Source organism: Saimiri boliviensis, chromosome 1 (genome assembly GCF_048565385.1).
Source record: "Saimiri boliviensis isolate mSaiBol1 chromosome 1, mSaiBol1.pri, whole genome shotgun sequence".
Taxonomy (NCBI): domain Eukaryota; kingdom Metazoa; phylum Chordata; class Mammalia; order Primates; family Cebidae; genus Saimiri; species Saimiri boliviensis.
The window spans coordinates 194973384-195114870 of NC_133449.1; the positions used below are offsets into that span (position 1 = coordinate 194973384).

The following is a 141487-nucleotide window of genomic DNA, read 5'->3' on the forward strand; positions in this document are numbered from 1 at the left end:
AGCTCCAGGAACACACCTTCTTATCTTTTACCTCTGGATCAGAAAACCAATTTCGCCAGCTCCAGAGTCTCACTGTGTCTGCTACAAGCTACCCCAGCAAAATGGCTGCCTCAGGTGCCACCAATTGTATTCTGAAATTAAGCTTCACACAAGTACATCTATCTGATTGTCAAATATAATTCACATTGAAGACACTGGCTGCAAGGGAGCCAGGGAAATGAAGATTCTGGACTTTCCAGCCTTTATGGTATAGGATGGCATACTAAAGAGAGATTGGGGTAGATGCTGAATGAACCAGCTGACTGTACCCAACCACTTATAATAGTGAATAATATTAAATCATTCTTGATACCATAGGGAAAATATTCTTTTTCCCTTAATTATTTTAAGATACTGCTGGAGTCTGTTTGCTAAAACTTTGGTGAACATTTTAAAATCAGTATTCATAAGTGATTTTTGTGCTGTCAGTTTTTGGTAACAAGCGTATGCTACTTTCATTATTAGAATTTGGAAGCTTTCCTCTTTTGCCTCTGCTCTGGAACAATTTAAAAGCATTAGATGCCAGTCACAGTGGCTCATGCCTATAATCCTGGCACTTTAGGAGGCTGAGGTAGGCGAATTGCTTGAGGCCAGAAGTTTGAGACCAGCCTGGGCAACATAACCAGACACCAACTTGGAAAAAAAAAATTTTAATAACTGGGCACAGCTGTAGTCCTAGCTAATCAGGAAGCTGAGGTGGGAGGATCGCTTGAGCCTGGGAGTTCAAGGCTGCAGTGAGCTGTGATTGTGCCATTGCACTCTAGCCTGGGTGACAGAGCAAGACCCTGTCTCAAAAACAAACAAACAAAAAAATCAACAGAGCCTATTTATTTCTTCTGTAAAAATTTTGTAAGATTAGGCTGTGAAGCCCTCTGGACCTGGCGCTCTTTGGGAGCCTAATTCCTTGACATCTGTTCCCTTTTCATTTTTCTTGGACTTTTAATATTTAATGTTTAGATTTTTAATTCACCAATTTCAGTTAATGGTATTTTCTTAGAAAAAGGATTCATCTAAGTGTTCAAATTTATTTGCAGGCAGCTGAGGGAAACAGGTTTCTATGATTATTTTGTTTTCCTTTATATCCTTTTATTACGTATTTTTGTGCCTTCTTAAGTATATTCTTGATCAGGTTAGCTAGTAGTTTATCCATCTTAATTTATTAAATTTATTCTTGGGGATTACCATTTTTCTTAGTTTGATTTTATTATTTTCTTTCATAATTCATTTTTCCCAATCTCTTTTTTGGTATCTGCTTTTTTTTCCTCTAAATTTGTTAGCTGGGTGGTTAATTTATTTACTTCATTCTTTTGTATTTATCAATATAATTATTGTAAACCACTCTTTCTTCTCAGGGTTGCTTTAATTGTATTCCATGGATGTATGTAGTGTTATCAATGTTTTCTAATTTAGTTTTGATATCATCTTTCATTCTAGAGTTTCAAGAGAGTTTTAGAATTCCAGGTAATAGGGTCTTTTTGTCTTCTCAGTTGATTTCCTTTGTGATCAGTGAAATATATCTGCATTATTTCTGTTTTTTGGTATTTACCAAGGATTTGGGGCCTAAATTTTTGTGAATGTTTCATAACTGTTAAAAAAAAAAAAGAAAAGAAAGTATTATCCTTGTTTTTGATGCATAGAATCAATATGTGTCAATTAGACCTACCTTATAAAATATATCATTTAGTCTACTCTATATGGAAATCCCATTCTTTATACCCTTCTTCAGGTAGTCTCTGCACGATAGCCTTAAAGGTCAGCAATTCTGTGGCAGGTATCTAACAGTTACAGCTTCAACCTCTGCCAAGGGTGTGAACACTCCTGCCTCCAATATTAAGAACCAAACCTTACCGAAATATTGATAGGAAGAGGAAAAAAAAAAAATCAACAAGTCATTATCTCTCATTCATTTGCACTCACTAGCAGCCAGGTCAAACACATGCTTGGATTACATATTATACAAAACAAAACCTCTCCCACTACACACACTTTTTTGGCTTTCTCTTTTGATTCCACCAAGGTTCCTACCAGGCACTTTTCTCAGACTGGCCTGTAATACCCTAAGCAGTGTCTCAGCATGGCCTGCTTCCACACCCAAATCAGGGTGGGATGTCCACTTCCTTGTATTTCTCTGTCGTAGGCAAACTGGTTTGATATCTTCAGTCTTAATCCTTGATAACAGCCTAATGTTAGTTGATTTTCCTTCCCATATGAACAATCTGTAAGATGTTTCTGTGCTCCAAATTGCACCCATCTCTAGACATTTCCTTCTTGTTACATTTTATGGGTCCCAGTTAATGTTAAACTATCAGTTGGGATTATTGTATCTCAGACTATGTGTAACGAAATCCGAAAGCAGTAGTTTAAAAAATTGTTGATTGCCTTTCTCACATAAAAAGTAGATTAGAGGTAGCCAGTACAGCTGTTAAAATTTATACATGATAATTGTAAAAAATTCCCAACATTACTGAAATCCTAATCATCCACTGACATTTTATCATTTCTTGAGGTATAATTTCTTACCTTCTATATTTATATATATGGGCCTGGTTTTTATTTAAAATTCTCAAGCAAGAGTAAATAATTTAAAATTTATTCTGTACCTATGAGATAGAAGTTTCTGAGAATTTTCCTGTCATACAAAGAAATATGTAGAGAGATGATCTACTATATGCATTTGATTTTGTAACTGTAAAATAAGTGACTCTATAGTAACTTTTTTGGATTTTTTAGGCCCATCGTTGGGGAACTATAGTCTGTTAGAGAAAGTCTGGTTAGGGAACTCTAACATTACCAAGGAACTGTGAAATAGAAGCTAAATGGCTGGGAATTCTTTAAATAACTTTCTCTTTTTCATATCCAGAAATATAGTTTAGTTTAAATAACAGAATATTTTATATGGAAATAGTGAAAACTTGATAGAAGTTCAATTGTTTTTAACTGCGAGCGCAAATTGTGGAGGGAGCTATCACCCTATATGTAATATTGCTTAGCTTGCATTGTGATTTCACTAGTAAGTGTATTTCCTGCCCTGTCAATTTATACTGGTAAATTCTAGAGGGCACTGTAAAATCATCCATTTGTTGATGTGTTTGAAAGATTAATACAAATATTTTGTTATAAATAAGCCTTATTTTAAAATCCAGTGCCCAGGCATTCGAAGACATTTGATTTTGGCATAACTCTCTGGAGCAATGCCACCCATTTTCAGCATATTATGCTGTGACCTTAGGATGAGTCATAACTGTCTTACCATCTGTTCCATTTGCAGTAGTGATTCTTATGTAAAACATTTGAAAATCACTAGTTGCAACACCCGGCAACAAGTTCATTAATTGGGTTGAACTCCTTTGGTTATAATTGGAAAATAGCTTCTTTTTTTCTCTTACTGATTGCTTTTTAAACTTAATCTGCTGGATATCTTTTCCTTCTCTCAGATATCTTAGGAGCCCATATATTTTCTGATCACTTTGAGTATTACCCATTTTCAGCTATTGAAAAGTCAGTGTTACTTAAATTGCAACCATCATATACATCATGTGGATCATAAAGCTTTTCCTTATTCCTGACCCAGAATCAGAAACCAGCAGTGGAGAAGAGAGATATAGTCTCTTCTTTCACTCTCCTTGACCTACCCGCTTTCTGCATTCAACACATTGCTACTGGATACTTCACCATCAAGGAAGGTTTGAGGAGCTAATGAAAAGTCAGGAATTGATGACAGTTAATATAAAGTATTTATTTTTAAAAACTGACAATGAAATAGAAGGAATAGAATAAAATAGAAGGCTGTGACTTTACTTACATAGTGGTCATGAAACAATGTTCAGTTATATGGTGCAGATAAGAGCCAGGCCTAAACAAAGTGTTTGTAAAATGCTGAAACTACAAGGCTGGGCAAAGGCATACTAGAAAAACTGCAAACAAAAAGAAATCACCAGATAGTCATTTAAATATAAGATAGAATTCAGGGCAAAAATCATTAAACAGGAAGTATACTTTACCGTAATAACAGTTGTAATACACAATGAAAATCCAGGTTATATATTCTATACCCTAAATAACACAGCATCAACATTCATTAGAAGGACTACAGGAGATACAAGAAGAAGAGAAATGTATCAGGAGACTAAGAATTCAAAAAATTAAGTGAATATTTGTAGGAAATACAATGGTGTGCAGTAAAACTGACTATAAAACATTTTCAAATAGTACTTTAATATTAAGTAGACTTAGAGGAAAAATAGGCTGGGACTCAAGCCTATTTTTATGAACCTTATGAACAAAGAAACAAGAACAATTGAAGACCGGTTGGAGTGGCAGGCAATGCTAGCAACTAACCCACTCATCCTCATAACAACCCCAATAAAGTACATTTTTAGGATGCCTTGTAGCTAGGGGTGGCTGTGTGATTCAGTTATAGTTAATGATACATAAATGGAAGGACTCATAGGAAAGCTTTTTTCAAATGTGACAGGTCCGCTGTCATCCTCCTTTTGCTCTTTGCCTTTGTAGCAACACACTGTAGATGTCCTGCCTCTGAGTTCACCCATCCACACTGACCGCATCCACCTGTGTGCATGCTGCTCCGCTTCTTGACCTAACAGTTTTCTCTAGAAGCTTGTTTAGTCATTGTATGGGCAGCCTAGAAATGCTGGTGTTTTATGGGCAGCCTTTAAATGCTGGTGTTTAATGTCCCCACAGTAACCCTCAACCAATGAGGTTTGGGATTTGGTAGATAGATAACTCAGCTTTCCCACCGCTTAGTGGGGAAACTCTAAGGATTGTCCTGTAAGATTCCTCGGAAGGTCCCGAGCTGGAATGAGGCCCGTTGCCCACAGCAGTAACCGCTAAAACCCTCTCTATTGGTTTTTCTCCCTTTCCTGTCTCACTTTCTCCACACCTTCACTTGGCTTCCTGAGATCACCTACCAGACAACCTACCTCCTGTACCCAAGTCCTTGTCTCATGATCTAATTTCAGGGGAACCCACACTACGACAGACCTTTTCCTTCTTCCTGCCTAGAATCTAAGTCTGAGGACTGGATAGAAAGAAATAGCATGATAACTATTTTCAGATAGTATATACTATAAATAGAAACCCTAAGATAATCATTCTAAAAATAATACCAAAATTTTAAAAAGTGATCAAAATAGCAATAAAGAAAAGCAATTATCTTTATATATTCAAACAATAATAAGCTAGAACATATAAAGGAAGGGGAAATCCAACTTACAGTTGCCATAATATTTTGTTAAACTCAAGAATGAACTTAAAAGAATATGTTTATACTTCAAAAATGCAAAAGTGGACTTGAACAAATGTAAACAAATGTAAATATGCTTTGTTCATGGGTAGGACAACTGTACCTCATACACATGTTAATTCTTTCCAAGTTAATACATTTAATGTGATTCCAGTAAAAATGCCAAGCTTTTTTTCCCCAAAGTAGACTATTGATTGAAAGTTTCTACGGAAAATGAGCAAGCAGGGAAAGCTAAGAAAACTCCGGAAAAGAACAATGAAATGAGCTAGTTCAATAAGCTATTAAAACATTTCATAAATTCCCTATAATTTAAAAAGTATTCATTAATACATAAGTAGACAAATACAATGATAGAATAGAAAATTCAGAAGAAATGGGACAATTATATATGAAAAGTTAAGTGATACCAAAAATTACAACTGAACATATACTTTTTAAAAATAATGTTGGAATAACTAGACAGTCATTTGGGTAAAAGCAAAAATTGGATCCATATCTTACACAGAATATCAGAATGAAATCCAAATAACCCAGATATCTACATGTGAAATGTGAAACCACAGAAGAAAACAGGAATTCACTTCATTATAAACTTGAAGTGAGAAACGCCTTTCTAGAGATGATTACAAATCCAAAAAAAGAAAAGACTGACAAATTTTACTACATAAAAATAACTTGTTCAAAGAAAAAAGGGAAAAGTCATAAAACAAATTTAAAACCTGAAAGAAACATTTGCAATTTATATCACAAAGTATAACACAATCTTCTAATTAATAAACAGCTCTTAAAAACTAGGAAGAAAGATATCAGATATCAGCTGGGGAAAGATGTAAAGAGAGAATTCATTAAAAAAAGACAACAACAACAAGCAATTGTCCTTAAACTTATGAAAAAGGCTGACCTTCCTCATAATAACATAAAAGCATACAGACATCCCTCAGAAATGTTGCAGGAAATATTACACACAAATTTGAGGTTTCCAAGTGCATATAAAAGTTATGTTTCCACTATACTGTAGTCTATTAAGTGCGTAATAACATTACATCTAATAAAGCAACATACATACCTTAATTTTAAAATACTTTATTGCTAAAGATGCTAACAATCATCTGAGCCTTCAACGAATTGTAATTTTTTTGCTGATGTTCTTGCCTCTATTTTGATTGTGGCTGCTGAAGATTGGGGAGGCTATGGCAATTTCTTGAAATAAGAAAATGGAAGTTTACCACCTCAATTGATTCTTCCTTTCACAAAAGCTTTCTCAGTAGCATTCTATGCTGTTTGATAGTTTTACTCATCGTAAAACTTCTTTCAAAATTAAAATATACACATTTATTAAGTTCAAGGTCTTATATGGGCATGCTTCATTATGCCCCCCAAAAATTAAAATAGTAATGTCAAAGATCATTGACCACAGATCACCATAACAGATATAATAATAGGAAACAAGTTTAAAATATTGTAAGAATATTTTGAGAAATACTAACACGTTAGCAAAATGTGACACAGAGGTGTAGTGAGCACATGCTGTTGGAAAAATGTTGCCAATAGATTTGCTTGACAGAGGATTGCCACAAACCTTCAATCTGTAAAAACTGTAGTGCCTGCAAAGCACTATGAACTAGAGCACAATAAAAAAAGTTATGCCCATATTAAAATTACTGAGAGATATCATTTTTCATTTCTTTAGATTTTCAAAAATCCAAAAACTTAAATACTAAGATGGCAAGTAATAAAAGAAGCAAGCACCCTCACACATTGTTAGTGGGAGTGCAATATGGTACAACTCCCATGGAGAGGAATTTAGCAATATCTAACTAGGTTGCATTTGCATTTAATCTTTGACCTAGCTATTCTATTGAAGATAATCACTTTCCCCAATATGAAATACTTATAAATCATTACTTGCAACAGCAAAAGGTTAGAAATTACCTAAATAAAATAATGGAGAATTATGCATTTATTTTTTAAAATTTAGGAAAATTTCTGTGAACTGACATGAAGCAAGTTCCAATATATGTTGTTAAGCAAAAATTTCAAGGTTCAGGGTGTTATATATGTGTTATCAGTTGAATCGTGTCCTCGAAAGAGATATGCTGAAGTCCTAATCCCTAGTACCTATGAATGTGACCTGATTTTGAAATAGGGTCTTTGCGGATGTAATCAAGTTAAAATAGGGTCATACTGCATTAGAATAGGCCCTAAGCCAATGAATGGTATTCTTATAAGGGAAACGTTTGGACACAAAGACAGATACATGTCGTGCAAAGATGGAGGTAGAAATTGGAGTAATGCTTCTATGAGCCAAGGAGTGTCAAGATTCCTGGCAATCATCAGAAGCTAGGAGAGAGGCATGGAACAGATTTTTCCACTAAGACCCCGAGAAGAAACCAGACCTTCCAACATCTTGGTTTTGAACTCTGGCCTCCTACACCATGAGAGAAAAAATTTCTGTTGTTATAAACTACCTAGTTTATGGCATTTTGTTATGCAGCCCTAGAACATCAATATATTTTTTTGTAAGAAAAAATAAAAATAAAAATTTGTGAATTTACCCCCTTTTTTTCTTTTTTTTGCAAATGAAACATAAAAGAACCAGAAATGAATACAATTGTTTACCACAGAGGATTAGTTCAAAGGGCATGGATAGGATATGTTGAGGAGTAAAACTTCTTTAAACATACCTTGTCATAGAGTTTTGACTTTACACATGTTATATATAATTTACATATTCTTTAAAAGGTAAAATGAAAGAAAACACAACAAAAAATGAAACACTTAAATTGCACACAAATGTAATCAAAAGAACTGAAATATATGTCAAATTGATTCCATAGCATATAAAGAAAAGGGTGATTTCAGAAAACTTTTGAACACAGTACTCTGGATATCCTATGTAGGATATACTCTAAGGACAATAGGAATTACAAAATGATCTTAGACTACACTTTATTTTTAGTGGTAGTATTAAAATTGTAAAAGACCACTCAACTCGGATTGTTGGTTAACTTATTTTTTTCCAAGGCTGCAAGATAATCTGGACTAACAATTACATGAATTCAGACAGTGCTATAGTAACAGTGCTCATTTGGATAAAAGGTAAATACATAAATTAGGGAAGTTTTACCTTCTCAATACACCCAAGCGTCTTATTTCCTCCTACTTGACAAAAGGGTGAGGAGGTGAAGGCAGCTGACTCCTCCCTCCAAATCTCCCAACCACCTCATGCTGCAACCCATGTGTGCAGGACTCTTTGGCCTCCCCACACTCCCCACCCATTACCTCCCTGTGTCAGAAGAGTCTGTGCTTCTATCAAAGACCTCCCACCTGTGCCCTGGACTCCATTAGTCTTACTTTCAAGAGAGTTTGACTACCTATCTCCTTCGGCACCAAACTTCTGTCTTCAAACTATACCACAAGGCTATGGTAATCAAAACAGCGTGGTACTGGTACCAAAACAGAGCTATAGACCAATGGAACAGAACAGAGGCCTCAGAGGCAACACCACACATCTATAACCATCTGATCTTTGACAAACCTGATAAAAACAAGCAATGGGGAAAGGATTCCCTGTTTAATAAATGATGTTGGGAAAACTGGCTAGCCATATGCAGAAAACAGAAACTGGACTTCTTCCTGACACCTTACACCAGAATTAACTCCAGATGGATTAAAGACTTAAACATAAGACCTAACACCATAAAAACCCTAGAAGAAAATCTAGGCAACACCATTCAGGACATAGGCACAGGCAAAGACTTCATAACTAAAACACCAAAAGCATTGGCAACAAAAGCCCAAATAGACAAATGGGGTCTAATTAAACTCCAGAGCTTCTGTACAGCAAAAGAAATGATCATTAGCGTGAACTGGAAACCAACAGAACAGGAAAAAAATTTTTGCACTCTACCCATCTGACAAAGGGCTAATATCCAGAATCTACAAAGAACTAAATCAGATTTACAAGAAAAAAACAAACAAACCCAGTCAAAAGCGGGTGAAGGAAATGAACAGACACTTTTTAAAAGAAGACATATATGAGGCCAACAAACATGAAAAAATACTCATCATCACTGGTCATTAGAGAAATGCAAATCAAAGCCACATTGATACCATCTCACCCCAGTTAGAATGGCGATCATTGAAAAATCTGGAGACAACAGATGCTGGAGAGGATGTGGAGAAATAGGAACACTTTTACACTGTTGGTGGGAGTGTAAATTAGTTCAACCATTGTGGAAGACAGTGTGGCGATTCCTCAAGGATCTAGAAATAGAAATTCCATTTGACCCAGCAATCCTGTTACTGGGTATATAGCAAAAGGATCATAAATCATTCTGTTATAAAGACACATGCGTACACATGTTCATAGCAGCACTGTTTACAATAGCAAAGACCTGGAACCAACCCAAAATTCCATCGATGATAGACTGGACAAGGAAAATGTGGCACATATATACCATGGAATACTATGCTACCATAAAAAATGATGAGTTTGTGTCCTTTGTAGGGACATGGATGAATCTGGAAACCGTCATTCTCAGCAAACTGACATAAGAACAGAAAATCAAACACTGCATGTTCTCACTCACAGGCAGATGTTGAACAATGAGAACACATGGACACAGGGAAGGGAGCTTCACACAGTGAGGTCTGTCGGGGAGGACTAGAGGAGGAACAGTGGGGGGTAGGGAGGTTGGGGAGGGATAACATGGGGAGAAATGCCAGGTATAGGTGACGGGAGGGATGGAGGCAGCAAACCACCTTGCCATGTATATACGTATGCAACAATCCTGCATGATCTGCACATGTACCCCGGAACCTAAAGTACAATAAAATAAGTAAATAATTTCTGTCTTCTGTCTCCACTAGATCATTCTCAGCAGCATGAAAAACTGCTTCTACTAGTCCCCACCTTGAAGCACAACCACAAAGATTCTCTTTGATCACACATCTTCCTCCAGCTACCATTTCATTTCTCTGATCACCTGCACCACAAAATCAGTCAAAATCATGGTGAAAAGATACTATTTTTACCTTATCACCTCCTTTATCTCCTCAATGCAGTCAACCAGGCTTTGGTCTCCCCACCCCATCAGCACTGCTCTTGCCAGGGTGGCCCATGGCCTCCCTGATGCCAAATGCAACCGTCATTTCTCCCTTCTCACTCAGCCTCTGGGCAGTGAACCACACAGCTGACCATTCTCTTCTTCTTGAAAAACTTTGTCCCTCCACAGACTTCTGGTTTTCCTCCCTACTCGCAGATCTCCCCATCTGGGTCCTCTTCTCCTCTTGTCTGTGGTCACCATCTTGAGGGCCCTAGGCTCAGTTCTCAGACTTCAGTTTATACTTTCCCTGGGTGAGCTCATTCAGTCTTATTTCAAATATTTTCTATATGAAGTCCAAATTAATATCTTTAGCTCGCTCTCTCCTGGGCTCCAGAGGCATTTATCCAGCTGCCTGTTTAATGACTCCACCAGGATGGTCTCTGGAGTCAGCCTGAGACCTACCCTCTAACTGTATGGCCTTGTGATCCTTAACTTTATCACTGACATGGAGATGATATTAGTACATACTTCACTAAGTTATTTGTGAGAATTAAATTCGAAAGTGCACATAAAGTACTTACAACAGCACTGGCACAAAGGAATTGCTCAATAAATACCCATTTGTTTACTTGTTTAAACTCCCTGCAAAAAGTAATAGAAGGAACCTTACCTGTGTGTCTAATTCAACAATGAATTCCCGAGGCCTACGACACTGCCTGACATACTGATTGAATGAATGAACTGATTCCTGTAAAGGAGGAAAAGGTAGTACCTACAGAAATCAACTCAGTTGTCACAGGTTGCCTTGACTGAAGGAGTCATCTATGGCTTTTTTTTCCCCAACTTCTCAGCACTGTATTTTTGGAGTCTGTCCTCTCATTAACCAAGTCGTAGGAATGCAACTGTGGCGTTCCTGCCTCTGATAGCTGGTTCTGTGGAGCATGCTGAGTTTTATTTTAAAATGTAAAATAACATTTATTGTTAGAACCTATTGATAATTTTTTTTGGTTATAAAATTTGATGATTTATTATTAACTTTTAACCCAGAGTCAGTCCTTCATACAGGGAAGATCCTCATTCTCCAATAGGATAAATGTTTCCTGAGTTGAACTTTTAAAGAAGCAAGCTAGTGCTCTCTGAGCTGCATTTAACTGACACATGCCTGGTAGGCAGTTGATGAGTGCTCCTTGAATGAACTAATCATTTAACTTATTCACTCTTCTTTTGGTTCCCCATGTATCCATCCATGTTCTATGAATTCTTGGAGTTGGTACTATCCATTATATCACAGCAGTGAGGAAATTCAGGCCAACCTCATAATACATGAACTCTACCTCTTGGCTGCTGCAAGTCATACAAATGTTGTGGCCTGTGCCTTCTCAGAAGTTGAGCAAGAATATCATTCTAACTGTATTACTTATATATTGGAAAGTGTTAGTAGGTAAGAGGGGAATTGGAAATGATCAGATCAACTTATTGAATTTGCTTCATTGATGAGCTACTAGGCATTGCTAGTCTACAGCAGAATTTTCCAATCTTTAGAATCTATTTTATTCACTTATCTATCACAGCAAAACAAATACTTAGAACTGTGGCTGTCTTTCATTTCTACACTTCTGTTTAAAACTGGTTTTAAAAATTTGAAGAATTACTGTTACAGAAAATTGAGTTTTGTTAATATCCAAGTTGATGAATAAAGGATCAAAAAATTACCTAGGCCGGGCGCGATGGCTCAAGCCTGTAATCCCAGCACTTTGGGAGGCTGAGGCGGGTGGATCACGAGGTCAAGAGATCGAGACCATCCTGGTCAATATGGTGAAACCCTGTCTCTACTAAAAATACAAAAAATTAGCTGGGCATGGTGGCACGTGCCTGTAAACCCAGCTACTCGGGAGGCTGAGGCAGGAGAATTGCTTGAACCCAGGAGGCGGAAGTTGCAGTGAGCCGAGATCGCTACACTGCACTCTAGCCTGGGTAACAAGAGCGAAACTCCGTCTCAAAAAAAAAAAAAAAAAAAAAAATTACCTAAAATGTATATCAAGCACCAATATAAGATACATCTTTTCATGGCATTTGATTGGGAGTTTTATTATTAAGTGAAAATATCACCTTTTAATTTTATAGTTAAACTAATTTTACACAGTGAATTATTTCTAAAACACTGGTTCACAGCATGATTCTAAACTCTCCAGTCTATTCGTTTTGTTTAGTTCTTTCAATTTCTTGAAATGTTTAAGTATTGACTGTTTCTGGACAAGTGTGAAGCTTATGGATCATTGATCCTTTAATGAATAGTTTAGTAACAGTTATGGTCATAAAAGTGGTTTCTGCATCAAACCTCAAAGTACATTCAATAGCAAGAGTGCCTTTACAGAAGGAAGACGTCATCATTCTCACGTTCATTTGAAAAAGACACACAATGCTGATACCATTAGGCTAAGCACAACAAAAAAGTTAAACTTAAATTTGAAAGTATAACTAGTTGGCCGGGCGCAGTGTCTCACGCCTGTAATCCTAGCACTTTGTGGGGCAGAGGCTGGCAGGTCATGAGGTCAGGAGACTGAGACCATCTTGGCCAACATGGTGAAACCGCGACTCCTCCAAAAATACAAAAAATTAGCTGAGTGTGGTGGAGAGTGCCTGTAATCCCAGTTACTCGGGAGGCTGAGGCAGGAGAATCACTTGAACTAGGGAATCAGAGGTTGCAGCGAGCCCGGAATACGCCACTGCACTCCACCCTGGGCAACGGAGAGAGGCTCCAACAGAGACTCCATCTCAGGAAAAAAAAAAAAAAAAAGAAAGAAAGTATAACTAGGAGTATAAAGGATGACCTCAGTGAGCTGCTCACAGAGATTTAAAAAAAAAAAATGTGTATAAGGAGGCCTGGGGTAGAGAGGTAGGAAAAGAGTAGGAAACGATACCTTAAAAACAAACAAAAAACTATTTTAAGGTATCAGCACAACACTGCTATGGGATAGTTCTTGCTATTTTTGAGTTTGTGCTTTTCTTGAATCATGCAGGTGTTAATGATGACTTGGCTTAATGAATGGCCAAAGTAAAAATTCAGCAGAAATGCATTTAGCACAATACCTATTGATAATTTTTTTTCCTTTAGACTCAGTCTCAGCAGCGCTAAGTAGAAACCTAGAAAGCGGATGTATATTGGGTTAAATATATATATGTGTATATATATATATATATGGACTATAACACAAAATTTAAGGACAATGTAAGACAATGAATTTTCTTGACAGGTTTGGGACTGGCCTGACAGAGCGGATTAAGTGCCCAAAGGTTCCACAAACCCGCGACAGGGCAAAACGAAGCCCCCGCCCCCGCCCCCGCCCCCTCCCCCTTCCCCTCCCTCACAGCTGTCCGCCCCAGAATCCCAACCCTGCCCCTTCCCTGCAAGCACCCTGTCTTTCCCCTCCCCTCCCGGCTTGAATCCCGGCCACCGCCCTGCGCCTCGGCCCCGCCCTGCGCCCCGGCCCCGCCCCGCCCCGGGTCCCGCCCCTCCCGCAGCCCCACACCCCCGCACCGCCCTGCATCTCGGCCACGCCCTGCATCTCGGCCCCGCCCTGCTTCCCGGCCAAGCAGGCTGCGCTGGGAGCGGTCTGCAGAGGCCGGGGTGCGCCGGGCACTAATCCTCCAGGGACCGGTGGCCGCCGGCCCCAGCTGCTCAGCGGGTAAACATGGCTGCCCTGACGACGGTTGTGGTAGCGGCGGCGGCCACCGCGGTAGCCGGGGCTGTAGCAGGGGCGGGTGCAGCCACCGGGACCGGCGTGGGAGCGACGCCAGCGCCTCAACAGGTAACTCCGGGAGAGGTGGGAGCCGCCCCGGCGGCGGGCGTGGGGCCGAGGGGCTGCAGGCCCTGGCTGAGCAGGTGCCCCCTGTCGCGCCGGCGGGAGGCTGGAGGCGCGGCGTTCGCCTCCCTTGCTCGGGGCCTGGCACGCGCCGGGCGTTGCTCTTTGTTGGCTTGTGCGTTTAACAGCTTTTGCAGAGCCGCCTCCATGTGGTTTCGGAGTCGAGGAAGACCTGGGTGGGAACCCGGCTCTGCCTCTTCCTAGCCGCGTGATAAAAACATATGCTGTCGGCGACTCACTTTCTTCTCGAAAAATTGGGAAGAGTAACATGCACCTTCCGAGCTTTGGACTAACGTTATGTCTGGGGAGCCCCTGGCACAGTGCTTGGTTGGAGAGGGACTCGGGGCTCAGTAATTGGTGGCGGCTCTGTTACTGTACCGGCGCTGGGAACACAAGGAGAAAAACAATAGGGATAGTCCGAGGCAGAGGTGTTTCCAAAGATCGGCTTAGGACCCCTTTCTCCGTAGTGAGGACCAGGTATCTTTGTTCAGATGTTACCAGCTCAACGAGACTTTCCATTATCTCTCTAAACTGAATCCGTTTACGTGGCACACCCCGTCCTTGTTTCTGGTTTTTTCTCCATAGCACTTAGTACCATATATTATATTACATATTTTATTTCTATTGTTTGTGTTTCTCCTCACACCCCTCTCCCTCCCTTGCACCCCCATGAAAATGTAAGCTCCATGAGGGCAAAAAGTGTTGGAACTTTTATTCTTTATTGTATTTCCAGCACCAAGAACTATGCCTTTTGTGTAGTGCCTGGAACATAGTAGGCATTTACTGAATATTTGTGGATCATTATAAACCTGAAGGAAGGCTGTCGTGAGCTGAGGACAGGTTCCATCTTTTTCCTCCTTTAAGAAATGTTTTTACTCGTACACCTTCAGGAAATTCCACCTAAAGCAAGTTTTCTCACACATCCTTTGTAATTCTCTTTATTATTTTAACTCTGTCCAAGTATCTCAGGAAAAAATATAAAATATATAAAAATACATAATACATAAAATATTTTAAATTACGATGCTTAAAAAAGTATGTGACCCCCATGTTGCTGGCTTTATGTCTTCAAAACATTGCTTGATGTCCTCTAGGGGACTAATAAAATGTCTGAAAGAGGCTGCTAGCATCTAATGGCTAGAGGTCAGAGAATAGCCCTCCACAACAAAGAATCATCTGGTCCAAAAGTCAGTAGTGCTGAGATGGAGAACCATGCTGTCTACTTTCTACCTCAGCATAACGAGGTAGAATTCTTCACGTTGTGTTCGGGCTTTATTAAAAAAAAAAAAAAATTAGTTACTGCATGCAATATTGCGATAATGTTTAGGAGTTTACATGTTATCCATCTTTATACTACCCCCCAGCATACTGCACACACATACCTATGCACACAAATTCTACATCCTAACACTGAACTTGAATATTTGTCATATGATTAAGTGAACGAATAGTCCTACTGACTTTAACACTGAAACCAACTAGTATTTTCTTGAGATGAGATAATTTTCCTGATAGCAATCTCATGATACTAGAGATGTCCACCAAAATATCTCAAGTTACTGTCAGCTAGGGCTTCTAGAAGAAAACACTACAGATTTGGTGGCTAAAGAGCAACAAAAGTTTATTTTCGTACAGTTCTAGAAGGTAGAAATTCACAAGTTGCCCTTAGGGTTGTAACCTCTATTAGCTATTGTCTTTCAAAACTGAAGACCACAAATCTCTATCCTCCTCTCTAATGTCATTTCCCCCTTGTTCTCAGCTGTTCTCTTGTTCATTTTAGTTGTTGAATTATGAGATTTTTGAAGTATCTCTAACACATCACATTAGTGTGATGCTGTTTTGCTACTAGCTTAAGGCTCTGTCTTCTGTTTCATTTTAAGGACCTTCCCTCTGATGACCTGAAACAGCCCTTCAGTAATAATTATTTTCACCTGTTACTGTGTAACCTTACATAGTAAAAGGAACTTTGCAGATGTGATTAAATTAAATTCAATATCTTAATTATCTGAGTAGACCTGAAATAATCACACAGGCCCTTGTAAGAGAGAGGTGGGAGGATCAGAATTGCAAGTAGGAGATATGATGATGGAAGGAAGAGAATGGAATGATGTGAGAAGGGGCCATTAGCTGAGGAATGAAGGTGACTATAGATGCTGGAATAAAGGTAAGGGGGTGGATTCTTCCCTGAAGCTTCTACAAGGAATGCAGCCCAACTAACACATTTGTTTTAATTAATATTATTTTTAATATACAAATCATAATGATATACATTTATGGGGTACAATGTGATGTTTTGATATATGTATACAATGTGGAATGATTAAACCAGGCTAATAACATATCTATCACCTCACTTATTTTTTGTGGTGAACCATTTGAAATTTTCTCTGTTATTTTGAAATATACGATACATTCTTACTGACTTTAGTCAAACTACTGTGTAGTAGATCTCAAAACATTCCTCCTGTCTATCTGAAACTTTGCACTGTTTGACTAACAACTCGCTATTTCCTTCCTCGCCCTCCCCACCAGCCTCTGGCAACTATTGTTCTACTCTGAATTAGATTCCACTTGCAGTCTAAGTGAGATTATATGGGATTTGCATCTCTTTGTCCGGCTTTTTTCACTTAGCATAATGTCCTCCAGGTTCACACTTTGATTTTAGACTAGACCTCCAGAACTATAAGGGAATAAATTTGTGTTGTTTAAGCCACTACATTTGTGGTAAACTAACTTGTGGTGAGTTTGTTACAGGAGCAATAGGAAACACCAGGAAAGACCTAAGAAAGCTCTCAGTCCTCATCCTTGTTTAGCTTTGACACATTATGCTGGCAAAAAGTAAAGACTAAGATAGGGTTTTAAACTGCCTGCTTACATGTTGGAGGTATGCTTCAGCATGCATATAGACCCCCTTTCCCAAAGGGAGCAAAAGCTAGGACACATAGTGGTTCAAAGCATCTAAGGAAATCTCTCACCAATTGTTAGCTGACAACTGAGCTAACCAGAGATTTCACTGCCACATCTGACCAAGACTACAGACTTTACAGAATTAATTCAGGAAAGTAATTACACAAACAGCAATGAAACAAACCCTGACAAGGGGAGAGAATCTCATTTTTAGAGTTATCACATTATATTATTTTAAATGTCCAGTCTTTAACAAAATTATGAGATGTGGCAAGAAAGTATGGCTCATACATGGGGAAAACAGTAAAAAGCAGCTGTCTCTAAGGAATACTGGCTATTGGATGTACTAGACAAAGACTTCAAAGCAGTTATTTAAATACGATCAAAGAACTAAAGGAAACCATTGCTAAGGAACTAAGAGAAAGTGTGGGAATTATGTCTCATCATATAGAAATCTATAAAGAAATTAAACGTATAAAAAAGAATCAAATAGAAATTCTGGAGTTAAAAAATGCAAGAACTCAAATGAAAACATCACTAGAGAGACTCAACGCCAGATTTGAGCTGGCAGAAGAAAGTATCAGCAAACTTGAAGATAGCTCAATTCAGATTATCCAGACTGAAGAACAGGGAGAAGAAAAATGACAGAGTCTGAGGTCTGTGCAACACTGTTATGCATGCTACCATGTGCATAATGAGAGCCCCAGAAAGCAAGGAGAGGAAAAAAGGGGGGAAATGGATATTTGAAGAAGTAATGGCAGAAGACTTCCCAAATTTGATGAAAAACATTAACCTACATATGGATAGAACTCAATGAATTCTAAGTAGAATAAACTCATAGAAATTTGTATCTTGACACATCATAAAAAACCTCCCAATAAATACAGACAAAAAGTCTTGAAAGCATCAAGAGAGAAGCAATTCATTACATGTAAGGAATCCTCAGTAAAATTAAAGCTGATTTTACATCAGAAACCACGGGCACCAAAAGGCAGAGGGACGACATAAAATAGAAAAAGACTACCAGCCAGTTACTCTTTGTACAGCAAAATTATTCTGTAAGAATGAAGGAGAATTTAAGACATACTGAGGTAAACAAAAGCCAAAAGAATTTGTCATTAGCATAATTGCCCTGCATTAAAAGGAGTCCTTCAAGCTTAAATAAGAGGACACTAGACAGTAAGTAGAATCCACATGAAGAATAATGTGAATAGAGTACTGCAAATACATAGGTAAATATGAAAGCATAAATGCATTTTTGTTTGTAACAAATGTTTTTCAGAAAATAGAGGAGGAAGAAACATTTTTTTTTTTTTTTTGAGACGGAGTTTCACTCTTGTTACCCAGGCTGGAGTGCAATGGCGCGATCTTGGCTCACCGCAACCTCTGCCTCCTGGGTTCAGGCAATTCTCCTGCCTCAGCCTCCTGAGTAGCTGGGATTACAGGCACGTGCCACCATGCCCAGCTAATTTTTTGTATTTTTTTTTTTTTTAGTAGAGGCGGGGTTTCACCATGTTGACCAGGATGGTCTCGATCTCTTGACCTCGTGATCCGCCCGCCTCAGCCTCCCAAAGTGCTGGGATAACAGGCTTGAGCCACCGCGCCCGGCTGGAAGAAACATTTTTAATGATCATTCCTTATTCTGTAAGGTGATTGTTACCGATACCAAAATCAAACAAAAACATCACAAGAAAGAAAAATACAAACTAGTATCTGTTATAAATATAGATGTAAAAATTCTCAACAAAATACTAGCCAGTATGTATAAAAACATGAAAAGCATTATACACCATGATCAATTGGAATTTATTTCAGACATGTAATGTTGGTTTACTATATGAAAGTCAGCCAATATAATACAATATATTAATAAAATGAAGGGCAAAACCACATAATCAACCCAGTAGAAACAAAAAAGCAGTTTACAAAATCCAACACCCTTTCATGATAAAAAACAGTCAACAAACTATCAATAGAAGAGAACTTTCTCAATGTGACAGAGGCATCATTAAGTAACATTACTTTTTTTTTTAAAACATTTTTCAAAATATGGAACACTTCACAAGTTTGCATGTCATCCTTGCACAGGGGCCATGCTAATCTTCTCTGTATCATTTCAATTTTGTAGTATATGTGCTGCCGAAGTGAGCATGTACATTTTTTTTTTTCTGAGACAAAGTCTTGCTCTTGTTGCCCAAACTGGAGTGCAATGGCATGATCTCGACTCACTGCAACCTCCGCCTCCCAGGTTCAAGTGATTCTCTTGCCTCAGCCTCCCAAGTAGCTGAGATTACAGGTGCGCACCACCATGCCCAGCTAATTTGTTGTATTTTTAATAGAAACAGGGTTTCACCACGTTAGCCAGTCTGGTTTCAAACTCCTAATCTCAGGTGATCCACCTGCCTCGGCCTCCCAAAGTGCAGGATTACAGGCTTGCACCACCACTGCCAGCTGTAACATATTACTTGATGATAAAATATGGAAAGCTGTCTCCATATGATCAGGAACAAGATAAGGTTGTCCACACTTTGCTCACTGAAAGTACTAACTAGGGCAATTAGGCAAGAAAAGTTAATAAAAAGCATTCATGTTGGAAAGGAAGAAATAATATGATACTTATTCACAGGTAACTTAATATATATTAAAAATTCTAAGGAATCCGCATGCACAAAAAAACTTAATAGAAAACTAATAAGTGCAGCAAGGTTGCAGGATACAAGATAAATATACAGAAGTCAGTTGTATTTCTATACACTAGCAATGGATAATTCAAAAATAAAATTCAGAAAAAAATACAATTTATAGTAGTATTATAAAGAATAAAATGCATAGGAATTACTTTAACAAAAGCACAAAACTTATGCTCTAAAACCTATAAAAACTATTCAAAAAAATTAAAGGAGACTTATATAAGTGAATACTTAATATTTATAATTTTGAAGACTTTGTTTTGTTAAGATGGCATTACACCCCAAATTGATTTGTGGATTCAGTACAACCTCTATAAAAATCTTAGCTACCTTTTAAAAAAATTTTTTTGCAGAAATGTACAAGCTGGTCTTATAATTAATATGGAAAATTCAAGGCACCCAAAATAGCCAAAACAATCTTGAAAAGGAAGAACAAAGTTGAAGGACTTACACTTGTTAATTTCAGAATTTAACTTCGAAGCCACAGTAATCAAACTGTGGTACAGGGATAGGGATATACAATAGACAAATAGATCAATGACAGTCAAGACATAAACTTACACATTTATGGGCGGTTGATTTTCAAAAGGGTGCCAAGACACATAAGAAAAGAATATCTTTTCAAATGTTGGTACAATTGAATAACCACATACAGAAGCTGAACTACCTCATACCATATTTGAAAAATTTCTGATCTGATCAAAGACCTAAATATAGGTCTAAAAAACTCTTAGAGTATAAAACTCTTAGAATAAAACACAGGCCTGAGTCTTCATGACCTTTGGTCAGTCAGTAGTTTCTCCTGCATGACACCTAAAGTACAAGCAAAGTACAAGCCAAAGACCAAATAGATACGTTGGAGTTCATCAAAATTAAAAGCTTTTGTGCTTCAGGCCAGGTGCAGTGGCTCATGCCTATAATTCCAGCACTTTGGGAGGCCCAGGCGGGCAGATGACTTGTGGCCTGGAGTTTGAGACCAGCCCAGACAACATTGCGAAACCCCATCCCTACTAAAAATACAAAAATTAGCCCTGCATGGTGGTGTGCATCTGTGGTCCCACCTACTCAGGAGGCTGAGGCAGGAGAATCACTTGAACGGGGGTGGCGGAAGTGGAGGTTTCAGTCAGCCGGGATTATGCTGCTGCAAAAGAACATTATTAAAAAGTAAAGAAGTCAGAGAATTGGAGAAAATGCTTGCAAATTATATGTTGATAAGGGTCTTACATCTAAAATACATGTTGAACAAAGTTACAGCAAATTTAGTTCAATATAGATCAAATAGGCTTTTATTTGTCATTCATGAATCAGGGCAGCCTCCCATTCTATAAAATAGAATAAGAATTACCATAGGGCATGACAGAACAGTGGATTCTGTAGAGTAGGAACAAAAAACCCAGAAACAATAGAAAAAAATGGGGATCTCAGCAGCTGGGGTGGCAGGAGGAGCAGCAATAGACAGGCATCCCAGCTCCACAGAGGCTCACACACCAGGGCTTGCAAGCACAGCACCGGGCAGGTACCTTTCCTGCTGCCAAGAAGCCCAAGAGGAAGGTCAGTTCAGCAGAAGGGAAAGTGAAGGAAGAGCCCAAGAGGAGATTCATGTAGTTGCCATCTAAACTTGCTCCTACAAAAGCAGAAATGAAGCCAAAAAAGGCAACATGAAAGGATAAATCTTCAGACATGAAGTGCAAACCAAAGGGAAAAGGAGAGTAAAAGGAAAACTGGCCGGAGTGGCTAAACAAGAAACTAAAGAAGACTTACCTGCAAAAAACAAACTAAAACCAAGGAGCGCTTTGATGAAGGCTGAGGGAAAGAAACCAAGTCTGTCTGGTAATAAAATGAGTTTGATTAAATAAAAAAAAAAAAGAAGCCAAATCTGATTGATAACATCTACTGTGTCTTAGCAGTCCCTGTCTCCCTCCTTGTACAATCCAGAGGCATATTTTTATCAACTAACTTGCAAGTAAATGCAAGTTTTTTAGTCACTCTGGGAACATTTTTAAGAAGGAGAGAATCCCACCTCATACTATTTTTTAAGTGTAAATGTTTTAAGAGGTGAAATCATTTGCAGGTTGTTTGGTTGTTCGTACAACTACAAAATAGTGTGGAATATTAAATTATGGGAGGCTTTGACTGTCTTGGGTGTCAGCTTAACATTCCATATATAGGGGGTTAGTTCTTATATTCTGTAATACTAAACATACCAAATGGCAATATGGAGTCATGGTCCTGCATTTAATGTCTTGAACATTTTAAATTACTTCCATTCCTGTGTTAATTTTTAGTAGAAATGTTTCCTTATAAAAACAACTCTTTGATCATGGCTTTCCCTGTCAGAATTGTGTGCATTCTATGACGTCTTTGGTTATGGTAATCCTATATTTTCCTAATAACATTGTTAGTGTGTTGTGAAAGATTGAAAATTAAAAGTATGTAGTGTATGTGGTATTCAATTGTGAGCTGCTGGGATGTATGTAACAGCTTATCAACATGTGAAGATACTGGTACTTGATCACCTTTTAAGGAAAAATTCCCTCCAAATTTAAGCTGGAAAGTCACTGGAATAACTTTTAAAAGTACATGGCAGCTGGGTGTGGTGGCTCATACCCATAATCCCAGCACTTTGGGAGGCTGAGGCAGGTGGATTACCTGAGGTCAGGAATTCGAGACCAGCCGGGCTAACATGATGAAACCCTGTCTCTACTAAAAATACAAAAATTAGCTGGGCATGGTGGTGGGTGCCTGTAATCCCAACTACTCGGGAGGCTCAGGCAGGAGAATCACTTGAACTTGGGAGGCAGAGGTTGCAGTGAGCAGAGATCACAGCAATGCACTCCAGCCTGGATGACAAGAGTGAAACTTCGTCTCAAGAAAAAAAAATATATACATGACATTTTAGATTTTTAGTACCTACGTTAAAAATTGTGTGCAAACTGAAATGAGTGTACTGATCTTCAACACAACCAATACAATCTCAATTATGAAAGAATGTTTTGAAGCTAAAAGAGCAAAGCAGATTGGAGTTGAGCACAGTAGCATGTGCCTGTAGTCCCAGGTACTCAGGAGGCTGAGGTGAGAGGATCACTTGAGCCCAGGAGTCCAACCTGGACAACATAAGACCTTCACCACTTCAATTAAACAAAGAAAGAGGATTGGTTAACATCAGTTTACTTCAGGTAACTTACGAGGGTAGAAGTAAAGAGGCTTTCCTTATTACCCGGACTCAGGTTGACTGGACCCTTTCTGAGTGGTTGCTGTGCATCTCCTGTGTTTTCAGGAAAAAAATGGTCAATTGGGGAAATTTACCTATTTCCTTAAAGTTTCATTTTGGTCATGTGGCACTTAGCATGAATGACTCTTTTTATTTTGTCTGGTCTGTTGGGGCCTACTGCTGGAGCTCTGTCCAAAACAATAACCTCCCATAAAAGTTGAGTAACATAAATGTTACAATTCAACAATAAATAGACAACCAAATTTTTTAAAAGAGAAAGGATTTAAGTAGACATTCCTTAGAAGTGGCCAATAAGCACATGAAAAAATGCTCAACATCATTAGTCATTATGGACTAATCAGAACCACTGTGAGAAATCACTTCATACTCATTTAGATGACTGTAATAAAAAAGACAGACAATAACAGTTATTGATGAGTTTGTGGAGAAATTGAAATCCCTGCACATTTCTGGAATGTAAAATGGTGCAGCCACTGTGGAAAACAGTTTGGTAGTTCTTTAAACAGTTAAAAACTTTTGGGCTTCAAAGGCATTATCAAGAAAGTGAAAAGAAAACTCAGAGAATAGGGGAAATATTTGCAAATCATATGTCGAATAAGGGACTTTTACATCCGGTATATAAGGAATGCTTTTAACTTCACAGTAAAAGGGCAACCACCCCAACTTTTTTTTGAGACAATGTGTTGTTCTGTCCCCACAGGCTGGAGTACAGTTGTGTGGTCATGGCTTACTGCAGCCTTGGTCTCCTGGACTCAAGAAATCCTCCCACCTCAGCCTCCTGAGGTGGCCTCCTGGTAACCTCATGCCACCATGCCTAGCTTTTTAAAAAAAATTTTATACATAAGGATCTTGCAGTGTTGCACAGGCCGGTCTCAAACTCCTGCGCTCAAGCTGTTCTCCCACCTTGGCCTTCCAAAGTGCTGGAATTAGAGGCATGAACCACCAGGCCTTGCTATGCCACCCAATTTTTTTAAATGGGGAAGTAAAAAAATAGTTACTTTATGATCCAGAAATTCTGCCGCTAGGTGTAAAATGAAGAGAATTGAAAACATATATTCCCATTAAAACATGTACACAAATGTTCATAGTAACTTGGCCAAATAGTTGAAACACCCCAATTGTCCATCAGCTAATGACTGATTAGTGGATAAACAAAATGTGGTAGATCCATATAATGGAGTATTATTCAGCCCTAAGAAGAAATGGAGTATTGATTCATGGTACAACACAGATGAATCTTGAAAACATAATGCGAAGTACAAGAAGTTAGACAGACAAGGCTACATATTGTATTAGCCCATTTATATAAATTCTCCAGAATATGCAAATCCACAGAGTCAGAAAGTAGATTAATGGTTGCCAGGAGCTGGGAGGAAGGGAAATGGGTAGTGACCACTAGTATGAGGTTTCTTTTTGGTATGATGAAAATATCCTGAAACTGAATAGTCATGATGGTTGCACAACTTTGTGAATACACTAAAAACCACTGAATTGTACACTTTAAACAGATATTTTATGGTCTCAACTTAAAATATATTTCCTAGGTTTAGATTTACTACTTTTTTTTTCTCCTAGAAATTTAAAGCCTTGTTTCATTTTCCCCTCATCTCCCACAACCCATTTTTGTTGCTCAGCAATCCCTCTTGGTGATACCGCCAAAATACATTGATTTCTTATTTCCTATCAGCCTTGTAGTCCTGGACACTGTCATTCTTTGTCTGTAAGCTGTACCAGGTACCTCATTGATCCTCCTGCTTTTATTCTTGCCTCACTTCATCCCCACATCTCCCATCAATTTATTCTCCAAGAAATAGCCAGAAAACTTTTATTAAAGAATTACCATGGCATTTCCCTGCTCAAAGCTCTTCAATAAAATTCAGACCCCCCCCTAAGTGACCAAAATGTCTATATGATCTGGCACATACCTACCTCTCTACTTTTATCTCCTACTGAGATCCCCACTTTTACTAATCTTGTGTCACAATTGACCTTTCTCTGCTTGAACTCGGCAAAGTCTTTCATGCTCTAGGGCTTTTGCACATGTGGATCCCTGTGCTTAGAACACGCTTTCCTACTGCTCCTGTGATGGCTGGCTCCATTCTTCCTTGAAGTCATCCCTTCAAATAGACCTTCTGTGGCCATTGTAACTGAAAAAGCAAATCCTTGCTCCACTTTCTCCATCTCAGCCCTTTATGTTTATTATCTTAATAGCACTTATTGCACCTGGTGGACTTTCCGTTTTATTGCTTGTTTACTCTTTTCTCCTTAAATCTGTTTTTCCTCACTAGACTTTGAGACAGAGGCCATATTATTATGGATGAACACTGTTTCCTTAGTGTCTAATGCAGCCCATGTCACTTCATAGTGTTCAATACATATTTGTTAAATGACTGAATGAATTAGATTATTTTGCATATAATTCCTGGATATTTAACATTTCTTACTCAGTCTAGCATTGTAAGATAGATATTCCTTCATTCGACAGACATTCCTTCTTTCACAAATGTACTTTCAAGACTTAAATAAGATTGGCCCCAAAATTATCCTCCAAGAAACTCAACTATTGACATTTTATCTCTGAAAAAATTCCACATTTATGTCTTACTGTTTTCATTACTATTAAGTTTTTCTTGTTCTCAATGCAGAATGATGGCTGTTTTAGTACTTCAGGTGGAATTCGTTCTTTTCATCTTCAAAACTGGAAGCAGAAAGTTAATCAGACTAAGAAAGCAGAATTCGTACGCACAGCAGAAAAATTTAAAAATCAGTAAGTATAAGAATATTATCTTCAAATAACATTACTGCCATTTTATAATGGACATTAAAAAATTAACTATACCCTACCTAGTCTTACATTAAGCTACAAAATTTTAATCACTAGCCTGTCAAGTATAGCAAGAGAAAGATGGGAGATGTGAAATGGACAAATGATAATAGGCTGTTTAATGTAAAGTTAAATGTAACTAGAGTTATTTCGATTTTCTCTATTTTTGCCATTTTGGATCTGTGTATTTCACAAGAAACAAAACAGCTATTTCTTTAGATTTTGTATAACAAATAACGGATCTAATATATTTTCACTTTATAACTATAGTTAAATGCCTGATAAATATTTTTGAGGAAGTGAATTTTTTTTAGTATGTATGTATGAAAGTGTTTTATAAATGACGAACATTATATATATAAATTGCTCTTCTTCCTATTTTACAAAGGAGGATGTTGAGAATCATAGAGAATAAACATCTTTTCATAGATTACATGGTTAATAAATGGTGTTTGAGGGACTCAGTCTGGCTCCAGCCACTCTGAAAGCCATTATTATTCTTACTAACCAGTGCTGTTCACCAGCAAGCCTGTTTGAGTACATGGGTGTGATCTCATGAAGGAAGACAGTGAATCATTTTAATGAAAAGTCTGTACTCTTAATGTTTTTTTTTTTTTTTTTTTTGAAGTAGCTTTTTAATTGATCTTGCTTCCTTGGTTTCTGCCTCTTTCAAATCCATTCTGCACATTATGACCAAGCTATTTGAGAAAGTTCCATTTATTTTAAATTTTAAATTATTTAAAATTCAATATATATGAACTTTTTTTTAAACAACCAGTAATATTTATTGAATGTGTAATGTTGTCAGCAGTACCAGCATATGATAAATATAAGGACTGTTAAAAAGAATTAGAACTCAAGGCACCCCACTCTACCCTACAGTTGAGAGCTTTATCTAAACATTGCTTTGAACCTGCATGATATTAATTTGCCAGAGAACACAAGAGAAAAGGAATCTATTGTAAGGAAAGGTCTCTGGATCAGAATTGGTGGCAGTTGTCTATTTAGGAATTCTACCAATGAAAAAGTATATTGTTTGAATTTTGAAAAGATATGTCATATTGTAGCTTTTGGAGATTGAATTCTCCTTGCGTTTATATAATACTTTCACCTTTTCCCCCCCAACTTTATTGAGGTATAACTGACAAATAGAAATTAGATGTATTTAATGTCTACAGTGTGATGTCTGGATGTACATATACATTGCAAAATGATTACCACAATCAAGCTAGTTAACATATCCACCACTTCACATAGTTACCTTGTGTGTATGTATTTGAGATCAACTTTCTTAGCAAAGTATTTTCATTATGTTAAGTGAAATAAGCCGTACACAGAAAGACAAACAATGCATGATCTTATTTATATGTGGAGTCTTTAAAAAGTCAAACTCAGAGAATAGAATGGTGGTTACCAGGAGTTTGGGGGTGATGAGGTGGAAGTGGGGATAACAGGGAGATGTTGGTCAAAGGCCACAAGTTATAAAATAGAAAAGATCTGGAGACCTCACATACAGCATGGTGACTATAGTTAATAGTAATGTATTGTATACTTGAAATTGCTAATACCTGTGTCTTTAGTATCCAGAATTTGAAAAAATATAATTTTTAAACATTTCCAAAATGCATTACTCTAGGTAGAATTAGATTCTAGGTTAGAGGTTCTGTTTTATGTTTCTTTCTCGATAGGATAATGTCTACCAGATGGTTAATATCCATAGATACAGCAACCAGTGTGTCTTACAGTTCTGAGCAGGGTTCTTCACTGAAAGAATATTAGAAAAACTCATTGGAAGACTGTTTCTATCTAACAGTTCACATAAACACAAAGGAAAAAAACACAATCTATAATATCATTTTGTTTTATTTTTAGAATAGGTAATACAGTTCAAAAATCAAAACATATCAAAGGATAACCAGTGGAAAGTCTCAGTTTTAGCCTTGACCTAAGCCACCCAATTCCTTTCCGCTAAGATAACCCAGTACTATTAGTTTCTTATGTATCCTTCTGCAGATATTTGATATGTTTATAAAGAAATAAAAATATATACTCAGATTTTTCCCTTTTCGTATAAATGGTAGCATACTGTCCACATTGCTCTGCATCTTTTTTTTTTTTTTTAAGTGTATGTCTTAGATAACAAGGAAGTGTAGCTTTTGCTAGGCACAACAATAGCATTATAGTTAGGTAAGTCAAATATCTATAATCTTTAGAGACGCACACAGAAGTATGTTGGGGTGAAATTGCATAATGTAAAGTATTTACTTGAAAATAAGCTAAGCTAAGCAAAGATAGATGTTACTGATTTACTTTAAAATACTTAAGCTAAACAAAGCAAAGATAGATGGATAAATGAAATGAGAGGTAAAACTGCTGAATCAGGGTGAGATAAAGGGCATATCATACGGGGGTCCATTTATCATTCTGTACTTTTGAATATGTCTAACATTTTCCTACAAAAACTTTGTTATAAAAAAAGAGTTATCTTGGAGGTCTTTTCCTGTCAGTACATAGAACACAGTACCACTGCATCATATTCCAGTGTATTGTAATGTGATTTATTTAACCTGCTGATATTTATGGACATTTAGGTTATATTTGATTTTTTTAATAACAAAGAATGCTGCAACTAATTATCATACCCACATAGATCAACTTTTTGAGTATATCTTTGGGATACATTCCTAAAAGGAAATGCTGGGTCAGAGATAAATGAATTTGCAAATGTGATAAATATTGCTAAATTGCCCTCTGTAGACAACTTGATAGTTCCACCAACAATGTATGAGACCTGTTTTCTCATAGTTTTGTCAACAAAATATATTACATTTGTGATATTTTTTGCCAATCTGATATCTGATAGGCATGCAGTATTACTGTGATATAGTTTTAATTTGTATTTCTTCCGTTGAGGAGGTTGAGCATATTTTCATTTTTGGCAGCTTGTCTCTATTAACTAGCATATTTTGAATATCCTTATAGGTTAATATTTCTAATCCAGAAATTGCAACACATAACTTACTGTGGTAGCATATCCTGTGTCCATAGCAGATGTTTCTTTTTGATCATACTAATTTCCCCCATCTGCAACCAGAGCCTAGATGAGCTTCCCAGTCCTCAACACAGGACTCCATATCTGTCCTTAGTCCATGAGAGTTGCCATGTGGACTGATATCTATTTGATATCTTTATCTACCCATTACTACTTCTCACAAATATGCTTCTTATATAAGCCACCTAAACACACATGCTAAGACATGATCCCCTCAACCTTTGGAGCAGTGTGGTAGGTTCTGGGGCAGTCTCATCTGTCTACCCCCTCATGCCTTATGAATATTAAATTTCTCTCTATGGGCAACCAGATGTGGTGGCTCATGCCTGTAATGCCAGCACTTTGGGAGGTCAAAGTGGAAGGATTCCTTGAGGTCAGGAGTTTGAGACTAGCCTGGGCAACATGGTGAAACTCTGTCTCTACTAAAAATATAAAAATTAGGCTGGGTGTGGTGGCTCACACCTGTAATCCTAGCACTTTGGGAGGCCGAGGCGGGTGGATCACAAGGTCAAGAGATCAAGACCATCCTGGCCAACATGGTGAAACCCCGTCTCTACTAAAAAATACAAAAATTAGCTGGGCGTGGTGGAACGTGCCTGTAGTCCCAGCTACTCGGGACGCTGAGGCAGGAGAATTGCTTGAACCCAGGAGGTGGAGATTGCACCACTGCACTCTAGCCTGGCGCCTGGTGACAGAGCAAGACTCTATTTAAAATAAAAATAAAAAATAAAAAATAAAAAAGCCAGGCGTGGCGGGTGCCTATAGTCTCAGCAACTTGGGAGGTCGAGGCAGGAGAATTGCTTAAAACAGGGAGGCAGAGGTTGCAGTGAGCTGAGATCATGCCACTGCACTCAAGCCTGGGTGACAGAATAAGATTTAGTTTCAAAAAAAAAAAACACAACTTCTGTATGTGTGGCAAAGTGGAAAAGATGAGGAAACTCTATGGTAGATAGTTGCCTCTCAGGTTGTGTGAATTAAGTCAATGGCCAGAAATGCTCCACCACTTACTATATCCAAGATTAGTGGAGAAATATTCATATTAATTTCTACCTTCTGGGAGGAAGAAACACATTAAGAAAATTAATTTGGCTGGACATGATGACTCACACACTTTTGGAGGCTGAGGTGGGCAGATCAGTTGAGCTCAGGAGTTCAAGACCAGCTTGGGCAACATGGCAAAACCCTGCCTCTACCAAAAAAATTTTTTAAAAAAGTAGCTGGGCTTGGTGGTGCGCCCCTGTAATCACAGCTACTCAAGAGGCTGAGGTTGGAGAATTGCTTGAGCCAGGATGTCAAGGCTGCAGTGAGCTGAGATTCCACCATGGCACTCCAGCCTGGGTGACACAACCAGACCCTGACTCAAAAAAACAGAAGAGTAATTTGAAAATTAATTTCTTTGCCCAATCAAAAAGTTTCTCAGTAGTGTTTTATTTTGTTTTTGTTTGATCTTGGGGTTCAAACTAGCAATAGGAACTCCTCACTGGTGGATGGACTAAATCCAAGGAGAAAAGATCTGCTGTAAAAAGCTCTGAAGTGAATGTAGACAGTAGCCATTAAGTACACGAAATTTCCTGTCTTTGTAGATAGTCTCTTGAAGTTTTAGTTTTATTAATATCATTAATAACTTACATTTCCATAATATACTTGTACTGTACAGAGATCTCCCACTTATATTAACTCATTTGATGTGAATAACAGCCCTATTAGATAGTGGAGAGCTATTATTATTCACATTTTAGTGATGAGGAGGTTCATACAGAAGAGGTTAATAATCTTGGCTAAGGTTACAAAGTTAACAGTATCTGCTATTGAAAGTAGTTATCAGCAGTGATGGCCATTTTCAGGCTCCAGTGAGATTGAGTTGGAATTGATAGCCAAGTGTTTATGCATTTTCAAAGCAAATATATATCCACGTTTTCTCAAATTATCATTATATGATTTAAATAGCAGTTCAAATTACAGTTGTTTTTGATTGAAATTAACTCTTTTCTAACTACCATTTTGACTAATGTTTTGACTCCTTAGCCTTATTAACCAATTATTTTTATTCCATAGATGAATTAATCCAAATATAAACTACTCACTATTGAGTGTCTTCATGTTTGAAACAATTAAAAAATATATTTAAATCATATACCATTTGTTTCTTTTCCTAAAGAGTTATTAACATGGAAAAAGATAAACACAGTCATTTCTACAACCAAAAAAGTGACTTCAGAATTGAGCATAGTATGCTAGAAGAATTGGAAAATAAACTGATTAACAGCAGGAAAACAGAAAGTAAGTTGAGTTTATGATGAACTAAAAACTGTGGAGCCGATACTAAGTTGGAGTTTTGCCCTGCGCTTTGGCTTTGTGCATTGACTGTGTGGTGTTCTCTATCAATAGCGTCAGTTCTCTATATTTTAGTCAGTAAAATTTGTGTTACATTCTCTATGTTTTAGTTGGTAAAATTTGTCTTTTAGGGACATGTGTTTATTCTTTTAGGTCACTATTTAGTCATACTAACTGGATTGTTTTCTGTTGTTTCTTTCAATTTAACAAGAAAGAGGATTTGGGGGTTGTTTTTGGTTGACAAACTAGCAAATGCTGTTAAAATTTCTTAAAAGCATAGTGATTTTTCTGGACTCTCTGATGTTAGCTCATCACCCTGGCATTTTTGACTGAGCCCTGGACTCAGTAAGCATCAACAGATTCAAAGCTGTAATTAGTAGTTGTATGAAGTGATCAAGTCAGATAATTGCATAAACTTGAGTTTCCTTGTCTACATTCTAAAACCTGTCATTTCTACCTCAGGAGAGCCATCCTGCATCTGATGTGATAATATATTAAAAAGTACCTTATAGATAAATTGTACCTGACTATGTTCTGTTGTTAGAAATATTAATCATTGTCAATAGTGTACTAAATGTTACCCTTAAATAATTCTGAAAATAACTGTTTCATTGTAGCATTAGATGCTGTATGTTGTAAAATCTTTATAGTAAAAAAGGTACTTAACATTTCTTAAAGGAAAAACAATGGTTATCAAATAACTAAGATTTATAAATATTAATATTTACTATGTAAAGATCAGACTGCTTATGGTACTCCCTTATCACCAATTAAAATAAATTCCTAGTGAATTTTTTCTTTCAGAATATAAGATGGCATGATTTTTTAAAAGAAGAGATTACGCTACTTTAAAAAGTTATCCTTTGTCAAGCAGTGACAGGAATCATTCTCCGTCTTTTGTTGGAATGATAGCAGGACCCAATATCAACACCAGATTTCTAGTTATCTCTTCTCTTTGATACATTGAGAAATCTAGACACCCCTGATTCAATATTTCTTTATTTCCCTCAGTTCTTTTGTAGACAACTGGGAGGCTGATTTTTCTATGTCTCAGTAATGCCAGTAAGTAAAATTTTGTGCGAATTTTAGGTCACTTTATTTTCCCTTTATTAAGGCAACTTTATTTGTACCAATTTATTTTCCTTTGTTCTACAATTTTGCCATTTTTTAGTAACACTTCATGTTTGTCCTGTCTAGGAGAGGAATGCTTGTTTTAGTAAAAGATAGAGAAGTTTTCCCTTCATATAATCCAGCTAAGTAGTAGAAATACCTATTTCTTACCTCAGATATCATGCCTCAATTTTAGCCTGCATTTATGTCATATTGTACTTAAATGATTTGTCTATATCCAAATAAACAAATAAATAAAAAAGATTATTAGCCCTGTAATATTTTAGTAGCTGATCAAATTAAAGCAAAAATAAAACAACAAAAAATACTTTCCCAATTACTTTACTAGAGAAGTTTCTTGACCTAAAATTCCAACAGTGAATAAGACCCTACAAAGTTTCTGCCTTTATGGAATTCTTGAATTTAATGAAAAACACAGAACAAGCCAAAGCTGTCATATATGTATTAAGAGGTTTGTTTTGGATATTCACAGACTTCAAACCTTAAACTAAACTTTTTCTTTAAAAAAAAATTGCTTTTAAGGACTTTTGTACAGCGCCTTTAGTGCTTTATGCTCATTTGTGAAAAAGTTGCAAAAACAAAAAAGAGGAGGGTGCATGAAGTACCCCAAGATGATAAAATAATAATATTACCATTATAGGAATGCATTTTGATATTAGCCTAATAATTTATGCAAATATTAAAGTAAGATTATTCCTTCAGAAAAAATAAGAAAGAAGAATCCAGTCTTTCTGTTGCTGATAAAGACCATCTGAAAACATTTTTCCGACTCTCATTTACTTTTCAGGTTTTACTGTGGCCCTAACATTTTATCCTAGGCTGGCCCTTTGGTTGAGCTTGGCAACCTGTGGCACAGTACACCACTGAATGATACCCAAGGCACCTCCTGAGGGCTGTGATAGTGATATCAATGAGTATCGCCTGCTCCTTTCTTAGAAGATTTGGTTAGATGAAATTAATTCTCAATGGGAAGTCTGAGTATTCACAGAATTAACTAGACAGTTTTAATATTCCCACAATAAAGTTAAGACAAAATTCTATATCCATAAATTATAGCAAATTAAAAAGAAAAGAAACACTGTTAAAGAACAGAACAAACCATGTTTAAACTGCTAATCTTTATATCTAAAACAATGCCCAGTAACTCAGTTTACACAGAGGGGGAAAAAGACATTTCCTAAGCACAGGCTGTATGAAGACTTAATCCATTATACTTTTAAATATTGGAAGAAATCAAAGGATGCTTTATTTAGAACAAAGGTACTTAAAGTATTAATGTTGTTTTTACATAAATAACTACCTTTTGTTCTTTATTTAATTGTTCTTGGCTATCTTTTACTGCTAGTGATCAGTCTTAAGTGTAGAATCCTGAATTGTAAACACATTTGTCACAGAATTAATTTAAAGTGTGTACTTCCTCATAGGAGCAAAAATCCAGCAACAATTGGCCAAAATACATAACAATGTAAAGAAACTTCAGCATCAGTTAAAAGATGTGAAGCCTACACCTGATTGTAAGTAAATTTAAATGTTATACTCTTTCTTACGTGTTAGTATTTTCTATTTCGCATTAATGGAGTAAACTTCACTTAGTAAGTTTACACTGGAGAACTGTAATCCAGCATTTCTGTGTGGATCCATCAAAGTATCATCAAATCCTTACAAATTATAAGGTAGGCAGAACACACATACTAGTGTCATTTACAGTATTGGGAATCTATGTTATAGAAAGGTGTAAAAACAGCTAAGGGGAAAAAAAGATTGATTTCCTTAATCTTATCCCAGTGTTTTTCCTTCATTTGTTTTTTAAAATAATTACCTTTCAGAGACATTTCTAACACATAAGGAAAGGTTAAACTGATTTAGGGCAAATGCTGATTTTTGGAAAAAATCCCACAAATTATATCCCTACCTCTTTGCTTACTGTAACGTTCATTTCTGAGAATCAAAGCAACAAAATAAAGGGCTCAGAGTGTGTAGACTTAGGAATCAGACAGGTGTTGGGTCAAACCCTTGATCTTTTACTTAATAGCTATGTAATTTTAGGCCAGTTACTTGATATCTCTGAGCTTTCATTTCCTCAGCTCTAAAATGGAGATGACAATGATATGAGTGTATAGAGAAAAAATCTGTAATGAGAAACAATTACAATAATAAAAATTCGCTTTTGAGCAGAGCTTTCTTATGCCATAGGCTAAGAAATGTTTTAAAATTAAAGGAACATTCCATTTTTTTCCTAATATTTAACTCTTAGCCATATGAAAATATGACACAAAATAATTTTTCCATGTTTCTTTTACAGTTGTTGAGAAGCTCAGAGAAATGATGGAAGAAATTGAAAATGCAATTAACACTTTTAAAGAGGAGCAGAGGTTGATGTATGTTTTAAACTCCTTTTAATATTAAATTATTGACCCTTATTTGTCAATAACTGGCACCACTAGGTTTTTGTATGTAATGCATTCTGTTATTATGTATTTGAGTCTTACATAAAAACAATATAGTATCTCTCTTGTTTTAGGGTTTAGGTGGCTTTTCATAAAGTGCATTTTTATTCATGGTTACTATAAAATTCCAAATAAGAATTTGAAAGATTGTTTTTATCTCTTAGGAGACTAAGGCTTAGATTTATAAATGTTAATAATGTTAAGTGGAGAAGATAATATAAAGTCAGATAGCTTAAATTTGATGGAAACTGAAGAGTTATGATGGATTGTCTTCTTATTCAAGCTTTATTTTTAAAATTTTAGATATGAAGAGCTAATTAAAGAAGAGAAAACAACTAATAATGAGTTAAGTGCCATATCAAGAAAAATTGACACATGGGCTTTGGGGAATTCAGAAACAGAGAAAGCTTTCAGAGCAATCTCAAGCAAAGTTCCTGTAGACAAAGTAACACCAAGTACTCTTCCAGAAGAGGTACTAGATTTTGAAAAATTCCTTCAGCAAACAGGAGGACGAAAAGGTGGCTGGGATGATTATGATCACCAGAACTTTGTAAAGGTGAGAAACAAACATAAAGGGAAGCCAACATTTATGGAAGAAGTTCTAGAACACCTTCCTGGAAGAACACAGGATGAAGTTCAACAGCATGAGAAATGGTATCAAAAATTTCTGGCTCTAGAAGAAAGAAAAAAAGAGGTAATAATTATAATAGCTATTATTCCTTCTGTGTTTCTGTGTTCTAGGCACGGCACCAAACACCTAACATGTCTCATTAACTTTACAGCAATCGCATGAAGTATGTTTATAGTTCCCTTTCCCTCACAATCTAATAGGAGATGAAACTTAGGCATTGAAAGTTAAGTAATTTTGACCAGGCACAGTGGCTTGCGCCTGTAATCTCAGCACTTTAGGAGGCTGAGGTGGACGGATCTCTTGAACTCAGGAGTTCGAGACTAACCTGGGCAACATGGTGAAACCCCATCTCTACAAAAAATACAAAAAAATTAATCGGTGTGGTGGCATGCACCTGTGGTCCCAACTACTTGGGAAGCTGAGGTGGAAGAATTGCTTGAGCCCAGGAGGTTGAGGCTGCAGTGAGCTATGATTGCACCACTGCAGTCTAGCCTGAGCAAGATTTACTCTCAGAATATAAAAAATAAAAAAATAAAGTTAAGTAATTTTACCCAATTAATAGAACTACAGTTCTGTGACTTCCTCAGAGCCACACATGTCTCCCTTATAAATAACACAATGGAACAAAAAGCCTCTGGTTATGGGTACAGTCCTCCATACCCACTTCTCAGAAATGTGAGTAATCCAGATCCACTGAGACTTTTGGAAAAAGTCATCTTACCAGCAAAGGCCATATTGTTTTAAATAGAAAAATCAACAGACAGTAGAAAAAATGCTTTGATTATTAAACGTTTCTTTGAGATTTTTATACTTGAACCTTATTGCTTATTTTAAAGACTCAAAATGTTGGATACCTTAGGGAAAAAAAAATGACATTTGATTGTAGCAGATACCTACAAAGGTATATTTTTTACAAAAATGTTACTCTGGCTTTGGTTTAGATCAGGATTTCTTAACCTTGACACACTATTGACATTTGGAGCTAGATAATTCTTTGTTGTGGGGGCCTATTCTGTGCATTATAGGATGGCATCCCTGGTTTCCCTCGAGTAGATGCTTATAATATCCCCTTAATTGTGATTCTCAAAAATGTCTCCAGCCAGACGTACTGTGGAGGGGAAAAATAGCCCCTGGTTGAGAACCATAGTAAATCAGAGTCATGTTTTTTTTTTTTTTTTTTTTGTAAAGTTCAGCAGTGATGAGGTTTGACTTACCTGGTTTAACAAAAAGGTTGTGTTTATTCCATAGATGGCATACCTAAGGAGCATTAAAGAAATAATTAAGTCCAAGCTTAGTCTAAAGTTTTAGAGGAAATAACTGCATCTTTGTTGTCATTCCCCCAGTCCCCTCCCCCAGAAATAAATTGAATGTAGGGAAATTTACTTTTTGGGTTTTAAGAAAAATGTTTGAAATATAAGTCATTTGGGCATCTTTCCCCCAGGATACTGAAAACATGGGCTTCTCAAAGTGGTTCCTAGACCAGCAAAATCAGCATCACCTGGGCCCTTACTTAGCAGGTTCCAACTCCAGACCTAATTAGAACTGTGAGGGTACAGGGCCCAGCAATCTGTGCTTTACCAAGTCCTTTAGTTTATTTTGCTAGTGAAAACCACCTCTTAAGGAAAAAGAAACAGACACCCTGCTTCTTGTGATAAAAGTAAACCATTCAGATTCTAGCTTATTCTCCTTCCCATCTGCTCTATTTCTTGATATTTGATGACTGATGTATCATCAGTTTGATAGGATATGAGCAGGATGTAGGGGTGAGGTAGAAGGAGTAGTGAAAGTGGAGCTGCCATTTACTGATGTAGGGCATGATGGAGGAGAAGAGGGAAGTTTGGAGGAAAATATCAGGAGTTCAGTTTTAAATCTACGGAGTTTAAGATGTTGAGTAGGAAATTTACCATTTTTATCTCCCACTTCCTTTAATATAGCCTGTGTTTTTCATAAGTGAAGATATTATACTTAAATTTTCAGACATGCTCTGAACTTTCTGACCTGAATGCCCTTGCTTATCTTGTTCTTTCTGGAACCTCCATCCTTTCTTTCTCTCTCCACTCCCAGCTTATCAAAATCGGCCGAGATCAGATATTGCCTCCTTCTTGCCCACCCAAACATAAGTAGCCTCCCTTAAGATTTCACTAACACTTACACCTTTTGTATGATGTATTGTGGCATGCCCATGTTGTATTTCACCTAGAACAGTGCTGCTCAGACTTGGTCCATGGACTAAATATGGGTTTGCAAACTGTTAATGTTTATAGTAGGGTAAAATGGTTGAACCAGAATCAACTACCCAGTGAGCACTGTTTAGTTCAATTGACTTTTTTTCCCATGGAAAACTTTCACATTGAAAGAAGCAGTGCATTGATTTGCATTTTGACACATATTGCTGGTATTTTTGCAGACTGGTACTTTGAGTAGCACTGTACTAGATGGCATTTGGTATAGTTTTAACATTATTTTACTGTTCCTATCACATTGCCTTGTATATAGTATGTACATATACCATAAAGATTTATTAAATGGAACAAATGATACACCTTAAGGAAAGATGAAGAAATAGTTTCTTGACTTGGGGCGGGGGAGGTGGGGAAGTAATTCAGTGAATATGCCAAGGAGAAGCCTGCTAGAATTTGAAATAATCTTTGCATACTCATATGTACCTCTGTAACTATTGAGCTATTTCATTTACTTATTCTTATACTTAGGAAGCACTATGTGCCAAACATTAACTCATTTAATCTTCATAACACACTAAGCATGAAATACTACCTACCACTTTATAGATGAGCAAAATGAAGACAGAGACGTTTAGTGGCTCATCTAATGCCACACCTAGTAAATAGCAAAGCCAGGATTTGGTCCCAAATAGTCTAGCTTCCGCGCTCATGTTCTTAATTCCTCTTTGGATATTTGACCAACTAAAGATCGCTCAGAAAGTATTCTAAGCCTAGAAAGAGAATTTGAAAGCAGAAACGAGATGATTAGAGGACAGGGAAGTCACTCATGAAAATAAAAGAAGCAGGTAGACCTGGTGTGGTGTTTCATGCCTGTAATCCCAGCACTTAAGGCAGGTGGATCACCTGAGGTCAGAAGTTTGAGACCAGTTTGGCCAACATGATGAAACCCCATCTCTACTAAAAATACAAACGATTAGCTGGGCATGGTGGCAGGTAACTGTAATCCCAGCTACTTGGGAGGCCTACATGGGAAAATCACTAGAACCTGGGAGGCGGAGGTTTCAGTGAGCTGAGATTGTGCCACTGCACTCCAGCCTGGGCAGCAAGAGTGAAACTCCATCTCAAAAAAAAAAAAAAAAAAAGCAGGTAAAGAGAAGGATAGTTCATGAGTTATAGTCCTTGTGAACCTGATGATTAAGTGAGAAAGAGAAAGGCTAAAAGGAGAACCCATTATTCAGAGTTTTAAGAGACAGTAATTTTTAAGAAACAGAAGTAGAAAAAGAATTGAATTGGTTAAAAACAAAACAAAGCCGAAAAAACCTAAGCATCCAGCATCCTGCAATCAGTATTCTTGCTGTATTTTAAAATCCTTTTGGTTATTAAAAAATGTTTTTTCCTTGTTTCCTTTTTTTAAAAATATCATTTAGTCAATTCAGAGTTGGAAAACTAAAAAGCAGCAAAAAAAGGAGGAAATTTTCAAGTTAAAGGAAAAGGCAGACTACACACCTATGCTTTTTCATAATAAACAAGAAGATAATCAAAAGCAAAAAGAGGAGCAAAGAAAGAAGCAGAAATTGGCAGTTGAAGCTTGGAAAAAACAGAAAAGTATAGAAATGTCAATGAAATATGCTTCCCAGTTAAAAGAAGAGGAAGAGAAAGAGAAAAAACATCAGAAAGAACGCCAACGCCAGTTTAAATTAAAATTACTACTAGAAAGTTACACCCAGCAGAAGAAAGAACAGGAAGAATTTTTGAGGCTTGAAAAGGAGATAAGGGAAAAGGCAGAAAAGGCAGAAAAAAGGAAAACCACTGCTGATGAAATTTCCAGGTTTCAAGAAAGAGTGAGTAGATCTTTAAAATTATTTAAAATAATTTTTAAATGCTACACATGGAGGTATTACTTCCAAATACAGTTCTACAAAAATTGAGTACTTCTTGTATATTGGACCTGTACATAGCATTAGTATACCAAAATGAGTAAGCCATGCTCCCTAACTTCTAGTAGGTTATAGTCTAGTGGGAAAGATATGTGGAAATAGGAAATTCCAGTATAATGTGTTAAACAGTGTGGTGATTGAGGTATGGACAGAGTACTTAGGAGGGAGTACAGGGAGGATACTACCACAGCTATGAGTGGCAGAGAGAAGGTGATACTGAGGTTGACTCTTGAAGGGAAGGAAAGGCGAGGTCTTTCCTAGCAGAGACAACAGCATGGATAGCAGGTTGAAGGAGTATTAACAGTGTGGTTTGTGGTGGAAACTATTAACACTTCAATATTCGTAGGGCATTAAGCAAGAGAGGGGAACCAACAGATGATGAGACTAGAAAGGTGGCCATAGGCAAGGCTCAATGGTTTGTCTTGTCTGCCAAACTGGCTGGCTTTACCCTATAGATGACTTGCTTATTTGTTCATTTCCCCACCATAATGTAGGCTGCATGAGGGCATTAGTGGTGTGTTTTTTGAGTATCCCTGTACCCTTGAGTTAGGTGCATTGCAGATACTTGTCTACTTAAAGGAATTGAGATTACTGCTGGGTGGTCAAATTAAAGGTGATTTTAAACAAACGTATACAAGAAAAATACTAATAAAGACATACTGGTGGAATTCATTCCAAAAAATATTAAACAAGACAAGGAATGGGACTTTAAAATGAAAAAGTGTGCAAATGAGATGTAACTTATGAATTGTTACGTGCATGAAAATATATAGCAGCAATGTTTGTAAAGCAAAAACTAAGGGAGGTACAAAGAAAAATAACAGACAGAAACACAGACAAAACACATTAATAATGCATATTTTAGTTCATTTCTTTTAGTTCATATGTAAAAATCTTCCTAAATAACAAAAGTTTCCATTCCTCCTCATACCCCCCAAAATAAGCCAGACATGTAATAAAAGACTTAGAAAAAAATAAAATCCACAAAACAGACAATACAAAATAATAACAGAGCTCTGAAATCAGACATACCTGTATTGATGAATGAAAATGGGCTTATCTCACTTATTAAAAAAGAGTTTTAGGTTGAACCTTAAAGTAAAACAAGAGACACTGAAAATAATATAGAAAGGATGTGCATGTGCTAACATTATATTCAGAGAAAATAAAGCTGTTAGCATTTGGTGGAAAGAGTTAATATTGAAGGAATATTAATAGGTAAGGTAATTTAATTTTACTTGTGAACAACTAGATTTTGAACAAATTCTAGTTCAAGTGATTTCTTAATGCTATGGGGGTTTTTTGTTTGTTTATTTTTAAGGATTTACATAAACTTGAATTGAAAATTCTAGATAGACAGGCAAAGGAAGATGAAAAGGCACAAAAACAAAGAAGACTGGCAAAATTAAAAGAAAAGGTACTCTGCACTGAGATTATTTTTATTGTTATTGTCCTAATTCCTTGATTTGTCAGGATACTGACACCAAATCTAATTCCTTTATTCTCACTTTATTTTTATAACATCTGCTTTCAATTTCATACTTATTTACATATTAGCAAGCATAACTTGGTAAAATTTAAGCAACTGTTATTTGAATTCTGTCACTTTACATTATGAGCACCTTTTTTTCACTCTGAATTCTCCCTACTTGTCATTTTTAAAATTTTTTCTGTATGAACCTCTTTTAGATCAGTGGCAGCTGTGAGCATTGCTTAATCTCTTGTGTAGTACTCAGAACTAAGGATGTTGGTGATCCTCATGGATAAAACAGAAGACTTATTGTTGGTTACTTATTCTATATTTGTTGTCTGGCTATATCACAAGCATACTTAGCTGCATTACATTTCTCTCATAACAGAAATAGAAAAATAGGAATAGAAGAACTAGAAGAAATAAACTAACAGTTTATGAGTAGATTGATGTAGTCTAAATTTTCTTTTAGCTGTGTGAGCCCAATGAGAAATTTACCGAGGAGGTTGTTAATGGTTTTATTAACAAATATCACTTACGTCTTTTAAAACTGCACTAAGGCTCTTACTCACTTACTAGTACGAACTGAGCTTGTATAATTAACTGGTACTACTTTACGTCTGATTACAGGTTGAAAACAATGTTAGCAGAGATCCCTCTAGGCTTTACAAACCTACCAAAGGTTGGGAAGAAAGAACCAAAAAGATAGGACCAACAGGCTCTGGGCCACTTCTACATATTCCACACAGGTAAGAAAGAGTCAGAATGGATGTTCGTTTAATAATTTAATGGCTGCATGTTTATATTTTATGCATTTAATATTTATAAATTTATATTTACCTTTCAGGTCACTTTTATTTAAAAATAAACAGTAGATAGAAGTAAAAGTAGTACTTGATACTCTGTTGTACTAGATATTACATTCATGTTAGTAGATGCCATTCTTTGCCTTTCTCATATTAATATTTAGTTTAAAAAGGAGCGTAATATTGAAAAAGAATGAATGAAAGATTGATAGATTATACATAGATTGACTGATTGGTTTGTCAGACAATCAGTTTGAGAGCAAGAGCCAGAAATAAAACCTTAATGAGGTTTGCAAACCTGCATGACTGTATGAGTCAGACAAACAACATGCAGTGCAGGTTATATGCATACTTTAAAGTTAGCATTTAATCAGGTAGGGTTTGTTGTTTTTTTTTCTTTAATTTCCTATATATTTACAACACTTCTCTTTTTCTCCTTAGGGCTATTCCAACCTGGAGACAAGGAATACAGAGAAGAGTATGAGATAATAAAATTGCTACTCAGTTGATAAGAATGTTAACATACTAAGTTATGCCAGGGAGAGTGACTAACCATGTTCTTTAAATATAGCCTAGTCAGATTGATTATTGTGCTGTATTGTGAATTGAGAGGTATTAAGTGTCATGAGGCTTTGTCATTAGCATTCCTGCTTCTACCAAGAAGGTATTTAATACATTATTTTGGCCTATTATTGACATAAAAGTTATTTAAATAAGTTAATGTTATAAACATTATTCAATTTACTCAAAACATTTCAAAGATACTTTGTTTTTGTCATAGCATAGAAAAATTACAACAATCAAAAAATGACATTTTTAAACTAAAATTTTGTAACTTTTATAACTTGGAGTTAAGTCAGGTTGAGTAACAAAAGGTAAAGTGTTTTTTGTTTAGTGTTATGAAACGTTAGTACTTTTTCTATGTTTAACAAATTGGTAGTTTGTCAGTTACGACATTTTTGTGTAACAAATATTTTGTATTTGTTTGAAGCATGCTTTGTTTTATATAGAGAATATTTATTTTAAAAATATGTCTCTCATATACCCTATTAATTGTATTATTGATATAATCTTTTTGGTTTCCTTCAGCAATTCCAAATTTTCCTTCAGCCTTTCTGGATTTCACCTATTTATAAAATTTTTGTCTCTTTCACATCTTCCTGGCTAATGCAGTTTTCTTTTCTGCTTCTGTTTGCCTCAAAATAGGAAAATTCTTTGTCTGAAACATCATCTGAAATAAGTCAGCTTTAGAATACTATGATTTCTTCTGATGGCACTTAAAATGTTTTCAGTGGGGCATGGTTGTTCATGCCTGTAATCCCAGCACTTGCAGAGGTCAGCGTAGGAGAATTGAGGCCTAGAGTTTGACACTGGCCTGGGCAACATAGGGAGACCCGGTCTCTACAAAAAAATTTTTTTTAATTAACTGGGTACGGTGGCACAAACCTATAGTCCCTGCTACTTGGGAAGATAAGGTGAGAGGATCACTTGCAACCAGGATTTCCAGGTTGCAGTGAGCTAAGATGGCACCACTCCACTCCAGCCTGGGTAAGAGTCTGAACCCTGTCTCTAAAATGAATAAAGGAATGAATGAATGAATAAGGTCTTTTAAAGCTCTTGGGTTAACATATTTGGTCAAAATACTTAGTTCTGAAATTTCTAAACTTTTATATATGAAAACACAATGTAATTTAATACAGTTCAACTTTTCATGTTATAAAATATTCCTTTCTAACTAATTTGTTCTCATCTTATGGGAAAGATACTATATACATAAAAACATAGGAAATTTATTTCTTATAATTTTTATCTTAGATTATCTTTATTGTTAATGTGATACATTTAAGTTAAATGACTCAGAAAAGTACTATAAGTAGCAGTCAAAATCTTTTCTTATTTTACAGTTAATAGAGTAGACGGCTTTCAATTTTTAGAAACTGAATTCTGATTTATATAATTATTGGTGCCAAATGAGAAAATTCACATAAAAGATCCTTAAACAGGAGTGCTGGTTTTATTTCTTACTTGTTTTCCAAAACTTTTTTTATAATGTTTTGAAGTAGTTTAGAAATAAAGAGGCCGCTTGTGATGGCTCAGCCTGTAATGCCAGCACTTTGGGAGGCCAAGGCAGGTGCGTCACTTGAGGTCAGGAGTCTGAGACCATCTTGGCCAACATGGTGAAACCCATCTCTACTAAAAGTACAAAAATTAGCCCGGTGTGGTACACTTGTAATCCAAGCTATTCAGGAGGCTGAGGCAGAATTGCTTGAACCTGGGAGGTGGAGGTTGCAGCGAGCTGAGACTGCACCACTGCACTCCAGCCTAGGCCACAGAGTGAGACTCCATCTCAAAAAAATAAATAAATAAGATATAGACCAAGATGAGGGAATTTAAAAGCAGAACTGAGAAACTACAAGATACAGAAAATGTTTTTTACTTGTTTTTTTACGTTTTGCTTTTTGTTGCACGCAAATGCAGCTTTCAAATTCCTGTGTCTAAGGTAAGCATTCTGGACGATGTAATTCTTATGGTTTTGGTGTTTTTTGTTTTTTTCTTTTAAATAAAAGTATGGAAATTCCTCTGAAGAAATCAGTCTTTCTAGCTGAATCTGAAATAAATGATGAATTTATTATATGGATCCTGTATATAAAGGATGTCAGATAAACACAATTGATAGTGTCTTCAGTTGCAGAGTTCATAGACATTACAGGTTCATAGACAAGATGTCAAATAAACATTTCTTAGGCCGGGCACGGTGGCTCAAGCCTGTAATCCCAGCACTTTGGGAGGCCGAGGTGGGTGGATCACGAGGTCGAGAGATCGAGACCATCCTGGTCAACATGGTGAAACCCCGTCTCTACTAAAAATACAAAAAATTAGCTGGGCATGGTGGCGCGTGCCTGTAATCCCAGCTACTCAGGAGGCTGAGGCAGGAGAATTGCCTGAACCCAGGGGGCGGAGGTTGCGGTGAGCCGAGATGGCGCCATTGCACTCCAGTCTGGGCAACATGAGTGAAACTCCATCTCAAAAAAAAAAGAAAAAAAAAACATTTCTTATATTGGTTTAAAAAGTACATTAGCTTCTTCTCAAGAAAACACCAAATGGCAGATGGCGCCAGTGCGGTGGGGGGCCTGGGAGGCCTGGAGGCCCTGGGGGGCCCTGAGATGGGGAACTGGGGTTGCAGCAGTGGCCGTGTCTGGGGCAGGTTCGTGGAGCTCATGGAGGTAAGGCCGAGGACAGGAGTGGATGTCTGTCACCAAGCTGGGCCGCCTGATCAAGGACATGAAGATTAAGTCCCTGAAGGAGATCTGTCTCTTCTCCCTACCCATCAAGGAGACTAAGATTATTGACTTTTTCCTGGAGACCTTTCTCTAGGACGAGGTTTTGAAGACATGCCAGTGCAGAAGTGGACGGACCAGCCAGCACACAAGGTTCAAGGTGTTTGTTGCCATCCGGGACTACAATGGCCACATTGGGCTAGGTGTTGAGTGCTCCAAGGAGGTGGCCACTGCCATTCACAGGGCCATCATCTTGGCCACCCTCTCCATTGTCCCCATGCACAGAAGCTACTCGGGGAACAAGGTTGGCAAGCCCCACACCATCCACCATCTCTTGCAAGGTGACAGGCTGCCAGCGTTCTGTGCTGGTGCATCTTGCCCAGGAGCACTGGCATCCTCTTGGCCCCCATGGCCAAGAAGATGCTGATGATGGCTAGTATTGGTGACTGCTACACCTCAGCCAGGGGCTGCACTGACATCCAGGGCAACTCACTAAGGTCACCTTTGATGCCATCTCTAAGGTCTGTAGCAACCTGACCCCTGACCTCTGGAAGGAGACTGTATTCACTAAGTCTCCCTATCAGGAATTCACTGACCGCCTGCTCAAGACCCACACCATAGTCTCTGTGCAGAGGACCCAGGCTCAGGCAGTGTCTACAATATAGAGTTTTTATACAAGAAAAATAAAGTGGAGTAAGCCTGGGGGGAAAAAAAGTACATTAATAAGAAATATAGGCCGGGCGCGGTGGCTCAAGCCTGTAATCCCAGCACTTTGGGAGGCCGAGGCGGGTGGATCACGAGGTCAAGAAATCGAGACCATCCTGGTCAACATGGTGAAACCCCATCTCTACTAAAAATACAAAAATCAGCTGGGCATGGTGGCGCACGCCTGTAGTCCCAGCTACTAGGGAGGCTGAGGCAGGAGAATTGCTTGAACCCAGGAGGCGGAGGTTGCGGTGAGCCGAGATCGCACCATTGCACTCCAGCCTGGGTAACAAGAGCGAAACTCCATCTCAAAAAAAAAAAAAAAGAAAAGAAATATATAAAGTACTCATAATTCCAGGGTAACTTTTTCAAAAAAACATACCTACATATTTTTAAATTATTAGTCATATAGTACATTAATTACTACGCGATAATTGCATTACACATATTTTCCTATGTTTCTACGTAACTCAAACATCGTGTAATAGCTAAATAATATTCAATTATATGTATGTTCTACTATTCCCATTTTGTTACGCATATGCCAAAAATCTTGTATGGCTAAAATCACTCATGGAAAGCCTTTTAATGACCTAGGAGTCATACTATATTATCTCTCAATGAGTCCCACGTAGCAAATTTTTCCTCCAGATTTGGGTCAGATTACTAGTCCTTGAGCTGAGAATCAGATGAAATATTTGGCTTCCCTAACTTAAGGGTCATGTTTATTAGAATTAATTTTCTGAGAATGTATAAAGTATCCATAGCTGATTCCAGTAAGTTAAACGTGTATAAGACTCCACTTTGAACATCTTCAGGCATTTAGGGGTATGTGTGTTAAGTGTGAGATCTTAATTGTAATAATAGTTAAAACTCCAGACTGGGCACACCTGAAAGGCCAAGGACTGTAAGCTCCATATTTGTAGGGAAGTACCCAGGACAGCCTAGTATCCATCTCGGGCTGTAAAGACATGCAGGAATACTAGGTAGTTACTAGTACCAAAAAGTATTCAGAGCACTTCGGATTGTTGAATAAGTGTAAGATTACCCAGCCCATAGAACTGTTTTCTGGGCCGGGCGCGGTGGCTCAAGCCTGTAATTCCAGCACTTTGGGAGGCCGAGGCGGGCGGATCACGAGGTCAAGAGATCGAGACCATCCTGGTCAACATGGTGAAACCCCGTCTCTACTAAAAATACAAAAAATTAGCTGGGCATGGTGGCGCGTGCCTGTAATCCCAGCTACTCAGGAGGCTGAGGCAGGAGAATTGCCTGAACCCAGGGGGCGGAGGTTGCGGTGAGCCGAGATCGCGCCATTGCACTCTAGCCTGGGTAACAAGAGTGAAACTCTGTCTCACACAAAAAAAAAAAAAAAAAAAAGAAAAGAAAAAAAAAGAACTGTTTTCTGTTTTTTTTTTTTTTTTTTTTTAAGAAATACATTTTCTGGCCAGGCGTGGTGGCTCACGCCTGTAATCCCAGCACTTTGGGAAGTTTAGGCGTGTGGATCACAAGGTCAAGAGACGAGACCATCCTGGCCAGCATGGTGAAACCGCCGTCTCTACTAAAAATACAAAATAAGCCAGGCCTGGTGGTGGGCGCCTGTAGTCCCAACTACTGGGGAGGCTGAGGTAGGAGAATCGCTTGAACTCGGGAGGCGGAGGTTGCAGTGAGCTGTGATCACAGCACTGCCCTCCAGCCTGGTGACAGAGCGAGACTCCGTCTTAAAAAAAAAAAAAAAAAAAATTACATTTTCTAGGAAAGCTAACAAAATTATACTAAAAATTCTATTAGCTAAATTGATTACAGGGAATCTAGTTTAGTTCTATTATTGGGTGGATTCCACCCCACCCCCACCCCGGCTACCCAGGAATGCCTCAGGAAAGTTTAAAAGACACAGTGGCCGGACGTGGTGGCTCACGCCTGTAATCCAGACACTTTGGAGGCCAAGGCGGGGGGATCACCTGAGGTTGGGAGTTCAAGACGAGCCTGACCAATATGGTGAAACCCCGTCTTAAAAAAAATAAATTAAAATAAATAAATAAATAAGGCACAGTGTAACGGCTAAAGCAACTTAAATCCCTATTTTTAGAAAACAAAAAACTAGAAGCATGTTTAATTTTTTTAGTATGCAGGTAATTGCAGAAGATATTGATCTTATTTTGCTGTTGCAGATTAATGCACCATTGATTCTTGATAACACGTCTACTCATGATAAAAGAATGAGGCAAGCAGTCACACATAGGTATCAATACACCTGTTGTATGTGTGTGTGGCATTATACACATACTTATAATTGATTCCTGGTATCCAGAGAGGATTAGGAAAGTCTCTGAACTTTCGTAGTGTCAATAAACACTTCCACTGTTTTGTTTTTGCTTTTTGTTTAGTTTTCCTAACCATTCAGCTTAAAACTGGCCCTCCAAAAATGAATGTTAGCAAGTTTATACTGATCCATCCCCGTTTTCAGATATACCGTTCTCACGTTCTACAGAGCCAGAATTGTCTCAAAGCGAACTTGATGCTTCTGACCTTGCGCTTCCCAAGATAAAAATTCTGACGGAGGGATTTGTGGACTGGATTTTCACAAGGCCTGCGAGGTATTAGCAAGCCTCGAGGGCTTTGAGTAGAAAAGGTTGGGTCATGAGCTAGCTAGGGAGATACCGGGGAGTGGAAGTGTTGCACAAGACCCAGATGACAGCGGTTTCAAACACTGGCTTGCTCTGCGGCGAGCGCAGGTGCCCGCACCCGGGAACTCCGGGTCAGCATAGGAAGGTGGTTTCTCTGCGCGCGCCGACTGTTTCCGGGTTGCGGCGGACGTCGCTTCCGGAGCAGCATGGCGGCCACTGAGGACGAGAAGCTAGTGGGGAGCGGTGACGGAGAGCGGCTGGATTTCTTGCGGGATCGGCACGTGCGGTTTTTCCAGCGCTGCCTCCAGGTTTTGCCGGAGCGCTATTCTTCACTCGAGACAAGCAGGTAACTCGTGGCCACAGTCAGCCAGGTTGGCACAAGGCCCGGGCCCCAGCGGAAAGGCGCGGCGGAGTCGGACCGCAAACTGGGCGCTGGAAGGGGGCTGCGCCGCCGCCCACCCGGCACTGACTGATTCCAAGCGGGCTTGAGGTCACCCTTACTCCCCCGAGGTACGGTTGGAAGGTCTGGAAGACTGTACGTCGAGGGCTGTGGAATCTCCAGTTTTCGCCTTTTTCACTTCGCGTTTTTTCTGGCAACTCTGAGCTGCTTTTTTACTCCCTCTTCTAGAGCCTGTCACTTTGCCTCGTTACTTCCGAATGTAAAAGGAAAAGGACAAAGTTTGTCGTGTTTTTAGATGAGTGCTCTCCTGTGCATCCCTATCCTCTGTAAAGATATTAACTCTTAATTGAGTGTCTGTATGGTGTTTTATGTGGAGGAGCGGCAGAGAAACTCTAAGGTCTTAGAAACTTGCTTTACGGGAACTATAATCTAATGGTAGGCGAAAGAGATGCGGTGTTGCGTGAAGCAGCCTGTTACAAATGTATTGCAATAGCTGAGGAGTGTGATGCAGCAGAGTCTAAGCGACTTCGTTCACAGTAAAAGCTGGGATGAGAAGAAAGAAAGGAGATCTTTGCTCCGCATTGCTGTGTTTTGAAGTGAGGCTCAAAAGCTGTATGAGACTGGAGAGGAGGAAAGAGCAGATTGTTTTTGCTGTGTTCTCTTTCCATGTTTTCTAAATTCTGAGTGGCTGGTGTATTTTGAACACTACATGACTGGATCAGTTTGGGGAGCTTTGTAGATTACTTCTGCACACTTGGTCAAGAACTATATTATGGTAGGTGCTCGAGTACTGCTGAACAAGAAAAGCATTTGTATAGAGTTCTGTGCTATATGTTAGTGTAGGGTTCATAGGAGTATATAGACAGGCATGTACGTAATCCACATTTCTTTAGAGAAGCCTTCCTTAAACACTCTTCCCAAAGGGACCACTTTCAAATACTACCTTACATTACATATTTATTGGTTTATTTGTTTAATGTCTTTCTCTTACACTGAATGATAAACTTCACAAAGGTAAGGTTTTTGTCTATCTTGTTTAACTGTATACTTAGGACTGGGCTGCCCTGTTCAATCTGATAGCCACTACCCACATTTGGCTATTTCGATTTGAATTAATTCAAATTAAAAATTAAGTTATTCTGTTTACATTTGCCACCACATTTCCAGTGCTCAGTTGCCATATTGGCCAGTGGCAATTTTTTCTGTTTCAACATTTGCAACATCTTAGTCCTTTTGGTCAGCATTGCACTAGGACCTTAAATAGTACCTGGTATATGAGAAGCGCTAAGAAATATTTGTTGAATAATGTGAGCCGAGTCCTGAAGGATGAACAGATTCTTAAGAAAGAAAGATTTCCAAACCGAAAGATTATGATTGTAGTGCTATGTTTTAAAATGTTGATAAATCATTGATATCTTAATGGGGATTAATTTTATGTGACTTCGAAGCATTTGGATAAAAAGTCTTCCATCGTATTTTTCTTACTGATACATAGTATGCATATTTGTGGTGTACATTTGCTGTTTTGATGCATTCAGTGTATAAGTCCTGTTGTTAAATTGTGGTTGTTATGCAGTTGAACTTTGCTTGCAGCTATCACTGTAAGTCTGTGATTGCATTTTCAAAATGCCAATGTGTTTGGCCTGTTATATAAAATTCCAGCTTGGACAAATCCCTATAGAATAATACACATTAGCATTAAACTGTGTAATTCTGCTCACAGCATAAGTTAAACAGCACACATTTTCTGACTTAACTCATTTAACAATTGATTTAATAACTTTAATATAAGCATAGGATTGACACCAGGTGTCATATATTAGATAATAGCTGTATAACACCTTGGTGCATTGGTTAAGCAATATTATATCCCTTTATGTCTAGTGCTCATCACATGAATATAATTTTTATGTCATTTTGGTTTTCGTAGAGCTCACTTAATAACTGCATTTAGGATAACTGCAACGTAGTGATTTTAAGTTTTTCTCTTTCCTGACTCACAGTATTTTCTTTAGTTTAGCACTAAGTTCTTTGGTGGTGCATGTGATTCAATACTGACTTTAAGATGCTTATGAAGAAGCCCAACCTTTTCAGCAAAGGTGACTGGTCACAAAGTTTCTGCTGACTTGTAAGAAAAGCAATACATTGGGCAAGCCACAATTCTGAGGAATTGCACTTAAATTCCACAGTCATTTATAGAGTGCCTCCCCATTCATCTAACTACAGGGAAACAGTGTTAAACCAATGATTCAGGTGTTACCTCTGTTTTTTTTTTTTTTTTAAACCAGTAGGTATGAAAAGGCTGACCTTTGAGAAGGCTAATATTAGACTGGATATTTAGACACTTATTTTCTGACTCACCATTTTGACAGAGTTACTCTATATCACTATTTCTTTTAGCCTAATAGGAATAATTTTTACTTTTCTAGTAACAGTGACTTTATGAAAATAAAGTGTATTTTCTACTGTTTCATGAGAGATTTTTCTTTTATATTAACTTCTTAAAATGATAGTTACTAGTTTATAATTCAAGCAAATATTAAATCTTGGATTGGAAGCTTTATCAGTTACCAGACTTCTTTTATAAGTAGTTTAGGAAGTTTTGTGTGGTTATGAGTTATTGTACCATTTGTATTTGGGTAATAGGAATTAGAGTAGTCCTTTTTATTAAGTAACAAAGTATGACAATATTCTGTTATTTTGCAGATCCAGCTGTCCTAGAAGAAAGGTTTAGGCAATTAGCTTTTATTTCACACGGCATTTACAATCTAACTAGCCTTTGTATTCTCATGTCCCTCTATTTTCCCTATGTATCCTATGTTGTAACCTCTCTGCTGCCTCCCATTCTGCAACTACTTTGTTCTTTATTTCCTCCCTTATGTTAAGTATATCACAGTCTAGCAGTACATCTTTCAAAGTGTCGTGGTGGGAGGCTCCAAGTCAGGCGTCCCCAAACTTTTTACGCAGGGGGCCAGTTCACTGTGCCTCAGACTGTTGGAGGGCCACCACATACTGTGCTCCTCTCACTGACCACCAATGAAAGAGGTGCCCCTTCCTGAAGTGCGGCAGGGGGCTGGATAAATGGCCTCAGGGGGCCGCATGCGGCCCAAGGGCCGTAGTTTGGGGATGCCTGCTCTAAGTAATGATTTCTGTCTGCTTATAAAAATGCCCCTTCCCAGACCTTCATTGGATTCTGTGTGGGCCCTGGGAGTCTGCCTTATGCATCTCAGGTGGTTCCAATGCAGGCTAAAGTTAGAGACTGTTTGCCTTACAGGAGAAACAGATGCGGTTTTTACAACAGTGATCCCCAATCTAACGTGCATGTAAATCACTTGGGGATCTTGTTAAAATGCAGATTTTGATTGCATAAGCCTGGGTTGTTGTATGTTTAGATGAATATTCCTATGTATCCCTGTCCTCTGTAAAGTCATTAACTCTTAATTGAGTGTATGGTGTTTAATGTGTAGGAGTAGCAGAGAACCTGAGGTCTTAGATACTTACTTTATGGGAGCTATAAGTCTAATGGTAGGCCAAAGACGTGCAGTATTCTGTGAAGCAGCCTGTTAAAGTATATTGCAGTAGCTGAGGAGTGGGATATTGAGTGTGAGACTGAGATGCTGCATTTCTGACAAGTTCCCAGATGATTCTGCTGTGTTTAATGCCCTGACTACACAAAATGATTGTGATATTCTGAGGGCATTCTGGAAATACCTAAGTAGCTCAACCTAAAGAGAGACAGGGACCTAGAGAAGGCTTCTTAGAAAAAGTAACCCTGAAACTAAGTCTTAAAGAATATGTTCCAGTGTTTTTTGTTGTTGTTGCAAATGGAAAATAGGAAGAATAAAGCTGGAGAAGTGAGTGTTGAGCAGAAAACTTCACTGAGTTCTCTGTGGTTCAAATGTAAAGGGATGTAGCAGGAATGTAGTCTGAAGAGGTAGGCATGCATCAGATCATGGAAAGCTTTGTGTGCTTGTCTAAAAACTTGAGTTAGATATCATGTAAGTGACAGGAATAGTCAATAGTCATACATCACGTGATACAGGACCAGAACTAGGGAGACCAGTGAGGGCACTAATATGGTAGTCCAGGAGAGAGATGCTGAGGCAGTGGAAGTAGAGCTAGAAAAGAGGGGATGAAGAAGGAGGTATCGTCCCAGGATTCCTAAATTGGAGCAACATCCCATCTGGAGAATAAGAGGCAAAAGGAGCCAATTTAGAAAGGAGGATGATGACTTCTATAATAGCACGTAACATGTAACCTCCTTAAGGTTAGGAAGCTTTATTTATTTTTGTCATGACATCTAATCTGTAGTAGGTGTTCAGTAGATGTTTCTTATTGAAAAATTAGGATAGTAGAAAAACTATTTTACAAGTTAAATAATTCCACAGATGTGTGCCTGTACTTAAAAGTATTTACCAGATGAATCAGCCATTGAAAAATAATTATAAATGAAGAATAATGCTTAAAATTCCAGAATCCATGCAGTCGTTCAGTCATTTGTTTCCAAGTATTATGGCAGCATCTATGTGCTAGTGTTTTAATTTCATGATTAATTCTAATGTATCCTGTAAGGCTCTCTCTTCACTGACATGGTTATCAATTTTATTTGTGTTCTTATTTCTTAATGTAGCTGCTTGTTTATAATTTTAGAACTCTGCAATATGATGTAGCCATAGGCCCATCTGGTATCTAGGCAGACATGTAGTCTATTGTTGAAGACACTTGGAAAGGCCAGTAAAGGGTGGGGTTGCACCAGAAATGGTCAGGGCAAGGGATCCAAAGTTTTGGAATCTAGTCGATTCTTATAAATTAGTTTCCAATATATTTCCAAATTGTCACTCACTACTCTAGCCTAACAGTATTTGTATTATGTCAGTATGACTAAGTTGGTTTTCCAGTGTTCAAACTATAGACTGTTTTTCATTTTGTTGTTGTTGTTGTTGTTTGAGACAGAGTTTTGCTGTTGTTGCCCAGGTTGTAATGAAATGGTGGGATCTCCGCATACTGCAACCTCTGCCTCCTGGATTCAAGTGATTCTCCTGTCTCAGCCTCCTAAGTAGCTGGGATCAGGACATGTGCCACCGTACCCAGCTAATTTTGTGTTTTTAATAGAGGCGGGGTTTATCCATCTCTGTCAGGCTGGTCTTGAACTCCCAACCTCAGGTGATCCACCCGCCTCAGCCTCCCAAAGTGCTGGGATACAGGCGTGAGTCACCACCCCTGACCTTGTTGTTCTTATTTAATCTTTGGGGTATGTGTGTTCTTAAGCCTGGAATATTTGACATCTTTTGGAGACACTTAAGTTAACCCTCTTGGCTGTGAATTGATTCTTTGGTAAAGCAACTTGATTGGGGTTTGGGGTTGTTACTTTTTCATCCTTGTAAGACAGACTTCTTAAGCATATTGTTCAGAGTGGGTGAACAGAAAGATATTGCTTGTTTATGTCCACTTCTCAGGCTGGAGACTCAGATTGAGTTCTAGGGAAAAGAAGAAAGAGAATAAACAAATATTCTCTGAAAGAAGTAATAAAGTAAAAATACTCCACTGGCTTGATTTTAGGTTTATATGTTAGCACAGTTACCCCTCCGTACACTTGGGCTGAGTCAGGCTGCCCAGCAGTTTATTCCCTAGTAGAAGTCATCAAGGAACCATAAAACCCTACATTATATTATTTCTCTGAGAGGCCCACAGCCCAGAATTCCTTTGTGTGTTTTTTTGTGGCTTGTTTTAATTATCTCTCTTTCAGTTTTAGGACTACTTGATAATTCTGGTGTGATCGGAAGAGGAATGGTTTCCCAGACTATTTTAAAGGGAGGCCAGACATTTGCCCCAAAGTGACATATTGGTTCTATCTGCCAGGCACTTCTGATGGGACCTGACTTTATAAACAAAAGCCGCACTATAACTCATGAACCTTACAGTCTCAATCTAGGTCTTCACCTATGAGTTGAAAATGCTGGAATTTCAGGAACCCTTAGTAATTAAATTTGCAAGATTTTAAAATACCATCACATGGCTAATTTTTTGTATTTAGTACTTAGACATAAATAAAGTGCATTCATATTCAGGAGCAAGTAACATGACAACAGATCATTTAAATAATATATACAGATAAGAGTATGACTCTAGAGCAGGTTTTCTCAACCTCAGCGCTACTGACATTTTAGGCCAGATCATTCTTGGTTGTATGGGCCTGTCCTGTGTATTGTAGGATATTTAACAGCAGCCCTGGCTTTTACCCACTCAATACCAGTAATTCCCTCCTCCACTGTGGCAACTAAGAACATTTGATTGTGATGTGTTAGGTTAGGGGCAGTGTTCTCAGTGGAGAACCACTGTTCTAGAACAGTGTTTCTCAAACTGCCTGCATATTAAAATTACCTGGGAAGTTAAAAACAAACCCAAAGTGCCTAGCCTCTGCCTTACACACATAGATTTGATTGTGAAGTAGGACCTTGGTCTCTCTGTTAGGTTGGTGGTGTTTTCGTTGTTTGTTTTTAAGCAGATTCTAATGTGCAGCCAGGTATGAGAAGCACCCTTGTGGAGAACACAAGGGGACCTAGACTTCTGGAGTAGTTTTGATTGTCTAGTGTTGAAATCTCAAGTAAATTAGTTGAATTTTTTGGACTTCCTTTTCTTTTCTTTTCTTTTTTTTTTTTTTTTTTTTTTTTTTGAGACAGAGTCTCACTCTGTCGCCAGGCGCCAGGTTGGATTGCAGTGGCACAATGTTAGCTCACTGCAACCTCCGCCTCCTGGGTTCAAGCAATTCTTCCGCCTCAGCCTCCCAACTAGCTGGGACTACAGGTGCACGCCAGCACGCCCAGCTAATTTTTTTATTTTTAGTAGAGACGGGGTTTCACCATGTTGGCCAGGATGGTCTCAATCTCGTGACCTTGTGATCCGCCCACCTTGGCCTCCCAAAGTGCTGGGATTACAGGCTTGAGCCACTGCGCCCGGCCCTGGACTTTATTTTCTTCAGTTAGAAAATTAAAGAGATGGGCTAGATTATTTCTGAATTTCTGAATTTAGAAAAAATGCCAACTTGTTTTTAAAGCCTTTTGCATAAATTCTTACTACATAGCTTTTACTGATAGAAAGATCATTGTTTTATCCATTATCCAACCTCAAGTTCTTCATGTTTTTCTCCACTTTTGTTGCTGTCTTGTTTTTGCTCTTTTCCTTGATAATGTTTTAATAAACCACATTAGTAGATGCTTAATTGTAGCTAACTATAAAGATAATCATCCACTTTATGTATTACATTAGAACGAAAAACCCTGATAGAGCTCTCCAGAAGGGTTAGATTTAATATTGCAGGTCCTTTTATTAGTTAGTTCAGTAAATATTTGAGTGCATACAAACAAAGAGGACCTTATCTCATGAGACATAATTACCACCAAGAAGAGCAGTGATTGCCAAACTTTGTTGCTCATATGGAGAGATTTTTCCCATGTCTGAAGTATCATTGTGTTTAGGAGAAGCATGTTCCTCTGGGGAAAATCGTTAAAACCAAGAGTCTATGGAAAAGGTCTGTAGCATTATAGAGTGTTTAGATCCTAAAGTCGTTGTTACTCCTGTTCCTCTGCATCATGGCAAACACCAATGATAATGGCTTCCATTTATTGAGTGCTTTGTGTGAACAAGTAAACACAATAGCTGTATAAGATATAGTAATGGTTTACGTTATTATTGGAAGCTGATTAGAAAAGTTTAGGTATCCTGCCCAGAGTCATGTGGTCAGTCTAGTGAAATTGGCCAACTTTGATTTGAACCCAGCTCATTTGACTACAGAGTCTGAGCTTTAAACTACCATGTAACACCGCTTCCCACATAAAGGAGTTCCACAGCCTTAATATATATAATCCTGATCTTACCTAGATAAATGACCTCTCTAAGGCAGATAGATCTCAGTGTGTTGTTAGGATTAAATTGAAATAATATATGAGAAATTTCGCAGCTCAGTGTCTAATACATGGTAGTAGTCTCTCAATCATATGCTTCCCAAATATTTATTGTTCTTAAATATACCCAAATCTCTTTAGTTTTAGTTTTTGCCGTTAAGCTTTGGTTGGAATTAAATTACTCTCTGATATCTCCTCCTGTTAGCTAATGGATGCTAGTCTTTTTCCACCAGGGATCAGAGATAATTACGCCCTAAAAAGAAAAGAAAAGAAATCACTGTTTTCTCATTTCTCCTAAAGTTGGTACAGGTTGAACATCCCTAATTCAAAAATCTGAGAGGCTCCAAAATCTGAAACTTTTTGAGCACTGGACATGACTCCACAAGTGAAAAATTCCACATATAAGTACTTAACGCAAACTTTGTTTCATGTATAAAATTATTAAAGTATTATATAAAATAAGCTTTATGTGTGTATAAGATGTATATGAAATTTAAATGAATTTCATATTTAGACTTGCATCCTGTCTCAGTGGAATATTATCTCATTTTGTATATGCAAATATTCTAAAATTCAAAAAAATCTGAAATCTGAAACAGTTCTGGTTCCAAGCATTTCAGATAAGGCATACTCAAACTGTAGTACTAGTCTAGATAATACTATTCTTGAGGCACAGGAGGTAAGTAAATTTATTACAGACAGTGGATACCTCAGAGCATTAAGGCTTCATTCTTTCTTAGACTCTTCATTGAAAAGGTTACAGAATACATCAAGTAGCTCTGCTGTAAAATTTTAGACCAGATAATTTGAATTATTTATTAGTCATATGAATTGTTAGATATGAAAATGATCTAACACTACTCAATCAAGCTATACTATAGACTGCTTTTCAACATAAAAGGAATTTTGTATAACACATTCTTTGTGTTCAAAGCAATCGGTAAGCTACTGATTTTAATATGATAGCATAGGTTTAGATTTCTGATTTATAGTGTACAGTCTTAGAGGGGGAAGATTTTGCTCTATAGTTTTTCATTCTATCAAAGAACACTCCTTTCTGGGAAAATAAAGTGTAAGTACATTTGCGTTTTTTTAATATTTCATATTTCTCAAAACTTATATTTTCCCAAGGAGTCATGTTGTTGACACCTTTGAATTAAGATATTATTCTCACATTCCTCCAGAATTAAATGCCAGCTACAAGTATAATTGATCCTGACAAATTAGTGAACATTGACATTTTAATATATTTTAAATCCCTGTGCTATTTGTACTGATTAGTTGTAGAGAATCCTTTTTCAAATCTACTTCTAGCCTTCAGTTTGCTTGATATTCTGGCTTCAGTGGGTCATGTCTGTGGGAAAATAAAGTGGGTAGGATTTGTTTCTTAACCCCTAAATGTCCCTTTTGAGAAATTGAAACAAAGGCTTGACTGGTAATATTAAGTTATAAGAATACTTTTTTTATTTTGGCTTTTGCAAAGTGGGAGTATTGTTTAAATTATTAGAAAAGTAGAATGATTTTATTATTTTTCTAGGTGAGAAAGACTTCAGACTTAAGTGGTTTTGATAGTTAAGATGGAATTTTACATTTTTTTTCTTTTAGGTTGACAATTGCATTTTTTGCACTCTCCGGGCTGGATATGTTGGATTCCTTAGATGTGGTGAACAAAGATGATATAATAGAGTGGATTTACTCCCTGCAGGTCCTTCCCACAGAAGACAGTGAGTGAGTTTTTAGCATTTTATTTTTAGTGTGACTAGTTGTACCTGACATAACATGCATTGGACTAGAAAATCTTAGTACTTACTCATATACTGTTAACATATTTTATTTATCTGTGATTTCCCTATAATGTGGCATTGCCATTCTGTTGAAATACAGTACTCAGCAAATCTGATCATAATCATTTAAGAAAATAATTTGGAGTTATCTGGAATTAAATAGAGATTTGCCATTGTGGCACCATATTGTGTTGTACACTTCCACATTGATGACTACTTGTTGATTATTTATAGTCAGTATTTATTAGCTCTTTTTTTTGTTCTCAACAATTCTTTTCGGTGAAAAATTCCTTGCCATCAAAAGTTTTCTTTCAGTTTCCTGGTTATTTTCCCTCCAGTGTTTTATTAGCATTCTTAATGGTTTCTTAGAGCTCTTACGTATGCTTCAGTCATTTTTATACTTCTTAATACTTTAAAACTTTTGATTAATTAAGTGAATTCTGAGTTCATAAATTGCATAATCAACTACAAATATACAAGTTTTATTAACTTTTATTCACTCTAGTAAGTATAAAATATCTAAGATATAACTTATACAGGTTATAAATTTTAACTTTAAAAACATCAAACTCACTCCTAGGAAATCGTGTTCTGTGTGTGTCTGTGTGTGTGTGTGGGGGGGGAGGGTCATCACTTACCTGTCTTTAAAGAGTCAACAGTTATAGATTAGCAGTGTGGTTCATTGGTTGGAGAAATCGTATGTAAATCTCATCCAGTGAACTTTGGAGAAATAATAAGCTTAAAGTTTACTTAGAAAGATTTTCTCTATTTGACAGATGATCTTGGACATAGTTTGTAGCTCTCTACTTTGTTCTTGAAGTTCCTAATGTTTGTCTTTATATACTTTTTAAATTCTATGCCTATTTACAAATTCTTATTTAAAACGATTAAGCATTTTTAACTAGGTTTATCAGAATTAAATATACAAACATCTAAACACTTTTTACCAGCTTAATGAGAAGCATGTATAAGAGTTTGATCAGTAGTTACAGATCTAGCATGTTGACAAGTAGGCTTTATTGAATTGTCTGCGAAGAGTACTACTCTTCTAAACCTGTAGAGAAGGGCTGTGATAAATTACAAGATATGTTCCTCATTTTCCAGGAGCATATGGCTAAGGCCGGGTCATAGTCCTAGTCACTTGCAAAATACAAGTCATTTGTTGTTTTCCCTTTTTGCCAGGATGTTTTTTAATAGTTTGAGTGAAAGTCTGGGATTTTTTTAAAAAGTTAATTATTAGAGCCGAGCACGGTGGCTCAAGCCTGTAATCCCAGCACTTTGGGAGGCCGAGGTGGGTGGATCACGAGGTCAAGAGATCGAGACCATCCTGGTCAACATGGTGAAACCCCGTCTCTACTAAAAATACAAAAAATTAGCTGGGCATGGTGGTGCGTGCCTGTAATCCCAGCTACTCAGGAGGCTAAGGCAGGAGAATTGCCTGAACCCAGGAGGCGGAGGTTGCGGTGAGCCGAGATCGTGCCATTGCACACTCCAGCCTGGGTAAGAAGAGCGAAACTCCGTCTCAAAAAAAAAAAAAAAAAAAAAAGAGTTAATTATTAGACAGATGTATGGTAGTATTATTACAGATTATGCTTGGTATTTTTTTTTTAATTATTAGTATATGCCCGGATCCAAAATACACTACAGGTTTTTTTTGTTTTTTTTTTTTTAAATGTATTTTACATGCTACAGATAGGAAATCATATACACTGTGGCACATAGAAAAGCTGTTTTCTAAGTTCTTGCCAAAATGTATTTTTATATTATTTTTTAATTAAAAATTTACTGATATTCATTCTCCTGAAATAAAATAGCTATTGTGTTTATAGAAAAGGTTGGACCATAACATTTAATGAGAGAAACCAAGCTGTAGGTTATAGTTTCCAGACCATTGGTCACTTACCATGCTTCCTACTTTCTGCCTTTTTTTCTTTTTTCCCCCCTTTTAAGGGCTATTTGGAGTCTCTGTGATTGAACACTTTTTTTGGTTTCTTCTTTAATAAGTGTTTACTTCTTCCTATCATTTTATTAATGAAATGAGTTTTTAAACCCTTTTGTATCTGTATTGTTCTAAAAAGCTACATACTTCTCATTATTTAATCTTGTGTTGTGAGAGGTGCTATTATCTGAAGTTTCATATAATCCATAATAATTTTGTTACATAATCACCAGAATGGCTAAAAATGAAAAAGATGGAAAATAACAATGTTCACAAAAATGCAGCAAACTGGAACTCTCGTTCACTGCTAAAGGAATTTTACAGCTGCTCTGGAAAACTATTTAGTTATATTTACTAAGGCTGAATGTATGTATGTTCTATGATCCAACAATTTTAGTATATACCCAGCACACATGAAAACATGTTCCCCAAAAGATATGTTCTAGGATGTTTATCACAGTGTTTTTATAAGAGCCTAGAACTAGTAATTATACAGTCTACCAACCCATCTTCAGTATAATGGATAAAGGATATATTAGCATATTCACAACATAGAAACTGATACAGTAATGAGAATGAACACTCGACAGCTACATGTAGTTGTTTGAATGAGTGTCACAAACATGTTTTTCAGAGAAAGAAATACATTGTATATCATCCCGTTTTTACAAAATGCAAAAATAGGTAAAGCCAGTCTGGGCTTTTGGGGAGTACTAGAAGGAAGTGGGAAAGGCTTCTGTAGTGCTAGTCATGTGCTTTTTCTCGAGCTGAGTGCTGGTTATACAGGTGAGTTTATTTTGCAAAAGTTCATGGAGCTGTTTATGATAGGAGTACTTTTCCTGTGTTTATTATACTTCAGGGAAAATTTAAAAATTTTTTGGAGTTGGAGTTGAAGCTCTCCATCCCTTTTGAAACCCATCAGAATTCTCTTTCCCATTATACTGTCAACTCCATAGACTTCATTGGTTTGAAGCTCATGGCTATTTTTTTTCTTCAGTCATTGCTGCTTAAAAGTTACTTAAAATATTTTTGCTTGCACCTGAATTGTAAACTTCTGGAAGGCAGAAAGAGTGAATGTGTCTTCTATTTCTTTTCCCTCTCAGTGCTTAAAACGTTATTGTCTATCAGTAGTTGTTAGACTGTTAAACTACCTGCCCCTTATCCAACTTTTCTCTTCCTCTTTTATGTATTTTCATATTTAGCCTACGGCCTCATCTAGCTCCTCAAATATTTTCTAATTCATAAAGCATTTGCGAATTGATAGAATATGCTTTCTGCAACTCATAGGTCTGTACTTGTCTTACTTCAAGATACCACGTAAAATCTAGGGAATTATAAAATCTAAAAATGTTAAAACCTGAAGAATATAAAGAAAAAATTTGATAGATTTGACTAAATAAATATTTAAATTGTTTATGTAGTAAAAGATAACAAATAAGTGATGTATTTGCAGTAAATTATGGCTTGTATAATAAAATATTAACATCAACTATAAAGAATTATTAAAGATTCAGAAGAAAAAGACACGCTGTCCTTTAGAAAATGACAAAATTTATGAATAAGTAGTTAAGAAGTACAGATAGTCAATAAATACATAAAAAGATGATTAACCGTAATAGAAATCAGGGGAATTCAATCAAAACAATGTTACCTTATTTTTTGAATCTAACGTCAGTTTTGCTAAAAGTTGCCGAGAATATGGGAGAGAGAGTACTCTAATATTCTGTTGATGGAGGTGAAAATTATTACAACCTTTTGAAGGGCAGTTTAGCAGTATAATTTTTTTTTTTTTTTTTTTTTTTTGGCCCTATCTGCCATATTCTCATGTATGCTGTAATGGGTTGAATAGTGGCCCGATAAAGCTCAGAACCTCAGAATTTGACCTGATTTGGAAGTCTTTGCAGAGGTAATTAGGTTAAGGATCCTGAGATGAGATCATACTGGATTTAGGGTAAGCCCGAAATTCAGTGACTGGTGCACCATGAGTGAAAGGAGAGAGAGATTTGAGACACAGAGGGGAAAGACTAGATGAAGAAAGAGTCAGGAATTAGAGAGATTCATCAAGCTAAGGAATGCCGAGGATCCCACAGCTATCAGAAACTAGGAGGGAATAACAAATCAAATCAGACCCTCCCTCAGGGTATCCAGAAAAGCTGCACTGCCAAGACCTTGACTTTGGACTCTGGACTCCAGAACTGTGAGAGAGTAAATGTCTGTTGTTTTGAAGCATCAAGTTTGTAGTAATTCGATACGACCTCTGGAAACCAGTACATGTGCACAAAAATATATATAAGCTTCTTTTGGCAGTGTTTGTTGCAGTAACAAATGAGAAGCAAAATAAATGTTCATCAAAAGTGAAAGTTACATAAACTATGGCCTAGTGAAGAATATTATGCAGCAAATGAGGGATATATGTATACAGACATTAAGCTGTCTATCATGTATGATTAAGTGATAAATTTAAAACATGTACAGAGGTGGTTTAACAGTCTATCAGAAAAACTTAGGATACGTAGAAAATCTTTGTGGAGGGGGAAGTAGATAAGAACAGAGGTGGGGGATGGCAAGGTAAGATACTTTATTATATATCAGAATTGTTTGAATGATTACAGTAAATATATTTCTGTATTTGAAGTTTTAAATTAGAAAAATACTTAGCTTCACCTCTCTTCAAAACATGCAAAATAAAAACTAAAAGTTACATAGTTATACATAAATAGTGATTTGTGAGTAACCCCCCATATAGGCACCGAGGAAGGAAAGCTAAGCAGAATTCTGGCACAATTAAGATCTGAAGAATATCTCAGTTTATAGTATTACTACTCACTTATTTCCTTTTATATAATCATATATTAGTTTATAGAATTAGGGCTTGAAGATTATCTTAGTTTATAGTGTTACTAAGTTATTGTCCTTTATATAACCCTCTCTATATAATCATATATTATTTCATAGTATGAGTGCCTAAAGAATATTTACCAACACACACACATATATACACACACACACATATAATTATATCTTAAGTTCATAATCAGAGGAATGCCTAGAGTAGACACAGTACAGAGCATGAATTAAGAAGCAGCTTATAATCAGAGGAATGCCTAGAGCAGAGACAGTGCAGAGCATAATTTGAGGGAAAAACAGTTATTCCAGGCCAAGATTCCATGGCACAGGCTGCAGCGTTCAGTACTGTAAAGATACCCGCTGTATGGCAGGCTTGGGGCAAGAGCCACTCCTCCTGATAAAGGAGTTGTAGGATCTTACTCCTGTTCTTGTGGAAAGCTGCCCTCAGACCGGCAATCCCTGGAGTATCTGAGGGCTCAAAACTCCTCCGGATAGTCACACCTTGGTGACTGTGAACTTTATCAGCTCTTGTTACTATGCTGCTCAAAAAGCATCTTCCTATAGAACTCATTGGAAGCTGCCAGCAGGTGGCGGTAACCGTGACAGCTCTGTCACTGCTGTGTGACTTAAAGCATCCTCCTATAAATCTTAGAAATAGCTTGCCCATAGATAGAGGTATTGCATACTACACTCTCCTCACTGTGCATGGCCCATCTCCATGCCTCGGTGACCTAATGGGGGTGGACCGCTTACTGTACACAGCCCGCTTTCTTGCCTCGATGACCTAATGGGAATGGACCCCTTGCTGTGCACTGTCCACCTCCTAACCTAGGTGATCTAATGGGGGTGGACCCCTTGTTTTATTGCTCATGACCCTATCACTATCCTTAAAGATGACTTCACTCACTGCCCTGCCTCCTAACCTATACACAATAAATACTGCCACTTCTGGACATTCAGGGCCTCACCTGACTCCGATTATAGGTGGCTTGGCCCCCCGGAGCCCAGCTGCGTTTTTCTTGTACTTCTGTGTCCTATCTTTCTATTTCTCAGATCTTGCACCTCAGCACAGCATAAGGGACACCCCACGACCCTGCGGGGCCCTCAGCCCTACAGTGATTTTTGTTAATGGAAGAAATAATGCAATACATCATTAACTGTCTTATAATTTTTAAAGCACTGCCAAATACATAATAAAGTAGATTTGTTCTTCACCTGCCCTAAGGGGAACTGAGGGGCAGAGTGATTCAGAGACCTGCCTGAAACCTCATGCAGATGATAAGAGATAGAATTGGATTGACATCTGGCACTTCTGACTCTTAAGTTTCAGTGTTGCTTTACTGTTTAAGTATATATGGGTCCCTAGTAGAGACTATCATGTTTGGCATATAAGGACATTGTGAATATTTAATCAAAATTAATCCTGGCCTCCACTTAATTCCAGGATTATAAAGACCCTAGTGGTTTCCTAGTAATAAGTGTATGGTGGGACCATTGGAGGATCGGGTCCTTCTCATTAACTTCAGAAGGGAAGAATTAAGGAAATACAAGGAGTCAGGTTGGGAATTGTGTATGCCCTTCTTTGAGGGCACAACCAGAGAATTTTAGAGTTCAAGCGAGGAATATTACAGTCTGTCATTTTACAAATGAGGATATTAAGGTTCAGAAAGATCAATAATTTGTCCACAGTAATACAGCTAGTTAATGCTAGAGACAAGATTAGAATGGAGGCTGTCTTGCAACTTTAGAGGAAAATTGAGTATCTGTTCCTTAATAGATCCCATAAAGTATTAGGATTAAGTGTTTGGAAACATAGATAAGGTTTAATATTAAAGGGTAAGATGTTTAATGCTTTCATTTTTTTTTTTTTTTTAGTGGATTCTTCAGATTGCTCACTTTTTAAAAAAATAATGGGGGAAATAAGTATGGTTTCATGTGGCTAAGTCAAGCATGTTGTGTGTTTTAAAAATTATAGGTCGTCTGTTTTGGAAATTTTATAGATTAAGAAATTTTGGCAAAAATAATTTCACAGTGTTCGTTTATATATCCAGCTTTCCCAGGTCAGTTGTCTGGTAGACCATTCCACAGACCTTTTCACAGTTCAGCTGCAGTTCTGAATTCTCAATTTGTGATCCGTTGAGGGAAATATTTTACTCTAATCTCTATGAAAGAATATCTCCTGTTTGCCTTTTCTTTAATTGGTGTAGGTCCAATTCTAAAATCTGTGAAATTTGGAAAATATATTTAAAAATTTTTTTAGCTATAAAATTTTTCATTTACCTTGGCTGGTACTTTCTTGACATCCTTAAACAAGGTGTGCAAGGTGTGTCTTCTTATTAGGAAACTGTGTTTCTTGAGATTTATAAAGAATTCTCTATGCATAAAAAATAAAAATGTTCCTTTTAAAATCAGAAAGTTGCCACCTTCCTCACTTGAATTCCGCTTGCTTAGTGCAAACACTTTTAAAATGAGGATTAGAAAGTTAACATGAGAAAATCAGTTTTGAAATATATTTGAGCAGCATAATCATCATTAATAGTATGGTGATATTTTGGCCCAGGAATTGTCCTTTATTATACCTAAATATAATTTTAGAATGTAATTTTATATTTCACAATACAGTATATTACTTTTTATGAGAAGCAACTCCCCTGATTAAAATAAACCTCTTTAAACTCTCAAACTTTTGTATTCCCTAAGTTGATAATCGTTTTTAAAGAATATATAAATGTTCTATCTTTTAATGCTTGACATATATGAGCTTAATAGTAAAACACTAAGTTTTAAAGTGAGATACGACTCAGTCATCAGGTAAGAGTCAGCTTAATAATTTTTCTTCATGTGTAGACATGCAAATAAATGAATTATTTTTCTTTATAATTGATAACTATAAACATACTATCTAATGTCACACCCCCTGCATACTTACACATAAACACACACACATTACATCCGTGTATATATTCCCATTTTTGCTACCTCTCTCTCTTCTACCCAGTTTTCATTTTTCTTAAGTAACCTCAATTTTTATGATATATTGCTATCTAAAGTACTTCTGTTTAACGACATAAACTAGTTTGACTCTGTGGTTCTACAAAAGTGGAAAATACATACACCAAATCAGTAGTTCTTGATTCTGACTATGTGTCAAACAGGGATTGTTTTTCTTTTTAAATACAATTTTCTGGGCCCTATCCTTATGCTTTTTATGCAGGCATGGGAGAGGGGATGCAAGAGACATCTATGCTTTCTCAAAATAGGCAGTTGATTCTGATGGGCAAAAAATTCACTTTGTTTTGGAACTGTTAAATAGGAACACTAGATGGTGCTGTTTGATAACCTGGAAATAAATTTGTATTGGACCCAGAGTATGCATTCAGGGATCAATTTAGAATGAATTGCGTGTGTATACTGCCTTAATTATCATGAAGAGGTAAGCTAACTAGAATTGTAAAGGAAAGCAAAAGAGCAGACAAATCTTGACAGAAACCAGAAAAGAGTGCCTAATAAATTTTTTTTTTTTTTTTTTTTTTTTGAGACAGAGTCTCGCTCTGTTACCAGGTACGAGGCTGGAGTGCAGTGGCGTGATCTCAGCTCACTGCAACCTCAGCCTTCTGGGTTCAAGCAATTCTCCTGCCTCAGCCTCCCGAGTAGCTGGGACTACAGGCGCATGCTACCACTCCCAGCTAAGTTTTATATGTTAGTAGAGACAGAGTTTCACTATGTTGGCCAGGATGGTCTGGATCTCTTGACCTCATGATCTGCCTGCCTCGGCCTCCCAAAGTGCTGGGATTACAGGCGTGAACCACTGTGCCCTGCCATAAATTTTTTAAGTGGTGAAAATGTTACCTCTTAATGAGCATCATTTTTTAAAACTTTAGGATTTAAAGGTGTGACTGATAATTTAGTGGATGAGTAACTTTCTTCATTTCTTAGATACTTTATCTTACCTTTCCATATGAAATAGTAAAACCTCTTACTATAGAATAAAGTATAAACTTTAGAATAAAGAATAAACTTCTTTATCCAGCTTCATATACCACAGGTGATTAAGAAGAGGGCAAGAAATATTACATTATCTTTTCCATGTACTGTGACTGTGGTGCTTAAGATCCAAACACTTTCTTCATGACAGCATATAGTCTTTCTGAAAAAAAAGAAAAAGAAAAAGCGTTTTTACTTTAAAGAAACTTTCCTTGATAAATTGCAACAAAAGCTATTAATTTCTTCCTGTTTCACTTTCGATAAAATATAATTAACTGATTTTGAATGCTTACTGTTTATTAAGCCTTTTTCCACTTTGCTAAGCACAATCTAAACATGTCCTTTAACCTTTACAAGAAGCCTGAGACTATATTACTTGCAATACGTTACTGTTCCTAGTTCAAAAATGGAGGGAACTGGCTCAGAGAGGATGTTACTTGCATGTAGAACTCATTGATAGGAGAATAGGATCCTGAGTTTGGTTCCAAGTGTCCATGCCATAATCTCCTAACCTTACATGGTACTTTTGAGTATCAATATTTCTACCACTTTTCAGAAAAGTTATTTATTTAATCAAGCTAAAAACAGAAGTAAGCAAACAAATGTCATTTATTGATTTACCTCCAAGAAAATGAGTAAATTCATTTATTTCACTCAGAAGCAGATATTTTATTGAATTGCTACTATATGTCTGCCTCATGTAAAATACCTGACAGAATTGTTTAAGTTGGTGGGGGACTCGAGAAAGGTATCTAGTTAAAAATATAAATTCAGACCTGACAGATGGTATCAGAACTGTCTTCCATCAAAAGTAGAAATGGGATCACATTTTTATGGAGGACTGTCAACAAATTAGTAACTCGAAAGGATGCACTTTAACAAAGACAATCCCAAGAACAAAAAGAGAAAAAAGATTTTAAAAATTTTAAATTATATAGGAAAATATGCCTTTTGATGCTGCCCCTCATCCAGCTAGAGAGGGATTAAAACAAGTGATGATAAAAGAATAGGCCTGGTGTGGTGGCTCACACCTATAATCCTAGCACTTTGGGTGGTCAAGACAGGTGGATCACTTGAGGTCAGGAGTGCAAGACCAGCCTGGCCAACGTGATGAAACCCCGTCTCTATTAAAAATACAAAAATTAGCCAGGCATGGTAACACCTATCTGTAGTCCCAGCTATTTGGGAAGCTGAAGCAGGAGAATTGCTTGAACCTAGGAGGTGAGGTTGCAGTGAGCCGAGATCATGCCACGGCACTCCAGCCTGGGTGACAGAGCAAGACTCTGTCTAAAAAAAAATAAAGGAATTCATAATTTGGTAAGAGAAAGATATCTTTTTTTTTAATAAATATAGCATTATGTACAATTTGGAACATGGAGGATGTGTTAGGTAGAATTCTAAAGATGCAGCCCAGTGCAGTGACTTAGACTTGTAATCCCAGCCCTTTGGGAGGCCAAGGCAGCTAGATCACGAGGTCAGGAGTTTGAGACCAGCCTGGCGAACACAATGAAACCCTATCTCTACTAAAAATACAAAAAATTGTGGTGGCTCACGCTTGTAATCCCAGCACTTTGGGAGGCTGAAGCAAGTGAATAACCTGAGGTTGGGAGTTCGAGACCAGCCTGACCAACATGGAGAAACCCTGTCTTTACTTAAAAAAAAAAAAAAAGAAAAGAAAAATTAGCTGGATGTAGGGGGCACATGCCTATAATCCCAGCTACTTGGGAGGCTGAAGCAGGAGAATCGCTTGAACCTGGGAGGCAGAGGTTGCGGTAAGCTGAGACTGCACCATTGCACTCCCACCTGGGCAACAAGAGCAAAACTCAGTCTCAAAAAAAAAAATAAAAAATTAGCCAGGTGTGGTGATGCATGCCTGTAATCCCAGCTACTCGGGAGGCTGAAGCAGAAGAATTGCTAGAACCTGGGAAGTGGAGGTAACAGTGAGCCAAGATCGTGCCATTGTACTCCAGCCTGGGCAACAAGAGCAAAACAGTCTCAAAAAAAAAAAAAAAAAAATTTAGCTGGGTGTGGTGGCAGGTACCTGTAATCAATCCCAGCTACTCAGGAAGCTGAGGCTGGAGAATTGCTTGAACTCGGGAGGTGGAGGTTGCAGTGAGCTGAGATCATACTGCTGTGAAGGGACTTTGTAGATGGGAGTTAAAGTTATGCTTATCAACGGACCTTAAAATACAGAGATTATCCATAGGTGATGTGTGTACAGGTTCAGTATAATCACATGAGCAGCAGAAGAACGCAGAAACGTTTGTCATAGAATTGCAGAAAAAGGGAGCAGAAGAGAGGGGGAAGGTCAGAGAGGGTCTAATGGAAAGGATTTGAGTGCCATTGCTGCTCTGAGATGGCAAGAGAGGATCTAGGAGCAAAAAGAATACCTAGCTGACAGCCAGCAAAGAAATGGAGACCTCAGTCATACAACTGCAAGGAAGTTGATTCTGCCAGCATCCTGAATGAGCTTGGAAGCAGATTATTCCCCCAGAGCCTCCAAATAAGGAAGGTAGCCCTTCTTGCACCTTAATTTTAGCCTGTCGATGCCTATGTTAGACTTCTGACCTTACAGAGAGTAAGGCAGTAGGTGTTTGAAATTGCTAAGTTTGTGGTAGTCTGTTATAGCAACAGTGACTAATAGAACAAATTTCACCCTTAGAGAGAACAAATTGCACCCTTATTCATATCTCACACCATTAATATTATTTTGTTTATTCCCTTCCAGTTGTTGTTGATGTGTGCCATTTGCTTAATTATAAACCTAATAGCACACATTTATTTTTGGATCCTACTGCTTTGCTTAACTTGATCAAATATATTTCCCTGTGTCACTACATAGTTTTACTGATTATTACTTTTAATAGGACTATAGTGTTCCTTTGAGTAGGTGTAGCATGATGTGCTTAACCTGTTGGACTTTCTAGATTTTCATTATTATTAAACTGCAGTGTGCCTTTCCATGCATATGACCTTTCTCATACTTGAAATCATTAAATTCTCAGATATATCATGACTGGGTCAAAAGATTGTGAGCATTTTTTATAACTTCTGTTACATATTGGCAAGTTTTAAGTGACTTACCAGTTTGAAAGTCCTTAGTAAGGATAAGAGAACCATATTCACTGAAATTATAATTACCATTAGTATTTTTTTTTTTCCCCCCGAGACACAGTTTCACTCTGTCACTCAGGCTAGAGTACAGTGGTGTGATCTTGGCTCACTGCAACCTCTACTTCCCGGGTTCAAGCAATTCTTATGCCTCTACCTCCCAAATAGCTGGGATTACAGGCATGTGCCACCATGCCCAGCTAATTTTTGTATTATTAGTAGAGATGGGGTTTCACGGTGTTGACCAGGCTGGTCTTGAACTCCTGACCGCAGGTGATATGCCCTCCTCAGCTTCCCTCCCAAAGTGCTGGGATTACAGCTGTGAGCCACCATGCCTGGCGGCTAGTATCTTTTTAAAATACATTTTTTGCCAGTAGGGAGATGATAATTGGTGGAGAGTTTAAATTTAGTGGTTCCTAATTTGTTCAAAGAATTAATGTGTAAGCTACTATTTTAAGTATTTTGGCGGGGGAAGGAGGATAAGAGGCTGAAAAACTATAGTACCTGATGAAGAAGTAGGAGAGTGCAAAACGTTTATAATAAAATTAGTCACATACAAGTCATAATCTCTTAAGAAGATAACACTTCATATCAGACTATTTTTAGACCAACTCAATTTTTTTTTATCAGCGGTGTATTTACAGTCTACTGATACTACATTCTTATTTTCTACATCTATCATGCTGATTTTCTAATAGCTATTTAAACCATAATTACTGTACAGTTGATTGTTCTCTTAAATTTCCAACTTATATTCCATTAATACCTTGCAAAAGGGAAATTTTTAGTTAGAAAAAAATGTACGGATATACATATTTTGATTGAATAGAGAGACTAAGTGCTAACTTACAGTATTCTACATACTTCAGAGCCAAGTGGGCTATTGGACTCAGAATGAAGTCTAGCTAATACTGAAATATAAAGTACATATTTTCTCTGCAGTTTTATACTGTTAGCTTGCTTACGTGTAAAGAAGCAATGAGTTAAAATGACAATAAATGGGAAGTTAGGATTCTAGAGCCTATTGTGTTATTAACTGTTACCTCGAACATATCACTTAACCTCTGGGCTTCTGTTTTCTGTTCTATAGAGAGGGGGATTGAATATGTTGATCACATAAAAATTGATCTTACAGGAGCAGTATGAAAGCACTTTATAGGCGGTGAGGTGGGCTATTAAAAAAAGGTACACGATAGAAATCATTACATTGTCTGTGACTGGTATGGAAATTAAATGAGGAAATTTCTATAAGCACCTAGAATGGACCTGGCACATGGTAAGCATTCAACATTAGTCAGTATGAAAATAGAGACTAAAATAATCTGTTTTTGAAAATTAAACTGCTTTAGAATCTGTACAAAAATAAAGTGTACTTTAAGTAAGCACATGCTTTTATTTTCTAGGATCAAATCTAAATCGCTGTGGTTTCCGAGGCTCTTCATACCTGGGTATTCCATTCAATCCATCAAAGGTTGGTTCTGTTTGGATCAGAAGGAAGCAGAAGTGATGTAGGGATGTTTTAGTGAGAGAGAAAACTAAAAAATTGCACAGAAAAAAACAGGCTTCCCAGTTTCAATGTGGCGAAATGCTGTCTAATAGTATGTATTATAAACAGAAGCCCTTTAAAGGAAACCTATACCGACTTTACTTCCTCAAAGAAGTTCATTTTCTTCCAGGAAGAATACATGCAGCACATAAACCCAGAAATTTCTATTAATTCTTACCAAAAAATTGTCTTAATATCATGTATCTGTGTGTAAAAGTTATTGGTGATTTCCTGAAGAAAGGTAATAGAGGACTGAAGTGTTTTGATGATTGCTCTCTAAGAAGCCAGTAAACTTCATTGTGTTATAGAAACACTCCACATTTAGTTCACCTTTCTTAGGAGTAAAAGAAAAAGCCCTTCTAAAGGCAGTGATTGAAGACCTAAATAGTGATCATTTAATGACTTTTACGGGAATTGGCAAAACTTCTTCATGGTTATATTCAAAGACTTTGATACCCACGCATGCCAATATAAAAACTGAGTCCTAGCAGAGGGCAGAGCTTTATTTCTTCTTCAAAGAAACAGACCTGGAAGAAACTTTTTAGGTGTTTCATATGTGCAGAAAATACCAATATTTTTCTCCAGTAGAAAATGGAGAGAATCATCATTTTTTCTAAAGAGGCCTCACAACATAGAAACTTTTGTTGTGAGGCTTCTTTATATGGTTATAAGCCAGTATCTTGTTGGGCTGTGTGTACCAAGATTTTTATCCACTTGCAAGGTAAATGGAGAGCTGCCAGTTATTTCCATAATGTGCTTCAAATTTTCGGAATAAATAGCAGTAATTTTGGAGAAGATGACATGCTTTGATAGAGGTACTACTTTGGCTTTCTTCCTCTGCCTTAAGCTGTAAATCAGCTTGCCTGTGTCAAGGTCATATGAATTTACCAGCAGGACTCCAATTATGGGTTCCCATTGCACTTAGCAGAGAATGAGAAAACAAAGGATTCATGAAATTTGTTCCTTTTCATGCCTATCCAATTTCCAACTTAGGTTAATCCTGAATAAAGGTAATGTCTTAATTTAGTCATAATGAACAGAATATCTGAGTGTCATGCCGTTGGTAATGATGGCCATTATATAGTACTATACCATATATAGATATATACCTATATTTGTTGGGGTGCTTTAATAACAATACTTTTACAATATGATCCCCTCACTGACTCCTGCACCAAGACATTTTCAAAATAACAGGAGTAAAATTGAAGAAGAAACCATTATTATCCTTGGTTCACAGAGTCTCCTGAAACTCCTTTTTGGACCTTCAGTCACTTCAGACCCTGTCATCTGGGCAAGCTAGGTCCCACTTTGTGCTGTGTTACCTTTGTCTGAATTCTGGGTGGTAAAAGGAATTTGATATTTTAAGTGGTATTATCACATAGAGCTGTCACTGAGAGTGGTGCCTGGGAGTCCAGGAGACAGATTAGGCCAAGAGAACGTGAGGAGGCACTTTGGATTGTCCAGTACAGTATATGAATAAAATGCTGTCACTGATTTTTCTTGTGAAACCACCAAACTACCTATGGACCATTTGTTGACTTACCTGATAAATGCTTGGAATGTTCATTTCCTGCAGAGCACTTTTTGAGAAACACTGATGGATCTGCCCACTATTCTCACTATTTTCTTTCATGAATCCCATATTCTCTATCACATTTTGTATTGTCCTTAATGTGTACCCCAGAATTTTCCATCTCTGATTTGCTTTACATTTCCTTCTACCTGTAATGCCACCTCTTCACCTATACCTGCGCAAGCTCCTCTTCTGCAGAAAAGAATTCCGGTTTAAACCCGTGTATCATTATCCCTCCTTTATGACTGCTTATTACATTCTGTTGTAATTATTTGAATAGACTTATCTTCTGCCCTTAAGGTTAAGGTCCACATTTAATTTATGTTTGCATTCCCTACGGTTCTTTTAACATAGCAGGTGTTTAAGTACCAAAAAGTGAAATACACAATAGAAGTTCTAAGAAGTCTATTGTAAATATTGAATAGAATAGCTACGAGAATGAGAGCTTAAGTTCTAAGGAGGAACTTAGGATGAAAGATGTAAAGATAGAAATTTGCTTGGACCATTTGTGAGACCATATAACTGTGTTATCTGGCCAGGATCCATGACTCACAACTGTAATCCCAGCACTTTGGGAGGCTGAGATCACTTGATCTCAGGAGTTTGAGACCAGCCTGGGCAACATGGTGAAACCCATTCTCTACATAAAATACAAAAATTAGCTGGGTGTGGTGGCATGTGCCTATGGTCTCAGCTACTTGGGAGGCTGAAGCAGGACAGGAGGATTGCTTGAGCCTTGGAGGTGGAGGTTGCAGTGAGCTCAGATTGTGCCACTGCCCTCTAGCCTGGGTGACAGAGCAAGACCCTATTTCAAAAAGGAAAAATGTGTATCTAAAGGTGGGTAGGTGGGGTGGGTTCAGATTATTATAAAAAGGGTAGTGAACACCATGTAAATTCATTATGTGAGGAACCATAGGAGGTCAGTATGTAGGAAAATCTTACGATTAAGTCGTGGGTGGGTTTTAGACCCTTGAATCTTGACTTTAAAGAACTAGTGGCCCCTTTGATATTTGCCTTGCACTTAATCATCATTAAGATAGATAACAACTTTTTAGACAGTAACTTACTTAATCTTCACAGTAACCCAGTGAAGTGTAGGTACTAATATCTTCATGTTCTAAAATTAGGAACATTGAGCAATGCAGTAAGAAATAGAACCAGGAATTTATGCCTTTTAATTATTGTAAAAGTTTACATTTATTAAAGAAGGCAGAGGAGTTTATTTTAACCAAAATCGTGGTACAAATTTTATCTTTCTACTGTTATAAGCAGTTATTCCAGCATTTGAAGCTATTACTGGTGAACACACACTAAAACAGAAGGGATTCCTATGAGAAGATGAATTAATAATATACTCTTATTCTGTTAAAAGTAAAACTTTTTTAAACTGAGAAATACTACAGTGAAATTTTATATTTTTCAAGTGAAAACATCTTTTAACATAACCAATAAATAGAATTAGTTGATTATTTGAAATTGATCATAAAACTCAATGCTTTTGTATGTTTTGGAATGTAAAGCTATTTAGTATAATAAACCGTTTTTAATTCCAGTTTTATCTGTGCCATTGCCAACTGCCAGGTTCTTTATAGGGTATCCTACAAGAAGTCACATATTTTATTAAGTTTAAGAAATCTTTGATAACTGTAATTCTCTTTTTTAAAATTTTACTTTTCAGTTCTCAGATACATGTGCTAGACATGCAGCTTTGTTACATAGGTATGCATGTGTCATGGTGTTTTGCTGTTCCTATCAACTCATTATCTAGATTTTAAGCCCTGCATGCAATTAGGTATTTCTCCATCCCCTTTCCCTCCACCCAGTGACAGGTCCTGGTGTGTGATGTTCCCCTCCCTGTGTCCATGTGAGAACATGCGGTGTTTGGTTTTTCTCTTCCTGTGTTAGTTTGCTGAGGAAGAGGGTTTCCAGCTTCATCCATGTCCCTGCAAAGAACATGAACTCATTCTTTCTTATGGCTGCACAGTATTCCTTGGTGTATATGTGCCACAGTCAAATCATTTGAACTAATCTGACACATATTGTGGTAATATGCGTTTCCAAGTGTGATTTCTTTGTTTGCCTAGATAATTGCTAGTGTAATAATCTTTCCTCAGAAGCATAGGATTCATCACTTTTTATAGGCAAAAATCATTTGGGCTCTAAATTTTAAAAGTTACACTATTTTATTTCTAAATAAAATACAAACAAAAAGAAATACAAAGAAAAGCTCCAAATACTAAATCAGTTTTCCAGTTTTAATTGTTTTAGTATTTGGAGCTCTTTGCTTTTTTGTTTTTTGCTATTCCAAGAGCCAATGTTTTACTAATGACTCAAACTTTATATTAGAGCAGAATGACAAGATTTTCAACTGTATCCTTTTAAAATTTCTTATATGGCGATCACTACTGTGTTATTTAATTTAGATTTGTACTATATGAAATAAGTTTTGTTGGCCAGGCACAGTGGCTCAAGCCTGTAATCCCAGCACTTTGGGAGGCTAAGGTGGGCAGATCTTGAGGTCAAGAGATCGAGGCTATCCTGGTCAACATGGTAAAACCCCGTCTCTACTAAAATACAAAAAGTTAGCCAGGCATGGTGGTGTGCACCTGTAGTCCCAGCTACTCGGGAGGCTGAGGCAGGGGAATCACTTAACCCTTGGAGGCAGAGGTTGCAGTGAGCTGAGATAGTACCACTGCAACTCTAGCCTGATGACAAAGTGAGACTCTGTCTCAAAAAAAAAAAAAAAAAAAGTTTTGTTTTAGAAATCTTTTTGTCTGGAAGGCTGTATGCTTTTCTGACTTTATAGACGTATATTGTAAGTAATAGAGTTGATTTTGTGTTTAAATAATTTAGTCAGGTATGGTGGATTGTGTCTGTCATAATCCCAACTATTCAGGAGGCTGAGGCAGGAAAATCATTTGAGCTCATGAGTTGGAGGCTGCAGTGAGCTATGATTGCACCACTGCACTCCAGCTTGGGTTTTAGGTAAGACCCTGTTAGCCTCCCAAAAAAAATACAAAACAACAAATAGTAAATAATTTGGTTTACCTGAATATCATAGCTGCTTCCATAATGCCTGATGTATCAAAGAATTTAAAAATTAGGTAGCTTGAAATGTATGCAATCATATTCATGTTGAGACATACATAAAATGGAGGGTTTTTTTTTCTTTAATAAGCTGTCTATAATAAGTATAAGCCACATTTAATTTTACTATTTTCTAAAAACATATGTCAGATTTCTTAATGAAATAAGTTTTCATTTAGCTTTATTAATTAGTACTATATTAATTTTGTATTTAGACTCCTGGAACAGCTCATCCTTATGACAGTGGCCACATTGCAATGACCTACACTGGCCTTTCATGCTTAGTTATTCTTGGAGACGACTTAAGCCGAGTAAATAAAGAAGCTTGCTTAGCAGGCTTGAGAGCCCTTCAGCTGGAAGATGGGAGGTATGAGCGTTTCTTTGTTACTCCTTTTGTAATAAACAAAAATATTTTGGAACTAAAAAATGGATACAACACTATACTAGATCTTTAGAGGATCATACTCTTATTATTAGAACCACCTAAAGTTTATGAGGTACATAATTAAATGCATAATCAAAAAAGTGACCCAAGATTTCTTCTGTGAGTGAAAATAAAAGTAGTTACAATAGCCAGACTCCTTTCTCTTCCTTTTTAACAACAATGGGTACATAGATAAATGGTTGAATAATTTCAGGATTAGAATCTAATTTACATTCTAGATGAAAAATGGATGTTTTGAAGTATGTATACATTTAGTCTGAACTTACAGTTCCTTGCGATATGTTGATTGGGGAAAAAGGGGTGAACATTCAATATTATATTCCAGGGTAGGTAGTTTCTATGACAATTTTTTATTAAAAGATAGAAAAGGGGGTTCATATATTCATTACTATTTGGTGATTCACATGGTGTGTCTAAAGATGAATCTTCCTGGAGTTTTAAGGTAGAAAAAATTAAGTCTGAGAAGGGATAAAGCAGTAGTGAAAAGGCTGAAGACTGCAAACAAATCCTGCTGTGCTGTTAATGCTTTGTGCTCCATCTACTAATAGCTCTGTTTTCCTGTCAGTGTTTTCAAAACACTGCTCTTGATGAGGGAAAAATTAATGGAGACAAGTAGAATAAATTGACATTAATTGGAAACACTAAGAAACTATTTACTTCACATATATGACTTATATCTCAATATTTCAGTGTAGTCTTTGATTACTGCTTCCTTATTCTTGTTTATCAATAAATATATATGCAACACACATTGCTGCCTCTACAATTAATATGTAAAAATTAAAATACAATATGATTAATCAATTAAATGGTTATCTCTGTATACATTTAGAAGAAATTTCACATAGAAAAACTTGGGCTTGGAAATTTCTTATTACCCAGTAAGTCTCAGGTTTTACCTTTTACTTTTTCTGCCATTCTCAAGCCAGTGTGCTGCAGCTGTCCCTGGCTGGAAGCAAATAAGCTTATGCTGAGTCAGCATCTGGGAAGCAGTAACATGATAGTGTATAAAACTACCCAGAAGTCATAAGATTGTAGTAGAATAATGATTTAGAGAAAGTTTTATATTATTCAAGTTAGTAGTCTTATTCTTTATTGAATACAAGTAGAATAATCAGCAATAGATTTTTCTGTCATTAAAGACGCAGTGGAGATATTTCTAACCCCCATGCAAAAAAAATTAGACTCCATTGTTCATAGAAAATCATGTAGTTGTTATTGTTTTCAGTTTTTGTGCAGTACCTGAAGGCAGTGAAAATGACATGCGATTTGTGTACTGTGCTTCCTGTATTTGCTATATGCTCAACAACTGGTCAGGCATGGATATGAAAAAAGCCATCACCTATATTAGAAGAAGTATGGTGAGTCCTGTTGATAAAATTGACTATTTAGATTGTTTTTGCTGGCACATGAGGACTGTATTATAGTGTATGTCTCGTCTCTTCCACCAAGAATTTGTAAATAAGAGCATTAAGATTGCTTTTAGGTAAATTGTGTATCAGAACACACTAAAGAAATAATCTTAAAGGGCTGATTGACTCATTGGCCATTAAAATTTAATTTGATATTATCTAAAGAAGCAATGTCTTTATAAGAAAGGGATTGGTTGACTTACAAGAAAAAGAAGTAAAATCCAAAAGTCAAATATTGACAGCCTGTTCTGTAACAGGAGATAGTAGAGAGTCCTGTCAAGCAAACTGGAAGATTGTGGTATCTTTGGTGAGACTATAATCTTTTTATTAACATGAGTAAGGAAAGCTTAGTTTCAGCCAGAACTATCCTTTGCTCCGCTGTGTCTTCTCTGTATTAAAGGAGAAGTACAAGTACTGCTTCCCAGATTTATTGTTTACTAAATATGAAGTTTTTCATTTTATAGATTACAATATTTTAGGCTGTTAATTCAACTTTTAATAGGCAGTATTTCAAAATGAAAATGTGAGTTCCTAAGAAGAATGGAGTTGCATTTAAGCAATTAACTGTGGATCAGATTTTTGTACAATCTACAACAGCACAAATTTTTAAAAGCCTGTGAATACAGAAAGAAGAGACCATTAAAGGAGTTTTAAGAGGAAAAGAGATTTATGTTTGATAGGAAGGTGGGTGGTAAGAATTTTTGGTATGGATAGTACAGAAGTAATACTAATACTGCCTTCTCAGTGCACTGTATTTGGAGGTGTAGCAAGTTGATTTGCCCTATTTCTGCTCACTTGGTTAAGGTGGCATATGCCAGAGTTTTCTCTGTTAAGTTAATGTTTTCCCTTTTGTAATTACTCAATATCTTATGGTGAGATATCTGGAAACTATAAATATTCAGTCAGTTCTCAATCAAATTTTTATCCAGTAGTGTTGTTAGTATGCATTGATGATTTTCCAGCTTTAGCATCCTTCTTATAAATATCAGTTAAAATTCTGTTTGAAAAAAACTTTCTCTCTTCCTTTGTTTATTTACTTACTTATTTATATCTCTGTGGACTCTAGATTCTTATTTAATTCAATGGGTTGGAATCTGTTACTTTCATTATTTCGATGCTCAGATTGTCCCGGATTAGGCCTATGGAAACCCCTTTGAGTAGACTTTATGCACTTTTGACATGTTCCCTTCATTCTTTGAAGACCTCCTTGCTTTCTGGCACAAGATATTCCAGGTTTATCTTCTACTTTTCCATCCTCAGCTCTGGAATCAGTCATTTCATTGAGGAGCCTTCCTGTTGGAGGTTAGGGTTTAGAAACCAGAATCTGGATCCTACGTGTGCTCATTAGTATTGAGATGTCATTACTTCTAGGCCTTTTTTCAGGCAGAGATAGAAAATGTATGTATATGTGTTTGTATACATAGGCATCCCCTTACAGACACACACAATCTATATTTCTATAGTGTCTATTTATATATCTGTATATTAAAACCGTGAATCTATAATGATGCATCAAATTTTAGTCTGACACCCACAGGGCTCATTTTAACTTTCCTTCTTCATTTGTGACGCCATTCTCTGATAGTGACAAACAAGCCTGGCTCCCATTACCCATAATACTTTGGTTCTTTTTGTTTTGAGTCTGAGAATATATAATCAGAATGCTGTATTTAAGAAGTACTCCAGTTCTTTTATTTCCCCCCTTTGTATGGTTATATTATTTATTTGAAATACAGTTAGGTTATTTGTTTCTCTTTGAATTCCATTTTAGGCTTTTCCTTCACTTAGCCCTCCCCTGCCCACAATTTTGTTGACTTTATTTACTTGTATGTGAAAAACTAATTTGGTTCTTAACATCAGAACTATACAAAAATATATATTCAGGAAGTATGACTTTTTGCTCATCACCCTTCCTGTTTTCCACCCTCTTCTTAATTCCCATACTTAACATCTCATTCCCCGTCACCCTGTACATAGCTGTCCTCAATGGTTTTCAGTTTATCTTTCTTACATTTCTTACTGATGAAAAGGTATGTATTATTATTATTTTTTTTTTTTAAGGCAGAGTCTCACTCTGTCGCCAGGCGCCAGGCTGGAGTGCAGTGGCGCAATCTCGGCTCACTGCAGTCTCTGCCTCCTGGGTTCAAGCAATTCTCCTGCCTCAGCCTCCTGAGTAGCTGGGACTACAGGCCTGCGCCACCACGCCTAGCTAATTAATGTATTTTTTAGTAGAGAAAGGATTTCACCATGTTGGTCAGACTGGTCTTGATCTCTTGACCTTCTGATCCACCTGCCTCGGCCTCCCAAAGTATTGGGATTACAGGTGTGAGCCACCGCGCCTGGCCAATATGTATATTTTTAATTCTTTTTCTTTCTTCGTAAGGTAGCGTACCATACTCTTTTTTTTTTGCTGTTTGCTTTTTTTCACTTAACAATGTAGCTTGGGACAAAAACAAAACAAGAACACCAATACAGTATGAAAATTACTCCTTATCAGTTCAGAGAGATTTTTCTTTTTCTGATAGTTTCCTATTATAATACCACACTGTGGAAAAAGTGCCATTTTTTTTTTTTCAAATATTCTACATTCAGAGCATGTATTTTGCAATTACAAATAATGCTGTAATTAATAGCTTTTTGCGTGTAGATTTATGTATTGTTATGGATATATCTTCAGGGTACATTTCTGGTAGTGGAATTGCTTTATCAAAAGGTAAATGCATATGTAATTTTATTAGAGATGGCCCATTTTCACTCCAACAGGGATAGACCAGTTTGTTTTCCCACCAATATAGGAGAGTACCTGTTTTCACATAGCCTCACCAATAAAAAGTATTACACTTTTTTTGTTTTTACCTTTTTTTCTGGCGGTAGAAAAATGATATTTCAGTGTATTTTTAATTTTGCTCCCCTCCTCTCATGATTTTTCATTTTATCTTTTTTTTTTTTTTTTTTCCTTATGAGTGTAATTGACCATTTTCTTAACTTGAGGGCCATACAAATCCAGACTGCAGACGACTTAACCTTTGGGCCATTGCTGACCCCTAGGTTGAGCCCATTATTTTGCATTTGCTTTTTTTTTTTTTTTTTTCTCTGAATTCCATTTTAGTGTCTGTTCTTTTTCTTTGCTTGACCTTCTTTTGAGCCACTTTCTCTTTGACCTTTTTTTACTTCTTTATCTCGTGTTTATTCTCTTGGCTGTTTTCTGCTTTTTTCAGTATCCGTTATTGTATTTTCATTTGAGATTATTCTTTGTTAGTCATCCTGTAATTTAGAATTTCTTTTTTTCTCTTTCTATTTCTTTTCTAACATTATTCCTCTTTTTATTTCTATTGCTTGTTCATCTGTTTTTAACTTTTAATTTCCCTTTTTATTTCCTAATGCTTGTTTGAGGATAATGTAATTGAGTTTCGAGTGCTACATTACAGTTTTCTTCAGATTCATATCTGTTTCTTGGGAGTAGAGGCAGATTTTCATATACTTAGGTGTTTTCATTTTATTTGCTGTGTTTTCATCTCACAGTTATTACTTTGTATGCTAGTAATTTCTTGGAGCTTTTTTTTTTTTTCTTACAAGAATTCCTAGTTTAAGGTTGCTCTCCTTTCATTGTAACAAAGTATATGCTTTCTTTAATGGGTGGCTTTTTTTAGTAACTGGGGTTGTTCTATGATCTTTCTGGCAGGGAAAAGATTCTCTTTTGTTTCTCAGGTATCTAAATTTTGTTCTTTTGAGTTTTCCTTTATCACTTGATTTTCAAAGGGCTTCTCCTTTCTTTTTAAACTTTATTTACCAAAATTTATACCCTTTGACCTCTGCCACCTTGACTTTTCTTTTAAGTCCCTTCTGCATGGTCAGTGCTGTGTTTACCAGGCCTCTTTCATAACAGGCTATCCTCATTTTGCATGATAGTGCCAAACTATAATGATAACCACACAAGCTAAAATGATACAAAGTGATTTTAATCATCAGTGGGAAAAATTATGATTGTTTTGTGGCTTTTAAAATTTTTGCCAAAACATTGTAAACTCTTCCTGTCAGTTACAAACGTATAACGTTTTAAAGATTAAAATCAGTATATAGTATGCTATAATTTAAAACATTAGAAATAATGAGAATATTGCCTTCTCATGTAAGTTTTAAGATGAATTATTTTTTCTCTGTCTTGGCGAATGATCATAATCTGAGTTTCTGTCGACTTTCAACATTGTATGTTTTATGTTTTCAGTGTTGTGCAATATCTCTGATAATTCCTTTTATGTGAAGTTTTTTTGCCAGGAGCAATTCCCTAGAACATCTTCATCTTTTTATCACAACCCCTTCCCTTGCTTATAGATGTTTCACCTTCACTTAGTTTTTCTGACTATATACCTAAGAGTCTCAAACAGCAATATTGTCAGCATTCCCATAATAGCTCTTTCTTCTATAACTCTGATTTTAATTTCACACCCAGTATTATGCTTTTTATTTCCTTACTGCACGTTCATCTTTGTTGGCCAAGCCCCTCTTTTTGAAACGTGGGTTTATCACTGAGAGACAAAGAGGCAACACAACCACACTCTACTATCTGTGTGTGAACTGAGTAATGTAGAGAAATTGAGACCAATTTCTGAGAAATTGGTCTCAATTTCTGAGAAATGACCAATTCCTAACCTTTGAGAAAGGTGGTATGATTGGTCAATGATGGCGAGGCACATATATTTTATTTATGTAGTGATTTGCAGACTGAAGAGCTTTTACAATCACAGTTAATACTCTGCTTTGGTTACTGAAATTTGAATCATGTTGTTGTGTTATTTAGCTAAACCATGGTAACTGGAATGTGTGCCTAAGATAATCATACAAAGTGAGAACTGCCTTTATTTCTCATATTTAGGGTGGACTTTCTCTTTTAGGCAGTGATTTTAGATCAGTCTTGGACCTACCATTAGCTTCCCTCCTCTCATGTTTTTTCATAGTTCACTCTTGCTGTCTGCAAAGGGGTATCAGAGATGCACTAGATGGCTTGCTGGGATTTGATGTTTCTTTTTCCGTAGACAGGTAATCTGAAGCTTGAGTGTGTCTTCTTGCTTTGCTAAGTTTAAATTTTCAAAGTTTTATTGTTCTTCTGTTTTGATTTTGGAGTGTGTGTGGGGAGATTCAAATAATGGTGCCCAATAATGGCTACCATTATGCTCAGTGACCCCAAACTGCCTCAGAATAGTCTTGTTTCATGTTTATAATGTTCTATCAGTTATCAGTGGGAAATCCTTACATTTTCCTGTAACTCATATATACTTGGAATGGGAAAGGAATAAGATTTATAGTTTTTTATTGAGTAGAGATTGAATATGTAGATAACTTTGAACAATCTATTCTCAGAATGTGCCTAGTGTATGAATTTAGTGATTTAGTTTGGTGAATAAGAAGACAAAAATCAGGTACTTAAAAATGCCTAATTCTACTTGTCCATGGGGAAAAATGCACATTTTGGAAGATATAAAGGAGAAATAAAATTAGAAGAAACCAAAAAAACTTAGTGCAATGGCAACTTATTTATTCATTTATTAATATCATTATTATTTCCCTATTAAACTGAATGATGTTTTTCTTTTTCAGTCCTATGACAATGGACTGGCACAGGGAGCTGGACTTGAATCTCATGGTAAGACATCTTAAATAAGTGAACCTGTAGTTTCTTTTGTTCCCTTAGACAACATCTTGGTGTCTTCAGTATGGAGAACCTCAAAAGATTTTCTGAACCCTTGGTGCGGCCTAATTATCTTCTTTGTCACTTTCCTGCTTCTCTTTTGACACCATATGATCTACTTGAAGCTTCTTTGGTCAGTAATAATTCTGATATTATTTAGGCTGGGATGTTCATATGATATTTTCTAGTAACCTATTCAAGTGTTAGCTGTATGAAAATTTCTTGGGATTGTTTCTTATGCTATTGTTAGAAAACAACAGGTTTTCTTTTTTGGTGTAACTCTAAAAGGCTAGACCAAATACAGACTATTAAACATGAATGAACAAGTTCATGAAGAAATGAAAATTCTTATTTACCTTCCTTAATAAAGTTATTCTTAGTCATGGTCATGAAACATTTTGCTGCTCAGTGCAAACATTAATACAGCTTTTTCTTTCATGTTTTTTTCTTTTCAACTTGTGGCAGAACCAGAATAATGATGTGATAGTCACTAAGTTTGTTAGCACATCAATAGCCTAAATTCTCTCAAGTTGAAATTTCCATTGGGAAATAAATAAGCTTCCATTCTTCTTTTCTAAAAAGAAAGAGGCCGGGTCATGGAGCCTCTCTGAGTGAATGTCAGTTTCCTCCTCATCACAGCAGTTGTCTGTATGATTATTTGTTATCTCCATCCCTTTGCTAGCATAATGGAGCAGAAAGAACAGATCAATGTTCTAGTCTCAGCCCTGACACCAACTGAGTGACCTTGGCTCCTCATCTAATTTCTCTGAGGGTTTCCTCGTCAACAGAGTAGTAAGAATTGCATCTTTCTCAGTATTGTTGTTAGGATTATAAGAGATACGGGAGAAGATGGATTTTATAAAATCTGTATAAAAGGATTGGAAATTATAAAATCTTATAAAAAGATATTTTTAACAAATATTTCTTAACCCCATAGCCTTGTATATACTCAGGGATTTTGTCCTATCACGTATTTCCTCCTCTTCTCACCTCTTCACTCCCTCCTTCAATATAGGTAGTTGTAGAGTATGTGTTTCTAAGAGGTATATAGAACACTTCCATGGCATTTCCTCTGAAGCCATACCATAATTGTGACACCATAATTTTTGTGTGTGCATGAGTCTCTATGAGATGGAGGTTGGGAGGAGCTAATAGTAACAATTATGTTACTAGTCATTGCCAGATGATCAAGAGGGATATAGTTATAGTTGCACACAGAGGAAATGAGGCAACTCTGAGTATTTCTGAGAAGACAGGATCTGGTGTTCACTATTGTAGGTGGTGTTAATGTGCACCCTGGCTGAGGAGTCCCCTCACCTGCCTAGGAGACCTGTGAGACAGCTGATATTATTTCACATTGGGATTATATTCTCTGGAATATTAAACAAGGGTGCTGCCCAAACATGACACTGTCTAATGGGTCCTGTCAGGAAAAAAATCTTCCTGAGTTATGCAAGTCATGATTTTGAGTTGGTATGATTTGAATATGTCGTACCCATCAGGATCATCAGTGATGGACTGTAGTTCATGCCCAAAAACTTACATCTTCCTTCTGTGTGTAAATTTGGCTTGGTAGGTTTGAGGCCTAAAACTCTAGAGGAAGGCCTTTTAATCAGAGTGTCACAGTGTACTTGCATACTTTAAATAGCTTATTATACCAAATGTAGCCCTTTCAGTCTTTGGAGCAACCAAGCAGGACCTGGGTATCTGGAATCCCTGGTAAGGTTGTCTCTGGCCAGGAGCATCCTCCTCAGTATTACAGTATGGCCTACAAATACCAAATATAATTTTCTTTGTGTGCTGTGAGGTTAGCTAGGAAGTACTATCCTAAAGGATTTTGGTTTTGTTTTCTTTCTCCTTCTCATCACTACACTAGAAAGCGAAACCTCTTTCTAAAAAGTAGCCCTGCAATTTGGCCACCTCATCAAGTCATTGTGTTCTCTCATTTTCTTTTTATTGTTACTGTCCTTGGAAAAGTGGTCCAAATGTACTATTCACCTTTCTTCACAGATGACTTGTTCTGTAATTCTCTGTGTAAGCCTTCAGCAACTTACAGAGTTTGTCTTTGAAAGTCATGAGTATTTCAAATCCAGTGTCTTTTTCTCATTCCTCATATTTATTGAAGCATTTGAGCTATTAACCTTCCCACATCACATTCCACTTGTCCTAATTCCTCATGAATTAGTACTGGTTCCTTCACCATCTTTGTTTCTTCCTCTCATTTCAGCTTTCTTCTTTTCTTTGGATTATTCTTCCTAAATCTCAAGGCTTTTGTACATGCTGTTTCTTGTACATAGAATCTTCCTCCCTCATCCTCCACCTGCAGCATACACCTGATTTTCTTTCACATTCTTCAGATCTTGGTTCAAGCTCCCTGTTTAAAATTGCAGACCACCCAGAAACACACCCAGTGTTTATAGTAGAATTGCAAACCAACTACACATACACATCCCATTCTCTAACCCCCTTTCTGGATTTATTTTTCTCCATATCACTTACTATTTTATAAATGACCTATGTTTTATCTATTTGTTTATTGTCTGCTTCTCATGTAAACCTCATGAGAAGAGAAATTTTTGCCTCTGTTACCCACTGATATATTCCCTATACCTGTAACATGCTTGACACATAGTTGAACAAACAGATGGTTCTTTATTAATTATCTCTCTGTTGATGGTACCCAAAACAGTGTTTCCCCACCTGTACTGTTGATTCTGTGCTCTCTAGCCCCCTTCCCATTTGTTAGTCAAGGGTTTTTTCTCAATACAACTTCAGTATCTCAAACTACATATTTTTAAAACCATCATTCTCCTCTTCTCTTCCTCCGGAGCCTGTTCTTGCTATTCAGAAATGACAGATTTATTGACTTTTTTTTTTTTTTTTTTTTGGTTGTGGGAAGCCAGCAATCCAGAATTTTGAGTTTAATTTTAACCTCCTTTTCTGTTTTTAATTTGCCATTTACACCAGTTGTCCTCCATAAATTACCAATTTATAATCCCTGATCTGCAGACTAAAAGGAAAATAATGTATTTATTAACCAGCTGCTGTGTGCCTCCTACCATCTGATACTTTACATACAGTCTCATTGAATCCTCATATCAACCTCTGAGAATATATATTTTTGTATTAGTCAGAACTCAGAGAAGTAAAACCACTATGAGTGTTAAAAGAATAAAGGCTGTGATAGAAATATGATTTTATAAGTAACTGTGGAGGAAGATGGAGAAGAACCTAAAAGGAATAGTTGGGGGGTTGGGGAAAAATCAGTGACAGGCCTCCTGAAGCAGTGGCACAGGTAGACAAGTCAGGCCGTACAGGGAAATCTAAAGGCCAGGCACAGTCATCTGCCAGACTGTGACTGTGGAGAAGTCTGTGAAGGGCTGGTACTCCTGCATCTCTTTGTGGACCTGAGGTAAGCAGGGCAAGAGTACGAAGAATTTGGATGCCAAGTATATGGGAGAATGAGGCAAGCTGGACTCTAAGAGCACCATTGCATTTGTCGCTTACCTCCTCTAACCATAACCAGGGTAATGAGTGCTACTAGACTTCCACCTTACAAGTCTCACACAGATTTCTCTAACTTTTGACCATACAGGGAGGGGGATCCTGGGAAACAGAATTCTAGCTTAGCCAAGTTGACACAGTACAAAGCCACAATAATTATTGTCATTTCACTCAGAGAAGTCACTTGCTTAGTAGGCTCACATATCAGGTAAGTGTCATAACTCACTTTAAAACTCTGTGCTTGTTCAATAATCCCATTCTGCCTATCTAATTTATTTTTCTATAATCTGATTCCAGTCTAGCTTTGTAGACTCATATCTGAGTCATCTCTTCCATGCAGTCTAGGTTATAAGAAAACATACTCTCCAAAGAGTTGTACATGGCTTTTCACCTCTGGACGTTGCTAATACGCCTTTTGCTTTGCTTGAAATGCTTCCTTTCCACCTGCTTCTGCTTGTTTCTCTTTCCATAACCATCAAAGTTTATCTTTCTATACCTGGTTCCAGGGGTTCCATTGTCACCTTCTCCGTAAAACATTTCATCATCTTACGGTTCTCTCTAGTTCTAAGCAATATTTCCCTTTTCTGTATTCCCATATTACTTCATTAATGTCATTTTTATGGTACTTACCTCTTTATCTTCTTTGCTGGGTTGTAAGCTGGTCATGTCATATTCATGTCTTATTTCATTTGCCCTTGTACACTGTAGTATTTGATGAATTAGTTATCCTGTGTTCCACTTTGCATCTCTTGCCTAGAAAGTTGAATTTAGAATGTGTAATTCTGCTACAGTTTGTTTTTAATTTAGTTTCTTCATGCAGCTTTCTCATTCCCCAACTTAAATATTATTTTATATTAATAATATGTGTGTGTGTGTGTGTGTGTATATATATATATATATATTTTTTTTTTAATTCAGCTGCTCTCCTCCAAGTGTTACTTAGCTTGGAGCCCATATTTCATGAAAACTAAACAGACATATTTTAGCTTTTTAGGCCATGATCATCAAATGTAGTGATTGTCTTTATCTCCATGATTCCCTTAAGAAAGTACGTGTTGAGTGTCTCTTATCTGAAATAATTGGGACCAGAGGTGTTTTGGATTATAGAATATTTGCATTATGCTTACCAATTAAGCTTCCCTAATCCAGAAATCAGAAATTTGAAATGTTGCAATGAACATTTCCTTTGAGTGTCATGTAGGTGCTTAAAAAATTTCAGATTTGGGAGCATTTCAGATTTCAGAATTTTGGATTAGGGATACTCATCTTGTACAGTTTTAGGGTAAAATGTTCCTGTGTTTTGGAAGAACAGGATTTTCCTACTTCGTTAGAGATAAAATTATTCTCTCCCTCACAACTCAGGATTCATAGTACAGAAGTTCCAATGAATTAATTTGGTTCCATGATTCTTTTAAAATATCTACTTCTTAATTATGAAGATAAATGTTAAGTATAAATATTCAACTCCCTTGAATTTACTTCGCTTGGCTGGGCATGGTGGCTCACGCCTGTAATCCAAACATTTTGGGAGGCCTATGTGAGTGGATCACTTGAGGTCAGGAATTCAGGAGCAGCCTGGCCAACATAGTGAAACCCTATCTCTGCTTTAAAAAAAAAAAAAAGAAAGAAAAAGGCCAAATGTGGTGGCATACGCCTGTAATCCTAGCTACTCAGGAGGCTAAGGCACAAGAATTGTTTGAACCTGGGTGGCAGAGGTTGCAGTGAGTTGAGATCATGCCACTTCACTCCAGCCTTGGTGATAGAGCAAGACTCTGTCCCCCCCAGCCTCCCACAAAAAAAAAATTTACTTTACCATTTTAATGTGGTGTTTAACTGTAAAATGATGTACTTATTTATGTACCTATTTATTTAATTTTCTACTTTAGCTATATGATTGTTGACTGCCTTAAATTTCAGAGGACCTGGATTCTTTCTGATAACTTAGTATATACAAGTACTAAGAGAATGTTTAAAACTGAACTGTAAAACCTTGTTAGAACAATAAGTTGTAACTGTTACACTGTTAAAATATAAGTAGATCATAACATAAAAGAGCTGAAGTCAGGAATGCCTCCTTTACCCTGCACCTGGAGGAACTGGGGTAGGTTAAGAGAGAATCTCTGTGATCCCTTCCATCTGTGATGTTTTATGACTGAGGTATTCTGCATCGCTCATTCCTCATAAAACTGAAGTACATCACTTAGGTGGCAAACTTTTAACCATTTCGGATGAAAATCTTTCTTCTTATTCTCTTATTTGTATTTGCCTTAATATTCTTACTGCTATCCTTAAAGTTTTGTTTCTACTGTCTTCAACTAAGGCAAAATGAACACAGTTTAAACCTTTTATTCTTGATGAATTCAGATCATTATAATGAGGAACAATTCTAGTATTGTACCTTTAGTAATATAATATTCTTGAAGTATTTTGAAGTGTGTATAGATCATTGATCTAACCCTATTTAGCCCCAAAAAGATACTCTATTTTAGACCTTGTGCCTGTTTTTAGATAGTATTTCATAATGTACTTTTCATCAAGATGTCACTTTTCTTGTTTTTACACCTGCCTTTAACACCCTTCTAACATACTGCTGCTTTTTTTTTTTTTTTTTTGAGACATGATCTTGCTGTGTTGCCCAGACTAGGGTGCCATCAAGTGATCCTTCTACCTCCGCCTTCCAAGTTGCTAGGACCACAGGTGGACACCACCACGCCTGGCTAATTTTTTAAAATATTTTTTGTAGAGATAAGGTCTCCTTTATGTTGCCCAGGCTGGTCTCAGATTCCTGGGCTTATAAGCAGTTCTCTCACCTTGGCCTCCCAAAATGGTTGGATTACAGGCATGAGCTACCATGGCCAGCCTAACATACTACTTTTTATTAAGGATTTTAGAACTAGTTTTTTAGAGATTTGTATAAAACAAGAGACTTTAGGACTTTAGGCTTAACCTATTCATAAATGAATGTTAGTTTAAAGCATAGACTTTGTAAATGTTTCTGGCTACCCAGAGTTCACACTTACTTCTGGAGTTGTTATTTTCAAAAACCAATAGTTTGGACAAAGTAAAGAGTATTTTTACTTTGAATTGTGCCAATTTGCTTTATATTTAATGATGTAATAAGACTTGAAGTCATGGCCCAGTTATCATGAAAGAAAAATGGAAAGTAATTGAGTCATTTGAAAAGGAAATAAGATTAATAGTTGCTTAATAGAAGTTATTCTAAAAGGTTGTAATATATATATATTGTTTTACTTTTCATTTGGTTCATCACTAGCATAGATGTCTCAACTAATTCTGAAGTTTAAAAAGTTCTTAACTGTCAGTAACACTTCTAATATGACAGCTACCTTGAGTTTTCTAGAGGGAATGCTGACCTTTTCTTTGCCAGAGAATACATTTAAGATTTGTAACACCAAAAGAAAAGTTAAGGCATGAGATATATTAGGAACAGATATTTAAATTGCTGAAATGAATAAAAATCACTATGTGAAGTCATAATAAATTGGAAATATAAGTATTTTCAAGTTTTTTGGAGTTGACAACAAATAATGCCAGTAAAAAGTGTTGTTTCTTTTCTTATATGGAAAAATACTGACTTTTCATTTCCTTAGGAAAGTAATTGCCTTTGTGAGTATATTTGTTTTGTTTTGTTTTGTTTTGTTTTGAGACAGAGTCTTGTTTTATTTCCCAGACTGGAGTGCAGTGGTGCACTCTCTGGAGTGCAGTGGCTCATGGAGTGCAGTGCTGCCATCTTGGCTCATGGAGTGCAGTGGTGCAATCTTGGCTCACTGTAACCTTTGCCTCCCAGGTTCAAGTGATTCTCCTGCCTCAGCCTCCTGAGTAGCTGGGATTCCAGGATTCCAGGCATGTGCCGCCATGCCTGGCTAATTTATTTATTTATTTATTTTTGGTTTTGGTTTTTGTTTTTTGTAGAGATGGGGTTTCACCATGTTGGTCAGGCTGGTCTCAAGCTCCTGACCTCGTGATCCATCCGCCTAGGACTCCCAAAGTGCTGGGATTACAGGTGTGAGCCACCGCACCCAGTCCAGTGTATCAGTTTTCTATCGCTGCTGTAGCATTCTAGCACAAATAGAGTAAAGCAATACAGATTTATTTTCTCCATTTCTGGCCAGAACTGTACATCTGTGACTCAGTCTGAACTGAGGTTTACAGGGCTAAAATCAAGATGTCAACTGGGCTGGCTCCTTTCTCCAACAGTGGCTCCAGGGAACAATATGTTTGTTGTCTCTTCCCAGCTTCTAATGGCTGCTGACATTCCTTGCCTTTGGCTACAACACTCAGATCTCTGCCACCATAGTTACATTGCCACCTCCTCTCTGTTAATCTGCTCTCCTTCTCTCTTCTTATAATGACACTTGTGAGCATAGTTAGAGCCCACCCAGATAAACAGAGTAATCTCTGCATTTCAAGATCGTTTAACTTACTCAAATTTGCAACGCTTTTTTTTCCATATGAAGTAACATTCACAGGTTCCAGGGATTAGGACTTAAATATTGGGGGAGGCATTATTCAGCCTACCACAGTGGGTATGGATATGTTTGGAAGTCATGCTGTGCATCTGCTTTCGTATTTGGTTTCCCTCTTTCCTACTGCCCCCACCCGCCACTTCACCCACTGCTTTATTCTTTTCTTCCTTAAAATTCTTAAGCTGACTAGTTGTAATATCTGCTTATCAGCTTCTAACTTGTTTATGTTATTTGTGAAAACTTGTCTCTTGTAGCTTAGGGCTGACAGAACCTCAGTTCATAAGGTGACTGGGTCCTGGACAGGGAGTTAGTAGTCCCAGATTTTAGTTCCAAATCTGCCATTAACCATGTAATTTTAAACAAGTTCCTTAATCTTATTCCAAGTCTTACTTTTTTTATAAGTAAAATGTTTCTTAGAGCTTTATATTATCCTCTGTTTTATCCAGTTAATATTGAAGACTTGTTATAGTGGTTATTTTAAAGTCTCATCTTTTAAATTTTACTGTTTTCTAGAATTTATAACCACTTTTTTTCACTCGACTGTTTTGTAGTTTTTTCATAAGTGTCAATTTGAAGTTTAAAACATTGTGTGATTTTGATTAACAGGAGGATCTACTTTTTGTGGCATTGCCTCACTATGTCTGATGGGTAAACTAGAAGAAGTTTTTTCAGAAAAAGAATTGAACAGGATAAAGAGGTGGTGTATAATGAGGCAACAAAATGGTTATCATGGAAGACCTAATAAGCCTGTAGACACCTGTTACTCTTTTTGGGTGGGAGCAACTCTAAAGGTAAGAGAAATAATAAAAATGAGAAACCTACCTTTTGTGTTCATATATATTGTGCTAAAAAGGTTTGATCTTTGTAATGTGTATTAAATATAAATATTGTTAGGTTTAAGCTACTGAGTTTTTTCTTTGCTCTGCCAAAGCTAGTCTCTACAGTTCTTCCATAGAATTCCATTATCTCTTGTGCTGCTTGAAGTTTCATTTTTAGAAAACAAAGTAATCCAGAACTTGAGTTTTATGCCTACTTAAACCTAACATAGAACATATTAAATACTTACTTTCTTTTTTTTTTTTTTTTTTGAGACGGAGTTTTGCTCTTGTTACCCAGGCTGGAGTGCAATGGTGCGATCTCGGCTCACCGCAACCTCCGCCTCCTGGGCTCAGGTAATTCTCCTGTCTCAGCCTCCTAAGTCGCTGGGATTACAGGCATGCGCCACCACGCCCAGCTAGTTTTTTGCATATTTAGTGGAGACGGGGTTTCACCATGTTGACCAGGATGGTCTCGATCTCTCGACCTCGTGATCCACCCGCCTCGGCCTCCCAAAGTGCTGGGATTACAGGCTTGAGCCACCGCGCCCGGCCTTAAATACTTTCTTTCTTGTAGGTATAAGGTAATAAAAAACTTGTAACTGAAACTGACTATATAAATCAAGGACCTGTCTCAAAATGATAGCAGTAAAGATAATATGGGAAGGTATTAATCTTAAAAAACAAACGGTCATTCCTTCAAAAGGTTATTTAGTCACTAAATACAAGTTTTTTTCTTTTTTCTTTTTTTTTTTTTTTTTTGAGACGGAGTTTCACTCTTGTTACCCAGGCTGGAGTGCCATGGTGCAATCTCGGCTCACCACAACCTCCGCCTCCTGGGTTCAGGCAATTCTCCTGCCTTAGCCTCTTGAGTAGCTGGGATTACAGGCACGTGCCACCATGTCCAGCTAATTTTTTTTTTGTATTATTAGTAGAGACGGGGTTTCACCATTTTGACCAGGATGGTCTCGATCTCTTGACCTCGTGATCCACCCGTCTCATCTCCCAAAGTGCTAGGATTACAGGCTTGAGCCACCGCGCTCGGCCAATACAAGTTTTTTTCTATCTTAAAGTTGCCTTTTCACTTTTAAGAATTGTCTCTTTGTTCTGATATTCTAGAATCTAACAAGAGTCTGTGTTCATCTTCTCTGTAATACCCTCATTTTTTCTCTTAAAATTCACGTATAAGGTTGAAAAAAAATTGGAAAAAAATGATTTGAAATAATGACAGTAGCCTCCCTGTCTCTCCTCACTTGTACCATTTCCCAGGTGCATCATTTTATTATTATTTTTTTTGACAGTGGGAAATTTCAAGCATATTCAAAAATAGGGAGAATGGTGTGATGAACCCCCATGTGTCCATCAGCCATTCTCAACAATTATCAACCCAAAGCTTTCCTTCCATTCACTGAATTATTTTAAATCAGAGCTCAGATATCATTTTTATATTCTCTGGAAACTTTGTAATATAACCTCTAAATGAAAATAACTTTTTATCAAAACAGAACCTTAGTGTCATTATCACATCTTAAAAAACAGCCATGATTGCTTATTATCATTAAATATTCAGTGATGATATATATTTCCTGTTGCATCACATCAAGAGGCTTGTAATATCCAATTGGCTCTCCTTTTAATCAAAGAGCTCCAGAGTTGAAAATATACATAGCATATTATACTCATCAGTTTAAACATTTGTAAGTGTACAGTTCACTCGCATTAATTACATTTACAATGTTGTGTAATTGTCACCACCATACAAAACTTTTTCATTATATTTAACATAAATCCTGTACACATTAAACAGTAATTTTCTATTCTTCTTTCCCCTCAGCCTGGTAACCTCTCCTTTACTCTCTGCCACTATGAATTTGTCTATTCTAGGTACCTCCTATAGGTAAAATCATACAATGTTTGTCCTTCTGTTTCTGGCTTATTTCACTTAGCATAATGGTTTCAGGATTTATTTATGTCATACTGCATATCAAAATTTCATTTTTTAATAGCTGAATAATATTCCATTGTATATAAATAACACATTTTCCGTCTTCATTTATCTGTTGATGATCTCTTGAGTTGTTTTCACTTTTTGGCTGCTGTGAGTAATACTGCTGGAAACATGGTTGTATAAGTATATGTTCAAGTCACTGCTTTCATTTTTGAGGGGTACTATATATATGTAGGAGTAGGATTGCTGAGTCATATGGTAGTTCTTCATTTAACTTTTTGAGGAAATGACAAACGTTTCCACAGCACCTACAACATTTTATATTCCCTCTAAGCAGTGTATGAGATTTCCAATTTCTCTGCATCCTCACCAACATTTGTTTTTTCAGTTTGCTTTATATATATGTATATAAAATAGCCATCTTAATTGGTTTGAAGTGTCATTTCATTGTGGTTTTGATTTGTGTTTTTCTAATGATATAGAGTGTCTTTTTATGTACTTACTGGTCATTTGTATGTCTTATTTGGAGAAATGTCTGTTCAAGGCCTTTCCCTACTTTTAAATCTGGTTTCTTTTGTAGTTATGAAATTGTGGGAGTTCTTCATATATTCTGGATATAATCCTTATTAGATATATGATTTGTAAATATTTTCTCTTATTCCTTGAGTTGCCTTTTCACTCTGTTGATGGTGTCCTTTAATGCACAAAAGTTTTTTGATGCAGTCCAGTTTTATCAAAAGTTTTCTTTTATTGCTTGTGTTATTGGTGTCATGTCCATAAAATTATTCCTAAATCTAGTGTCATCAAGATTTTCCTCTGTGTTTTCTTCTAAGAGTTTTATGGTTTTAGGCCTTAAGGTTAGGTCTTTCATCAGTTTGTTTCTGTATGTGATGTAAGTTAAGCTCCTACCTCATTCTTTGACATGTGGATATCTAATTTTCTTAACACCATTTTTTGAAAAGATTGTCCTTTTCCATTAAATGGTTTTGGCACTCTGGTTGAAAATCAGTTGACCATGTATGCGAGCTTTGTTTCTGGACTTCCTATTTTATTCCATTGTTCTATATGACTGTCATTGTGCCAGTAATATACTGTTTTAATTATTGTAGCTTTGTAGTAAGTTTCAAAGTCAAGAAGTTTGAAACTTCCAGCTTTTCTTTTTTAAGATTGTTTTGGCTATTTGAAGCCCTCTGCAATTTGATATGAGTCTGGTAATTGACTTTCTCATTTCTGCAAAAAAGTCTTTTGAAATTATGATGGAAATTGCATTGAATCTGTAGATCACTTTGGGTAGTAGTGATATCATAACACAGTTGAGTGTTCCTATCTATCCATGAGCACAAGATGCTTTTCCATTTGTACAGGTTGTCTTCAATTTGCTTTCAGCAGTGTTTTGTAGTTTTCGTCATACAAGTCTTTCACCTTTTTGTTAAGATTTAATTCCAAGTATTTAATTATTTTAGATACTCCTGTAAATGTAATTGCTTTGTTAATTACCTTTTGGATTATTCGTTGCTATTCTATAGAAACTATCAACTTTTTATACAATGGTTTTAACAGGCATTAAGGATCATTGCTTAAATCAATTATGGCATTACGAGGTTACAAAACAGTGGTATTCTTTCATTCCTTCTCAGTTTATTAACTAGCATTCTTTTTAAAGAATAATTTTACCTTACCCTGAGATATACTTTGTACAGAGAAGGACAGATAAATACCAGATTCTTTCTCTTAATAGTGTTCAACAAAATGAGTTGGTTCCCTACCATCCCCTCAGTTTTTCTAATGAAATACTAGGTTTTAGAGTTTGAGAGTTTTTTTGAGAATCATTGTGAACACATAGATTTTAACAATTTTTTAGTCATATATATATGTGTATATGTGTGTGTATGTGTGTGTATGTATGTGTGTATGTTTTATGCTCAAATTGTCCCATCTTTAGACTATAGGAACCCTTTCAAGTTGTCCTAAGTCTTTTTGTTTTTTTAATTTCCCTATTGACACTGCTTTAAATGTGTTCCAGAGATCCAGGTCTTTTTTGTTTGACATCAGTAGTGTTTGACAACTTTCTGAAGGCCACCACTTTTAAACTTTTTAAAAAATGTTTTAATTCTCTTGGATGCCACCATAACTTTAAATCACAAACTGACTTCCTATCACCTTTAGACATTATCTGTGATTTCCAACTATGAGAAATTAAGATTTAGCCTCTCTCTTTTCCAATAATTTGTTACCCATTATATTTAGTTCTGAATCTTTTCCTTATCTTGTACCTTCCAATGCTATTTGGTTACCTTTATGTTTATAATGTTAAGTTAGGAAACATTCATATTTTTGTTCAGTAATAATAATCACATCTTTCAGGCTTTGCATATAGGTTGATTATAAAATTTGAAAACCAGTAATCAACACTTATTATGATAGTGCAAATATTGTTTATTGCTAAGCCAAGTGCAGTGTTAAGATTATCATTTCTTCGTTTTTATACAATGACCAGTTTGCCACTTGATGGAAATTGTTTCTAACGTCAAGATTCTAGAAAGGTCCTTTTCCTTATATTCTATTAATTAAATCAATGTTAATGAATAAATTTGTTTCTTGTTTGTACCATAACTTTCTTATGGGTTTAGCTTTTGTTTTTGAGAAATAATGCTTTTTCATCAATCACTAAAAGCTGTGGCTCTCTCCGATTGATTAACATACATTAAATTGCTTTGTTTCTTTAGAAATTTCTTGAACCCTCTTATCTACTGCATACTTCATCTTGAACTTCACAGTTTTATTTACCTGTCTGTGTTTTACTTTTATGGGATCTTGAGAGAAAGAACAAGTATGTGTTCTAAATCATTTAAAACTATATACTTTTTTATGTTGCAATCATTTTTGTCTTACCTTTTTCTTTCCTAAGTAAAGAGCTATAATTTTTTACTGTTTTCAAACTGTCTCTGGCATCTGGTTAGTCATTTTTGTTTGCTCTTTTTAAAAAATATTTTTAGTTCCAATTACTACTAGTTTATAACTAATACCTCAAGAGCTTATCATAAGAGTTAAAATATGGGTAGATGAATTTGTACTTTTTAAAATGACTGATTATATTGTGTGGATTGTAGTCTTTTGAATTTAGCTAAATGTGATTCAAAGGGTTCAGTTGGCCAGATTCAAAAGAAGGAAATAGAGGGTCGAGAGAAGGAGAGTAGATTTGATAAAAGAAAAAAGGTAAGGTAATTAACTCATTTCAAGTTCTCAAGGCCCCAGAGATTTTCTCTGAGCCCCTTAGCTAAAGAAAAGCATATCTAAATGACATATATCTGAAATTTGAACCAAAGGTTGATATAAGTTTTAGGTCAGTAAATTTTTACTTGTCATGTCATTGCAGCTTCTAAAAATTTTCCAATATACTAACTTTGAGAAAAATAGAAATTATATCTTATCAACTCAAGATCGCCTCGTAGGAGGATTTGCCAAGTGGCCAGACAGTCATCCAGGTAACTATTTTCTGTGTGAATCCAGAACAAACATTACTTCCTCTTCTAACATCTTTATCAGAAAAGGCATATGATGGAAAATATATCCACAGTTGCAAAGTTACATTAAATAACGTTTTTTAAAAGGTAGATTATGTAAGCTTAGGATAGATTTAAGGTGTTGGGGAGTATAAAGGAAAGAGTTTATTATCGAGATTCTTTGGTATATTGTGCATTTCTTCCCAAATATTTTACTTAGTAATGTTTTATTTCATTTGCAGCAGTACTGTAGATTGTCTGAATGGCTCCTTTCCAAAATAGAGGATTATTTAGCCCATCCAAAGTCATTACCATTATTAGTCATGACTTGAGCTAAGTAGAATAAATTACCCTCAATCCTGAAGGGAATCAGTTCTTAACTCTTTTCAGAAGTCATTAAATAGGCCAGGTGCAGTGGCTCACACCTGTAATCCCAACACTTCAGGAGACCGAGACAGGCTGATCACTTTAGGTCAGGGGTTCAAGACCAGCCTGGCCAACATGGTGAAACCCTGACTCTACTAAAAATACAAAAATACACTGACATTTTTGATAAGCAAGCAGTCAAATAATTAGTTAATGAATATGAAACTAGACACACACAAGGAGTAATCGTTTATGCCAGTATTGCAGTAGAGTCATGGTTTTTATTATCAGTCCAGAATGTACCTCATCAACTCATCTTCCATTGTAGAACTGCTATGGTTTGAATCTTTACTTGATTCAAAATATAAATGAACTCATGAGATCATATTTTTATATTTGAAATGAGCAGGAATATTCCCTTAACACCCATACGTGCCTATATTTTCATATAAAACATGCTTCCTACATCAGGTGCATTGGCTCACACCTTTAATCCCAACACTTTGGGAGGCTGAGGTGGGTGGATCACTTGAGGTCAAAAGTTTGAGACCAGCCTGACCAACATGGTGAAAACTGCCTCTACTAAAAATACAATAATTAGACAGGCTTGGTGGCAGGTGCCTGTAATCCCTGCTACTCAGGAGGCTGGGGCAGGAGAATCACTTGAACCTGGAAGGCAGAGGTTGCAGTGAGCCAAGATCATGCCACTGTACTCCAGCCTGGGCGATAGAGCAACAATCTGTCTCAAAAAATAAAATAAAAAGGCCAACACATTGACTCATGCCTGTAATACCAGCACTTTGGGAGGCTGAGGTGGGTGGGGATCACTTGAGGTCAGGAGTTCAAGACTAGCCTGGCCAACATGGCAAGACCCCATCTCTCAAAAAACCTCATAATACAAAAAATTAGCCAGGTATGGTGGCATATGCCTGTAGTCCCAGCTACTAGGGAGGCTGAGGCGGAAGAATCGCTTGAACCTGGGAGGTGGAGGTTGCAGTGAGCCAAGATCACACCATTGCACTCCAGCCTGGGTGACAGAGTGTGACTCTGTCTAAAAAAATAAACAAACAAACAAACATGCTTCCTTAGAAAAAGTGTACAGTGCTTTCAAAGTTGTAAGCCAAAGTGTGTTTTCAGAAGTTAATTTCTCAAGAAAAAAAATATTTTGAAATTTTTGATATCTCTGGTGCCTCAAGAAAACAGAATTATTTGGTCTTGATCTCATTTTTTTCAATCAGTGCAGGTTACTGTTTTAACAAATAGTGGGAATAGGGAAATGACAGTCTCTTAGAAAACATTTCTTATATAAACATACTTGAAATACATTCAGTATTTCCAATAGCTTTTTTAAAACAAAATTCTTGAGGCTTTTTTCTAGAGAGATCAGTTGCTAACTTTAACATTTGTGTAAATATTTGGATGTACCACTTACTTACTTTTTATAGATACATGCACTGTTTTCAGAATATGCACTAGAAAACATAGAAAGTCTTTCATAAATTGAATTTATGTGTAAAGATCTGGTCCTAGAACCTTTATAATCAATTTACCAAGATTCTTTAAAATTAAGCTTATTCTTGGTTCTAGTAAATCTAGTAGCAAATTTGACACAAAGGATTTTATATACATTTATGAAACTTCAAAATAATTTATTATGGAGTAAATATATATTTCAACATCTAAAGTGCTTCATTATGGAGTAAACATCTATTTCCATATCTAAAGTGCTTGCACATTGCCACTTACGGATAAGGAGTCTTTAAAAAAAAAAAAAAAAAAAAACAATTTGAAGCTTGAAATAATTGAGTTCTGATCTCAATGGCTTTTACAAAATTCTTTTTGAGAAAAAAAAAAATGTTTTATTCGTTAATTTATCCAGGGAGATTTTAGTTTTACACAGTTCTATTTTATGTTATTATGGATATATATCTTCTGTTGTACTTTTTCGTAGAAAAGTTTCCTAGTTTCTAGAAAACAAAGCTTAATGTTGCTTTGTACCCTTGGTAGTTTTAGAATAACTATACAGAATGATGTAATATTACAGGAGAAAACAAATTTATTTTTTATAGTCTGAAAGTCAAAGGAAAGTGAGCCAGAAGAAACCTAAGTATTTACTGAGAAGGTCTAAAAGGTGATCAACATGGGCCTCTATTAGTGAAATAATTCTTCACAATGGCATTGAGTAAGCACAACTAATTGTCATTTCTGTTTTGAAAAATAAATGATACTCTTGTAAGTAAAGCTTTTTCCTTAACACTTTTGGCATAGTTTGACTTGGTAAGATGTTTTGAACTTTTTATTGTTGTTGTTTTGAGACAGGGTCTCATTTTGTTGCCCAGGCTGGAGTGCAGTGATACAATCATTCCTCACTGCAGCCTGAACATCCCTAGGCTCAGGTGAGTCTCCCACATAGCCAGACCTACAGGCACACACCACCATACCTGGCTAGTTTTTGTATTTTTTGTAGAGATGGAGCTTCACCATATTGCCCAGGCTGGTATCGAACTCCTGTGGCTCAAGCAATATTCCCTCCTCAGCCTCCCAAAGTATTGGGACTACAGAGTGAGCCACCACACCTGGCCTGTTTTGAACTTTAATAGCTCTTAAGGCCATAAATATTGACCAGTTCAAAAATAGAAAAAAATTATTGACTGGTACAAAACTGTCTTTGTAGTGTTCCTATAACTGCAAAGCTCTGAGCTCTTCAGAAGTCTACGTAAGACTTCTAGGCAGGAATGGCCATGTGATTTCATTGGCCACTTTAATAGAAGAGGGTTCCTGTCCCCTGAAAGATGGGAAACTATGAGCCAGTGCAGAAGAATTGTCGTGATATGAGCACTCATATTATTTCAACCAAATAAAATGCGAGTTTGTTTTTATTGTCAGATCAGATATTTTTAGAATGACTGACATTACCTTAAATAGGAGGATTAAATATGGCATAGCATTCCAGAATGGATTATTTTTGCTTAAGCTCCTTTTATTTAACACAGTGTTAGAATAGTACTGTATATGATTTAGGAACTTTCAGAGGTAAAACATGGAGGGAGGGGTATTGCAACTTAGATTCAGAATTTTGTTGTCATTTAAAAAAAATTTTTTTTAATGATATAGCACTGAAGCTACTCGTTTCCACGATCTCTACTAAGCAAAAAGGGAAACTCCCTAAAGTGACAAGTCTTATATATTACTGCTGCTTCTCCTGTTTTTTAATCACAGAAGTTATTGAAAATATCAGCTCCTCAGCTGAAAACTGTTTTCCTTTGTTAATGATATTTCCATGAATAAAATATTTTATTTTGATGATCTGGGTTTTTGGGTTTTTTTTTTTTATAAATTGGTGTTTGTGACTTTGAGAAAGAAAATATTTTTAAAACTATATTAGCATTTCTCTAAACTTTTAATGGAGTGATGGGCTGGTACATATGTAGCTAAAATATTTTGAAGAATGTACAAGTAAGAATGCCTATTGTGATTTTTTAAATGCCTTCTTTTCAGATGCTTTGCATGCATACTTTGGGATCTGTGGCCTGTCACTAATGGAGGAAAGTGGAATTTGTAAAGTTCATCCTGCTCTGAATGTAAGCACACGGACTTCTGAACGCCTTCTAGATCTCCATCAAAGCTGGAAAACCAAGGACTCTAAACAATGCTCAGAGAATGTACATATCTCCACGTGACTGACTTTAAATTGGGAGGGTGGAGGGATTTGTAGCATAACTGTAGCTTAAGTTTAAAAGCCATGTATAACCAAGTGTGCTCTTTTTTTAAAAGGTAGAGTCTTACAATCAAATCTCCTGCTGATGTCACTTTGGGATATGGTGTTGAACCAGTAATATTTGTACTGGGTTTCAAGAAAATCTTTGTTGACATTTGAACCACAACTTTGTCGTGGTTCTTAAATGTTTATATTGTATTTCTAAGAAGTTGTTTGAGGCAAATTAACTGTATGTGCGTAGGTTATCTTTTTAAAAACTCTTCAGTGCGAATTGTATCTTACTATAAAATGGACGCAAATCTTCAAAACAAGTTTACACTTCATATAGCATTGATAATCTTCAGGTGAACGCTTAGTGATCATTTGAAAAGCTCACTGTTGATGGTAGAAAATTTGCTTTAATGAATTAAGTATCTGGGATTATTCTTTGAAAACAGATGACCATAATTTTTTTTAAAGAAGAGTGACTTACTTTGTCTTATTCTTAAGTAAAGTGTGCCAATTAAACCTGTGTGGCCTATATAAATGAAATTAATAACTAAATAGTAAGAATAAATAGGTTTAACTAATGTGATAGTTTTCTAAAGGGAGATTGTTTGAAGACAACTATTATATAACTGAGAGAAAAGCAACTTAACTGTATGTGATTGTGAATGAGAGTGTTGTGCTATGTGGGTCGTTTATTTAGACATTGCTGTGGTGAATACCAGTTATGTTTGATTTTATTCTCAAATCGTTAGTCTTTTTTTTTTTTTTTGCTTTCTGGGAAGAAAGCAATCTTTTTTTATATTGAAGGAAAGATACTTTGTGTTTTTATTTTTAGCCATTTGAGTTTTTTAAAATTTGTTGCCAGCAGTGTATTAGCTACTCTAATTTCAAACTAATACTTTTCTAATTTTTTTCTAAGTAAATAAGTAAAAAATTAAATACAAAAACAGAACCACTCAAATAGATTCAGTGGTGTAACTATACATGGTTATTACTTTCATATGTTCAGGTAAGTGAGAAGAAAATGTAACCATTTAGAGGGTAAGAAACTTGTTTTCTTAAGCTTATCAGCTAGCTAATTATAAAGGAGATCGTATAAAAACTCTTCATTAGTGATTTATCAATAAGTCACATCCATTATTTAGTGACATTCAGAACTATGAGCCTAGTACAGAAATGAGGAAAGAAATCTCTTCACTAAAGGAGTTGGGTTTAAGTTATCCTTGGTGATAATAAATGTTGAAATATTAGTGCTACAAGCATCAGTACAAAATCTAGATTGCTGGTATCACTGTTTAGGCATTGTAATATTTTAAATGTTACCTTTTTTTCTAAATTAGAGGAAAAAATATGTTGGAAAAGTAACAGTCGTTCCCAAGGGAAACACTGTACTTGGAGAAATGATTCATTCATTGTTGGCATGCTTAGTTTTAAACCTGAGTTTTCCAAAATTAACTTATATTTTTTAAATTAGAAATAAAATAAATCTGATGGTGGGGGGAAAAATGAGTTTAATAATAGATGTTATTCTTTCATAGGTTATTCCAGTTGCTACTATTTAAATCCTAGCAAATTAAGACATTCGTATCGCAAACTAAGTCATCTCTTAGACATTGGAAGTTGAAGTAGCATATATATATAATGCCTTTACAGCTATATAAAAAGCCCAAATTGTTTTTTCTATGTCACCAAGAAAGGTTACAAGGTAAGAAAGGTAGTAACAGTGACTATATTCATAAATAAAAGAGAAATTTCAATCTAAAAGTATTTCATAAGGTTAAATATTTTCTAACTTCTTATAATTTAATACCATAAGATTATAAATTATAGTATGCTTCTAGTTGATATGCTTGTGGGAGACTTTCTTGTGAAACTTTATGGACTAGTAAATGTTCACATTCCACAGCAACCTAATTGACCAAAAAATAGGCTAGTGTGAATTGTGGAGAAATTATTTCTAACTTTTCTAGTTATTTACAAGAAAAGTATGTATCAGTTAAATAAATTGTAAGCAATATTTCACATATATACTTTATTTCTTAGCAGGAGTGATATAATGAGGGGAAATATGAAGTCCAAAATCTCAAAGAGCTCTATTTCCTGCTCCCTGCTCGTCTCTTTCCCACCCCCTACTTTTGTGGCATTGCATTTAGAAGGTAGTAGGAGGAGCTTTGTTTTGAGCATCTGCATACAAATCAAAGTAATCAGATCATATGGCATAATTTAACCTGTTCATCATTTACAGTGTTTTTAGATTTGACCTATAATAGATATGTGTTATTAGAACTTTAAATAGTTACTTATAAGTATTTAATCTAAATTCATATAGAAATCTTGCTAACAGTGATATATAATTTGAAAACATTTTTGAGAGACAGTTAATGAGGAGGTGCTCTGGAATCAGATGACCTGGGTTTCTCAGATTTGCCAATTCTGCAGCATGATCTTGGACTCTAACCCTCCCATTGATAAAATAAGGAAAACAGGAAAACCTAACTCACAGGATTATTTTAGGATTAAATGAGATAATACAGATAAAGCACTTAGGGTAGTACCTGAAATACAGCAAATTTCTAATTAATAGGTCCTGATAAATGATTATAAAATTATTTTTTTAAATTAAAGCCTCACTTGTACAACAGAACGAGGTCTTAACAGTTTAGACTCAGGGAAAATGATGACAGCAGTGTTTTCTAATCTCCCCGTAACAACACAGAGCAACTAGGATAGCCACAGACACTATTACAATGCTAGATGACAAGGTATCTCTAAGAACTCGAAAATACAACTGAGTGAGGAGAAACCACTGAACCACATAGTTTCAGTATCTGTGGGAGGAAGTAGAAGGAAGGCAGCTGATTTCTGACAGCTCTGCAAATTGGAGAACTACAACACTCCCCACAGTTTCTCACTACAAGTGCGGTGGGCCAATCTAAGAACAGATACTGAAACTGGGAAGTGTTCTACAGAATGCCATTTGCAGGTGAATGTTAAAGCAGTATGATAAGGTTTGATGACTGCATTAGAGCAGTCTGGGTTTTACGCTGCGTGCCCCTTGAAGCTAATGAGGCAAAGCCCAGCACTGAGGACAAACTTCCAGAATTAGAATCCAAATGAGGAGGATGGGTAAAATAGGACAAAAGAAAGAGAAAGTCTAGATGAATATTGGGAAGGAAGGCCAAGATACAGAGACATTATATATATATATATATATATATATATATATATATATATATATATTTCATATATCTATACAAATATAATCTTTTGAATCACTGTGAAAATGAAAACAGCTCTAAGGCCATGAAGCTGGAAGTCGTTCTAGAGCCACTCTTCCATCCTAAAAGTACAGAAAAACTCAGCCGGGCGCGGTGGCTCAAGCCTGTAATCCCAGCACTTTGGGAGGCCGAGGCGGGTGGATCACGAGGTCAAGAGATCGAGACCATCCTGGTCAACATGGTGAAACCCCGTCTCTACTAAAAATACAAAAAAAATTAGCTGGGCATGGTGGCGCGTGCCTGTAATCCCAGCTACTCAGGAGGTTGAGGCAGGAGAATTGCCTGAACCCGGGAGGCGGAGGTTGCGGTGAGCCGAGATCGCGCCATTGCACTCCAGCCTGGGTAACAAGAGCGAAACTCCGTCTCAAAAAAAAAAAAAAACCTCATTTCAGTTAAGGGGAAAAAAAGAGTAACTGAGCCAGTATTACAATCCAACTTCATTCAATTTAGTATAAGAAATAAGAGAATAAATAGAGTAACTTCCTCACAGACAGTGAAAGCACACCAGAAAGACATGACCACAAGACAGATAAAAACAATATTTGCCAAAAAATAAAAAGCAATTATGACAGGAAATGTATAGCTATTAGTAAAATTATCAGTAAAAGTAGGAAAACATGACAATTAAGCAAGTACCAAACACTTGGAGTAAAAAGCAAACCAAAAGAAAACGGAAGGAATTAATAAAGATAAAAGCAAAACAAAAGGCAATAAATCCAAGTTGGTGATGGGTAGTGTGGGGAGTTGAGTGAGAGAAACTACCAGCTAACCTATTTAAGAAAAAAAGGAGGAAGCACAAATACAAAAAGTAAATGACAAGGGGGAAATAGTAAAACAGGAAATCTGGTTAAATTGACTACTATGAGCAATTTTACACAGTAAATTAGAAACTAAGAAAAATGCAAATTGCCACAATTGACTCTAGGTAGATAAAGTCACAACAAACTAGTTACCATAGAAGAAACAAATAGCTGAAAGTACCCCTTACCAAAGAAAGCATCAAGCCCAGACTGTTTCAAGGGAATTTCTACCAAACCTTTAAGATTTAAATAATCCCATTCTTGCTTATACAATCTAGAGACTAGGAAAAGAATCTTGTACCTCAAAGTGCCAAAAAAAAAAAAAAAAAATCTTAAATTCATTTTATAAAGTGAATGTAATAATGTTGATTAAAAAACGTGACAAAGAGCTGGGTGCGGTGGCTCAAGCCTGTAATCCCAGCACTTTGGGAGGCTGAGGCGGGTGGATCACGAGGTCAAGAAATCAAGACCATCCTGGTCAACATGGTGAAACCCCGTCTCTACTAAAAATACAAAAAATTGGCTGGGCATGGTGGCGTGTGCCTGTAATCCCAGCTACTCAGGAGGCTGAGGCAGGAGAATTGCCTGAACCCAGGAGGCGGAGGTTGCGGTGAGCCGAGATCACGCCATTGCACTCCAGCCTGGGTAACAAGAGCAAAACTCCGTCTCAAAAAAAAAAAAAAAAAAAAAAATGTGACAAAGATTGTACCAAAAAGAAAATTATAGACCAATCTCATTAATATTAATGAAATGTTTTAATGATATATTAGCAAACAATCCAACAGCACTTTAAAAAGGTAATCATGACTAAGTTGGATTTATTACAAGAATGCAAGGGTAATTCAATACTAGAGAACCTGTTAATGTTCATCATATTAAGAGTTTTAAAAATTATGTGATTTCATCTTTGTAGAAAAGACGTGATAGAAATTCAGCACTCACTTATGTTAAATATACTAAGTAGAAATTAATGAATCATCTTTTAACATTGTACCTCTGCCTAAAAGCCAGTATCTTAAATTTCAAAGCAGAAGAGACTTTCCAGCTGAAGAGAGGAACAAGATGTATGCCTAGTATCTCGTTTACTACTAAACAACGTGTTGAGAGTTTTAGCCAATGAAGTTAGATAAAATAATGACATGTGAATTGGAAAGGAAGAGGTAAAACTATTTGCAGATATGAATATGTATCTAGAAAGGTCAAAGGAACTTGTTGAAAAACTAAACAGTAAAAAAAACTTAGTAAATTAGCTATTAAACACAATTAACATACAAATATCAGTAGGCTTTACCAGACACAAGTGCATACTCTGATTCCATTTCAGTGAAGTTCAAAATGGGCAGCATTTATGTATGGTGTCAGAAATCAGCACCCCGTTTCAGTCACTACCTCTCTTCCCAAAGGTAAGCACTATCAAAATCACCATCAATGAGTTTTGTCTGTTTTTGAACTTTATATAAGTGTAACCATATAGTAAACGTTATTTTTCAACTGGCTTTAACTCAGTAGGACTGAAAGAGAGTACAAGGGGACTCTGTGGTACTGGTAATGTTCTGTTTCATGATCTAGGTGCTGGTTACATAGGTGCATTCACTTTATGAATATTTATCAAGCTGTATATTTGTGCACTTTTCTGTGTGTATAATTATAGTTCAATAAAAATGTTTACTAAAAAATAACAAGACTATACATACATATATATATGTGTGTATATATATATATATATATATATATATATATATATATATACACACACACAAACCTAAACTAGTTAGAAGATACTTGAAGAGAAGACCTGCTTTGTGATAGCAAAAGTAAAGTAAACTTAAGACATGGCTAATATCTATGTTAGGAAGAAAAAAAAAACTCTTGAAAGACAAAAATGTAGATTCCAACAAATGAAAAGATACATGATATTCTTAGATAGAAAGACAACATCAAAACATGGTTTTCCCCCTTAGGGGGAAATTCAGTGCCATCCCAATAAAAAGTATATTTTTATTGAGAGAATATACTAGAATAACCATGGAAACTGAAAAGAAAGAGGGGACCAGCCCTATCAGACATTAAAACATACGCTAAATCCTCCATGGCAGAAGCTGTCAGAATTTTTTAAAGTGTGCACACTTTTTGGCCCAGAGAGTCTGTATCTATAGATTTAGCATAAAGAAACATGCAAATAGGCAAGGGTACATTTTCAAGGGTCTCACTGCCACATTTTTGTAATTGTGACACATAAGATATGATACATTTATTAACTCAATACTGTAAGTATAGATATTGGAAGGCATTTATAATGTTAAATAAATGAAAAGTTTTGTATTGGTGTATAAATAAAGTCCAATGGAAAAGAAGAATTCCAGAAATAGACTCAATGGCATATTAGAATACAGTAGACAGCATCTCAGGTTAGTGGGAAAATGAACTTTTAAGTAAGTGCTATTGAGATTACTGGTGCTTAATTATTCAGATATTTACATTTTTAAAATATATATAGCTTATTGCACTTTGAACCTATTATTTTTAAAATGAACATTTAGTTTTATAATTTAAAGAAAAAGTGATAGTTTTCTCCCCATCCCAGGCTGTGTTATACCCACAGCCTGTACTTCCTGGCGATAAACACCACTGTTGCATAAATCTTTCAGACCTTTAATCTCTGCATATAGAGATATAAAAATAGAGAATATACTTTAAATGTCTGTACATTTAAGCATTACTTATCACAATACAATATATACTTATACAAACATAGATACATGTGTGTATACTGTACATAAAGATCTGAGGTGCTAAATATTCTGTGGTCGTTTCATTTAACAATATATTAATGCCTTTCAATATTCATATTTTAATAGTTACATAGTATTGCATTGCATAAATGTACTAGATCAATGCAAAAGTAATTGCAGTTTTTGCCATTTTTCACAATTATAAGAATATTGCTGTGAGATCTTTGAAAATGTATCACTGCCCATTTGCATGTTTGTTTAAATTTATAGATAAGGAGTACCTGGGGCAAATTTAAATTAACAATTTAAATTTGATAAGGTTTTTTTTTCTTTGTCCAAACTGTTTTCTCAGAAGGTTGTACTAATGCACAAGACACTAAGATTTTAAATATGATCAGAAAATGGGCTTCTGATAGTAAAACACTGTCTACTTATAATAATTGTGGCATTGGAAAAGACCATTGGGACTTAGTTCCTCAAACTCATTTACAAATTATAAATCTGAGCTCCAAATATGAATTAACTCACATGAGATATTTAATAATTAGTAGTAGTACTGTAACTAGAGTGCATGTTTTCTATCTCCAGAAATAGCATTTTTAATGCCAATTTTTTGAAGTGATCATTTTCCATTCTCTTCTTTCCACATTTTTTCATATTTGTTCTACTAACTTTTCAGTAAAGATCTTGAGGCTCTAACTAAATTAAGGGTGGCCATTAAAAGTATGTGTGGGATTCCCTGAACCAACTGGTAATGCACTACCAGCATATAAGGTGTCCTCATTGAAGCAGCTGGTGACACGTGGGACCTCACGTTTCTTTGCAACTTCTTGTGAGTTTATAAATGTGTCAAAAAGTTAAAGTATGAATGAGAACATGAAAGACATATAATTCACTGGAGAAATTGTGAAGTAAAAGTAAAAGATTATGAATTTAGGCTCAAAGCCCATTTCCATCTCATTTAATCCTGCATGAGCAAGTCAAGGAGTTTGGTAGAGCTTTATGAAATCTCTAAGGAGTCAAGAAAAACAATCACTAAAATCGATTTGATAAAGAGCAGCTAAGTAGTATGCTAGCCTGTTAATGGATTTTCATCTTGTCATTTAAATTTTAGGATTTGAGTGTCACACTAGAACACCCACAAATGAGATTCTGTTACAGAATATCTTTTTTGTACTACAGAACGTACTGTAGACAGTTAGTGATTATAGAAATAATCAGAAGATGCTTTTTACTTTTATGACTTGATACATTTTAATATTTCTCATTAAGAGAAATTTAGGTTATTTAAAACTCACAAATGTTGCTGTGAACATCATTTATTCATTTATTTTTTTAGGATTCCTAGGAAGAAATTCGTGGACTAAAGGATTTATGCTGTAAAAATGTAGTTACTGCCTAGAATTGCTATCCAGAAGGTGTAGCCATTCATAAACACAACGACGGGTATTAGAGTATCTGTTTCTTCATATCTTTTGCCACACTGGATTTTATCAGTCATAAAAGTTTTTCATTCTAGGTGGGAGAAAATGGTATTCCATTATTGATAATGTGTGGAAATCAAGTTCTAGTAAGTTTGGGGGGAGGTTAATTCTTTATATGTGCTGTATGAATTAATGCCAACTGTATGCCTGTGAGAGTGAAATCAGAATAATGTTTCTCCACTTAAGCAGGACGTAGAGCACTAATTTTCCAAGTTTGGTCTGCAGATGGAAACATTAGCATCACCTGGGAACTTGTTAGAAAGTGCAGATTCTCTAGTGTACCTTAGACCTCCTGAATTAGAAACATCGGGAGTGGGGTTAGACATTAGTGCTTTAAACAAGCCCTCCAAGTAGTTTCAATGCACACGCAAAGTTGAGAACCAATCACTGATAGAGAAAAAGCAGCGTGGATAGAAAAAGTAGGGGAGACCCCCATAATTATTTGCAAATTTATATTTTTAAAAGAGAGGAATCTTAACAGTAAGCTCAGTATAAATCAACAGTGTGATCTTTACTCCTATCCCCAAAAAACTAATATGATCTTAGTCTGTGGTAGCAGGATCGAAACCATAATAAATGCTCCAATATGCAAAGAAAATAGAACATTTGTTTTCTCAAATGGATTTCATTTTTATTTACCCATATGTTTGGATATCAATGGATGAGAGGAGGCTAAGGAAAAGGGCCATTTGAATGTGTTAGCTAACAGTCTCTTCTGATTTCAACAGTGGGTTTTTTTTTTTTTTTTTTTCCTGCTTCTTGCTGTCTGGGTATATGTGAGTCTTGGTGGGGCGTGGGAGGTCTCTGTTGCACACTGCTACTCTCGACTGGTCCCTGGACTGATGCCTACTGAGGTGTCTGCTGCTCGTGTGGCCTTTTGAGGTGGGTTACTATTTGCCTCTGATTTCAACTCTGTGGCCTCTTCAGTCCAATCCCAGGCTTCTTCCAATCCAACTGATCTTAGTGACTCCATCTGGGTATCCTCTGCTCTTCCCAACTTCCCCTCCCCATGCACATTTACTATCTGGCAAATGAGAAACTCTTAGATCTTGTTTATACCTGAAGTATTGTCTTCTCTTCCTATAGCTACCTCCCTTCCCACTTTAATGCTACCTGGACACTCTGGATATATAAGCCGAAAGCCTGTTACTTTTAGGACCGCAGCCTTTTCTAGGCTATGCTTGGAAAAGCAAGTCACAGAGCTATCCCACATTACCACGTCTAAATATTTTTAAGTTACAAATCAAACTAGCAAATTCTTATCTTCTCTATTTTTAGGTTGACAAATATAACTTCATAATGACAGAATTGAAAAATAGCAAGGCGTATCAAATAACTGAATAGCACAAATTCAAAATTAACTGCATTTTCCACTCCAGGCCATGATTTGGCAGTGGCTGTTGCTAGGCTGGAGCAGAGTAGGCAAAGCAAAGAATTTCTTCCTGCCTTTGGACTTGCCAGCCCTGGCTTCCTACAGTCACTGGGCATGTTCACAGGACAAACATAAACATTCTCTTCTTGTACAGGGGGCAGTGGTGTGGTCCTTTCACTCCTGCTTAATCATCTCTCTCTGCCCATCAACACCCTCTCCATCTGGGCACAGGCTTCTTTATACTCCACCCAGCCAGAGTCAGGCAACCTTCACTCACAACATGTGACCAGCCTCCAGCCCCCACCAACTTACCGTTTCAGGTGCTTTAAAGAATCCCGAAGCTAGAAGGCCAGGTTCCTGTTTAGAAATCTTAGCCTTATAAAGTTTCCAGCCCACTGTCAGCTCTTGTACGCCCACCCCAGAATCCTTTCCACACCTTGAGAGCTCCCTTACATTTGTGAAGGAATCCTAGTCCCTTTGTCTAAGCTCTGTAATACCTCCAGCTCCCCCAAACTGCTCTTTCTTCACACCTTGGACCTAGGGGACCACATACTTTGGCAGCCTAATCAAAAAATGACCCACGGAAGAAGCCCAGGCAGGTTCTGTAAGTGGACTGGAGCAGGGAATTTCAGGATCTCTGGCACTTGGGGTATAGTCTAGAAAGGGGCCCCACTGATTCCTAACCTTATGGAGAGAAGCACCAGAATGGGATCCTCTAAAATGCAGAAGACCCTCTTGCCCAGCTCTACAGGCAGCACTGGCAGGCCACCAGCCTCTGTTTTTAAATTCCTTCATGCCTATCTAGACCTTGTTACTTCCACACATCTCTCCTCTTCTCATCTTTCATTCTTCCCACATTTTCGAGGAGTGGGAGAAATATTTCTTCATTTCCTGAGTTCTCTCTGCTACTGATTTTCATTTTAATTGGAGTTTAAGAAACAGAAAATCATTTCTCAAGTGACAAAATCTGACTATGATTCTTGTTTTGCTGCAAACTCAGATGCTGCATATTTCCTCTTTTTATCCTTGCTATAATATTCTAAACCTCTCAAGGTAAATGAATGCCTCTGATGGAATGGGAAATGCAGAGGTAAAATACACATTAGAATTTTTCAAATTTTGTATCCCTGCCAAATTAATAGAAGTAGGGTAGCAGAAATGAAGAGGGTAATGATATCCAGTGTCCTCTGTACTGTCCTGGTACCACAAGAGGTTCAAGGTGCCACACATTAAAAAGGTCAGAGAAGATCAGGCTTTCCAGGCAGGCAAGGAGAAATTGACTATATTTTCATATTCAAATACAAAGTCCTGTTCTCTGGAAGAAGGTTTACATTCAGTAGCAACTTTAAAATTCCTGTTCAGGAGGGGCTTAGGGGTGGCCATCAATAAGAAGGTGAAGCCTAGAGGACTTGCCATGAAGGTGATTTGCATATAACTGTACTTCTTATTTATTGTGTATTTGCAGTGGCTTTTGAGAGAGCAGGTGGAGATTACAGGTTAATCTTAATTGGACATCCTTTCGTGACCACACTTTGGCTTCATCAGTAACTGGACTTCTTAAAACATCTACCCATATTTAAGCACTATAAAGAACTTAGCAACATTAGAGCTGCATAAGGCTGGAATGGGTAGCCTCAGTAAGATCTCCATTGCTGCTGCTGCTGGAGGTGAGGCTTATTCTGGAAATCAGGAAAAGGGCACCAAGACTGCAGGCTAGCGGTCTCCTGGCTTGACTCACTTTCAGATGGCATTTGGTTTTGGCAAGGCAATGTTAAACACACACACACACACGCTGTAGAACATCATTTCTCTCTATACGTGTGTGTGTGTGTGTGTGTGTGTGTATTGCTCGTTTTAAAGAAAAACATATCATCCTAATTATAGGAAAGTTTCGTTTTCCAGAAGTCTCAGTTGATAAATGGAGAAGTAATGATGAGGTAAGAAAATAACTATCTCACAAATGCTAATAGATTTTAGACTACAATAATCAATGGATACTGAAACCATTAGGAGAAAGGGTTGATAGAGAATTTAAAAGTGGAAGGCTCAAGCTGCCACCACCTGAATCCACTGATCAATCCTACCGTCTCTAAAAGTGACTCAGACATTGCATACCTTCTGCTATAATGCAATGTGAGGTACACAAGGTCATCTATAAAATATGCTTGTCAAGCTGAGACTGAACCTGGTCAGCCTAATAGCTTTAACATCTAGATCAGGGGTATCCAATCTTTGACTTGCTGGGGCCACACTGAAAGAAGAACTGTCTTGGGCCACACATAAAATATACTGACACTAATGATAGCTGATGACCTAGAAAAAAATTCTCAATGTTTTCAGAAAGTTTATGAATTTGTGTTAAGCCACATTCAAAGCCATCCTGGGCTGTATGCAGCTCGCAGGCTGTGAGTTTGACAAGTTTGGTCTAGATCTAATAAGTGAAATGGGAACAAGTAAAATGACGCCATGAGGAAGCAATCAGCCATATCCTAAATGTAGACCTCCTAAAGACAAATCTGGTATCTTCAACGACTTAATGACAAGGAAATGGAGGGGAGAATGTTCTAGAAATGTGAGACACAGAAATCAAATACAGCATGTGGACCTTGTTTGGGGCCTAATTTGAACCAACTTTTAAAACACTTGAGATAATTAAGGAAATTTGAATATGACCTAGCTATTAGATATTAAAGAATTGTTTTTAACTGTTAGCTGTTATAATCATTTCTATTATATAAGAAAAATTTCTCATATTTTAGAAACATTCAGAATTTGGATTGGCATGATGTCATAGCTTTACTTCAAAGACTAGTGGAACTTCTACTTCCAACCAAGATGGAGTAGCAGGACTGGATTTTCCTCCCTTCTTAAAAAAAAAAAATACCTGGATTAAGTATATAAACCAGTGGTTATCAAGACATTGAACATAAGGCAATGGAAAGTGAACCCTGAGAGACAGAGAAAAAATAAGGTAAGCTCATGATTGCCCAGCTTAGTGCCTAGAGAATTTCTAGGCCCTAATACAGGGAAAAGAACCCAAGATGGAGAAGGTGAAGCTAAGGGTTCTGAAGTCCAAAGTGGCTACAGTTCACAAGGCAAAGTGTCAGGAGAAAGCTGCACAGAGAATGTATATGGATATCTGCAAGGCATCCTTTTTGAGTATTCGGTGTATGTGTGTGGGAGGAAGACTACCCAAGACCAGAGAGAAAAGAAAAGAACATTATCTACAGCTTACCCAGGTCCAGAAATAGTTTCTGTTCCAACCAGACTGACTGGAAAACTTCCAAACTCAGAGAATGGAGAACACTCCAAATCATCTTGCCTCAGTAGTGGCAATAATTAGCTATTGACTAAATGCTACTCTAGTTCCACCTAATAAATCTCAAAAATAAGCCCCAAACACCCAAGCTGTTTTCAAGCAATTTAACTGCATCCCAGAAGGAAGCTTAAAAATATTTGAAGAAATATAAAAATATCCAGGACTCAACAAGGTAAAATAATGACTGGCATTAAATAAAAAATTATCAGACATAAAAAGTAGAAAAATATGACTCCAAATGGGGAGGGAAATTGATAATAGAAACTGACCCAGAAATGACACAGATGGTAGTATTCGAAGACAAGGACATAAACATAGTTATATTTCTATATTCCATATGTTTTAAAAGCTAGAAGAAAGATTGAACATATTAAGTGGAGACATGGAAAATATGAAAAAGACCCAAATCAATCTTCTATGTGAAAACTATTGTGTCTAAGATTGTTTAAATACACTGATGGTATTCTCATGATATTAGATATTGCAGAAGAAAGGGTTAGTGGAACTGAAGGCATAGCAATAGAAACCATGTAAAACGAAATGGAGAGAAAATTTTTTTTAGGTGAAAACAACCTCAAGCTACCAGGCAGTCAGTGCACATGTAATTGGAGTTTCAAAGTATTCAAAATGGCTAAAATGTTCTCAAATTTGATTAAAAAGTGTAAGTCCACAGATCCAAGAATCCTACAGATTCCAAGCACAAGAAACAAATTGCTCAAAGCCAGTAATAAAAAGAAAATTTTAAAAACAGCCAGAGGAAAAATACCTTATGTATAGAACAAAGTATGAAAGATTTCTATCAGAAACAATGCAAGTGAGAAAACAGTGGTAGAACATCTTTAAAGTACTAAAAGAAATAAACTGTTAGCCAAGAATTCTATACCCGGTGAAGACATCTTTTTAAAAGACTATAGAATGAGAAAGAAGAAAAAAGAGATTGATGTAACAAGTATGGCAAAATATTGTTAATAGTTCTATCTGTGGTCTGCATGAATGGGCAACCATTATACCATTATCTCTGAAAACTGATAACTACAAAGTTTTGAAAAGATTAATTTGATTTTGTTAGACTCCAGACTCTCATCATTCTCAATTTTACCACTTTCTTGGTTTTACACAGGACTGCTTCTCACACTTCTGTTACCTGGCTGGCCCCTGCAGGCATTTAAGTTTATGTAACAGCTGAAGTTTTGAACTGATTATATCTAAACATCTATCCACACGATGAAAGGTTAGTTTCATTAGAATCACCTAGTAAATTTATAAAACATACAGAATCCAAGGGCTCACCTCTGAAGCTTTTTATTCAGAAGGCTATGGTGAGGACAGAAATTTTTTTTAAGCTCCACAGGTAATAGTGATAAGAAGCCAAGTTTAGGAATCACCATATTAAATAATTCGTAAAGCTCCTTCTACATGGTGGGTTCATGATCTTAAGGTAACTTCAGGCTGGTAATTATTGTACTACGTATATTATGCATCTTAAATGGTGGCTTGAAGCAGTGTCTTTAAGAGGCAGTTAAGTTTCTGTCAAAAGTATTCTCTTCCTAGGAGGTCCATCAGTAATAGAAAGCCTGAAGATTAAAAAAAAAAAAAAAGTAAAGAACAGCAGCCCTTGGCTGCCTACTTCAGGCCTAGCTAACTAGACTACTGTGTCCAACAATGGAGAAGGAAGATGTTTTTATTGAAAACCATTATGAAGTGAGGTTGGTTCAATGTTAGTTATATTGAAAACTTTTTATTTATTTATTTTTGAGACAGGGTCTTGCTCTGTTGCCCAGGCTTGAGTACAGTGGTACAATCTTAGCTCACTGCAACTTTGACCTCCCAGGGTCAAGCAATCCTCTCACCTCAGCTTCTTGAGTAGCTGGGACCACAGGCACATGCCACAATGCTGGCAATTTTTTTATGTTTTTTTGTAGAGACAGGGTTTTGCCATGTTGACCAGGCTGGTCTCAAACTCTTGGGCTCAAGCAGTTTGCCCACCTCAGCCTCCCAAAGTGCTGGGATTACAGGCATGAGCTACCATGGCCAGACAAACATTTATATTTTATCTCTACATTCTTATAGATGAAACCTTAAAAAGTAGTTTCTAAATGGGAGGATTATCGTATATAAGTAGAAAAATTAGTTTCAGGAAGTATTGCTTTTAAGTCTTTTTAAACAAAATTGTACTATCTGCTTGGAAGAGAAGAAACAGATTACACAACAATAAAGACTCAACCCAAATTATTTCAGTTCTCATTTCTACGTAGGCGTGTATTGACATAACTTTAGAGTCTAAAAGAGCTAATAGAGCTCATTGCAATTTTTTTTCTTTTAAAAAAATTCCACAGATTATTGGGATACAGGTGGTATTTGGTTACATGAGTAAGTTCTTCAGTGGTGATTTGTGAGATTTTGGTGCAGCCATCACCCAAACAGTATACACTGTACCCTATTTGTAGTCTTTTATCCCTTGCCCCTCTCCCATCTTTCTCCCCAATCCCCAAAGTCCATTGTATCATTCGTACACCTTTGTGTCCTCATAGCTTAGCTCCCACATATCAGTGAGAACATACGATGTTTGGTTTTCATTCCTGAGTTACTTCACTTAGAATAATAGTCTCCAGTCTCATCCAGGTTGCTGCAAATGTCATTAAAAAATTTGTTCCTGGCTGGGCGTGGTGGCTCAAGCCTGTAATCCCAGCACTTTGGGAGGCCGAGGTGGGTGGATCACGAGGTCAAGAGATCAAGACCATCCTGGTCAATATGGTGAAACACCGTCTCTACTAAAAATACAAAAAAGTAGCTGGGCATGGTGGCACATGCCTGTAATCCAAGCTACTCAGGAGGCTGAGGCAGGAGAATTGCCTGAACCCAGGAGGCAGAGGTTGCGGTGAGCCGAGATCGCGCCATTGCACTCCAGCCTGGGTAACAAGAGTGAAACTCCATCTCAAAAAAAAAAAAAAAATTTGTTCCTTTTTCTGGTTGAATAGTATTCCATCATATATCAATATCTGTATGTATATATATATATATATTTATATGCGCACCATAGTGTATTTATCTACTCATTGATGGGCATTTACGTTGGTTCCAGGATTTTGCAATTGCGAATTGTGCTGCTATAAACATGCATGTGCAAGTATCTTTTTTGTATAAGGACTTTTTTTTCCTTTGGTTTGATACCCAGTAGTGGGATTACTGAGTCAAATGGTAGTTCACTTTTAGATCTTTAAAAGATCTCCACAATGTTTTCCATAGTGGTTGTACTAGTTTACATTCCCACCATCAGTGTAGAAGTATTCCTTTATCATTGAATCCACACCGACACCTACAGTTTTTTGGTTTTTTATTATGGCCATTCTTGCAGAAGTAGGATGGTATTGCATTGTGGTTTTGATTTGCCTTTTCCTGATTATTGGTGATGTTGAGCATTTTTTATATGTTTGTTGGCCATTTGTATATCTTCTTTTGGGATTGTCTATTCATGTCCTTAGTCCACTTTTTGATGGAATTTTGTTTTTTTCTGGTTGATTCGTTTGAGTTCACTGTAAACTCTGGATATTAGTCCTTTGTCAGAGGTATAGATTGTGAAGATTTTCTCCCACTCTGTGGGTTGTCTGTTTACTCTGCTTACTGTCCCTTTTGCCGTGGAAAAGTTCTTCAGTTTAATTAAGTCCAAACTATTTATCTTTGTTTTTATTGCATTTGCTTTTGGGTTCTTGGTCATGAAATCCTTGCCTAAGTCAATGTCTAGAAGGGTTTTTCCAAAGTTATTTTCTAGAATTTTTATAGTTTCAGGTCTTTAAGTCCTTAATCCATCTTGAATTGTTTTTTTAATAAGGTAAGAGATGAGGATCCAGTTTCATTCTCCTGCTTGTGGCTAGCCAGTTATCCCAGCACCATTTGTTGAAAAGGATATCCTCTCCCCACTTTGTTATTGTTCGCTTTGTTGAAGACCAGTTGGCTTTAAGTATTTGGGTTTATTTCTGGGTTCTCTATTCTGTTCCATTTGTCTATGTGCCTATTTGTATACCAGTACCAAGCTGTTTTAGTGACAAAGGTGTTAGAGTTTGAAGTTGGATAGTGTGATGCCTCCATATTTGTTCTTTTTGCTTAGTCTTGCTTTGGTATTATGAGATCTTTTTTGGTTTTAAATGAATTTTAGAATTGTTTTTTCTAATTCTATGAAGAATGATGGTGATATTTTGATGGGGATTGCTTTGAATTTGTAGATTGCATTTGGCAGTATGGTCAAAAGCAATTTTCACAATATTGATTCTACCCATCTATGAGCATGGGATGTGTTTCCATTTGTTTGTGCCATCTGTGACTTCTTTGTCTCTTCTTCTTTTTTTTTCTTCTTTGAGATGAAGTCTTGCTCTGTCATCCAGGCTAGAGTTCAGTGGTGTGATCTTGGCTCACTGTAACCTTCGCCTCCCAAGTTCAAGCAATTCTCCTGCCTCAGCCTCCCAAGTAGTTAGGATTACAGGCACCCGCCACCACACCCGGCTAATCTTTTGTATTTTTAGTAGAGGTGGGGTTTCACCATGTTAGCCAGGATGGTCTCAATCTCCTGACTTCATGATCCACCTGCCTCAACCTCCCAAAGTGTTTGGATTACAGGTGTGAGCCACCGCATCTGACCCTATCTGTGATTTCTTTCAGTAGTGTTTTGTAGTTTTCCTTGTAGAGGTTGTTTGCCTCCTTGATGAGGTATATTTCTATGTGTGGGGTGTGTGTGTATGTGTGTATGTGTGTGTGTGTGTGTGTGTGTGTGTGTGTGTGTGTGTTTTGCAGCTATTGTAAAAGGGGTTGAGTTCTTGATTTGATTCTCAGTTTGGTTGCTGTTGGTGTATAGAAGAGCTACTGATTTGTGTACATGAATGTTGTATCTAGGAAGTTTGCTAAATTCTTGTATCAGTTCTAGGAGCTTTCTGGAGGAGTCTTTAGGGTTTTTGAGGTAAACAATCATATCGTCAGCAAACAGTGACAGTTTGACTTCCTGTTTACCAGTTTAGATGTCCTTTATTTATTTCTCTTGTCTGATTGCTTGGCTAGGACTTCCAGTACTATATTGAAGAGGAGTGGTGAGAGTTGGCATTCTTGTCTTGTTTCAGTTCTCAGAGGAAATGCTTTCAATGTAGAATTCAGTTTTATTTTGGCTGTGGGTTTGTTGTAGATGGCTTTTATTATATTGAGGTATGTCCCTTATATGCTGATTTTGCTGAGAGTTTTAATCATAAATGATAATGGATTTTGTCAAATGCTTTTTCTGCATCTATTGAGGTGATCATATGATTTTTGTCTTTAAGTCTGTTTATGTGGTGTATCACATTTATTGATTTGCATATGTGAAACCATCCCTGCATTCCTGATATGAAACCCACCTGATCATGGTGGATTATCTTTTCAATATGTTGTTAGATTCAGTTAGCTAGTATTTTGTTAAGGATTTTAGCTTCTATGTTCGTCAGGGATAGTGGCCTGTAGTTTTCTTTTTGGTTATGTTTTTTCCTGGTTTTGGTATTAGCTTGATGCTGACTTCATAGAATGAATTAGGGAGGGTTCCCTCTTTCTCTATAAAATCATATAAAAGGGATTGGCACCATTTCTTCTTTGAATGTCTGGTAGAATTCTGCTGTAAATTTGTCTGGTCCTGGACTTTTTTTTTGTTGGTAATTTTTAAACTACCATTTCAGTTTTGCTGCTTGATATTCATCTGTTCAGGGGATCTAATTCTTCCTCTACACCCTAGGAGGGCTATATTTTTCCAGGAATTTATCTATCTCTTCTAGGTTTTCTAGTTTATGTGTGTAAAGGTGTTCATAGTAGCCTTGAATAGTCTTTTGTATTTCTGTGGTGTCAGTTGTAATGTCTCCCAATTCATTTCTTAATGAGGTTATTTGGATTTTTCTCTCTTCTTTTCTTGGTTAATATTGCTAATGGTCTATCAATTTTATTTACCTTTTCAAAGAACCAGCTTTTAGTTTCATTTATCTTTTGTATTTTTTTTTTAAATTTTATTCCATTCTGCTCTGATCTTGATTATTTTCTTTCATCTTCTGTGTTTGGATTTGGTTTGTTCTTGTTTCTCTAGTTCCTTTGGATCTGATCTTAGAATGTCAATTTGTGCTCCTTCAGTCTTTCTGATGTAGGCATTTAGGGCTATGAACTTTCCTCTTAGCACTGCCTTTGCTGTATCCCAGAGCTTTCGATGGATTGTGTTATTAATGTTGTTCAGTTCAAAGAATTTATTATTTCCATATTGATTTTGTTTTTGAATTCAGTGCTCATTCAGGAGTAGGTTAATTTCAATGTATTTGCACAATATTGAAGGTTCCTTTTGGATTTGATTTCCAGTTTTATTCCACTGTGATCTGAGAGAGTGCTTGATATCATTTCAATTTTTTTTTTTTTTCATTTATCGAGGCTTGTTTTATACCCTATTATATAGTCTATCTTGGAGAAAGTTGCATGTGCTATTGAATAGAATGGGTATTCTGCGGTTGTTGGATGAAATGTTTTGTATATATCTGTTAAGTACATTTGTTCCAAAGTATAGTTTAAATCTATTGTTTCTTTGTTGACTTTCTGTCTTCATGACCTGTCTAGTGCTGTCAGTGGAGTATTGAAATCCCCCACTATTATTGTCTTGCTGTCTATCTCATTACTTAGGTCTATTAGTAATTATTTTGTAAATTTGGGAGCTCCAGATTTAGGTGCATATATGTTTAGGATTGGGATATTTTCCTGTTGGACAAGGCCTTCTACCATTATATAATGTCCCTCTTTGTCTCTTTTAACTGCTGTTGCGTTAAAGTTTGTTTTGTCTGATATAAGAGTAGCTACCCCTGCTCACTTTTGGTGTCCATTTGCATGAAATGCCTTTTTCCTACCCTTTCAGGTAACATGAGTCATTATGTGTTAGGTGAGTCTCCTGAAGGCAGCAGATAGTTGGTTGGTGAGTTCTTATCCACTTTGTGGTTCTGTATCTTTTAATTGAAGCATTTAGACCATTTACATTTAATGTTAGTTTTGAGATGTGAGGTACCATTGAATTCATTGTGCTCTTTGTTGCCTGTGTATCTTTGTTGTTTTGTTATTTGTTTTTGCTTTTTAACTTGTATTATTGTTTTATAGTTCCTATGTGACTTATGCTTTAAAGTGGTCTGTTTCAATGTGTTTCTAGGATTTGTTTCAATATTTAGAGCTCCCTTTAGCAGTTCTTTTAGTGGTGGCTTCGTAGTGGTGAATTCCCTCAGCATTTGCTTGTCTGAAAAAGACTGTATCCTTCCTTCATATATGATGTTTAGTTTCACTGGATACAAAATTCTTGGCTCATAGTTGTTTTATTTGAGGAGGCTGAAGATAGGGCCAATTCCTTCTAGCTTGTAGGGTTTCTGCTGAGAAATCTGCTATTAATCTGATAGGTTTTCCTTTATAGGTTACGTGGTTCTTTTGTGTCACAGCTCGTAAGATTCTTTCCTTTGTTTCAACGTTAGATAACTTGATGACAATGTGCATAGGCAATGATCTTTTGCAATGAATTTCCCACGTCTTTTTTGTGCTTCTTGTATTTGAACATCTAGGTTTCTATCAAGGCTGGGAAAGTTTCCCTCATTTATCTCCCCAAATATGTTTTCCAAACCTTTAGATTTCTCTTCTTCCTCAGGAACACCAATTATTTTTAAGTTTGGTTGTTTAACATAATCCCAGACTTCTTGGAGGCCTTGTTCATATTTTCTTATTCTTTCTTCTTTGTCTTTGTTGGAATGGGTTAATTTGAAGATCTTGTCTTTGAGCTCTGAATTTCTTTATTCTACTTGTTCAGTTCTATTGCTAAGACTTTTTAGAGCATTTTGCATTTTTCTGTGTCCAATGTTTCCTAAAGTTTTTATTTATGCTATTTCCTTCAACATTTCTTCCTTCACCTTTTGTATCAGTTTTTGGATTTCCTTGCATTGGACTTTGCCTTTCTCTGATGACTCCCGGATTAGCTTAATAACTCACCTCCTGAATTCTTTTTCAGGTAAATCAGGGATTTCTTTTTGGTTTGGACCCATTAGTGATAAGCTAGTGTGATTTTGAGGGGTTATTAAAGAGCCTTGCTTTGTCACATTATCAGAGTTGATTTTCTGTTTCCTTCTTATTTGGGTAGGCTGTGTCAGAGGGAAAGTCTAGGGCTAAAGGATGTTGTTCAGATTCTTTTGTCCCATGGGGTGTTCCCTTGATGTAGTACTCTCCCCCTTCTCCTGTTGATGTGGCTTCCTGTCAACTGAGCAGCAGTGATTGTTCTCTCTCCTGGGTCTAGCCACGCAGCATGTCTGCCCAGCTCCAGGCTGGTACTTGGGGTAGTCTGCACAGATTCCTGTGATGTGAACTATCTATGGGTCTCTCAGCCATGAATACCAGCATAGTATTTGAGTGTCTCCTGGGTCCTTCAGGAGCAGTCCACTTCCTTCAGAGGGTCTGTGGGTCCTCTCTGGATTTCTAGTTTATTCTTGCAGTCACTCTGGAGCTAAAATTCACAATGAGAGCCTCTGCATGCTGCTCTGTCTGACTCGGAGCTGCAATCTAATCCTGCCTCTCATCTACCATTTATTTTAACTGAAATTTATTAAGATAAAATTTTATTTAAGTCATAGGAGATTGCAAACTGGGTTATGACTGTTGAATGTTTAATACTCATAGAATTTATGGAAGATAATAATGCTTCTTCTATGCTTATAAATTTATAATAGCATAATGGAAGTTATCCATTAAATGTTACTAGTCTATGCAGCATGTATCTGGAATGTGCTTTCTTCAGCATTCTATGATATTAAAGTTGAGAGAGAGAGAAGGTGGAGAGAGGGGCATCAGTTAGGATGCTTGACTGCATTAAAAACAAGCATCTTTCCTTCCAATTCTTTTCATTTTTTAATGCTGCATCTCATTTTATGTTTTACTATTGTTGGAAGAGATGGCGAAAATCATCATCTGAGGAAAGAATTGAAAAAAATTCTTACAGGGAATTTTTTTTTAATCTCAAAAATTGATTTTCTTACTAAGAAGCTTTAGGTAATTTACCAACCTGAGCTTAAACTTTAGGAGACCTAAACACATTAATCTTTTCCCCTTAAACACATAAAAAGTATAAGAAGAGTTTCAATACTAGATGACCCAGAGGAAAGGGATTATATTACCCAAACCTACAAGTATTATACTTTTCAGTCATTGAGACAGTTGTTTATTTTGTATTTTTAAAGCCATCATATTAGAAAAAAAATTAAAACAAAATCAAAGCACTACTATTGTCCAAAAGATCTCTTCCCACAGCTGACACTTCTCCCATTTCCCACTTCTCCTCTCCAGAGGCAACAACTGTGAGCAGTTTCTTTTCTAGAAATTGACCTGCAGGTACAACCTCATGTGTGAATATGTTCATACATACATAGTTATATACAATGTTAACCTAAAGACTAACTGCACAGAAATTCAAATTTCTTTGATTTGATACAGTCTGACATTTTCCTATTCCAAATACCTACTATATGTTATTAGGAAAAGTGACCAAGTTAATAATTGTATTTTGAAAAAGAGCTAAAGAGTGACTAGGCAAAATGACTTATAAACTCATAAAAATAATTAAACAATAACTGAAAGGCCATGGAGCAAGAGTTTTATCTTTTAATTCTACCACTTCTTTGTTGCCACTGCATGACAGAATGTTTGGACTTTGAGCCTCAACAGAGTTGGGCTGCTGCAGAAAGCACCATAGTCTGACATGAATTAAGTCCCACTGCAGCGGTGAACTGGAGCCAAGATTTCAATCTCCAAATGATTACTACTGAGGGAAAAAGGCTCTGGGCCATGCTGACGATGAATAACAGCTGCTTTGGTTACCTGGGACTGTTTGCAATCCTCTCCCCACCAAAAAAGCCAAATTGTGGTTCTTATAGCACTGGCTGGATTATTTGTGTTACATTGCTTCCCCACTGTCTTTATATCATAGAACATGTAGAAAAAAATTATTGCATTTGTAGGACACCAGAAGTAAACCCAGGAGGCAACTTATAGGCAAAATTCACCATCCTGAAAGCTCTAGTTGAATCATGTCCCAGTTCCTCTCAAGGGCTGAAGGTATGTCTTAGTATATAGAATTCATTCCAGGTAATGGAATTTGTAATTTGTAAATAGTTGCTACTTAACACATGGTCTGCAGACCAACTTTATTGTATCAGCACATCATCTGGGGTATTTTAGAAAAGCTGACAACTCAGGCCCCACCTGGGCTGTATCTATGCTGCCCAGGCTGGAGAGCAGTGACTGTTGATAGGCATGATCATAGTGTAATAGAGCTTCAAACTCCTGGGCTCAATGACTCCTCCTGCCTCAGCCTCCTGAGTAGCTGGGACTACAGGTGCAAGCCACCATGCCCAGCTAGTATCTATGTTTTAACAAGATCCCCAAATGAGTCATATAAACATTAAAATTTAAGAAGTATTGGTCTGCAGGTTAAAGTCTACCTCTTTGACATGCTTTAAAATGTCCTTGGAGATCTAAGCCCTACCTACACTTCCAGCCACATCTTTGGTCACTGTCTCTCTCCAACCTAATGATAGTAAAGTACCTAACACCTGAAGGCACTGTACTCTCTACCCTAGTGCCTTCCTATAGATGGTTCTTAGCATCGAATTAATTCTCTTTACCTGCCCTTTTGGACTCTTACTTATCCTTCAACTCTCAACTTAAAAGTTAAACTTCACCTGCCCCAGCAGATCTAGACAGAGGGCATGACCAGCCCATTGTAAAGTCTTCCTTCCTTCCTCTTGCTCCCTAGTTCTGACTATGTGTCTTCATTACAGTACTTATCACGTTGTACCATAATTTTCTATTTATTCTCTATTTTCCCAAGCAGTCTGTGAGCTCTTGGTGTCAGCATCTTTGATTTACTCATTTTTCAGTTTCTAGGAGATAAACACAGTACAAGATAGATATGCAATTCATGCTTATTGGAGATATCAGGTAATCTTGTTGGCCATTTCTGCTGGAAAATTACTTCCTCTTAAAAACAGTAATGTATATAATATTTATAAGTTATTTCAAAATAATTCTGTTTGTATTCCTCTGATTTGTGGCTAGTTTCACAAAATGCAGGTGAGCACATAAATCCATTTCTTATCCCTCAGACCAGTTATAAAATCATGGTCCATCTTTTCCAAATTTAATGTATTTTAACTGTCAGTTTATATAATAATGTGATAGCAATGAGAAACTACATCATTTCAAAATCAGTTATGGAAGAAAACATTTTTTGATATGAACACTGTCTAATAAATAGTTGTTCAGTGCCTTTTTTTTTTTTTTTTTGAGACAGAGTCTCACTATGTCGCCCAGACTGGAGTGCAATAGCTCACTCTCAGCTCATCGCAACCTCTGCCTCCCAGGTTCAAGCAATTCTCCTGCCTCAGCCTTCCAAGTAGCTAGGATTACAGGTGCATGCCACCAAGCCCAGCTAATTTTTGTATTTTTAAGTAGAGACGGGATTTCACCATGTTGGCCAGGCTGGTCTCGAACCCCTAATCTCATGATCCACCCGCCTCAGCCTCCCAAAGTGCTGGAATTATAGGTGTGAGCCACCGTGCCCAGCTGTTCAGTGCTTTTACCCACCAAAAATGTAGATATTGGTCAGTTACTGTCTTTTTTTTTTTTTTTTTTTTTCATTTACTAAAAAGTTCTAATTCCTAGCTGTTCTATGTCCACTTTAAAAATCATGTTCTTGGCCAGGTGCAGGGGCTCACACCTGTAATCACAGCATTTTTGGAGGCCGAGGTGGGCGGATCACCTGAGGTTGAGAGTTAGTGACCAACCTGGTCAACACGAAGTAACCCCATCTCTTCTAAAAATACAAAATTAGTCGGATGCGGTGGCTCATGCCTGTAATCCCAGCTACTCCGGAGGCTTGAGGCAGGAGAATCGCTTGAAACCAGGAGGCGGAGATTGCGGTGAACCAAGATTGCACCACTGCACTCCAGCCTGGGCAACAAGAGTGAAACAAACTCTGTCTAAAACAAAACAAAACAAAACAAAACAAAAATCATGTTCTTGCATTGTGTTGTTTGTTTTTTTGTTTTTTTTTTTTTTTTGAGACAGGGTACAGGGTCTTGCTCTGCTGTCCCAAGCTGAAGTGCAGTGGCATGATCATAGCTCACCTCGATCTCCTCCAGATCAAACCTCGAACTCCTGTGCTCAAGTGCTCCTCCTGCCTCAGCATTCTGGATCATGGTAAATCCTTTTTCTTCCCCAAGCATTGTAAACTTACCTCCAGATACCACTTTTTAAATGCTCATCTGAACACTAAGGCCTTTCTGTTGTGTTAGGAAGACTCAGAAAAGGAATATGTTATAAATGACCAGTTTTCCCTGATGGCTAAACAATTACTGATGTAATTTACCAAAGAATTGCAGTCTGTGAGACACAAGGTGCTGAGTAAAGCCAAGCAAATAGTTTCTTTACTCTTCATAGCTTCGGAAAGTGGATTTGAAGGGAAGGATGTTAACTGTCTCAGGATATGTTGTGCACATTTGCCTTTGATGGAAGGACCTTCTAGGATGAAGGAAGGGGAGGTGATGCTGACAGCAAGCAGAAGAAGAGGACCCAACCCCTGGCTGCTCTTCATCCCTCAGAGAATGGTATGGAAAGAGAGCAAATAATTTCAAAATATATGGAAAAACATTTAGACTGCACAGACAATTGATATGGAACCTCCATATCAGAAATTGTTTCTCTAAAGCAGTGACTTACTACTAAAAGGAAAGAAAAGTCTCTCATGTTTGCAAAATGGGCTTTGAACAGTACCTCAAACTGAGACCTAGAGGTCTAACGAGAATGTGGCTCGAAATGGAAAGGGGCCCTGTAAGTGTCTCCCAGATCTGGTTCACAGCCTAAGGAAAAAATTGCCTATGCCTTACTGTCAAAGGGTATAAGAAAATAGCATTAATTTCCATTGTCCTAATTAGCTAATCACTCCTAAAGGCATAAACAGAAAATTCAGGGCCGTTACCGCCCTCCTAGGAGTGCCAGCATATTTTACAGTCCACGAAATCCTTTACAAATCTCCCTTCCCCATTCATACCACAGAGACAAAAGAGTAACCCAAGTTATTTGAACCATGATTTTGCTACTCGTATATATCAAAGCACTTTCATGTTCTCACAAAACTTAAGCCACTGAAAGTAAGATTAATGCTCTGCCAGAAAAACTGGCTTTAATGTAGTCCCACTACTGCTATTGAGTAAACCCTTCAGAAGAGCCCTCAAGGCTTAAGAAATAAGACATAGCAGAGCCCCTACAGAACCAGAACATATTTTCCCCTAACCAGGATTCACCTGCACTTCAGGCTGAGACTTTTTTCCTAGGGCTAAATGTCTACCTCCTGCCTGGTGAGGTATCTTTTCCTCCCAAGCTCCCTCAACACCTTTCACACATCTGGCATGATACTTAACTTCTTGAAATGAAATTGTCTATTGATATATTTGTCTCTCCCCAATTACACCACACTGTCCTTGAGCACAAAACAGAATCTTTTTTCAGTTTTATTAGGTTGGCACCTAATTGAGCTGCAATTACTTTTGCACAAACTTAATAGCTTCCCAGTGCTTACAATGCATAGTAGGTGCTAGTTAACAGTTGTTGAATTGAGTGGAATTGAATTCATCTGAGCCAGTTTTCCTGCCCAGCCTGGAATGGCACTGGGACAGGTACCACCCAAGGCTCCACACCTAGCTATGCTGTCATTCTGGTGACCTTTAATAAGCCATTCCCTATGCCAGATTTCATTACTGTATAACACAGGAATCATAAAAGTTACCACCTGGATCAGTAGGAACAATAAAAACTTATATCCCTGTCTATAACTCTTCAGAGGAGAGAAGGAGATATTTGGTTCAAGGTTTCTATAAAGAAGACAGTATATTAGCCAGCCCAGTAGAATCTCACAAATAGGACAGGACTTTACTACATGGCCTCGACTTTTTAAAAAAATAATTAATTTAGAAAAGTTTTAGATTTAAAGAAAAATTGCAACTATAATACAAGAGTTCCCAAATATTCTATACCAGTTTCCCCTTTCATTAACATCTTACATTAGCATGATACATTTGCCACAATTAATGAGTCAATACTGATGCATTATTATTAACTATATTCAGGTTTCCTTAGGTTTTACCTGGTGTCCTTTTTCTGTTCCAGGATCCCATCCAGGATACTACGTTACGAATAATTCTGATGTCTCTTTTTGGTGGTGACACTTTCTCAGACTTTCCTTGTTCTTGATGACTGTGACAGTTTTAAGGAGTACTGGTCAGATATTTTGTAGGATGCCTCTCAACTGGGACTTGTTTGAAGTTTTTCTTATATTAGACTATGGTTATGGGTTTAGGGGAGGAAGGTTACAGAAGTAAAAACCCTGGAGAGCTGGCCTTGGAGTCACAAGCCATAGGCTCTCCCCAGCTTTCGATAGTGAGCTGAGATGAAGGAAGGACACACCAAAAGCAATAAGCCTCTGGCATGGAAGACAGAACAACCTGGGTAGCTAATGCAGTGGAAGACATCACCTAAGGGAGTTTATTATCTTTTGTGAGTAATGAAAGACTGGCATGTGGAATAACAAGTAATTCACATATGACCACAATCAAAGGCACCTGAGCAAAGAAACACACCCAGGCCCTCTGAGTGGTTGAGGCTTGAAAAGTGAAGGCAGATAGTGGAGTTTTTAAATATGAGACAAGAGTAATGAGTGGTGGCTAGGACCATGGGCTCTCACCTGGCTCTGCCACCACCTCTCCTAGTGACTTTGGGCAGGTCACTACACTGTTTGTGCCTCAGGGTGATTATTTCTAAAAGTTAAATACAGTAGTACCTTGTCTAGTTTTGTGAGGATTAAGTAGGATGATATGAGTAAGCACTTATGATATGAGGTGCCTCGCGAATAATGAGTGCTTAAAAAATATTAGCTGTTATCATTATTACAGGAAGAGGTGAGCAGAGCTCACTGGGGAGTCATCCTAAAGGTGAGACCCAAAGGCTCAGAAGGCTTTTAAACAAATTAGCGGGGCGGGGGGCGGGGGAGGGGGGCAATTAGATTTCTTGAAAAAATTCAGAAAATTTCCCTTTAAAAAACAAAAGGGCTTAGTTACAACCCGCACACGCCTGCTGGCAGGTGGGGCCAATCACAGCAGGAGATGGCAGATGCCTGGAGTTTCTCAGGAGCAAGGCTTAGACCTCCTCAAGTCTTCTCCCACACGATTTAAATTTAGAATTCTATTCAGAGGACAATTAACTAAAGCTAAGTATACTGTACTGTCTAGGGTCATGAACTAGAACCAAGCCAACTTGGCCTTTAATGGATCAGTGAACTTGGGACTCCAGCTCTTGAGCCAGCCAGCAAATTACCTGTCAACTCAAGCAAGCCTCAACATTGACCCGTATCTCAGAGCTCTAGTAAGGATTAGAACAACTCGGGTATCTATGGAATGACTTGTAATCTGTAAAGTGGTTTTAATTGAGAAATATGATGTGTTCTGTGTTCTGTTACACTCTTTACCCAGGTCTCTTGTCTCTGAAGAAGATGGCAGGAAATAAATGTGATGTCTCCTCTTCATACTCCTTTTCTCATTTATTCTGTGGATACTGCAGGTGGTACAGGTGAATAGCCATGACAGCAGACTCATTGAGCTTTCAGTCTGTGTTAGCTGCAATTCTAAGCTCTTTACATATATTAATTAATCCTTAAACAGCTCTCTGAGTCAATACTGTGGTGTCTATTTTTTACAGTTGAGTAAACTGAGGTACAGAAAAATGAGTTACTAAAAGTCTCATATCTATAACATGGCTATCTTAATTGTGACTAGGTTTAGTTGTATGTAAGAGAAAACTCAAATAACATGGTTTAATCAATTAAGTTATACTTTAATTGTCTCCGGAGTAAATGAAGATAGAAGGTAGGTGGACAACAGTTGGAATGGCAGCTCCACCGTCCTTAGATTGAGGCTCATCCCTCTTTCCTCTCCAGCCATTTTAGTGCATGAATTCTATCCTCAGGTTCTCCGCAGTAGTTCAAGGTGGTGGTTGGATGCCAGGCATCAGAACTGTGTTTCAGTTAGAAGGAAAGGAAAGAGAGGGTAAAAGGGCTCGCCCAGAAGCTTGGCATAAAAACTCCCATTGGTCTCATTGCACTTTCTGCAAAGAAAGCTGCAAAATGAGTTTTCCTTTTTTTAAATTTGGCACATTTCTCAAAGTTCTGTTACAAAGAAGGAGGAAAAGTGAATATTGAACCTGTGTACCATAAAATACAGTTTATTAGACTATAACTGTGGCGTTGGTTGACAGTTCAAGACATAATTGTATCACTGTATTTATTTCCCACTTGGAGGAGTCATTTAGAAAATACAAGTAAGGTAAATATGTGTTCTCTCTTTTATGATTTTCTTAACATTTTCTTTTCTCTAGCTAACTTTATTGTAAGAATATAGTGTATAATACATATAACATAGAAAATATGTGTAACCAATTGTTTATTTTATCAATAAGACTTTTGGTCAACAATAGGCTATGAATAGTTCAGTTTTGAGGAAGTCAACAGTTATATGTGGGGTTCTGACTGTGCCAGTGGCTAGCACCCCTAACTCATGTGTTGTTCAAGTATCAACTGTACATGTGCGCATATATATATATATATATATATACATATATATCTGGACAAATATGTATGTGTGTACATGTGTGTATGTTTTTTATAAATGTATAAGGTTAGCATTTCACATAAAATGAAAAATAATTCAAGAGCTATTGCTGATTTATCAACTGCTTGAAATGTAGTAGAAATGTAGAACTTTTATATTATACCCCACCCCAAAATATATTCCAAATGAATTAAAAATTAAATGATTCATTATATAAACTTAAAAAAAAAAAGAAAATACAAGTAAGGCAGCACACATAATTTCAAAACTTAGAACCTTACTAAAGTTTCCAGGTTTCCCTTAAGCACAATTTATTTGTAATTGAGAAAATTCTTTAACTTCATAGTATTTAAATGGTTATTTGAAACTCTTCCGCTCAAGAGTAAAAAAAAGGCGAAGTGGTGTTTGGGTAAAATTACTTTTCTCTTTATTATTCTCCTTATTATTCTGAAATTTTAATCTGAAGCTTTTCTCCCCAGAAGCCATTATTCTCAGGTTTCTCTTTCAAAATGTTCAGTATTAAAGCTTTCATTTGTCATCTAAATAAAACAAGGGAAAAGAAACTTTTAATTAGATGGTTAGATAGTTTTTAGTTCGATTATAGTATACTAGATTGTGGCTAACACCTTTCTTTTGACCTTAGTTTCTCCTGTTGTAAAGTAAGTATACTTATTCATTTGTTCACCTATTCATTGAGTGAACACTTTTTGGACTCAGTATGTGTTAGATATTAATACTTTATGTTTGATAGTCATTTTTGTTTCATTGTTGACCAAAAAAAGAGATAATGTGTAACAGATTATTTAATGCTTGTTACTCTTACTCAGTGAGTACTTTTACAGTTAAAGTGTTTCTTTTCGTAAGGGTAAACCACATTTGTCTTAACAGAAACCTGAAAAAGATAGGTAAAATTCCTTTTGGAATTATATGAAATACAAATAGTTTGAATAAGTACATGTCACACAGAGCATATTTTATGTTATAAATCTTTAAAGATAAGCATATTGGAAGGAAAATATCAACAATTTTCCTTTTTAAGAGTACACAAATGCCTTGTGAAACACAAAGTTCTCCCCTAGCAAACTGGCACAATCTAAAATAGATATATTTGCAGAAAATATGCTTCTTACTTATATTAATATATGCATATTGTTTCTCTAAGGGAGTATTTCTAAGTATTGCTACTGCATTTCCAGAAATGTATTGAGAAGGAAATCACAGTAGAAGATTATTTTGCAATGGAAAATATAATAAAAGTGTTTCCCCTGACAGAATTCAAAACCATGCATGTCACAGTAAATGAAGAGGTATAAATTCAGAATCAGAGCCTCGGGCTGTGGCTGGGCTGTTGTGGGTTATATTCAGTCTGTTATTAATTCTGATTACCTTCTGACACTAGACAAGCCATTCAAACTGTTGAGCTCTTCATCTTTGTTTGCCAGAGTGCACAGCCAACAGGGCTGTAGGAGGAACTTCAGAACACCTAGGAGCTGTAGAACACCAGTCAGAGATGTGCTTAAATGTTGTGCGCATTGAGAAAGGAGCCACAGAAGTGGTTTGAGTCTTTAAAACAGAGCATGTTCACTTCAAATTTAAAAAGACACAGAAGCCTCCATTTCAAATATGGATTCAGAAAGTAAGTTAATAAAGTAAAGCAGAGTCCATGAGAAGGGAAGCATGAAGAACAGCAAGACTTGGAAAAAGAGAGTTCTCTAGAAGGAGAATATGGTAGTTATTTTATTTTAAGCAGAAAATCAGTTAATAAATTCAATTCTCAACACACTTTCCCCTTTGTGCCCTTGATTTTACTCAGAAAAAAGTGATTTAAAAACAAACAAACCTCATAGCTACCCACCTTGCATTGGCTGATCAGAGTGTAGTTTAGGGACAGATGAAAAGATGTCTACCTCTCTGCCAAGAGCTTGTCCTTCCTGCTCCTCAAAGTCAATGTTATTTTTATGGTGTGACATGTATAGAATCCTTTCTTAGCACTTTTTTTCTACTCGGTAAATTTCTTCCCAGACATTTCTCTCTTTTGGGTAAAGCTACAATAACAGTGCTCAAGCTTTGCCAAATACTCAGTTTAATCAATAAGTCACTAGCCTATATTGGTGTTATTAACATTTTAAATTTCAGTTTAATACAGATATGAGCTGTGCCTTTTGTTGAGGAACACTGGCACAGCAAGAAGATTTTTAAAATATGTGTTAGTGGCAAAATAGAAAAATAGACATGATTTATTATTTTACTAGAGCCAATGAACTCCATGTTTGATCATCAGACAGCAGCAAATCCTATACTAATTACTACCTCCTAATATACCCTATCTCTGCCAGGCGTGGTGGCTCACACCTGTAGTTCCAGCATTTTGGGGGGCCGAGGTGAGCAGATCATGAGGTCTAGAGATCAAGACCATCCTGGCCCATATGGTGAAACCCCATCTCAACTGAAAAATACAAAAATTAGCTGGGTATGGTGGCACACACCTGTAGACCCAGCTATTTGGGAGGCTAAGGCAGGAGAATTGCTTGAACCTGGGAGGTGGAGTTTGGAGTGAGCCATGATGGTGCCACTGCACACCAGCCTGATGACAGGGCAAGACTCCATCTCAAAAATAAATAAATATTATATATATGTACATTATATATATCTCCTATCTCCTCACTGACTGCCCCCTAAAAGTAATAACTAGAACTGAATCTGAGATCCCGTAAATTATTCCTCTTCCTTTCTCTAGCTTACCTCTCTCTACACCCACAAAACAAGCAATCTTCTAAAATAAATAAAGAACTACAGGATGATAGTTCTTAAGGTCAGCCTAATAAGAAACTCCATTTATCTCTGGTTTGAAAAATTTCAGATCAGCAACACACCCAGTATCCTTTAGAATGGTAAAACAAACAAACAAACAAACAAACAAAAACACGAGTGCTTAGCTATGAGATATGAGGCATGAGGCAGGAGCAGTAATACAAAGTTGACCTTTGCCCCAGAATGATGACTGAGGTATGACTAGAAGGTTTTCATCCTCTCAAAGAGCAAACTTTTGTGGCAGTAACACAACCAGACATGATGAGAGAAGCAGATCAAAGAAACTAAAAACAGTGTAAGTGATTAAATTATTTATGATGATGCCACAGCTGTATTGATCAGTGGCAGATTTCTCTCTTAACCCTAGCTTCCTTGTACATATAGAAGTTGTCATCACCTGAAGAATTTTTTACTTAATGTGAAAGTGTGGGGGCTGGTGGAAGGAGAAGTAGGGGGAGGGCGTGGGTGAATAGCTAGTGAAGACCTTAGTTAAGAGAATGCTAAGGTTATCCAATATAGTTCTACCATATCTAATGACAAACAAACTGATGATCTCCACATATCTCATTTCCTAGGAAAGAAATGGTGTATCATTTCACTGTGTACCTTACAGGGAAATAAAGGTTCTGCCCTACCTACCAAGATCATATTGCCTTAGCATCAGAAAGCCCAATACAAAATAAAAGCTTTCAAAACACAGTATGGTATTAAAAGGACATTTATATTTTAAAAGTCTTGTTTATTTTGTTTACTGCTGAATCTGCATTGCCAGCTACTTCCAGGCACACGATTTGTGGTCACTTATATTTAATGGACTATTTAATGAATGAACACTATTGGCACATTGGGATTCCATAGATCTAGTTGAGTTTCAGGCACAGAAGGCCATGAAGGCCATATGCTCAAAAGCATGTCTCAGGAGACCACTGGCTCCTGTGATAGCCTGGGCTGGCTACCCTGGGCTTTTTCCTGGGCAAAGTCTTACTTGCTAGAGAAATATCCCCTGAGAATGAGGATGGATTTAGGATACATGCACACTATTCTAATTCTACCATTTGAGCAACTCCTTAAGAAGTGATCTATTGTTGTGACAATCCCAAGGAATTGTGTTGCTCTCTTTCAGGCAAAGACTGTGTGTAAGAAACTTCTGGAGAAAACACACTGTGAAGGTTGGGCATGGAGGCTCATACCTGTGATCCTAGCAATTTGGGAGGCCAAGGCTAGAGGACTGCTTGAGCCCAGTAGTTCAAGACCAGCCTAAGCAACATAGTGAGATTCCTATGTTTACAAAAAATAGAAAAACTAGCTGGGTGTGGCGGTATGCACCTGTAGTCCCAGCTACTCAGAAAGCTGAGGTGAGAGGACGGCTTGAGCCCAGGAACTGGAGGTTGCAGCATGCTGTTACTGCACCACCACACTTAGCCTGGGCAACAGAGCAACAAGACCCTGTCTCAAAGAAAAAAAACAACAACAACAAAAGGAGAAATAATCAACTTTACCTGACATTTGTAGAATACTTCACTCAACAATAGCAGAACATACATTATTTTTAAGCACACATGGAGTATCATTCAAAATAGGTGATATTCTAGGCCACGGGTTAGTAAATTGCAGCCCAAGGGCCAGCTGCCTAGTTTCTTTAAACCATTTTTAAGTGTTCAATTGAGTGGCATTAATTATATTCATAATGTTGTGCAACCTGTTGCCACTGTCTATACCCGACTTTTTCATCACTTCCAATGTAAATCCATTAAACAATGTAAACTCCCAATGCAAATCCATTAAACAATGTAAACTCCCAATGCAAATCCATTAAACAATAACATCCCATTCCAGACTCTCTCCAGCCCCTCTACTTTGTGTCTCTGAGTGTCCCTTCTAGATATTTCATCTAAGTGAAATTATATAATATTCATCCTTTTATTGCTGGCTTATTTCACTTAGCATAATGTTTTCAATGTTCATCCATATTGTAATTATGTTAAAACCTCATTACATCTTAGGGCTGAAAATATTCCATTATATGTATAAACATTTTGTTTACCCATTAACCTATTGACAGACATTTCAGTTGTTTTCATCTTTTGGTTATTGTGAAAAATGTAGCAATGAACATCAGCGTACAAGTATCTGTTTGAATCCCTATTTTCAAGTTGTTTGGGCATACAAATAGAAGTGGAATTGCTGAGTCATATGGTAATTCTAAGTTCTAAGAATTCTAAGAGGGTTCCAGTTTCTCCACATTGTCATTAATACTTGTTACTCTCTGTTTTTGATTCTAGCCCTTCTAATGAGTAAGAGATTACCATCTTATTGTGGTTTTGATTTACATTTTCTTAATGACTTATAATATTGAACAGCTTTTCATGTGCTTATTCAGCTGCCTATTTTCATAAATGTTTATTGAAACATGTCCACATTGATTTATTTACCTATTGTCAATAGTCCCTTTCATCCTGTAATAGCAGAGTTGAGTAGTGATATAGTTTGGATATATGTCCCCTCTAAATTTCCGGTTGAAATTTGATCCTCAGCGTTGGAGGTGGGACCTAGTGGAAGCTATTTTGGTAATGGAGGTGGATCCTTCATGAATATCTTGGTGTTGTCCTCACAGTAATGAATGAAGTTCTTATTCTGTGAATTCCCATAAGAACTGATTGTTAAAATGAACATGACACCCTCCACCTTTCTCTCTTACGTCCTCTTCCCATGTGACATGTCAGCTCCCCTTTACCTTCTGCCGTAAGTGGAAGCTTCTTGAAGCCTTACTAGAAGTGTATGCTGGCACTATGCTTTGTGTTAAGTGTGCAGAAGCATGAGCCAAAGAAACCCTTTTTTTCCTTATAAATTTTCCATTCCCAGGTAATCTTTTGTAGCAACATAGACTAAGACAAGTAGTGACAGAAATTATATAGCTTCAAGTCTAAAATGTTCACTTAATAACTTACCCCTTAAGAAAATGTTGCTGACTCCCATGTTAGACCATGAAAAAAACCTGAGTATATTTAAAGACATTAAAATTATTCAAAAGATGATCTTTGCTCAAAACCAAATTGGATTAGAAATCAACACACAAAAAACGGGAAATCTAAAATATTTGGGAATTTAAAATTGGAAATTAAACACATTTGTAAATAATCCATGAGTCAAAGAAAAAAATCACAATAGGAAACTTTAAAAATATTTTTAACATAATTAAAAAATATATCAAAAGTCATGGAATGTAGCCAAACCAATCAGTCCTTAATGATGAAAGAATAAATGCTTTTTCCCCCAAGATTGGGAATGAGGCAAGAATGGCCGCACATGCTGCATGCATTCAGTGGAGGTTCTATTGGAGGTTCTAACCAGAGCAATAAGGCAAGAAAAATAAAGGCATACAGATTTGAAAGGAAGAAATAAAATTGTCTTTAATTACAGATGTTATTACAAGGAAACTGAAAATAAAATCTCAAATTCATAAATGAATTTCGCCCCATTGCAAAACACCGACCTTATGCAAAAATCACCTGTATTTCTATATAACAACAATTAACAATCTAAAAAATGACATTAAGAAATCACTTTTATTTACAATAATATTAAAAAGAGTACTTTGCAATATGTAATACAGTAAGTGCAGTATCTAAACACTAAAAGTGATAGAGTACTGCTGGGAAAAATGAAATAAAATCTCAATATATGGATATTCCAGTGTTGTAAAACCAGATTATGAGACCATTGTACAAATCCATAATTTAATACAAGTCACTAAGCAGTACACTGACAATTAGTGAATTTTATGGTAAATAAACTGTACCTCAATAAAAAAGATTTTTAAAAGATGACCTTTTTGAGTACAGGTATCAGTCAAATTTTAGGTTTATATTTTTGAAATAAAAACCTTAAGAAAATGTGAGCGTTTACTAAAAGTAAGATCTTTTAAGTTCCTTATTTCAGTCTCTAACTCTTAAAAAGCTGAAAATTCGTCATAGATTTTAAATTCAGAACCTTCAAAAATACAATTTATGTGTCCATCATTAAAAAGAAAAGTTGGATTGTGTATTTTGTTGATGTTATTTGTTAAATCTATTATGTTGGTTCCCATCAGAAGGAGAAAATAGGATATTGTGAATCTCTATAAGTTACACTTATTTCAATAGTTGGCATGGCAGTAGAACAGTTGAAGAATTTTCTCCATTTGATGAAAGTTAGCAATTAGCAGATTTTCCACAGTGAGGGACCCTTTAATATTGCTGGTCTTCTCAGTGTGAAAAATTCACATATCACATAATCTCTCTATCAAATAGCTTCCTCTTAGGTAGGGAAGTCCCATGTGAAGCAGCATCTGTCATGTTAATTTCATTCTTTAGAGAAATATGAATTAATATTTTTCTTAATTTTGGTTCCTTTAGAGAGTGAAGTTTTAAATTTATATGATTTCAATTTTTTTTTAAGAAGAAAGGGAAATAAAGCAACTTTTATTTGGTACCTATTGACAGTCTGGCCCTCTGTCTTTGAAGAGCAGGCATAGAATTTCAGAAGACATTTTAATGTGGTCTTCATTTTGTATGCCTACCTTCTTTGAAAGGTCTTTAATGCTCCAGAGTGCTCCTCACACGATGATAAATAGTGGTAAATACCAGCAAGCATTGGAGTTAATGCTCATGACCCAACTTATGGTCTAACTTCTGAATACTGACATGGGCATGTTCACCGGTGATCTTCTGACACTGCAGGAGCTGATTCTAAAACTCTTGCCCTCACTACTCTCTTGGTCTTGGGTGAACTGATAAGGATATTTTGCCTGGAGTGTTTTCTAGTAGCAAGTGATCAGGTGGACAGCCCTTTTGTTAACAGCAATTTTTTTCGGGAAGGAGAATGACAGCTAATGCTGCCAGATGGCAAAGAGATCCTCAGATCAGAGATCTTAGGGTTTAAAACAGGAAGGGGTTAGAGACCATTTAGTCAAAACCAGTCATTTTACAGAAGAGAAAACTGAAACTCTGAAAGTTGAATGGAGTTACTCAAGGTTAGTAGAAACTAACAACTTTCTACCCGATATCTATCTCCTCTTCTTCCTTACTAACAAATCCTTGATTTTGTTTAGAGTGGCAGTGTTCCCAGAACAAAATAATCACCTCCCCAGCCTTCCTTGGAGCTGGGAGTGCATATTACCCATTTCTCACAAAGGTGTAAGTGGAGGTCACTGGATGGGGTTGGGGGAAACTTTTTAAAGGGAAACAAATGCCCTGTGTGCCCTTTTGTCTCTACCTTTTTCCCTCCTGCTTGTAATGCAGACATAAGATTAGATGTTCAGCTCTAACACTGTGGTTTTTAATCAGGTACCAGAATGCATTCTGGGTGTGAAAAATATTCACTTTTAGAGCAATATCTCTTTTTGGTAATTCATCCAGTGCTGCTAATAGTAGGCAAGAACCCATTTATGAATACTACAGACCTTAGTTGAATTCTACTAGCTTTCCTATGAATGCAAAAAGAATAAGTTCTACAGAACTTCGGAGGGACAAGAAGCTTCTAGCTCTACATCCAAAAAGCATTATCATTGTGTCTTACCTCCTACAAAGCCCTAACTGTGAACATGAGCATGCTAACTTTTGCTTCTTGTTCTAAGATGTTTTCAGCACCAGTTCATAAAGGAAAGTAACACACTGAAGAAGCAAAGTTCTGGCAGAACAACAGTCACAGAGCAACACTATTGGAGCTTTATGGAGAAGTGTGTTGAAAAAAGAAAGAAATGTGCATGCTTTCGGGTTTATGGCCCAGAGAGGAGAAATTAGAAAATGACAAAAGGAAGAGGCAAACAAGAAAACCCCCATGCCTCATTAGGCCTTCATAACTCTTACGTGCCTATAAAATAGGTCATTTCCACACCCCACCCTGCCCACTGGTGCTGAGCCCAATGCAAACTCTGCCAACTTGCTTAAGGAAAGTGGTTTCACCCTTGCAGTAAATCTTATTCATGTCTAAACTAATTATTGTTGGAGGCTTAAAAAAAAAAAAAAAAAAAACCCTTAATCGCAAGGACTGCCTAGAGCAGAGTGATCGTCTGGGACTTTGTTCAGCCAAGTTTTTCTTTCAAGAGAAGCAAAGATTGTCAGGTATGGTCTGAGGCCATTTCAGCTGCAGCTTCCTAGGGAAACTGTTGTTATAAAAAGAAGTATAGACATGTGAGAAGCATACACTAAACGCTTTAACCCAACCAACAAAACAAATCATTAGAAAAATGGAATTCTGGTAACTAAGGGTGAGAGTGTTGAGGAACCTGGCAGGCAATTTCTTTCTTCTTCTCTTTCTTCTTTTTCTTTTCCTTTTTTTTTTTTTTTTTTTTTTTTTTTTTTTTTGTTAAGGGAAAGCTGAGTATCAAAAGGATATGGAGATACAATCGACCTTACACACTTAGAGTGTTTAAAATACAATCCCTGTATTTGTTCTCATCTCAGAAGCGCGGGGCTTGGTCTTTGTTA

At 36.8% G+C, this 141487-nt stretch overlaps 2 protein-coding genes, 1 non-coding gene and 1 pseudogene across 6 annotated transcripts; 3 read left to right on the forward strand and 1 right to left on the reverse strand.

Annotated features, from left to right (window-relative positions):
- Positions 1-13917: 13917 nt before the first annotated feature.
- CCDC112 (coiled-coil domain containing 112) lies at positions 13918-44447 on the forward strand. 2 transcript variants are annotated; one of them, XM_010339708.3, is made up of 10 exons: positions 13918-14159; positions 25688-25809; positions 31077-31198; positions 33808-33897; positions 34686-34761; positions 35134-35524; positions 39072-39485; positions 40903-40998; positions 41683-41801; positions 42300-44447. In XM_010339708.3, exons 1-10 carry the CDS (start codon positions 14043-14045, stop codon positions 42340-42342), a joined length of 1590 nt encoding a protein of 529 aa, XP_010338010.2. In that variant the 5' UTR covers positions 13918-14042; the 3' UTR covers positions 42343-44447. The 2 variants fall into 2 exon arrangements, with proteins under 2 accessions (XP_010338010.2, XP_010338015.2); XM_010339713.3 differs by lacking the exon at positions 40903-40998.
- LOC120365632 (U6 spliceosomal RNA) lies at positions 19164-19272 on the reverse strand. Its single transcript, XR_005580520.1, has one exon. It is a non-coding gene; the product is annotated as a U6 spliceosomal RNA (small nuclear RNA).
- A 601-nt stretch (positions 44448-45048) lies between the features above and the next one.
- LOC104651969 (small ribosomal subunit protein uS5 pseudogene) lies at positions 45049-46963 on the forward strand (annotated as a pseudogene).
- Positions 46964-48652: 1689 nt separating this feature from the next.
- PGGT1B (protein geranylgeranyltransferase type I subunit beta) lies at positions 48653-104279 on the forward strand. 3 transcript variants are annotated; one of them, XM_010339719.2, is made up of 10 exons: positions 48653-48811; positions 58372-58490; positions 71835-71902; positions 76856-77007; positions 78314-78446; positions 84093-84138; positions 92781-92965; positions 98314-98422; positions 102305-102468; positions 102581-104279. In XM_010339719.2, the coding sequence occupies exons 1-10, from the start codon at positions 48672-48674 to the stop codon at positions 102608-102610; spliced, it is 1146 nt and encodes a 381-aa protein (XP_010338021.1). In that variant the 5' UTR covers positions 48653-48671; the 3' UTR covers positions 102611-104279. The 3 variants fall into 3 exon arrangements, with proteins under 3 accessions (XP_010338021.1, XP_003920736.1, XP_010338025.1); XM_010339723.3 differs by lacking the exon at positions 48653-48811 and adding an exon at positions 48824-48975; XM_003920687.4 differs by having other exon boundaries at positions 102305-104279.
- Positions 104280-141487: the final 37208 nt, after the last annotated feature.

Excerpts from the sequence above, each read along its gene's own strand:
- CCDC112 (XM_010339708.3), top strand. The coding sequence starts at position 14,043 with ATGGCTGCCCTGACGACGGTTGTGGTAGCGGCGGCGGCCACCGCGGTA. Across the intron at positions 25,810-31,076 it reads GCAGAAAAATTTAAAAATCA|AGTTATTAACATGGAAAAAG; the intron begins GTAAGTATAAGA and ends CTTTTCCTAAAG. Across the intron at positions 33,898-34,685 it reads TGTGAAGCCTACACCTGATT|TTGTTGAGAAGCTCAGAGAA; the intron begins GTAAGTAAATTT and ends TTTCTTTTACAG.
- PGGT1B (XM_010339719.2), top strand. The coding sequence starts at position 48,672 with ATGGCGGCCACTGAGGACGAGAAGCTAGTGGGGAGCGGTGACGGAGAG. Across the intron at positions 48,812-58,371 it reads TCTTCACTCGAGACAAGCAG|GTTGACAATTGCATTTTTTG; the intron begins GTAACTCGTGGC and ends TTTTTCTTTTAG. Across the intron at positions 77,008-78,313 it reads CTTCAGCTGGAAGATGGGAG|TTTTTGTGCAGTACCTGAAG; the intron begins GTATGAGCGTTT and ends TATTGTTTTCAG.